The sequence below is a fragment of the Apium graveolens genome, chromosome 7 (assembly GCF_009905375.1).
Source record: "Apium graveolens cultivar Ventura chromosome 7, ASM990537v1, whole genome shotgun sequence".
NCBI classification, from domain to species: domain Eukaryota; kingdom Viridiplantae; phylum Streptophyta; class Magnoliopsida; order Apiales; family Apiaceae; genus Apium; species Apium graveolens.
Genome location: NC_133653.1, coordinates 121177950 through 121322128, shown reverse-complemented (window position 1 = coordinate 121322128; position 144179 = coordinate 121177950). Strand labels below are relative to the sequence as shown.

General features: G+C 35.2%; 14 protein-coding genes and 1 non-coding gene across 23 annotated transcripts; 7 read left to right on the top strand and 8 right to left on the bottom strand.

Annotated features, from left to right (window-relative positions):
• Positions 1-45661: 45661 nt before the first annotated feature.
• Positions 45662-47577, bottom strand: LOC141674021 (putative aspartic proteinase GIP2). The gene is made up of 3 exons (XM_074480748.1): positions 46868-47577; positions 46389-46746; positions 45662-46051 (listed from the first exon to the last, which is right to left on the bottom strand). Exons 1-3 carry the CDS (start codon positions 47575-47577, stop codon positions 45662-45664), a joined length of 1458 nt encoding a protein of 485 aa, XP_074336849.1.
• A 1486-nt stretch (positions 47578-49063) lies between these two features.
• Positions 49064-50359, bottom strand: LOC141674020 (putative aspartic proteinase GIP2). The gene has a single exon (XM_074480746.1). It carries the CDS (start codon positions 50357-50359, stop codon positions 49064-49066), a length of 1296 nt encoding a protein of 431 aa, XP_074336847.1.
• Positions 50360-55518: 5159 nt separating this feature from the next.
• LOC141670624 (uncharacterized) lies at positions 55519-58179 on the top strand. Of its 4 annotated transcripts, none has more exons than XR_012554663.1 (2): positions 55519-56177; positions 56689-56976. XR_012554663.1 is itself a non-coding variant. In XM_074476557.1 (2 exons), the coding sequence occupies exons 1-2, from the start codon at positions 55740-55742 to the stop codon at positions 56578-56580; spliced, it is 492 nt and encodes a 163-aa protein (XP_074332658.1). In that variant the 5' UTR covers positions 55598-55739; the 3' UTR covers positions 56581-56748. The 4 variants fall into 4 exon arrangements, 3 of the variants coding, with proteins under 3 accessions (XP_074332658.1, XP_074332660.1, XP_074332659.1); XM_074476557.1 differs by having other exon boundaries at positions 55598-56177; positions 56527-56748; XM_074476559.1 differs by lacking the exon at positions 56689-56976 and adding an exon at positions 57464-58179 and having other exon boundaries at positions 55599-56177.
• Positions 58180-59437: 1258 nt separating this feature from the next.
• LOC141674019 (putative aspartic proteinase GIP2) lies at positions 59438-60769 on the bottom strand. The gene has a single exon (XM_074480745.1). It carries the CDS (start codon positions 60767-60769, stop codon positions 59438-59440), a length of 1332 nt encoding a protein of 443 aa, XP_074336846.1.
• A 5126-nt stretch (positions 60770-65895) lies between these two features.
• On the top strand, positions 65896-68556 carry LOC141670631 (uncharacterized). 4 transcript variants are annotated; one of them, XR_012554665.1, is made up of 2 exons: positions 65896-66554; positions 67066-67353. XR_012554665.1 is itself a non-coding variant. In XM_074476571.1 (2 exons), the coding sequence occupies exons 1-2, from the start codon at positions 66117-66119 to the stop codon at positions 66955-66957; spliced, it is 492 nt and encodes a 163-aa protein (XP_074332672.1). In that variant the 5' UTR covers positions 65975-66116; the 3' UTR covers positions 66958-67125. The 4 variants fall into 4 exon arrangements, 3 of the variants coding, with proteins under 3 accessions (XP_074332672.1, XP_074332674.1, XP_074332673.1); XM_074476571.1 differs by having other exon boundaries at positions 65975-66554; positions 66904-67125; XM_074476573.1 differs by lacking the exon at positions 67066-67353 and adding an exon at positions 67841-68556 and having other exon boundaries at positions 65976-66554.
• Positions 68557-69739: 1183 nt separating this feature from the next.
• LOC141672805 (putative aspartic proteinase GIP2) lies at positions 69740-71163 on the bottom strand. The gene has a single exon (XM_074479482.1). It carries the CDS (start codon positions 71147-71149, stop codon positions 69815-69817), a length of 1335 nt encoding a protein of 444 aa, XP_074335583.1. The 5' UTR covers positions 71150-71163; the 3' UTR covers positions 69740-69814.
• A 2686-nt stretch (positions 71164-73849) lies between these two features.
• Positions 73850-76923, bottom strand: LOC141674018 (ammonium transporter 3 member 2-like). The gene is made up of 3 exons (XM_074480744.1): positions 76603-76923; positions 74013-74065; positions 73850-73931 (listed from the first exon to the last, which is right to left on the bottom strand). Exons 1-3 carry the CDS (start codon positions 76921-76923, stop codon positions 73850-73852), a joined length of 456 nt encoding a protein of 151 aa, XP_074336845.1.
• Positions 76924-77222: 299 nt separating this feature from the next.
• LOC141674016 (receptor-like protein kinase HERK 1) lies at positions 77223-77892 on the top strand. Its single transcript, XM_074480743.1, has 2 exons — positions 77223-77495; positions 77542-77892. The coding sequence occupies exons 1-2, from the start codon at positions 77223-77225 to the stop codon at positions 77890-77892; spliced, it is 624 nt and encodes a 207-aa protein (XP_074336844.1).
• Positions 77893-79777: 1885 nt separating this feature from the next.
• Positions 79778-84283, top strand: LOC141672388 (uncharacterized). Its single transcript, XM_074478977.1, has 6 exons — positions 79778-80329; positions 81593-81642; positions 82079-82166; positions 82540-82656; positions 83506-83599; positions 83934-84283. The coding sequence occupies exons 1-5, from the start codon at positions 79892-79894 to the stop codon at positions 83548-83550; spliced, it is 738 nt and encodes a 245-aa protein (XP_074335078.1). The 5' UTR covers positions 79778-79891; the 3' UTR covers positions 83551-83599; positions 83934-84283.
• A 379-nt stretch (positions 84284-84662) lies between these two features.
• Positions 84663-87977, bottom strand: LOC141672387 (kinase-interacting family protein-like). 3 transcript variants are annotated; one of them, XM_074478974.1, is made up of 3 exons: positions 87812-87977; positions 86934-87123; positions 84663-85744 (listed from the first exon to the last, which is right to left on the bottom strand). In XM_074478974.1, exons 2-3 carry the CDS (start codon positions 87058-87060, stop codon positions 84882-84884), a joined length of 990 nt encoding a protein of 329 aa, XP_074335075.1. In that variant the 5' UTR covers positions 87061-87123; positions 87812-87977; the 3' UTR covers positions 84663-84881. The 3 variants fall into 3 exon arrangements, with proteins under 3 accessions (XP_074335075.1, XP_074335077.1, XP_074335076.1); XM_074478976.1 differs by having other exon boundaries at positions 86934-87118; XM_074478975.1 differs by lacking the exon at positions 87812-87977 and adding an exon at positions 87398-87551.
• Positions 87978-90367: 2390 nt separating this feature from the next.
• LOC141670605 (dehydrogenase/reductase SDR family member FEY-like) lies at positions 90368-93005 on the bottom strand. The gene is made up of 8 exons (XM_074476538.1): positions 92818-93005; positions 92599-92719; positions 92076-92193; positions 91414-91550; positions 91197-91298; positions 90940-91032; positions 90766-90838; positions 90368-90630 (listed from the first exon to the last, which is right to left on the bottom strand). The coding sequence occupies exons 1-8, from the start codon at positions 93003-93005 to the stop codon at positions 90368-90370; spliced, it is 1095 nt and encodes a 364-aa protein (XP_074332639.1).
• A 1176-nt stretch (positions 93006-94181) lies between these two features.
• Positions 94182-102653, top strand: LOC141672293 (uncharacterized). Its single transcript, XM_074478863.1, has 14 exons — positions 94182-94334; positions 94882-94995; positions 95253-95366; positions 95455-95672; positions 96402-96587; positions 96892-96984; positions 97146-97184; positions 99100-99189; positions 99280-99382; positions 99595-99675; positions 100642-100718; positions 101222-101302; positions 101670-101761; positions 102109-102653. Exons 1-14 carry the CDS (start codon positions 94262-94264, stop codon positions 102230-102232), a joined length of 1485 nt encoding a protein of 494 aa, XP_074334964.1. The 5' UTR covers positions 94182-94261; the 3' UTR covers positions 102233-102653.
• Positions 102654-103803: 1150 nt separating this feature from the next.
• LOC141672695 (putative ADP-ribosylation factor GTPase-activating protein AGD15) lies at positions 103804-108699 on the top strand. The gene is made up of 9 exons (XM_074479343.1): positions 103804-104033; positions 104777-104835; positions 105240-105330; positions 105431-105485; positions 105879-105969; positions 106074-106269; positions 106564-106741; positions 106985-107089; positions 108429-108699. Coding segments are annotated over exons 1-8 (723 nt in total). The 5' UTR covers positions 103804-103982; the 3' UTR covers positions 106987-107089; positions 108429-108699.
• On the bottom strand, positions 107809-107880 carry TRNAG-UCC (transfer RNA glycine (anticodon UCC)). The gene has a single exon. It is a non-coding gene; the product is annotated as a tRNA-Gly (tRNA).
• Positions 108700-116769: 8070 nt separating the features above from the next.
• On the top strand, positions 116770-117678 carry LOC141674015 (uncharacterized). The gene has a single exon (XM_074480742.1). The coding sequence runs from the start codon at positions 116770-116772 to the stop codon at positions 117676-117678; it is 909 nt and encodes a 302-aa protein (XP_074336843.1).
• The last annotated feature ends 26501 nt before the right edge of the window (positions 117679-144179 follow it).

Here is a 144179-nt window from a genome sequence, read left to right as displayed (position 1 = left end):
TATCATGATATTTATAAGGGTTCCCATAAGGGTTTTAACTGTCAGTACTACGTTAGGTAGCCCGACTATGAACTTGGCAAGAGTTCTTATTATTTTAGTGAACTTATTATTTTAACGTCATATCATCTCTGAGGTTTATAACGCTTAGCTCTGATACCATTTCTGTAACACCCCCAAATCCGGGGTCGGGGATTCGGGTTGTCACGAGTTCCATTTCCCTTAATAACACCCAATCTTAATAAATAATCAACTATTCTGTACTGTGACCCCACCATAAACACACACACCACAAGTTATAGTTTCAGAGATGAATATCCAAAAAATAATCACAAGTCGTTTTATTCCACAATTATATGTCAATACACCTTAAAAGGGTTTCTGAATAAATTTATATTTCTTTGCCATTATTACAATTGATAAATATACATAAATCTGGTACATCAAAAGTTGAAAGCCTAGCCTATTGGTAGTTCCTACCTCAGCTACAGCGACATCAACGCCTATAGGAAACTGCGGAACGTTTCCTATCCGCTCGCGAATTTGGAAGCTTGGTCCTGTTCATCTTGTCTATCTGATGTTGTGTGATGAAAGAAGAAAGCAAGGGTGAGCAACAAGCCCACCAAAATAATATGTATAATGATTAACAATATATGAGCCTTCTCATAGTACTCATGAAAGTCTTGGTCAAAAGAAATGGGCCAAGTTTGATATCTTAATGCGATGAAGTCACAAAATATTCAGTATATATACATATATACTTTTCAAAATATTGGAAGTCCTCTTCCATGCATAATACACACAGAGTTCCAGTGTATAACTGTATCAAAATATCGTTGCAAGGTGATCTCATATATCTAACCTTGTCTCAACATTTTTCTGAAAATCTTTGTCATGCATAAGATAATCATTTACTAGATATAAGTTTAAAAGATGAAGTTACAAGATACTCCAATATACTTATATCTTTTCCGAATACCACTTGAACTACCACCGTTCAAGTTATAATTAGTTTCAAAAGTTCATCACATAGATGAGACTACAAGACAAGATTTGAATAGATTCAATCTTTGAAATATCATTATAAATAATGAAGTTACGAGATACTTCATTAAGTCCCGATATATATATACACCTATATATATACATTTCATACACTCCTTGAAAACCTCTGTTATGAAAATTATAAACAGAGTTGCAATATCCAATAAATTTGGAAAGGAGAAAACCTTTGGCATAAAACTGATATCTTGCTGATCAGGCAAAGATACCAATAAGTAACCTTTTCTACTAGTAGATGGACGAATTCCCCACTGGTCATCACCCTGGCCGCAATAGGACCTTATGCTGGACTGCCACTTACGCATTTAATGGACTCCCACTGAGCCACTTACACTTTCATGGACGCCCACTGAGCCCATGTTGCTTATGCCGACTCAAATAGATGAACTTACTTCCCGAACGATGGGCAAGTAATCAAGATGTTTCTCAAAACAGCAACCTCGTTGCGAATGTAAAATACACCACTGAGCTGGATCCCTCAGGTTTTGAGCGAGTATTTAAATCCCCTTCGAAAGGAAGATCTTAAATATATAAATGAGTTTTGGGATCCGCTCTAACTTTTAAAAATCATTTTGAAGACTCGAAAACATTTTTAAGAATGTTTGGAGTAATGCTGATTTAATGAAATAAATCAGTTCCAATATATTAGAAAATATCTGAATATTATTATTTAAATAATATTCCCATAAAAAATAATCTTTATACAGATAATTGAAGTAGAAGTTGTAAAACTTATACTTGAAATGAGTATTAAATAACCAAAGATATACTTATATGAAAGTACTATCTTTATTTGAATAATCAAAAATAAGTTTGATTATCGACACCTTATTCTTTAATAAAATCAAGAATATATTTCAGTAAATAATCGGAGTCATAGGTCCTCAAATGGATATTCAAATAATATTCATTAAATAATATAAACTGAGTCATAAGTCCCCGAATGAATATTCAAATAATATTCATTTAATAAAATAAACTGAGTCATAAGTCCCCGAATGAATATTCAAATAATATTCAGTAAATAAAATAAAAGGAGTCATAAGCCCCCGAATGAATATTCGAATTAATATTCAGTAAATAATATAAAGTTATCGAATAAACCTTATTCGATTAATTATTTTGAAAACTACATCAATATATATATATAAATATATATATAATATACTCGGGAACATCTACTCCCGGTTTTAGAAAAGGGTTCACCTTTGGGTCCCCTACACTCAGGGTATACACAACTACTGCTTATCTCTAGCATAGGTATTATGCAACTATAAGTATTTTAACCAACAGATATATAATTCAAGAATATAAAATAGGCATGCATATATACCATATCACATGCTACAATATATCGCAAGAATTTGCTAATAACAAATATGCATTTATCGCAAGATCATGCATATACACATATACATCACAACAACAGTTATACGGGTAGAAAACTTGCCTGAGCGACTGGGGGTTACAAATGGCTCGGGACGAGTCTGGTAACCTATAAACAACATGTGAGTTGGAATTAAACCAAAGTCACTTGTAAATCTATACTTTAACCAAATTAGGCTCTAACGCTCGCTTTACGCTTACTGATTCTCTTAAGTCACTCAGTACCCTCGGCTCCACCATTTTTAATAATTTAACCATTACGAGTTTTAAGGCGATTCTTTCGCGAGTGTCTTACCAACTGCCTAACACACTCTACATAAATGTTTCATACTCCAATTAGTCCTTTAAGGTCTTTAACCGAGGTTTCAAAGTAAGGCGAGGGGTAATGATTTGTTCGCGAAACGTCGTTACTTAAAACGGCCGTTTCTCCTAAACCGTACATCAGAATCAAACGAACCACATATCAAAACGAAGATCGTAACATGAACTATCTAAAAATGGCAATGGTCAAAACCTAGCAGGGAGTTCTCGGGTCCTAATGTTATGAACAAAAGCAGTCTAAAGTAAATCGGATATTACGACGACTATGTTTACGCGATTTCCCAATTTTATACCATTCCAATTCAATCACCAATCAATCCCAATTCATTCATACAACCAACATCCATCCTCACTACATCATAACAGCCCCAATCAACTCAATATTAACAATTTATACTTATTCTTAAACTTGAATTTAAACTATACTTAAGTCCTTTAACCAAATCATAAGATTTCAACAATCAATTCACTACCATTCCAACCCAAACTCTAACCAACAAGCATCAAGCTACTCTTTACCACAACTATCAAAATCATCCTAATATACAAAGTAAAGCTAGGGTTTGGAGATGTTATACCTTCCTTGAAGTGGTTGGAGTAGCTAGGAAGCCTTAAGAAGCCTTGAGATGTCTTAGAGATGCTTGGATCTTAAAGGAAAAACAAGAAAAATCAAGTTAAAAACCTTGAAATCACTATTCATTGTCTTCTTCATTGATTTCTTGGTGAAGATTGAGAATGAATTGGAGGCTTAAACTCATAGGATAGCCATATCTATGCATAAGGAGTACTAGATAATTAACTTACCAATTTAGGAAGCTTGGAACTTGAATTTTGAAAATTTTGCTTCTTGAAATGGAGAAAAGCCGAGAGCAAGGTTGAAGAATGAAATAATTTTGTGTTTTTTTTGATTTGTTTAGCTTAGCTTGGTTGGTTTTTGTTTTGTTTTTGGTTAATTACCTTTCTAGCCTTGAACTTTGTGTGGTTTTAAATCAACCACATCTCCTTCCCCTTATGTCATGCTTATGTCATGCTTATGATGTCATCATCCCTTACTTGCCCCCTTCTTATTGGTTGGATGACCTCATCATCCCTAACCTCCTTGATTAACTTCCTAATTGTTTGCCTAATGACCGCTGATCTGTTATACGGTTCGCTTAACTTTCGTTTTCGTTTATCGTTTGAGGGACCATACCCGGGATCTTATTACTTAGGTTTCTTTAACCTTTCTCAATACATTATATTCCTTTCATGATCCTCTCTTATAATCCTTTTATTTAAATCCTTTTTATCCTGTTACCTTATACTCAATTCTTTCTGTATCTAGTGGATTTCCGGGAGAAATCAAAGTGTTCGGAATTGGATTCTGACGATCTTTACATACACTTATATACCATATAGAGTACTAATAAAATCTCAGAATATCCATAACAGAACCCCTACATAGTGTGGCATGAAAAGTTTTCTTATTCAGCATAATCAGCAAAACACTATTCATAAGGGTTTCAAAAATTCCAAAAATTGGGGTTATTACATTTCAGAACCACTTTTGTTGTAAAACTATATTTCACTCACACTCAGCAGATTGTGTTTAAGTCCTGAGACAAGAGCTACTGTTTCAATGATGACATTCCTAAGATTAATATTGCCATATCCCAGAGTTTTTCCCATGTTGCCATCTCCATAAGAAACTCTTGGGCCAGCTTTCTCCACAAAGTCTGAGAGCAGGGCCTTATTTCCAGTCATATGTCCAGAACATCCACTATCCAATACTAGGACCACTAATGGTTAGTTTTAAGGATTCAGACCTGCTTGGATCCTTTGGCATTTTTAAGTTTGTTAGCATTTGCACCGGATTTAATATCAGAGTTTATGCTAACATGCTGTTTATCAGAACTTATATCAGACTTTTCATCAGACTTTACACTAGAAGGAATTAAAGCAACTTTCTTCAAAGAAGGTTTTATTTGATAATAATCATAGTACAAACTATGATATTCCTTACAAGTATAAATGAAATGCCATAAACTATCACAATGAAAACAAAGATTTTGTGGTTTAAACCTAACAGACTGACTCTTAACTCCTGACTTAGGAGGTAAAGAGTTTATATTCTTATTCTTCCTGCAAGAAGAAGCAAGATGGTTAGAGTTTCCACAGTTATACCATTTCTTTCTAGGAGCATTAGGAACAGGCATATAATTATTGCTTTTATTCACACCTTTCTTTTCATTCCTATTTTTCCTAGTTGCCTTTACCTTGTTGATATTTCTTATTTCTTTCAGCTTATGCTTAAGCTGCTTCTTTGTCATTAAGCCTATGTTAACTTCAGCTGGTTTATCCTGTTCTAATTTGTCAAAAGTTGACTTCTCCTTAACTTCTGTCACAGACTATTTCATCTTTTCAGAATCAGACTTTACAGTTTTAGCTACAAACTTAACAGGATTTACCTTTGGCTTAGCAGATTGTTTAACAACAATTGGCTCAATTTGTTCAGTTCCTTTTTCACTTTTATCATCTCCAAAACCTAAGCCCTCTTTCCAGTTTCCACTACTTAATAAATTCTGAGTTGTTCTTCCATAGTTAGTCCAAGTCCTGATAATCTCTTTTTCTTTTTCTAACTCAGTTTTTAAATATTTATTCAATTTTAGAACTTTATCTCTAACATAAAAAGCATCATCTCTTTCTTTCTGAGTTTGATGGAACTTAACTAACTCCTTTTCTAAATAATCATTCCTTTTCTTAAAAGCAAGGTTTTTAGAAGTTAATCTTTCACATGTTAAAGTTTGATCTCTGTAGCTAATAAACATGGTTTTAAGATATAATCTCAACTCAGTAATATCATTAGTATGAAAAGCATAAGTTGTTTGAGGTACCTTCAATTCAGTAGTTTCAGGGCTGCCCTCAGCATTTTCCATTAAAGCATAATCCACATCATCTTCAGAATCTGAAGAGTCTGTCCAGCTTTTCTTCTTTCTGACAAGTGCCTTGCCTTTGTCACTCTTTCCTTTCTTGAAGTCAGGAGATATGTGGCCTCTTTCACCATAATTGTAGCATTTCACAATTGAGTTGTCTCCTCTGTCAGACTTTGCACTTTTGCCTTCATACTTTTTGAACCTTTTCTTATCAGTACTTACACCTTTCCTGGAAAACTTCTTTCCCCTTCTGAATTTCCTGTAGGCTATCTTTGTGATACCCTTCACCATAAGAGCACATAATTTCATCATCTCTTCATCAGCATCTATTTCAGGTAAACTTTCAGTTTCTGAATTATCATCAGAACTTGATGATTCTGAATCAGACTTTGAGATGAGAGCCTTTCCTTTGCCTTTCTTTGAGACATCCACTTTGGGGGATTCCTCCTCAGCCTTAAGAGCAACTGTCCTTGACTTTCTCCCATATCTCTTGCTTCTTTGATCCATCTCAAGTTCATAAGTCTTGAGCATACCATAAATTTCATCAAGAGTAGTTTCACCAAGAGCATAGCTGTCTCTTATAGTAGTAGACTTTAAATCCCAACTTTCAGGAAGAGCTAAAAGGAATTTTAGATTTCAATCTTCAAGATCATATTCCTTGTCCACCAGTGACAGATCATTCAAGAGTTTGACAAACCTGTCATATAAGTCAGTTAATGACTCATCACCTTTTGAATCAAAGTGCTCATACTCTTGAGTGAGTATAGTCCTCCTGTTCTTCTTGATTGCATCAGTTCCCTGACATCTTATCACCAAGGCATCCCATATCTCCTTTACAGTCTTGCAATGAATTACCTTGTTTGACATGACATTATCAATGGCATTATGCAGCAAATGCCTTACCTTTGCATCCTTGGAAATGGATGAGATATCTTCAACTGTATACTCACTTTTATCCTTTGGTATGGTCTTTGCTGGCTGATCTGCAACTACAACAGAGAGCTTGGTTGGCTTATGTGGTCCTTCATTAATTCTGTCAAGGTATTCTGGATATGTAGCTTCCAGAAACATAACCATCTTCACTTTCCATATGGGATACTCAGAAGGTCTTCGTATGGGAACCCTAATAGTCTCATATCGACTGTGCATTTGAGTCTTTTGAGTTTCTTCAGTTTTGGCGGGCTTGGTTGGATTTTTAGCTTCTTCAGACATGATTTTTTTGGATCTTTACTGTATGTGTGTTAACAAATAAGCTCTGATACCAATATTAGGTCACACAACACTATAGAAGGGGGCTGAATACAGTGTTTAATACAATCAAATCGAATTCGAACACAAGTAACAGTAAACTGATATATTCGATATAATAAACTCTGTTACAATGGAACTGTTCCCTCTCAGTGATGAACAAATATCACGAGAGCTGTTAGGTTACAATGTATGATCTTCTCGATAATGATAACACATATAGTGTAAATCTATGTCTGTGTTTATATAGTACACAGTTACAAGATAACTTCTAATTGATATGGAATATAATTCTGTCTTCTAAAATATATCAATCAGATATCTTATACAAGTCTTCTTATCTTCTAACTCTTTCCATGCATATCTTCTTTTGTATTAGTCTTGATCTTCTTTCTTGTAAATCAGCTTCCTTCTTTAACTGTTAGTCCTCTCGTATTTAAGTTCTGATATCCATCTTCTGATATTTATTTTCTGATAATCTAAGTTCTGATATCCTTAAGTTCTGACTTTCAGTAAGTACTGATTCCAGTAAGTACTGATGTTTCTTGTTTGTTAAGATCTGAAAACTAAACATGAAACATATTAGACATGACATCTCAAATATATCTAACAGAAGATCTGAACATTATTCTTTAAATAATATTTAATAAAGAATAATTTTTATAACATAAATGAAGTAAAAAGTTTTGAAACTAATATTTGCAATAAATATTTAATTAATAAGAGATATACTTATAAGTTAAGTAAAATCTTTATTTGGATAATCGAAGGTAATGTTTGTTTATTATTCAACCTTATTGAATAATCCTTATTCGATTAGTAGTTATCGAAAACTATATATATATATATAATATACTCAGGAACATCGCCTCCCAGTTTAGGTACAATGTTCAACTTTGGGTGCCCTATACTAAGGGTATACGCAAAATACTTCTTATCACTAATATAGGTATTATGCAGCTCGTAAGCTCTACTTTAAAACACTTGAACTTTATTACAGAAAAATCATCATTATAAACATGCATGCATATATATCATAAGATTTTAACTTTAAAATCATACATGCATTATATCGCAAGATATCGTTTATAAAACAATCATGCATTTTATATCATGATATAGCATATCATTATCACAACAACATTAATAAGGTTTTAAAAACTTGCCTGAGTGTCCCGGGGTGGTAATGAACGTAGGATGGGTCCGATAACCTATTAACAATAACATAATCCATAATTAATCCTCGTTCTCTTAAGAAACTAGACTTTACTCATGCATACCCTAACGCTCGCTTTCACGCTTAAAGATTTACATTAGTCGCTCGCGTACCCTTGGCTCCACCATTTTTATAAAATTCACCGTTAAACATTTTAAGGTGAATCCTCCTTGAGGACTTTACTAACTTCCTAAGAAACTTTACATAATTTTTTCGTGTTTCGATAAGTCTTTTAGGGGCCTTAAACATGGTCTTAAAGTTACTCGAGGGGTAGGGGTTCGCTCGCGAAACGCCGTTACTTAAAACGATCGTTTCTCCTAAACCGTAAATCTGATTAAAGTGATCCATATATCAATACAAATCTTAAATAATAAACTATATAAACATGGAAATAATGAGTTCATAGCAGTAGGTTCTTAAGTCCAAAAGTTATTCATAAAAATAGTTTCAAGAAAATTGGGCATTACGATGACTATACATTAGCGATTCCCAAATTTTAACCACACTAATCTACACCAAATTAACCACAATTCAATCAGGAATTAAGATAAAATAAAAAACCAATATTTTACAATTACAATACATCAAAAGCCTCTCAAGAACACCAAATCCATCAAGTACCATTCATGGTTCAATAATTATCAAAACAATCTTAACAACCTTTTCTCTAAACATGCTTAAACATCCATTTTACTAATCCATCATCTAAACACCATCATCATCCAAACAAACCAAACTTAAAACTATGGGTTTGAAGCTTTATATCTTCCTTGTAAAGTGGAGAGTCACTAGAAAGCCTCAAAGAACCTCTAACTATCCTTACGAAGCTTGGATCTTAGAAGAAACATAAGAAAAAAACAAAGTTAGTTCTTGAAAATACTATCCATTATAAACTTTCATGAATTAATAAGCTATGAAAACCATGGAATCTTGAGCTCAAATTCATGGCATATCTAAGTTATGAATTATGGAATCCAAAGAAATAAACCTCTTGAATTATGATTGAGTGGAGCTTGAGTTTTGGAAATTTCTTCCTTGCTTTTTCTTGAAAAGCCGAAAGTAAAAGAGGAAGGGGGGGGGAGAGACTTGGCTTGGTTGATTTTGATCTTTGTGTAATAAAATTGTTTGGTGGAGGTTTAATCTTGGCTAAATATCTTAATTAATGCTTGCATCATCTTGATTACATCACCAACTAGCCACATGTCTAATTCCCATGGTGTGATTATGTCATCTTGCTCTAATCCTTTTGATTAGTGCTAATTGATTGGTTAATCTCCCTTGTTACTTGCATAAGCTTGATCCTTGGTCGCTTATTTGTTTTAAGGTTCACTTAACTCTTGTTCTCGTTGATCGCTTGAGGGATCATATCCAGGATCTTATCATTATGGTTTCCCTAAGCCCTTCTTAATATCTTTTATTCCTTTAATGATCCCCTGCTATAATTCTTGAATTTAATTCCTTATAATCTTAACACCTTATACTTAATTTCTTCGATGTCTGGTGGATTTTTGGGAAAAATCAAAGTGTTCGTATTCAAATTCTGACGACCTTTACATTCACTCATTTATATTACGGAACACTAATATGAACTCAGAATTTTCATAACAGAACTCCTACATATGGTGGTCTAATAATATTTCACAATCAGCATAATTTACCATTCATCATGATTTCAAATATGTACAAAAATTGGGGTCATTAAAAAAGTCAAGATGAAGTTGAAATATAATTATTTAGAAGATCAAAAAACCACAAATTCAAGCAGCTTTTGACAACACAAGTGCAAATCCTGACACAGGAAATCCTGACACTGTAAGTCCTGACAGTTCAGTTCCTGATCCTGATAGATGGTCAATTCCTGATGTTACTGAAGATGGAGAAGAAGCTATCTTGGATCATTTAAATCATCAAATCTTGTCTGCTTATGTTGACTCTTATAATGCTGAGATTGATAAAGAAGAAAGAAAAGAAGAAGGAAAAATCAGAATAGCAGTCAAGATGGCTAATCAAGAATTCAGAAATATGTTGTGGAGATATGGAAGAAGTAGATGGACAATCACATATTGAAAAGTACTTAGAGAAAATGAAGAGAAAAAGACTCATTGCTTTTCTAAAATTAAGCATAATTACAAATGGGAGAAGGTTCATGATTTGAAATGCAAGAAGGAAATAAATTTTGTTCCTGGAGGAATAAAGGTTGATGGTCAAGCTGAATCTTCTACAAAAAATAATGATAATACACCTTCATGGTTAAGGCAGGCTAAAGCTCTAAGGCTGTCATGACAACATATAAGAGCTGGTATAGGGCATCATGGAAATAAATTTATGAACTCAAGAATGGTGAATTTTACACTAGCTGACAGACCTGGTCAAGAAGTCATAGTTGATCATTTGGACAGGCTTGAAGTTATAAAAATTATTATTGATAAATATGATAGCTCAGAACCAAAACATAAGATATTTCTTATGCTGCAAGGAGATCAAGTTCAAATTCTTTCATATGAAGAGTTGATGATGATGTCAATCGAAGAACTCAAGTACATTCATTATCTATTGAGGGTTGAAAATCAAGCATCTAAAGAATAGTCAGACTTAATATTTTGTACCATCAGAAGAAGGATTCTTGACAAAGGCTCACAGTTTTTTGGAAACTATATTCCTACATATATAAACCTCAGAAATCAGGAAGTGAACATGATGAAGAGTGCAGCTGTATTTAAAACTATACTCACTTCGAGGCGTTTAACTATTAATCCTGATTATCTAAAGGTATGTTATGTAATGATGGATGAATTGATGATTAAAAGAACTCCAATTGGACATCTGAGAGTTGTCATATATCAGTTATCTCATGGAACTTAATATGAAAGGAACTTAAAGAATAGGTTGAAGCAGCTGCTCAGAAAGAAGATTGATAAAAGAGTTAAAGCTTTGGTACAGAGATACTCATGGGATTTTCAAGAACCATGAACATGATATCTACATTAGTAATTGGGTATGCTCTACATTCCATTTCACATATTATCTTCCAATTTTTGGCATTAGACATGACTACAAAATTTATGCTTATTCTACAAAGCATAAATTTGGGGAGATTGTTGGAAAATGTCTAAGTCAGAAATCAGGATTTGTCAAGTCAATCAGTATATGTCATGTCCGTCAGGATTTTTTTAACTGTTAGGATCTGCATACAGTCAGGATTTACATCAGGATGAAGGTTGTCAAGATATGGTTGGATTACAGGATAAATCAATATCTGCTAATTTATACAGTCCCGACATTTGAGGAGTATTATATTGTCGGATCCTGATTTATATGATCGAAGCTGTTGATTATATATGTATAGAAACTAGATAAATCATACTGTAACATATCTCGTAATTGATAGATATTGATTTACTAGCTGTGTGATATATAAACACCGAATAGGTTATCTTTCAAGGTGTGCATTACTCGAGTATTATCATAACCTAGCAGTTCTGAAGAACACTATTTTTCTTGAGAGAATTTTGTAACAGTTCATAAGAGATTTAATAAACTGTTATTTGATTCAACTATTTTTAGGATCCATTTGTTTACTTCTGAATACTTCTGACTGAATTATTTTCTAACCGAATCACATATTCAGATTGTTTGGCTTTAATTTTTAGATCATCTGAACGAATCATTTACTACTGAACTGCTCATGTGTAAAATTGTACATGACCGATTCAGGATAATTAGCTTACGTTTATAACCTTCATATTCCGTCCTGCATTATAATTCTATACCCCACCCCATTCCTAAATTTCCTCTTTTTTATCGGTACTTTAACGTTTTTAATTACTCTAATTCGAGTGGGTATATATTCTTTGTATATCTTATTATAGTATATTATTTTTAGGTTCTTATCAATTAATTATTTTTTTCATCAATATTAATATTATGTTGTGTATTTTAAAGACCAATATAATTTGTAAATATGCTAGTATAATTTATATAGTATAAATTTATTGTTTGTTGATAATTATAGATAAAACAATAGGATCTTTGTGTTTTTACTAGATTATTATTCTAATATTATATACATATAATTTATCAAATAATCTTATTTAATTATGGGTAAATTTCTAAAATAATACCATTCAGATATTATAAAAGTGTGTATAACAAATAATATTATTCATTCAGAATTCAGATATTTGATTTATTCAGATGATTCAGAATTATTAATCATTCAGATATAAACTACACAGATTTGTCAAATGGCCCCTTACTTTACTTTCTTGATATCGAATTATTTGATAATTGTATCCAACTCCCTTAAACAATTATCATTTACTGGGTAACACTCGTAATCAATTGTTTCGGGCTTTTTCATCATTTTCTTCAAAAATCAGGGAGTATGGGGTTATTTCATAATAAAAAAGGGTTTTGGAAGACCTTAAGCTTTTGGACAGGGACTGTAGTGGCTGCTGGTGGCTGCAAGTGGCTGCTGGAAATTTACTTTTTTTGTAAGGATAGTGTTTGATAAAAGGTTTAGGTGAGGGAACAATGACTCTTGATACCATTTTGATGCAGGACAAGGGTTAACGATAGGGTAAACAAGGGATAAGGCCTATCTCCACGGAGAATTAGCAAAAACAACACTAAAATTCGCATATTTTAATTTATAATTCAACTCTATCAATGAAATAGAGATTACATGTGTTTATATAATACTCCCAAAATTTGGTGAGCAAGTAACTTGGAGAGCAAGTAACTTGGAGAGTAATTAAATCAAGGATAAAAGGAAACAAATCCTTTTAATAATAACTCACAGATATTAATTATCTACTATATATATATATTCTAGAATATTCCTAACTAGATAATGTAATTAATAAATAAAAATATACTTAGACCTAAATAATACTATAAAGTAATTATCAACTAATTTAACTATATTATGTTCTACATCAGTTGATATGAGATTTGGGTTGATTTAGGGTTAGGGCAGAATTCTCCCGCTAGAGATATTCAAAAATAACTCAATATAATTCTCAATAATAATAATCTCTCCCAAATTACAATGATAAAAATACTATATATAATTATCTACTTTCCTAATTAAACTATATCTCTAAAATATATATTACCAATAATAATATACTTAAACCTATTCTATAATATTTTGATATATGGGCTTTTAAACTCCAAAGCCTATTATACTATTGCCAAATACTTTCTTTGGCCGTTTTGACCCGATGTCCTGCATTAATCCTCCTCTGCTGAAAAGAACTCGACTCCGTCGAGTTAATAAAATCAGAAGGAGCACGATAAAGCACCAAAGACCGTTGAATAAATGGCATGTGAAAACGAGCACAAGTAAGAGTATATCATTGACCATTCTTGATAACCATATTTGTGTTGGAACGTGCAACATGATGAATTAAGATTTATAGATGGGTTTTTTTACAGAGATATCAAAATAATATATGCAGAGTATATGGATTAATGATGTGTTTAGACCCTTCTTAAGACAACAACCGGGTATAAGTTTCGTAATTGTAATAACCCCAATTTTTGGAATTTTTTGAAACACAGATGAATAGTAACTTTTGCTGATGATGCTGATTAAGAAAAATTATCAGACCACGCTATATAGGAGTACTGTTATGGAAATTCTAAGATCGTATTAGTATTCCATAAAGTAAATAAGTGTATGTAAAGATCGTCAGAATCCAATTCCGAACACTTTGATTTTTCTCGAAAATCCACCAGATACCGAAATAATTGAGTATAAGGTAACATGATTAAAGGGATTTAAATTCAAGGATTATAAGAGAGGATTATAAAAAGGAATATAATGTATTGAGAAAGGTTAAGGGAACCCAAGTAATAAGATCCCGGGTATGATCCCTCAAACGATCAACGAGAAAGAGAGTTAAGCGAACCGTAAAACAAATAAACGTCCAAGGGGCAAGCACATGCAAGTAACATGAGAAGGAAGCTTCTAATATAAGCTAAAACATGTGGTTAGAAGCAAGGTGACATCATCACACCACAAGAATGAGACATGTGGCAAAGTAGTGATGCAAGCAATGACATAAGCAAGTGAAAACAAGATATTTAGCCAATAATTAACCACAACCATGCATTCTTTGCACAAATATCAAGGCAAGACAAGCAAGCAAAAGCTCTCCCCCATTTCTTTCTTCTTCCATTCGGCCTTTTCAAGAAATGAAGAAATAGATTTTCAAAACTCAAGTTCTAGGCCATGCAAAATTACAAGGTTTGTTTCCTTGGATCCTATATTTCATAACTTAGTTATACCATGAGTTTAAGATCAAGATTCCATGGTTTGCATAGCTAATCCACTCATCAAAGATGATGATGAATAGTAGTGAATAGTAACTTACTTTGATTTTCTTGATTTTCATTAAAGCTTAAGGTTGATTAAGCATAGATCAAGGTTCCTAGAGGCTTGTTAGTGACTACCCACTCTCCAAGGAAGGTATAAACTCTTGAACCCTTAGTTTTAAGTTTGGTTTGTTTGGATGATAATAGTGCTTAGATGAATGGGTTTAGTTTGATGTTGATGGATGTTGGATTGTTGTTAAATTGGTGATGATTTGGTGTAGTTTAAACTTTGGAAATCGTTAGGTTATAGCCGTCGTAATGCCCGATTTTCTATAAACTGTTTTGTGATTAACTGTTGGACCCGAACACCCACTTCTATAAACTAACCACTTCCATGCTTAGATAGGTTATGTTTCAAGCTTCGTTTTGATATGTGGTTTGCTTGAATCCGATGTACGGTTTAGGAGAAACGACCGTTTTAAGTAACGGTGTTTCGCGAACGAACCTTTACCCCTCGCCTTACTTTGAAACCTTGGTTAAGGCCCTTAAATGACTAATTGGAGCATGAAACATTTATGTAGAGTGTGTTAGGCAGTTGATAAGACACTCGCGAAAGAATCGCCTTAAAACTCGTAATGGGTAAATTATTAAAAATGGTGGAGCCGAGGGTACTCGAGCGACTTAAGTAAATCGTTAAGCGCAAAACGCGCGTTAGAGTCTGAGTTGGTTAGAGTATAGATTTACAAGTGACTTTGGTTTAATTCCAACTTACTTGTTGCTTATAGGTTACCAGACTCGTCCCGAGCCATTCGTAACCCCCAGTCGCTCAGGCAAGTTTTCTACCCGTTATAACTGTTGTTGTGATGTATATAGGTATTTGCATTATCTTGCGATAGATGAATGTTGGTTAATTAGCAAATGTTGCAATATATTGAAGCATGCTGCTATGGTATATATATATGCATGCCTGTTTCGTATTTTTTCCATATATATAATTGTTGATTCAGTTGATAATATCTATGCTAGAGGATAGCGGTAATTTGCATATACCCTTAGTATAGGGACCCAAAGGTGAAAATATTTTCTAAAATCGGGAGTCGATGATCCCGAGTAGATTTTGTATATATGGATATAAATATATATATATATATATATACTTATATATATATATGGTCATAGTTTTCAAAACTATTAATCGAATAAGGTTTATTCGATAACTTTATTTTATTAATGAATATTATCTGGAATATTCATTCGAGGGCTTATGACTCAGCTTATTTTATTTATTGAATATTATTTGAATATTAATTTGAGGATCTATGACTCCGATTATTTGATGAGATATATTCTTTATTTTATTAAAGAATAAGGTGTCGATAATCAAACTCACTTTTGATTATTCAAATAAAGATAGTACTTTCGTATAGGTATATCTTTGGATATTTAATATTCATTTCAAGTATAAGTTTCAAAACTTCTACTTCAATTATTTTTATAAAGATTATTCTTTATGGAAATATTATTTAAATAATAATATTCATATATTTTCTAATATATTGGGACTGATTTATTTTGTTAAATCAGCATCACTCCAAATATTCTTAAAAATGTTTTGCGAGTCTTCAAAATGATTTTTAAAAGTTAGAGCGGATTCCAAAACTCATTTTTATATTTAAGATCCTCCTTTCGAAGGGGATTTAAATACTCGCTCAAAACCTGAGGGATCCGGCTCTGTGGTGTGTTTTATATTCGCAACAAGGTTGCTGTTTTGTTAAATGAATCGATTACTTACCCAACACTCGGGAAGTAAAATTCTTGGAACAAGTTAATCCATTAACAGGCATCGCCTGGGAAATATCGGTGAGTTCTCCTTTCCAACTAGATACGACTTCTTGGTGGAGCCGTATCAACAAGTTTCTACTTGGGGAAAGGGGGAATGAGCTTTACGTTTCAGAGTCATGGATTTCATCTGAACTAGGAGTGGCGTAAGTGGTCGAGTGGCGCCGGCCCAGCCTTATTATATTGGCCCAAATGGCCTGGAAGTTACGCTAAGGCGGTCCATTCCTTAGGAGTTCAGTGTTCGGTTGACAAGTAAATCCGACAGGTTCTCCTCTACATGTAGAAAATGGTGGGGTTGCACTACTACGACTGATCATCGTAAGTGGTCTTCCTGGCGCGGCAAACTCCCGTAATGAGTTCATCATCCAATTGGATATTTCTGCAACACTACCCAGAGCACTTCGATAGAAAGGCTACGGTTGGGCGATTGTTGAGTGTTGGCAGGGTCAAGTTTTCAAAATGATGTTTGCATCAAATGAAGTATCTCGTAACTTCATTTTATTTTGATGATATTTTAAAGATTTAATCTATTCAAATCTGGTCTTGTAGTCTCATCTACGTGATAAACTTTTGAAACTAATTATAAGTTGAACGGTGGTAGTTCAAGTAGTATTTGGAAAAGATATAAGTATATTGGAGTATCTTGTAACTTCATCTTTTAAACTTATATCTAGTAAATGATTATCTTATGCATGACAAAGATTTTCAGAAAAACGTTGAGACAAGGTTAGATATATGAGATCACCTTGCAACGATATTTTTATACAGTTATACACTGGAACTCTGTATATTATGCATGAAGAGGACTTCCAAGATTTTGAAAAGTATATATGTATATATACTGAATATTTTGCGACTTCATCGCATTAAGATATCAAACTTGGTTCATTTATTTTGACCAAGACTTTCATGAGTACTATGAGAAGGCTCATATATCGTAAATTATTATACATATTATTTTGGTGGGCTTGCTGCTCACCCTTGCTTTCTTCTTTCATCACACAACAATAGATAGACAAGATGAACAGGACCAAGCTCCCAATTCGCGAGCGGATAGGAAACGTTCTGCAGCTTCCTATAGGCATTGAAGTCGTTGTAGCTAAGGTGGGAACTACCAATAGACTAGGCTTCAACTTTTGATGTACCAGATTTATGTATACTTATGAATTGTAATAATGGCAAAGAAAATGTAAATTTATTCAGAAAACCTTTTAAGGTGTATTGGCAGATAATTGTGGAATAAAATGACTTGTGATTATTTTTGGATGTTCATCTCTGAGACTATAACGTGTGGTGTGTGTGTTTATTGTGGGGTCACAGTACAGAGTAGTTGATTAATTATTAAGATTGGGTGTTATTAAGGGAAATGGAACTCGTGACAACCCGGATCCCCGACCCCGGATTTGGGGGTGTTACAGAAGTGGTATCAGAGCTAAGCCTTATAAACCTCAGAGATGATGTGACGTTAAGATAATAACTAAGATAATAAGAACTCTTGCCAAGTTCATAGTCGGGCTACCTAACGTAGTACTGACAGTTAAAACCCTTATGGGAACCCTTATAAATATCGTGATAGAAGAGTAGTTCGTTATCGTATATGGTAGCGGGACTCCGAACCCTGAGGTTGAGGAGCAACAACGCGATGATGTTTTATTACTAATTGGAGATCGGATTGTGGATCCGATAGAGCGTCCTAACGCAGGACCGGATGATGTTCATATTGAGGATGTAGCGGTTGAGGATGTTGTCCTAGAAGGGATTGTTGCTGAGGAGGATCCCGTGGAGGATCCTGACAAGAATGAATAAAGGACCACTGAGGAATTGATGACCATGGTTAGGGAAACTACCATAGGTAGGATTGGTCGGTCACTACCGGAGGTTCGTTCAAGTTTGTAAAGATAGTAGCCCCTTTAACGCGGCTTACTCGTAAGACTGAGAAGTTCGAATGGACAGAGAAATGCGAGAACAACTTTTAAGAACCGAAGCAAAGGTTGGTGACGTTCCCTATGTTGGCGTTGCCGGATGGAAAATGAGATTTTGTGATGTGTAGTGACGCTTCGCATAAGGAATTAGGGTGCTTCATATACAGCACAGCAAGGTAATCGCGTACGCGTCAAGACAATTAAGGGAATATAAAATTCGATATCCCCACCCATGAGCTTGGGCTCGTGGCAATAGTTTTTCCCTAAAGATTGGAGGCACTACTTGTATGGAGAGAAGTGCAAGATTTACACAAACCATAGGAGCTCTAGTACATTTTTACGTAGAAAGAGCTCAACATACGCCAGAGGAGGCGGTTAGAGCTAATCAAGAATTATGATTGGGAGATTCTTTATCATTCGGGGAAAGCCAATGTGGTGGCTGATGCCCTTAGTAAAAAGGAGAGACCAAGATGATAATGTCTTTGGGATAGTTTATAAGAGATTTTGAGAAAATGGAAATAGAAGTGAAGGTAACCGGAGCCGGTACCGAAAAGCTGTTTGAGATTGCAATACAGACCGAATTTTTGGAAAAGAACATATTGTGCCAGAAAAAGTGATGAATGAAGGCAGAGAGTCAATGACTGGAGAAGAGATCCACACCGAGAAAGATGATAAGGGGATAGTGAGGTGTTCCTACAGAAATTTGGTTCCAAAAGTTCAAGAGCTTAAGGATGAGAACTTAGATGAGAGCCATAGTTTGAGGAATAAGATTTAGGGCAAACCCTGAATGTGATAGTCAGGGAGGTTGCCATCAAGAAAGAAAGAACCCATAACATAATAGAGTGGAAAACAAGGTTTTTAATGTATAAGATAACACCGATTATGGGAGAAGGTTGAAACATTTCATACTAAGGAAACATAAAGTTGAGTAAGGAAAGGAGACCCGAGATGGTACTCCTATACGACAATTTATGGACCAGTCTAGACAAAACTTAGACTATTATCCCCAACCACCACCCTGAGGAAACAATGCGGTGAGAAATTCTTTCAGGACCTTTAAGTCGCTAAGCTCTCAGAGTTCCAAGGAACAAGCTGACCCAGTCGAGGCAAGAGCCTGGCTAAAGGAAATACAGGAATCATTTGAGATTCTAAATGATTGACGAATCACAAAAGACTATTTTTGTCACTTACCCTCCTAAGAGAGAGGCCACCCGCTGGTGAAAGACCAAGAAAGGCACGGAGCCAGAGGTTAGAATAAACTGATTTAAGTTCAGTCAATTGTTTTCGGGAAAGTAATTCCCAAAGATAAGGAGATAGTGTAAAAGCTTTAGAGCCAGAACAAGGGCAGACGAGTATGATGACTTATGAATCTAAGATGTAAAAGTTGTCAAGATTCGTTCTGAAGACACGAATCCAGAATGACGGGATGTTTGAAATCAATGCTTATGTTGTGTTGGTTCATGAAATAATGATAAGAGAAAGGAATATAACGGCAATAGAGTTTGAGGAATGATAAGGGAGTTGGGTATGAGGAAACCCTAAAGACTCGTAGAAATAGAAATAGAAGAGTATGTAATCGTCAGGATGAGGGTGATTCACCATGAGTTAAAATTGATGGTTGAGGGCATAAGAGATACATATATTTTATCCCCTGTAAGTTGGGAAGATTCGAGGAAACCTTGAGATAATTCGAAGGATAAATAATGAGACGCGGATAGACTGAGGAGACAAGAAAGTAAGAAATTAAGAAAATTGGATGAAGGAAGTGACCTTCAAGAAGGTGAAGTGTAAGATCGGTGGCATGATACCCAGAAAGGGAGACGCCAGATATGAAAGATATCCCAACATGAGGTGACTGTTGAGATAAACAACAAAAGTAAATAAGGAATTATTAAGAAGAAGTTCACGTTGAACATGACCAATATCTTCCAGGTCATCCTTGTTATCGTTACCAAATTAGGCAAGAAAAGCGGATGACCATTGTTATCTTTTGGAGGCCATATTGATTGACCTCATTTTGAATACAGATGTTATTGCGAAATTAGGCATATACTATCGAGGTGGGAATGATTGAATAAGACACCCTTATCAGGGGTATATGACTTGATTTGTAATAACCCCAATTTTTGGAATTTTTGAAACACGGATGAATAGTAACTTTTGCTGATGATGCTGATTAAGAAAAATTATCAGACCACGCTATATAGGAGTACTGTTATGGAAATTCTAAGATCGTATTAGTATTCCATAAAGTAAATAAGTGTATGTAAAGATCGTCAGAATCCAATTCCAAACACTTTGATTTTTCTCGAAAATCCACCAGATACCGAAAGAATTGAGTATAAGGTAACATGATTAAAGGGATTTAAATTCAAGGATTATAAGAGAGGATTATAAAAAGGAATATAATGTATTGAGAAAGGTTAAGGGAACCCAAGTAATAAGATCCCGGGTATGATCCCTCAAACGATCAACGAGAAGAGAGTTAAGCGAACCGTAAAACAAATAAACGTCCAAGGGGCAAGCAAATGCAAGTAACATGAGAAGGAAGCTTCTAATATAAGCTAAAACATGTGGTTAGAAGCAAGGTGACATCATCACACCACAAGAATTAGACATGTGGCAAAGTAGTGATGCAAGCAATGACATAAGCAAGTTTTCTACCCGTTATAACTGTTGTTGTGATGTATATAGGTATTTGCATTATCTTGCGATAGATGCATGTTGGTTAATTAGCAAATGTTGCAATATATGAAGCATGCTGCTATGGTATATATATGCATGCCTGTTTCGTATTCTTTCCATATATATAATTGTTGATTCAGTTGATAATACCTATGCTAGAGGATAGCGGTAATTTGCATATACCCTTAGTATAGGGACCCAAAGGTGAAAATATTTTCTAAAACCGGGAGTCGAGGATCCCGAGTAGATTTGTATATATGGATATAAATATATATATATATATATACTTATATATATATATGGTCATAGTTTTCAAAACTATTAATCGAATAAGGTTTATTCGATAACTTTATTTTATTAATGAATATTATCTTGAATATTCATTCGAGGGCTTATGACTCAGCTTTATTTATTGAATATTATTTGAATATTAATTTGAGGATCTATGACTCCGATTATTTGCTGAGTATATTCTTTATTTTATTAAAGAATAAGGTGTCGATAATCAAACTCACTTTTGATTATTCAAATAAAGATAGTACTTTCGTATAGGTATATCTTTGGATATTTAATATTCATTTCAAGTATAAGTTTCAAAACTTCTACTTCAATTATTTTTATAAAGATTATTTTTTATGGAAATATTATTTAAATAATAATATTCAGATATTTTCTAATATATGGGACTGATTTATTTTGTTAAATCAGCATCACTCCAAACATTCTTAAAATGTTTTGCGAGTCTTCAAAATGATTTTTAAAAGTTAGAGCGGATCCCAAAACTCATTTTTATATTTAAGATCCTCCTTTCGAAGGGGATTTAAATACTCGCTCAAAACCTGAGGGATCCGGCTCTGTGGTGTGTTTTATATTCGCAACAAGGTTGCTGTTTTGATAAATGAATTGATTACTTACCCAACACTCGGGAAGTAAAATTCTTGGAACAAGTTAATCCATTAACAGGCATCGCCTGGGAAATATCGGTGAGTTCTCCTTTCCAAATAGATACGACTTCTTGGTGGAGTCGTATCAACAAGTTTCTACTTGGGGAAAGTGGGGACAAGCTTTACGTTTCAGAGTCATGGATTTCATCTGAACTAGGAGTGGCGTAAGTGGCCGAGTAGCGCCGGCCCAGCCTTATTATATTGGCCCAAATGGCCTGGAAGTTCCGCTAAGGCGGTCCATTCCTTAGGAGTTCAGTGTTCGGTTGACAAGTAAATCCGACAGGTTCTCCTCTACATGTAGAAAATGGTGGGGTTGTACTACTACGACTGATCATCGTAAGTGGTCTTCCTGGCGCGGCAAACTCCCGTAATGAGTTCATCATCCAATTGGATATTTCTGCAACACTACCCAGAGCACTTCGATAGAAAGGCTACGGTTGGGCGATTGTTGAGTGTTGGCAGGGTCAAGTTTTCAAAATGATGTTTGCATCAAATGAAGTATCTCGTAACTTCATTTTATTTTGATGATATTTTAAAGATTTAATCTATTCAAATCTGGTCTTGTAGTCTCATCTACGTGATGAACTTTTGAAACTAATTATAACTTGAACGGTGGTAGTTCAAGTAGTATTTGGAAAAGATATAAGTATATTGGAGTATCTTGTAACTTCATCTTTTAAACTTATATCTAGTAAATGATTATCTTATGCATGACAAAGATTTTCAGAAAAATGTTGAGACAAGGTTAGATATATGAGATCACCTTGCAACGATATTTTTATACAGTTATACACTGGAACTCTATGTATATTATGCATGGAAGAGGACTTCCAAGATTTTGAAAAGTATATATGTATATATACTGAATATTTTGCGACTTCATCGCATTAAGATATCAAACTTGGTTCATTTCTTTTGACCAAGACTTTCATGAGTACTATGAGAATGCTCATATATTATAAATTATTATACATATTATTTCGGTGGGCTTGCTGCTCACCCTTGCTTTCTTCTTTCATCACACAACATCAGATAGACAAGATGAACAGGACCAAGCTCCTAATTTGCGAGCTGATAGGAAACGTTCCGCAGTTTTCTAGAAGCACTGATGCCGCCATAGCTGAGGTAGGAACTACCAATAGGCTAGGCTTTCAACTTTTGATGTATCAGATTATGTATATTTATGAATTGTAATAATGGCAAAGAAAATGTAAATTTTTTCAGAAAACCTTTTAAGGTGTATTGGCAGATAATTGTGGAATAAAATGACTTGTGATTATTTTTGGATGTTCATCTATGAGACTATAACGTGTGGTGTGTGTGTTTATTGTGGGGTCACAGTACAGAGTAGTTGATTAATTATTAAGATTGGGTGTTATTAAGGGAAATGGAACTCGTGACAACCCGGATCCCCGACCCCGGATTTGGGGGTGTTACAGAAATGGTATCAGAGCTAAGCGTTATAAACCTCAGAGATGATGTGACGTTAAGATAATAAGTTAACCAAGATAATAAGAACTCTTGCCAAGTTCATAGTCGGGCTACCTAACGTAGTACTGACAGTTAAAACCCTTATGGGAACCCTTATAAAAATCGTGATAGGAGCGTAGTTCGTTATCGTATATGGTAGCGGAACTCCGAACCCTGAGGTTGAGGAGCAACAACGCGATGATGTTTTATTAGTTATTGGAGATCTGATTGTGGATCCGATAGAGCGTCCTAACGCGGGACCGGATGATGTTCATATTGAGGATGTAGCGGTTGAGGATGTTGTCCTAGAAGGGATAGTTGCTGAGGAGGATCCCATGGAGGATCCTGACAAGAATGAATAAAGGACCAGTGATGAATTGATGACCATGGTTAGGTCAACTACCAGAGGTAGGATTGGTCGGTCACTATCAGAGGTTCGTTCAAGTTTGTAAAGATAGTAGCCCCTTTAACGCGGCTAACTCATAAGACTGAGAAGTTTCAATAGACAGAGAAATGCGAGAACAGCTTTTAAGAACTGAAGCAAAGGTTGGTGACGGCCCCTATGTTGGCGTTGCCGGATGGAAAAAGGAGATTTTATGATTTGTAAGTGACGCTTCGCATAAGGAATTAGGGTGCTTCTTATATAGCATAGCAAGATAGTCGCGTCTGCGTCAAGACAATTAAGGGAATTTAAAATTCGATATCCCCACCCATGAGCTTGGGCTCGTGGCAATAGTTTTTCCCTAAAGATTGGAGGCACTACTTGTATGGAGAGAAGTGCAAGATTTACACAAACCATAGGAGCTCTAGTACATTTTTACGTAGAAAGAGCTCAACATACGCCAGAGGAGGCGGTTAGAGCTAATCAAGAATTATGATTGGGAGATTCTTTATCATTCGGGGAAAGCCAATGTGGTGGCTGATGCCCTTAGTAAAAAGGAGAGACCCAAGATGATAATGTCTTTGGGATAGTTTATAAGAGATTTTGAGAAAATGGAAATAGAAGTGAAGGTAACCGGAGCCGGTACCGAAAAGCTGTTTGAGATTGCAATACAGACCAAATTTTTGGAAAAGAACATATTGTGCCAGAAAAAGTGATGAATGAAGGCAGAGAGTCAATGACTGGAGAAGAGATCCACATCGAGAAAGATGATAAGGGGATAGTGAGGTGTTCCTACAGAAATTGGGTTCCAAAAGTTCAAGAGCTTAAGGATGAGAACTTAGATGAGAGCCATAGTTTGAGGAATAAGATTTAGGGCAAACCCTGAATGTGATAGTCAGGGAGGTTGCCATCAAGAAAGAAAGAACCCATAACATAATAGAGTGGAAAACAAGGGTTTTAATGTATAAGATAACCCCGATTATGGGAGAAGGTTGAAACATTTCATACTAAGGAAACAGAAAGTCGAGTAAGGAAAGGAGACCCGAGATGGTACTCCTATACGACAATTTATGGACCAGTCTAGACAAAACTTAGACTATTATCCCCAACCACCACCCTGAGGAAACAATGCGGTGAGAAATTCTTTCAGGACCTTTAAGTCGCTAAGCTCTCAGAGTTCCAAGGAACAAGCTGACCCAGTCGAGGCAAGAGCCTGGCTAAAGGAAATACAGGAATCATTTGAGATTCTAAATGATTGACGAATCACAAAGACTATTTTTGTCACTTACCCTCCTAAGAGAGAGGCCACCCGCTGGTGAAAGACCAAGAAAGGCACGGAGCCAGAGGTTAGAATAAACTGATTTAAGTTCAGTCAATTGTTTTCGGGAAAGTAATTCCCAAAGATAAGGAGATAGTGTAAAAGCTTTAGAGCCAGAACAAGGGCAGACGAGTATGATGAATTATGAATCTAAGATGTAAAAGTTGTCAAGATTCGTTCTGAAGACACGAATCCAGAATGACGGGATGTTTGAAATCAATGCTTATGTTGTGTTGGTTCATGAAATAATGATAAGAGAAAGGAATATAACGGCAATAGAGTTTGAGGAATGATAAGGGAGTTGGGTATGAGGAAACCCTAAAGACTCGTAGAAATAGAAATAGAAGAGTATGTAATCGTCAGGATGAGGGTGATTCACCATGAGTTAAAATTGATGGTTGAGGGCATAAGAGATACATATATTTTATCCCCTGTAAGTTGGGAAGATTCGAGGAAACCTTGAGATAATTCGAAGGATAAATAATGAGACGCGGATAGACTGAGGAGACAAGAAAGTAAGAAATTAAGAAAATTGGATGAAGGAAGTGACCTTCAAGAAGGTGAAGTGTAAGATCGGTGGCATGATACCCAGAAAGGGAGACGCCAGATATGAAAGATATCCCAACATTGAGGTGACTGTTGAGATAAACAACAAAAGTAAATAAGGAATTATTAAGAAGAAGTTCACGTTGAACATGACCAATATCTTCCAGGTCATCCTTGTTATCGTTACCAAATTAGGCAAGAAAAGCGGATGACCATTGTTATCTTTTGGAGGCCATATTGATTGACCTCATTTTGAATACAGATGTTATTGCGAAATTAGGCATATACTATCGAGGTGGGAATGATTGAATAAGACACCCTTATCAGGGGTATATGACTTGATTTATCCATGGAAGAATGCATGTACCTTTTTAAAGATGGAATTAAGGATAGAACATCGGTAACTTAAAACGAATCCTAGGGGAATGCCTAAAGGTTGGCATTTCACCCTTAATAGGGGCAAGTATGAGTTTTGACAGTATGATTGGGAAAGGGTTAAGGTAACAACAACCTTTAAGACTCAGTGGAGAAATTTTTCAGAAGTATATAGACAATGGTTCTAGTAATAGTAAATGGTATTTCGATATGCCCTGTATCTAGGGAATACAGGAGGAACTATTGAAAGATAACCTTAGAGGTTTTGCATGGAAGAAAGGTAATATTCAAAATTCTCAAGAATAAAAATGTTGATAAAAGGAATATGACGTGATTATAATGATGCCAAGTGTGGCACGTGTTAAACCACGAGAAAGTATGGATCGAACCAGTAAAGGTCGGAATTGTTCAGGGCAATTAGGACCTAAGACAAAAGATGTTCTAAGTACGATCGAGAGTCAGTCGCGACAGTGATTAACCTCTAAAGACTGAGGCAATAACTTATGGAAAAATGGTGATTTTTTTTTTACTCATCAGATTTTAAGGAAAGCATTTTCACATAAGCTGTGATTGAAATAAGGTAGAAAATTTATTTGGAGATGGTTAAAGTGACATTGACTGTAAGGAAATTTTACTATCAGGAAAGGCCAAAGAGGTGGCCGACACTTTAAAGGTAAGAGGATAATTATAGGCGCTTGTGCCAAAAGAATACAGTGATGATGGTTAAAACTGTGAAGGTTGTATTATGGTTTGGAAGATTGACATTCCTTCTGATGACTGTGCAATACCCAACCGTAATAGTAGTTGGTAAAGGTTTAATTCGTGTAATCGCCATGAACGGGCTATCTATCTTAGAAGGTCCTATCTTGAGAATAATCCAGGACCATATTTCAAAAAGGACTAAACGAACCTTTGAGTTAAGTCTTCAATTGAAGGCATACGATTAAGAATGGTATTAACCTGCTATAGTTGCTTTGATTGAAACTCTTCTGCTAATCAGGAATGGTGATTATGTTACCTCCTTAGAAGTATTTGATACGACATGTATGGACTCCGTATGGTTAGATATTAAGATTTCATGGAAAATGAATGACGACAGTAAGTCAGTGGTGGACCATAGTAGTGCAACAATGAGTAATGAGTCGATTACAACCATGAGAGTTGTATTGGAATGGATGTTGAGATTAAGTACCACTAATCGGGTCATGGTGATGTATAAGTTATCATTGAATAGACTAATTAGGTAGATTATTTACTTATTGAATATTTATTCCTCCTTATTAATTGAGGGTCGTATGACTATACGAGGAAGTTTGCGATGCAAGCATAGAATTCTAGTAACGATGATGTCTAGAATGAGATCCCAGATTCGATTTTCAATGTCGAGGGAGTTTCAAAGGTGATTGTGTATAAGCTCGAGGAAGAGCATGGGTCCATAGAATGATGGACGGGATAGCGAAAATATTTAGGCATGTGAAATACGATGCTATAATACTTGATGTTGATATAAATACATATATGTTTTGTTCTCCTATGACAAACCTCTATAGTTCAGAGGTAGATTCCAAGCCAGATATTTTATGGCAATAATTTTTTTCATATATACAATTCTCTTCAGTTCGTTCTTTTCTCTTCTTTTCATTTCATGTAAGCTGAGAAGAACAACCCTTCCAGAAGGGGAGGTATTGCCGAATGACTATCTATCTTTGTGATAGAAGCCTAGTAGGATAACACATGTTGTTTAATTGCTTGTCAAGTACTAAAGGCTGGCCACCTTCTGTACTAACTATGCAATAGAACAAGTGTTCATGATCATAGTGATCTCTCAACAAATTCCTTTACTTCTATATGATTGATCAAACTTTGGGAAATAGAAACATCTGAAAAAGGAGTAGTAAAGTTATGGTGGTATTCAGAATGGAAGCACATTCGTGATACTAAGATTGACGTGGTTATTAAAAGGTTATAGAACGCTAACAAGCAAAAGTATAACCAGTATAATATTAGGAACGGAAGGTAGTAGCGATTACGAGCTGGAAAAGAATAGGTATTAAGAAGCAAAAGCTCTAATGCTAAAAGCTATAATAAGAGTCTGTGCAATAGACTTGAAAGAATTTGGAATGATCACTTAACACGGATTAAGTTTTCTTACGACAATAGATCATATGTCATTATCGAGATGTCGCCTTATGAGATCCTTGAGGGAAGACAATGTCGATCTCCCTTATGTTAGGATGAAGTTGTAGAGCGCAAGATGCTCGGACCCGCAGTAGCCCAAAGGGCTATGGATATAATAGATCTAATCAGAGGACGGCTGGTAGTAACCCAAGATGGACATAAGAGGTATGTTGATTTGACTCGAAAGGACAAAGAGTATGAAATAGGGGACCTAGAAATGTTATAGGTATCCCTTGGAAAGGATTGATGAGGTTCGGAAAGAAAGGAAAGCTAAGTCCACAAATTGTTGGACCCTTGGATATATTAAGACATTTTGGGAAGTTAGCATATGAGCTAGCCCTACCCCCGAACATGTAGTAAGTTCATAGCGTGTTCCACATATCAATGTTAAGGAAGTGTAATTCGGATGCCAGACAAATAGGGGCATATGAGTGCATAGACATGCAACCAGACGTAACCTATATGGAGCAACCAGGAAGGGTTATAGAGTGAAAAGGAACAAGTGCTTAGGAGAAGGATTATCAAACTCGGCAGAGTTTGGTGGTAGAACCACAACGTGGGAAAATTTACTTGAGAGTTAGAAAGTGCAATGCTAAGAAAGTATCCCTATTCATTTTTATCTGATTCCGGGACGGAATCCTTTTAAGGAGGGGAAACTGTAATAACCCCAATTTTTGGAATTTTTTGAAACACGGATGAATAGTAACTTTTGCTGATGATGCTGATTAAGAAAAATTATCAGACCACGCTATATAGGAGTACTGTTATGGAAATTCTAAGATCGTATTAGTATTCCATAAAGTAAATAAGTGTATGTAAAGATCGTCAGAATCCAATTCCAAACACTTTGATTTTTCTCGAAAATCCACCAGATACCGAAAGAATTGAGTATAAGGTAACATGATTAAAGGGATTTAAATTCAAGGATTATAAGAGAGGATTATAAAAAGGAATATAATGTATTGAGAAAGGTTAAGGGAACCCAAGTAATAAGATCCCGGGTATGATCCCTCAAACGATCAACGAGGAAAGAGAGTTAAGCGAACCGTAAAACAAATAAACGTCCAAGGGGCAAGCAAATGCAAGTAACATGAGAAGGAAGCTTCTAATATAAGCTAAAACATGTGGTTAGAAGCAAGGTGACATCATCACACCACAAGAATGAGACATGTGGCAAAGTAGTGATGCAAGCAATGACATAAGCAAGTTTTCTACCCGTTATAACTGTTGTTGTGATGTATATAGGTATTTGCATTATCTTGCGATAGATGCATGTTGGTTAATTAGCAAATGTTACAATATATTGAAGCATGCTGCTATGGTATATATATATGCATGCCTGTTTCGTATTCTTTCCATATATATAATTGTTGATTCAGTTGATAATACCTATGCTAGAGGATAGCGGTAATTTGCATATACCCTTAGTATAGGGACCCAAAGGTGAAAATATTTTCTAAAACCGGGAGTCGAGGATCCCGAGTAGATTTTGTATATATGGATATAAATATATATATATATACTTATATATATATGGTCATAGTTTTCAAAACTATTAATCGAATAAGGTTTATTCGATAACTTTATTTTATTAATGAATATTATCTTGAATATTCATTCGAGGGCTTATGACTCAGCTTATTTTATTTATTGAATATTATTTGAATATTAATTTGAGGATCTATGACTCCGATTATTTGCTGAGGTATATTCTTTATTTTATTAAAGAATAAGGTGTCGATAATCAAACTCACTTTTGATTATTCAAATAAAGATAGTACTTTCGTATAGGTATATCTTTGGATATTTAATATTCATTTCAAGTATAAGTTTCAAAACTTCTACTTCAATTATTTTTATAAAGATTATTCTTTATGGAAATATTATTTAAATAATAATATTCAGATATTTTCTAATATATTGGGACTGATTTATTTTGTTAAATCAGCATCACTCCAAACATTCTTAAAAATGTTTTGCGAGACTTCAAAATGATTTTTAAAAGTTAGAGCGGATCCCAAAACTCATTTTTATATTTAAGATCCTCCTTTCGAAGGGGATTTAAATACTCGCTCAAAACCTGAGGGATCCGGCTCTGTGGTGTGTTTTATATTCGCAACAAGGTTGCTGTTTTGATAAATGAATTGATTACTTACCCAACACTCGGGAAGTAAAATTCTTGGAACAAGTTAATCCATTAACAGGCATCGCCTGGGAAATATCGGTGAGTTCTCCTTTCCAAATAGATACGACTTCTTGGTGGAGCCGTATCAACAAGTTTCTACTTGGGGAAAGTGGGGACAAGCTTTACGTTTCAGAGTCATGGATTTCATCTGAACTAGGAGTGGCGTAAGTGGCCGAGTAGCGCCGGCCCAGCCTTATTATATTGGCCCAAATGGCCTGGAAGTTCCGCTAAGGCGGTCCATTCCTTAGGAGTTCAGTGTTCGGTTGACAAGTAAATCCGACAGGTTCTCCTCTACATGTAGAAAATGGTGGGGTTGTACTACTACGACTGATCATCGTAAGTGGTCTTCCTGGCGCGGCAAACTCCCGTAATGAGTTCATCATCCAATTGGATATTTCTGCAACACTACCCAGAGCACTTCGATAGAAAGGCTACGGTTGGGCGATTGTTGAGTGTTGGCAAGGTCAAGTTTTCAAAATGATGTTTGCATCAAATGAAGTATCTCGTAACTTCATTTTATTTTGATGATATTTTAAAGATTTAATCTATTCAAATCTGGTCTTGTAGTCTCATCTACGTGATGAACTTTTGAAACTAATTATAACTTGAACGGTGGTAGTTCAAGTAGTATTTGGAAAAGATATAAGTATATTGGAGTATCTTATAACTTCATCTTTTAAACTTATATCTAGTAAATGATTATCTTATGCATGACAAAGATTTTCAGAAAAACGTTGAGACAAGGTTAGATATATGAGATCACCTTGCAACGATATTTTTATACAGTTATACACTGGAACTCTGTGTATATTATGCATGGAAGAGGACTTCCAAGATTTTGAAAAGTATATATGTATATATACTGAATATTTTGTGACTTCATCGCATTAAGATATCAAACTTGGTTCATTTCTTTTGACCAAGACTTTCATGAGTACTATGAGAATGCTCATATATTATAAATTATTATACATATTATTTCGGTGGGCTTGCTGCTCACCCTTGCTTTCTTCTTTCATCACACAACATCAGATAGACAAGATGAACAGGACCAAGCTCCTAATTCGCGAGCTGATAGGAAACGTTCCGCAGTTTTCTAGAAGCACTGATGCCGCCATAGCTGAGGTAGGAACTACCAATAGGCTAGGCTTTCAACTTTTGATGTATCAGATTATGTATATTTATGAATTGTAATAATGGCAAAGAAAATGTAAATTTATTCAGAAAACCTTTTAAGGTGTATTGGCAGATAATTGTGGAATAAAATGACTTGTGATTATTTTTGGATGTTCATCTCTGAGACTATAACGTGTGGTGTGTGTGTTTATTGTGGGGTCACAGTACAGAGTAGTTGATTAATTATTAAGATTGGGTGTTATTAAGGGAAATGGAACTCGTGACAACCCGGATCCCCGACCCCGGATTTGGGGGTGTTACATGATTTATCCATGGAAGGATGCATGTACCTTTTTAAAGATAGAATTAAGGATAGAACATCGGTAACTTAAAACGAATCCTAGGGGAATGCCTAAAGGTTGGCATTTCACCCTTAATAGGGGCAGTATGAGTTTTGACAGTATGATTGGGAAAGGGTTAAGGTAACAACAACCTTTAAGACTCAGTGGAGAAATTTTTCAGAAGTATATAGACAATGGTTCTAGTAATAGTAAATGGTATTTCGATATGCCCTGTATCTAGGGAATACAGGAGGAACTATTGAAAGATAACCTTAGAGGTTTTGCATGGAGAAAGGTAATATTCAAAATTCTCAAGAATAAAAATGTTGATAAAAGGAATATGACGTGATTATAATGATGCCAAGTCTGGCACGTGTTAAACCACGAGAAAGTATGGATCGAACCAGTAAAGGTCGGAATTGTTCAGGGCAATTAGGACCTAAGACAAAAGATGTTCTAAGTACGATCGAGAGTCAGTCGCGACAGTGATTAACCTCTAAAGACTGAGGCAATAACTTATGGAAAAATGGTGATTTTTTTTTTACTCATCAGATTTTAAGGAAAGCATTTTCACATAAGTTGTGATTGAAATAAGGTAGAAAATTTATTTGGAGATGGTTAAAGTGACATTGACTGTAAGGAAATTTTACTATCAGGAAAGGCCAAAGAGGTGGCCGACACTTTAAAGGTAAGAGGATAATTATAGGCGCTTGTGCCAAAAGAATACAGTGATGATGGTTAAAACTGTGAAGGTTGTATTATGGTTTGGAAGATTGACATTCCTTCTGATGACTGTGCAATACCCAACCGTAATAGTAGTTGGTAAAGGTTTAATTCGTGTAATCGCCATGAACGGGCTATCTATCTTAGAAGGTCCTATCTTGAGAATAATCCAGGACCATATTTCAAAAAGGACTAAACGAACCTTTGAGTTAAGTCTTCAATTGAAGGCATACGATTAAGAATGGTATTAACCTGCTATAGTTGCTTTGATTGAAACTCTTCTGCAATTTTATCTGCTTCATGTCATGAATGTATGTCAGGATCAGGAGTGTTCTTCATGAATCAGGAATGGTGATTATGTTACCTCCTTAGAAGGATTTGATACGACATGTATGGACTCCGTATGGTTAGATATTAAGATTTCATGGAAAATGAATGACGACAGTAAGTCAGTGGTGGACCATAGTAGTGCAGCAATGAGTAATGAGTCGATTACAACCATGAGAGTTGTATTGGAATGGATGTTGAGATTAAGTACCACTAATCGGGTCATGGTGATGTATAAGTTATCATTGAATAGACTAATTAGGTAGATTATTTACCTATTGAATATTTATTCCTCCTTATTAATTGAGGGTCGTATGACTATACGAGGAAGTTTGCGATGCAAGCATAGAATTCTAGTAACGATGGTGTCTAGAATGAGATCCCAGATTCGATTTTCAATGTCGAGGGAGTTTCAAAGGTGATTGTGTATAAGCTCGAGGAAGAGCATGGGTCCATAGAATGATGGACGGGATAGCGAAAATATTTAGGCATGTGAAATACGATGCTATAATACTTGATGTTGATATAAATACATATATGTTTTGTTCTCCTATGACAAACCTCTATAGTTCAGAGGTAGATTCCAAGCCAGATATTTTATGGCAATAATTTTTTTCATATATACAATTCTCTTCAGTTCGTTCTTTTCTCTTCTTTTTATTTCATGTAAGCTGAGAAGAACAACCCTTCCAGAAGGGGAGGTATTGCCGAATGACTATCTATCTTTGTGATAGAAGCCTAGTAGGATACCACATGTTGTTTAATTGCTTGTCAAGTACTAAAGGCTGGCCACCTTCTGTACTAACTATGCAATAGAACAAGTGTTCATGATCATAGTGATCTCTTAACAAATTCCTTTACTTCTATATGATTGATCAAACTTTGGGAAATAGAAACATCTGAAAAAGGAGTAGTAAAGTTATGGTGGTATTCAGAATGGAAGCACATTCGTGATACTAAGATTGACGTGGTTATTAAAAGGTTATAGAACGCTAACAAGCAAAAGTATAACCAGTATAATATTAGGAACGGAAGGTAGTAGCGATTACGAGCTGGAAAAGAATAGGTATTAAGAAGCAAAAGCTCTAATGCTAAAAGCTATAATAAGAGTCTGTGCAATAGACTTGAAAGAATTTGGAATGATCACTTAACACGGATTAAGTTTTCTTACGACAATAGATCATATGTCATTATCGAGATGTCGCCTTATGAGATCCTTGAGGGAAGACAATGTCGATCTCCCTTATGTTAGGATGAAGTTGTAGAGCGCAAGATGCTCGGACCCGCAGTAGCCCAAAGGGCTATGGATATAATAGATCTAATCAGAGAACGGCTGGTAGTAACCCAAGATGGACATAAGAGGTATGCTGATTTGACTCGAAAGGACAAAGAGTATGAAATAGGGGACCTAGAAATGTTATAGGTATCCCTTGGAAAGGATTGATGAGGTTCGGAAAGAAAGGAAAGCTAAGTCCACAAATTGTTGGACCCTTGGATATATTAAGACGTTTTGGGAAGTTAGCATATGAGCTAGCCCTACCCCCGAACATGTAGTAAGTTCATAGCGTGTTCCACATATCAATGTTAAGGAAGTGTAATTCGGATGCCAGACAAATAGGGGCATATGAGTGCATAGACATGCAACCAGACGTAACCTATATGGAGCAACCAGGAAGGGTTATAGAGTGAAAAGGAACAAGTGCTTAGGAGAAGGATTATCAAACTCGGCAGAGTTTGGTGGTAGAACCACAACGTGGGAAAATTTACTTGAGAGTTAGAAAGTGCAATGCTAAGAAAGTATCCCTATTCATTTTTATCTGATTCCGGGACGGAATCCTTTTAAGGAGGGGAGACTGTAATAACCCCAATTTTTGGAATTTTTTGAAACACGGATGAATAGTAACTTTTGCTGATGATGCTGATTAAGAAAAATTATCAGACCACGCTATATAGGAGTACTGTTATGGAAATTCTAAGATCGTATTAGTATTCCATAAAGTAAATAAGTGTATGTAAAGATCGTCAGAATCCAATTCCGAACACTTTGATTTTTCTCGAAAATCCACCAGATACCGAAAGAATTGAGTATAAGGTAACATGATTAAAGGGATTTAAATTCAAGGATTATAAGAGAGGATTATAAAAAGGAATATAATGTATTGAGAAAGGTTAAGGGAACCCAAGTAATAAGATCCCGGGTATGATCCCTCAAACGATCAACGAGAAAGAGAGTTAAGCGAACCGTAAAACAAATAAACGTCCAAGGGGCAAGCAAATGCAAGTAACATGAGAAGGAAGCTTCTAATATAAGCTAAAACATGTGGTTAGAAGCAAGGTGACATCATCACACCACAAGAATGAGACATGTGGCAAAGTAGTGATGCAAGCAATGACATAAGCAAGTGAAAACAAGATATTTAGCCAATAATTAACCACAACCATGCATTCTTTGCACAAATATCAAGGCAAGACAAGCAAGCAAATGTTGCAATATATTGAAGCATGCTGCTATGGTATATATATATGCATGCCTGTTTCGTATTCTTTCCATATATATAATTGTTGATTCAGTTGATAATACCTATGCTAGAGGATAGCGGTAATTTGCATATACCCTTAGTATAGGGACCCAAAGGTGAAAATATTTTCTAAAACCGGGAGTCGAGGATCCCGAGTAGATTTTGTATATATGGATATAAATATATATATATATATACTTATATATATATATATGGTCATAGTTTTCAAAACTATTAATCGAATAAGGTTTATTTGATAACTTTATTTTATTAATGAATATTATCTTGAATATTCATTCGAGGGCTTATGACTCAGCTTATTTTATTTATTGAATATTATTTGAATATTAATTTGAGGATCTATGACTCTGATTATTTGCTGAGATATATTCTTTATTTTATTAAAGAATAAGGTGTCGATAATCAAACTCACTTTTGATTATTCAAATAAAGATAGTACTTTCGTATAGGTATATCTTTGGATATTTAATATTCATTTCAAGTATAAGTTTCAAAACTTCTACTTCAATTATTTTTATAAAGATTATTCTTTATGGAAATATTATTTAAATAATAATATTCAGATATTTTCTAATATATTGGGACTGATTTATTTTGTTAAATCAGCATCACTCCAAACATTCTTAAAAATGTTTTGCGAGTCTTCAAAATGATTTTTAAAAGTTAGAGCGGATCCCAAAACTCATTTTTATATTTAAGATCCTCCTTTCGAAGGAGATTTAAATACTCGCTCAAAACCTGAGGGATCCGGCTCTGTGGTGTGTTTTATATTCGCAACAAGGTTGCTGTTTTGATAAATGAATTGATTACTTACCCAACACTCGGGAAGTAAAATTCTTGGAACAAGTTAATCCATTAACAGGCATCGCCTGGGAAATATCGGTGAGTTCTCCTTTCCAAATAGATACGACTTCTTGGTGGAGCCGTATCAACAAGTTTCTACTTGGGGAAAGTGGGGACAAGCTTTACGTTTCAGAGTCATGGATTTCATCTGAACTAGGAGTGGCGTAAGTGGTCGAGTAGCGCCGGCCCAGCCTTATTATATTGGCCCAAATGGCCTGGAAGTTCCGCTAAGGCGGTCCATTCCTTAGGAGTTCAGTGTTCGGTTGACAAGTAAATCCGACAGGTTCTCCTCTACATGTAGAAAATGGTGGGGTTGCACTACTACGACTGATCATCGTAAGTGGTCTTCCTGGCGCGGCAAACTCCCGTAATGAGTTCATCATCCAATTGGATATTTCTGCAACACTACCCAGAGCACTTCGATAGAAAGGCTACGGTTGGGCGATTGTTGAGTGTTGGCAGGGTCAAGTTTTCAAAATGATGTTTGCATCAAATGAAGTATCTCATAACTTCATTTTATTTTGATGATATTTTAAAGATTTAATCTATTCAAATCTGGTCTTGTAGTCTCATCTACGTGATGAACTTTTGAAACTAATTATAACTTGAACGGTGGTAGTTCAAGTAGTATTTGGAAAAGATATAAGTATATTGGAGTATCTTGTAACTTCATCTTTTAAACTTATATCTAGTAAATGATTGTCTTATGAATGACAAAGATTTTCAGAAAAACGTTGAGACAAGGTTAGATATATGAGATCACCTTGCAACGATATTTTTTTTATACAGTTATACACTGGGACTTTGTGTATATTATGCATGGAAGAGGACTTCCAATATTTTGAAAAGTATATATGTATATATATATATACTGAATATTTTGCGACTTCATCGCATTAAGATATCAACTTGGTTCATTTCTTTTGACCAAGACTTTCATGAGTACTATGAGAATGCTCATATATTATAAATTATTATACATATTATTTCGGTGAGCTTGCTGCTCACCCTTGCTTTCTTCTTTCATCACACAACATCAGATAGACAAGATGAACAGGACCAAGCTCCTAATTCGCGAGCTGATAGGAAACGTTCCGCAGTTTTCTAGAAGCACTGATGCCGCCATAGCTGAGGTAGGAACTACCAATAGGCTAGGCTTTCAACTTTTGATGTATCAGATTATGTATATTTATGAATTGTAATAATGGCAAAGAAAATGTAAATTTATTCAGAAAACCTTTTAAGGTGTATTGGCAGATAATTGTGGAATAAAATGACTTGTGATTATTTTTGGATGTTCATCTCTGAGACTATAACGTGTGGTGTGTGTGTTTATTGTGGGGTCACAGTACAGAGTAGTTGATTAATTATTAAGATTGGGTGTTATTAAGGGAAATGGAACTCGTGACAACCCGGATCCCCGACCCCGGATTTGGGGGTGTTACATCTGCTGATAACAAGAAGGAAGTACTAAGACCTCTCCAAATACCCCAATCTATCAAACAGTTCTTAGTCAACACTATCCCAGACACTTACACAGCCATATTACCTGATGTAGCATCATCACAACCATCCACTACTCAACAACCACAATTTACCTCACAACCACCAACATCAACACCTATTATCAGCACTTCACAGTCCAGACTCAAATCCAAAACCAAACCAACCTCTGGTACTTCTCAAAAGGTGCCAGTTGTAAAATCTGACACATCCTCCAGACCCAAAACCTCAAGAGCTAAATATGTTCCTCAATATCCACTAAGGAGGAAGAGAAGGCTGATTCTGAGAGATGAATCAGATGAGGAAGAACAGGTCCAGGTTCCTGCATCAGAACCTATGACAGAAGAAGCTGAAGAGTCAACTCTTCAGAAGGAAAAAGCATCGGAAGATCTGGCATTCAGAAAAGAAAGAGGTCTTCACATTCTGATACAGATTATGTCACCCCTCCATCTAGAAAATCAAAATTGAGGAAGATGAGAGCAGGTGTGCATATTGCACAAACTCAATCTGAGGATGCTGAAAATGCTGAGGAAGGGGATCAGGAATCTCGATCAGAATCTATTGTGATTGAAGCCCTGCCAGCAGCTGAAGAAGTTCTGATTCAGGAATCTGAAATTCCTGAAGTCCACAAATCAGAACCTGTACAAGAATCTGTGATTTTTCCACCTCACTCTCCAATCAAAGCTACAGATGATGTTGAAGAACAAGAGACAAGTCCTGAAATAGATATTCATAATTTGAATATACCTACTGTTCTATATCTGAAAGCTCCAACTACAAAACAACCAACTCATGTTACTTCTCCAATCAAAGCTACAGATGATATTGATGAAGAATTGGCCAAGAGACTATTCCTTAAGGATAATCCAGGAGTGGATTTAGAGGAATTAAGAGAAGAAGAAGCTAAATTTGCTGCTGAGAAGAGCAAACCCAAGTCAAAAGCTTCTAATGCTAGAAAGCCACCAAGGCTAGAAGAAAAAGGGATTGTGATAAGAGAAAGATCTGCCACAGAGATTCCTAGATCAAGGACTAGATCTCAAACTACTACTGATCCCAAAGACAAGGGAAAAGGAAAAGTTGGGAAGACAGTCAAGAAACAGAAGATGAAGATTCCTCAAATTCTGATGGATCCTGTGTGCAAGATGGTTCAAGTCTTTGATAATGCTGCTGCTGAAGATGAAACAGTTGAAAATCTGAAGAGAAAGATGATGACAGAAGAATCTAAGACAACCCCTGACATAGCTCAAGTTGTTCAGAGTGAAGAAGTTCAGAACTTAATAAATCCTGAAGATATTTCTGAACAGCAAACTATAGATAAAACTGCAAATCCTGACCAATTCATCAAGACATCAACCTCTGACACTGTTCAAGTTGACATAGACAGCTTAACATTAGAAGACAAGAAGAAGCTGCTATGGAACAAGTCTATTCCAGTTCAGCCTAAGACAAATCAGATGTTGAATCAACTTGCAGTATTTGGGGTAAAAGCCAAGCAAGCTAGAGACACTTCTGGATTAGGTTCTGACAGAGAGAAATTTCAGACTGGGATAAAAGTTGATATTAGAGATCCATTCACATTGACTGACAAGCCATATGAAGAGATCACACAGAAGCACCTTGACAAAGTGCTTTCTGCTCAAGTAGTGAGGGATACTCATGATGGTTATGAAGAAAAAGAGAAATTGATCTTATTTCTGATTGATAGCAGAACTTCTAGATTATCTTATTCTGATGTACTGAAGAAATATGTCAAAGAGATCCAATATATTCATTATCTACTGGAGGTAAATTATGATACCAGGAAATGGTCAGAAAATAGTCTGAAGATAATAAGAGATTTACTCAAAATTTCTGGTGCAAGAATGACAGAGTATACTCCAATGATGACTGAGGATGATGGAAGAGAAATTCCTGTGAGGAAGAATTCTGCTAAGGTAGAAGTAATTCTGAAAGGAAGATGCTTATGTTATAATGAAGATTCTACACATCCAAGGGTAATCAGACTGGGAGATGGACTTGAAAGAAATCCAATTTCTGCACTCAGAGCTGCCATATATCAGATTGGTGATACTGAAGATAAAGAACTGCAGCAAGTCAAAGCTCAGTTACTTGAAGTTAAAAGAAATGCAGAGACCAAGCTGGTATCAGACTTTGTAAGGAATCATTATGGATTCAGGCTGATTCAGTGAATTTGGTAAAAGCTGCATGTACTGTAAGTTGTATTTAGTTGTACATATAAACTCTCATTGCATTTGTACTTAAATGTTTTTGACATCATCAAATCTATAAACTTGTATATTTTTATAATTTACAAGTTGGGGGAGATTGTAGATATATTTGTGATGTCATGTCTAATCTGATTTGTTTAGTTTCAGAACTTACTATCAGAACTTAACTGGAAATCAGAACTTACTGAAAACAGGAAGTTATCAGAAATTAAACCATCAGGACTTACATCAGAACTTAAGTACGGATACACTTCAGGGATGAAAAGTGGCTGATTTACAGGAGAGGATCTGGATTAAACAAAAGAAAATATGCTTGAAGAGTTGTATAGCTAAAGGACTACAGTAGATAATCTCTGATTGATATATTTTAGGAAACATAACATATCATATCAATTAGGAGATATCTTATAATTGTGTAGTATATAAACACATATTAGGGTTTACACTATATGTGTTATCATTCACGAGAATATTATTCATTGTAACCCTAACAGCTCTTAGTGAAAAATGTTCTAACTCGAATATATTGTAACTAAATGGACCGGTGACGAATATTCGAGCATTGGGGGATGACATGGCAGGGTCTTATATTGTGAAGAAATTCTTACGGGATATACCCACGACATTATTAGAAATTACCTCGGTCCTGGAATAATTTGGAAATCTTGAATCCATATGTCTATAGAAGAAGCTGTAGGTTCTCTAAAGGCTCATGAGGAGCGTATAAAGGGAAAAATAGAGACAATTGAGGGTCAATTGATGCTCACCAGTGAAGAATGGGCCAAGTGTGAAAATGAAGAAGGAAAATTGTTGTTGACCCATGAAGAGTGGCCCAACGCTCTAGCAAGGAAGGTTCATGATCGTCTAATTTCAGATATCGTGGACCGCGTGACACAAGCACGTTGAAGTGCTAAAATTGTGGAGGATACATGCACTTTATAGCCAAATGCAGACGGCCAAAAAAATTCAGGGAACGACGACAAGAAGCAAATATGACGGTAATTGAAGATAATGTGCCTGCTTTGTTAATGATGAAATGCAATGACAAAAATCAGAGTCTCATGATGCTTGGTGAAAGAGGAGTGTTACTTTCACTGGTAATAACAAGGGAAGCTAAAACAAATGACTCAAACTTGTGGTATCTTGACAACGACGCTAGCAACTATATGACTAGTTTCAAAGATAAATTTGTTGAGTTGGATGAGGCTGTGACAAGCCAAGTTCACTTTGGAGATGGGTCTACAGTCAAGATAGAAGACAAAAGAACTGTTGTTTTTATGTGCAAAAATGGTGAGGAGCGAGCTCTGCATGAAGTCTACTACATCCCTAGCCTGCGTAACAACATTATCAGTCTAGTACAAATGGCTGAAGATGGGCACAAAATGATCATTAGAGGTGAATTTTTAAAAATCTATGACAAGCAGGGGAAGCTCCTTATGAACGTTCAACATTCAATAAATCGTTTATACAAAATTATCATTGAAACCAGTCACCGTGAATGTATATTGAGCGAAGCAGATGAGACCTCAAAGTTGTGGCATGCCTGACTCGGACATGTGAATTATCATGCCTTAACACTGATGTCGAAGGAGAAGATGGTTAGAGGAATGCCAAGGATAAATCAACCTGGAGTCACTTATGAGGGCTGCTTAATGGCTAAACAAACGAGAAAAAAAATTCCAATGAAAGCAAACTATAGTGCCACCAAGCCTCTTGAGTTGGTTTATGGTGATTTGTGTGGCCCAATCAGTCCTGAAACTGCCTCTGGCAACAAGTATTTCTTTTTATTAGTTAATTATTTCAGCAGATTCATGTGGGTATACCTCATAAAAGGAAAAGACGAAACGTTCACTACCTTTAAAAATTACTGTGGTTAAAAATGAAGCTGAAACAAAGGTCAAGGTGTTTCGGTCGGACAGAGGAGGAGAATTTATGTCAAATGAATTCAAGAATTACTGTGCACAAGCTGGTATAGAAAGACATTACACAACACCTTTCACGTCTCAGCAAAATGGGGTTATAGAACAGCGTAACATGACTGTAACTGAAATGGTAAGAAGTTATTTGAAAGAAATGCACTTGCCTGCAAAACTATGTGGAGAAGCTGCAAGACACACAGTATATATCTTGATAGATTACCTGCCCATTCTTTGTAAAAGCAAACACCACATGAGGCCTGGAAAAGAGGAAATCGAATATAGGTCATATGAGAGTCTTTGGATGTTAGGCACACATGAGAACCTCAGGATAATTTATTTCTTCCTTGTATGTATCATGTTATCTATGAATAAAAGGTCAAGTCGTTTGACATACATATGTGCTTTTCTCTCTATGTCAAATAGGGTTGTCAATGGATCGGAAATCCGATCCGGTCTGATCCGAACGTTAATGGAACGGATATGGATCACTTGAAGAAAAATCTGATCCGGTAACGATCCGATCCGATAAGTACCGGATATGGATTTAGGCCGATCCGATTCGTTAATGATCCGATCCGGATAATTTATTATATACTTGGGTTCTGCTAAATTTGCTATAATTTGATTTATAATGTTATTCTTAGTGTGAGATTTATAACTGTTGTTAAAGCAAAGAAGCTCTCTATGAGCTCTCTCTCATGTCACGTTTTTAATCATAATCCAGCAATTTTTTTTGTTACTCTTGATCATGTGATCTTGGATTTACTTTGCTCGTGAATTTGTCATTGCCTGGGAGCTGTGAAAAGATATTAGTATGGTCTAGTTTTTAGTGAATTCAAGGTTGAAACTCTTGGCTCTACACTAGATATGCATACTTGTGTGTTTAATGCCTCTTCTGTTAGTTAAAATTGGTTTGTTTGTGTGTGTTTTTTAATTCATACGTTTGACCATTACTGACAAACAATGATGAGATCATTTTAAGTACTTCTACTTATTATAAGATCACTTATAAGATCAGGATATGGATCAAGGTTGATCCAAACCAGATCCGATACATTGACAGCCCTAATATCAAACACCTAGTATATATATTAACAACACACACTTTTGGAAAATTTACATGTCTAAAAAATGTTGCAAGTAGTATTTAGAATTAAAAGTGAAGAGCTAAAGCTAATCCCTACCTTGGAGGAAATGAGATCAAACTCGATAAGATAATTATCTAATTGATGCCCTCCAATGACAAATGAAGTTCTTGGAAATTTTCCTCCATCTATAAATGTCAGGCATAATACTTCTTCATTCACTGACATCATTGAGTTGCCACCGTAAAGTCTCCGTTCTTTCTTACCCCCTTGCAAGATCGATATCTATATGGGGCACTGGATGTCCTGTCTTGCTTTTGGGTATGTTTGTGGCATTGAAACACACGTTCAAGGGTCGTCTACTCATTTCGACTCTATTTGAAATTGTTGTTAAAGATAGTTGTGCCCTTAGAAAAAGTGATATTGTAAAAATCAGATGACCGTTTGGTAATTTTTTTGATATGTATATATTTTGATGTAAAAAAATAAAAATAATAATACTTTTTTTGGTAAGGTTTGATAATGAAATCAACATCTGCTTCCCGTAAAAGCTGAAAACAGTTTTTCCTAAAAATATGGGAACTTATTTTGTCTAACTGCACTCTAACGTAACTTTTAAGCCAAAAACATTTTTCTGAATTTTACAATGATTTCTTAATAAGCCTAAAAATGGAAGGAGTAATAACAGACAGGTTATACATGTAAACACCATTCTTCCTGAAGGCCAAATGATATGAAGCATTGAGAAAAACTTAGCAGACAAGTGAACCCTTGGCATGCACTAAGGGTAGTACATTGATTGTTAGAAACTTTGATATACACTAGCACTTAAATATGGCAAAGCCTCCCTCACTTCCCGCCATGCATATGTTCATAATACTAAACTGCTACTAGGTTCTTCAGCCATCAATCTTGACAGAATTGGAGACTAATCTTCTATATTCACAAAATATAGACCGTGTCACCCGGAGTTTGATTTATGGATCCGCCCCGCTAGTAAACCAACTCTATACGAAAATATATTCTTTCATTCATCACACTCTGAAAATATATTCTTTCATTCATCACTATAGCCTAATCATCTTATTCTTGGTTGTTGCGATATTTTCAGTTTCAAGTGCAGCCAAGTCCAAGTCCAAACCTGAAGCCTTTATTTTCCCATAAGGAAAGACATAAAAACACTCCAATACTTTACCTCATTACAAATCTCCAGACGAGAAAACAATGTACCATTAGTGCTGAATATTGCTGGCAAAAACACCTGATTCATATGCGACGCCTACAAATTACCAACCTATAAGCCCATCATGTGTGGCTCTACTAAATGTAAACAGTATAACATCAAGAATGCTGGCTGCATGATCTGCTTTGGTACTGTACCTTGCACGCCAGGCTGCAATATCGGCGCCTGTGCTCTCAGTTCAGTTAATGAATACGCTTCTTTAAGCAGTGGTCAATGTTAAATATATGATCCTATTGGGGTCTTCCTCTAACACCTTAAGGTTTACGAAAGGTGTGGCAGAACTTAATTACGTAAACAGTTGTCATTACGATTTAAGATACCTCACAAATTTGCTGTTTGTTTTCCCTCTACCTCTGAATATGCACCAGGCCACATGTTTATTGGCGGGGGGCCATATTATTTTCCACCATATGGTAAAGACATTACCAAAGAATTAATCACCACACCAATAGTTCAACACCCTCTTAAAGTGAGGGGTTTTGGAATAGCATTTGATCCTGAATTCTTCTATTATGTAAATGTTACATCGATTAGTGTCGATCATAAAGTTGTATCTTTCAACGATTCTTTGTTATCCATCGGGAAAGATGCTTGGGGTGGCACTGCTTTAAGTACTACTACTACTACTACTACTTTCACAATACTAAGAGATTCCATCTATGAGGTTCTAGTTAGTGCTTTTACCAAGGCAGCAGCATTCAGAAAGATGAAAAGAGTAGAATCTGTCGCGCCCTTTGGAGCATGTTATGAGTCTAAATCAGTAGCCAGAAGCCAGACAGGACCTGTAGTTCCTTATATAGATATTGGTCTGGCAGGCAACACACATTGGCGATTTTATGGTGCTAATTCTATGGTCTCGGTGAACAAAGATATCTTATGCTTGGCATTTGTGGGTGCACCAGTTAGAACTAGTTCAATTGTCATAGGAGCATATCAAATGGAGAATTACCTTATCAAGTTCGATCTTGAATCCTCAAAGCTGAGAATTAGCACTTCACTTCTATTTCGAAATACAACCTGCAGCCAGTTTCGGATCTAGACTTCAAGGAAATAGCCCCTAGCATCATAGCTTGTTCGAGTCCAGTGAGGACTTTGGATGAATAAGACTGTTGAGTTTCTTTTCAACTTTGTTTTTCTTCAGAATTAGTCATGTCATTTGTACTTGATTTTGTTGAAGTGCTGATCAGAAGGCATAACTATTTTCAAGAACAATGATAATGTATCTTTGTTTAATGTCACTTAAGGTTCATACTAACTTGAAAAGTTCTAGATATCTACTAAGATGTGTTCTAATATTTTCTTTTACTAGATTGATTTCCAAAATTATGTCCACTAATTATTTTACAAAAACGTTTTAGACCAGTCTTAAACTTTAAACTGCATCAAACTAATATTCATCAACAGGCACTTCAGGAAAGTTACAAACTGAGGAAAACATGTCAAAAGAATTGAACAGTCTTATCCAGTGAACAAACTTCTAGTAAATTTACAGGACTCTAGACTGGCTGCATGTTGTATTTCGAGTTAAAAGTGAAGAGCTAATCCCTACCTTTGAAGAAATGAGATCAAACTCGATAAGATAATTCTCCAGTTGAAGCCCTCCTATGACAACTGAAGTTCTTGGTAATGATCCTCCATCTACAAATGCCAGGCATAATAATTCTTCGTTCACTGACACCATTGAGTTGGCACCGTAAAGTCTCCATTCATTCTTGCCCCCTGCAAGACCAATATCTATATGTGGCACTGCAGGTCCTATCTTTCTTTTCTGTATGTTTGTGGCATTGAAACACACATCGAAGGGTCCGTCTACTCTTTTCATCTTCCTATGAGCTGCAGCCTCAGTAAAAGCGCTAACAAAAACTGTATAGAGGACCTTATTAAACAAAGATAACATTATCATTGTTCTTGAAAATAGTTATGCCTTCTGATCAGCACTTCAACAAAATCAAGTACAAATGACATGACTAATTCTGAAGAAAAACAAAGTTGAAAAGAAACTCAACAGTCTTATTCATCCAAAGTCCTCACTGGACTCGAACAAGCTATATTGCTAGGGGCTATTTCCTTGAAGTCTAGATCCGGGACTGGCTGCAGGTTGTATTTTGAAATGAAAGTGAAGTGCTAATTCTCAGCTTTGAGGATTCAAGATCGAACTCGATAAGGTAATTCTCCATTTGATATGCTCCTATGACAATTGAACTAGTTCTAACTGGTGCACCCACAAATGCCAAGCATAAGATATCTTTGTTCACCGAGACCATTGAATTAGCACCATAAAATCGCCAATGTGTGTTGCCTGCCAGACCAATATCTATATAAGGCACTACAGGTCCTGTCTGGCTTCTGGCTACTGATTTAGACTCATAACATGCTCTAAAGGGCGCGACAGATTCTACTCTTTTCATCTTTCTGAATGCTGCTGCCTTGGTAAAAGCACTAACTAGAGCCTCATAGATGGAATCTCTTAGTATTGTGAAAGTAGTAGTAGTACTTAAAGCAGTGCCACCCCAAGCATCTTTCCCGATGGATAACAAAGAATTGTTGAAAGAGACAAGTCTATGATCGACACTAATCGATGTAACATTTACATAATAGAAGAATTCAGGATCAAATGCTATTCCAAAACCCCTCACTTTAAGGGGGTGTTGAACTAGTGATGTGGTGAGTAATTCTTTGGCAATGTCTTTACCATATGGTGGAAAATAATATGGCCCCCCCGCCAATAAACATGTGGCCTGGTGCATATTCAGAGGTAGAGGGCAAACAAATAGCAAATTTGTGAGGTATCTTAAATTGTAGTGACAACTGTTTGTGTAATGAAGTAATTCCATTTCCAAGGCCTGCCATACCTTTCGTCTCGTTGGATAGACCACTCAACATATCTGCATCTGAACAGGTGAATGGAAATATTGGTTCGGGAGATTTGTAGGTTGATCCGACTGATCTGCCATCAGTTTTGACAACGTATATGAAATCCTCTCCTAGGCTTTGACCACTACTTAAAGAAGTGTAACCATTAACTGAAGAGATAGCACAGGCACCGATAGTGCAGCCTGGTGTGCGAGGTATAGTGCCAAAGCAGATCATGCAGCCAGCATTCTTGATGTTATACTGTTTACACTTAGTAGAGCCACACATGATGGGCTTATAGGTTGCCAATTTATAGGCGTCGCAATTGAACCAGGTGTTTTGGCCTGCAATATCCAGCACTAGTGGTACATTGTTTTCTCGTTTGGAGATTTTGAGTGAGGTGTAGTACTGGAGAGTTCTTATGTCTTTTCTAATGGGAAAAATGAAGGCCCTGGATTTGGACTTGGCTGCACTTGAAACTGAAAATATCGCAACAACCAAGAATAAGATGATTAGGCTATAGTGATGAATGAAAGAAGAAGAAGACATTGTTGTGTAGATGTGGTTTACTAGTGCAAAAACAAATTACAAGAAACACCAACATTTATAGAAGATTAGTCTCCAATTCTGTCAAGATAGATGGCTGCAGAACCTAGTTTCGCCTAGTAGCAGTTTAGTATTATGAACACATGCATGCATGGCGGGAAATGAGGGAGGCTTACCATATTCAAGTGCTAGTGTATATCAGAGTTTCTAACAGTACATAAATACTATGTGCTACTTATAGATGGAAGTCAATGTACTACCCTTAGCCCATGTTTGTTCCATGGGATTATAATCCCGGGATAATAATCAGGAGATAACTAATCGCATCAAAATTAGTCCTATGGATAAAATTATACACAAGGCCTACTAAAACATTTCAAAACTTTGACATTGATTCAGCACCTTCAGACTTCAGCATATGTGGAGAACAGAGTGTCAGCTTGGACTTGCATCGCTACTCGCTAGAATGATCTCATGTCCTTGCTGCAAAAATGGCAGGGCTTGTATTGCATTGCATCTATGGAACTCGCGTCTGATCACATTTAAGGCCTTGCCTCATTGGATTAATACATGTAAAGTTAATTCTCTAAATTTAAAAGAGAAATGTTAGAGTCTCAAAAACGGTTTCCAAAACTGTTCCCGAATGATGAGTTATCAACGTGCTATTGGATGTTCACTCATAAATGAAATAGTTTTCTCGTGTATCCCACGAATTAAAAGATGACACGTGTCATTTTGGAAACGGTTTTGGGAATTTTTTTGGGTATATAACATTGCTCAATTTAAAATTGTTTAAGATAGTTTGAATTCTGGAATCTAGCTCTAAATCTTGTATTTAGCTTGCCTTTCTTCTGGTGCCATTATGTAAAATGGTGATCTTAAACATTAAAATCACTAAAACATTAAATTTTTTATAAAAGAACTAAGACACCCAAAATGCTGGAGACAAGCCCTTTTTTTGATCTGTTACATTCATAAAATATCTACAATGCAGACACTTATAGAAGTACTACATTAGCATCTTTATCTTCAAGATTGATGCCTGGGAAAGCATAATTTAAATTACATAGGTACACACATGGAGAGAAGTGTGAAATCTTTACCATATATAGTTGTCTACTCTGCTAGCTATTTGTTGGTTATTTTATTGGCAAGATAAGATCAGATTTGGTTTTTTGTCGGTCACGTTATCTTGTAAATTTTGGGGCAAACGAATATTAGCAGCATTACGTATAAAGATGGACAGTTGCGATAATTTACCACGACATGGCATGTTGGATAGTTTATCGCTTGTTCCTGACCAGACCCGACCTTATTATCTATAACATGTTATATCAACAGATTCCTTATTAATGTTTATGCTGTAATAATACCAACACATAAAAAATATAAACACAAACAAATCTCAAGTTTATGTACTTTTTTGGACGAAATGCAACATTATTCTTATGATGCTGGGGATTTATAACCAGATATCGTTTCTTGAACTCTACATGAGTCGAGACTGAGAACAAGTTGCATTATAAAACAAAAGTGAAGTACTGATTCCCACTTTCGGGGTAACGAGATCAAACTCAATAAGATAATTCTCCATTTGATGGCCTCCTATGACGATTGAAGACTGAGATGGCCCTCCATCGACAAATGCCAGGCATAAAACGTCCTTCTTGACTGAGACCATCGAATTGGCACCGTAAAATCTCCAATGCTGCTTGCTCCCTCCCAGATTAATATCGATGTATGGCACTACAGGTCCTGACTGGCTTTGGACTATAGATTTAGCTTTGTAACATGCTCCAAAGGGTGCCACTGGTTTTACTTTTTTCATCTTCCTGAACGCTGCAGCCTTAGTAAAAGCGCTAACAAGAGCCTTATAAATCGATGTCTCTAATTGTGTGTAAGGAGTGACAGTACTTAATGTAGTGCCCCCAGTGCCTTCTTTGTCGATGGATAGCAAAGAAGAATTGAAAGAGACAAGTTTATGATCAACGCTGACAGATTTAACATCTATGTAATATTTGTCCAAAGGGTCACCTATTGTATAAAAAACTGCAGTGCTGACAGGGTAACTGACAAGTTTCGCGGTGATCAGTTCTCTGCCAATGTCTTTATGATACGGTAATGTGTAAGGCCTCCCACCAATAAACATGTGACCAAGTTTAGAATCAGATGTTGAAGGCAAACAAAGAGCAAATTTATGAGGTATCTTGAACTGTGTTGACAATTGTGCATGTAATGAAGTTGGTGTATTCATAAGGCCTGTCATACCTTTGGTAACACTGGACAGGCCTTCAAAAAGATATTTTTCTGGTTCTAAACACGAGAATGGGAATGGTTTAGGGAGTTGGTAGCTTAATCCAACTGATAAGCCATTGGTAGACTCAGCAAACATAGCATCTTCTCCGAGGCCTCGGTTAATTTCTCTATTTTCGAATGGATTTCTGTATGAGACACCACAGGCATCGTGTATGCAGCCTACATTTGCAACAGGGTCAGTACCACATCGCATGCATCCGCTGCCCTCATAGTTTTCACATTTTTTGGAGTGGCAATCGACGGCCTTAAAGGTCGATAATAGCTTAGCACCACAATCCAACCAGGTGTGTTGGCCACCAAGATCCAGTACTAGTTGTACATAGTTGTTTTGACTAGAAATCTCTAATGTAGTGTAGTATTGAAGTGTTTTTGTATCTTTTCTTATGGGAAAAAGAAAGGCAGTGGGGTTTGGTTGTTTAAACTTGGCTGCACTACTCGAAACAGAAAATATTGCAGTAGCAAAAAACATGAAGATTAGACCATAGTGGTGAATGGAAGAAGATATTACTGTAAAAAGATGGTTTACTAGTGCAGAATGAGAGTGCAAGAGAGACTAAAATTTATAGAAGAGAAGTCTTTGCAAATCTTGACTCAAGATTGATGGCTGAACAAACCTAGCAACATTTTAATATGGACACACATGGGACTGAGGAAGGCTTTACCATATTCAATTGCAACTTGGATATCTAAAAGTACCGTTGGGAGTAATAGGTTTTGCTGCGGTGTACCCATGGGCACACGATAAGAAGTTATGTGACAAATTTTGATCTTATTCTGTAAGTGGCCTATTATTTTTAACGTTCTCAAAAAACTTCCCAAATGTCGGGTGCCTTGCTATAATTGGTCATAAAAATAATAAATGAGATGGACTTTTAATTTGCAGCAAGTGTATAAATTTAGCAGATCTAAAGTTTAAATTTATCATGAGTAAGGCCGGATTCTAAATCTTGGACCTCCTCGAGCACCAAAAAGACAGGATCAAATGAGAGCGCGGATAGTCTTCTGTTCTGTCAAGATTGATGGCTGTTGGGAGGGCAAGCAGAGTTACCCAGTTGCTCAATGCAAACTTCAGTATCGTTCTGCGTTGAGTCCACACGGATTTGTATTTGGATAACTCCCAAAAGGCCTCGTACTAATAGAGAGTTATCTGGCAGCATATATTTTATCGATCTGCCCCTCCCACAAACGATGTGGGGCAATTCCTAACAGTATATTGTCTACGAAGATGCTGTGCTGTAAGATTACATAGTTTATTAGTACACAGACACATGGCTTAGCTGATAATAATACAGAGTTAATAGTTTAGTACTACCTGATTCTCAGAATATATATAGATATGAAAGAATCTAAATATGTTTGTTTTCTCTCTGTCACTGTCCTAAAATCAGAAGCTTGATTATATCTGACCATGGTTCGGTTTGTTTCGAGTTTAAACATGAGGCTTAACATATTTAACAGTCGAGTTTGAAGACGTTAAAGTCCGAGTTAAAAACCTGGAAACATCGTAAAGAGGATACGTGACAATTATAGAAGTACTACATTAGCATCTTTATCTTCAAGATTCACACATGGGGAGAAGTGTGAGATCCGGACATACGATTATTAGCAACATTACGTATGAAAATGGACACTTGCTGTAATTTACTGCGATATGGCATGTTCCGGGCCATTATCTATGATATGTTCTATTAACAATTTGCATATCAAGTTCAAAATATCAAAACAAAAAAACTCTCAAGTTATGTATCATGGCAAATCTTAATCTCAAAGATATAGCAACATTATTCTTATGATGCCGGGAAATTATTAGAGTTATTTGCAAAATGCATCCCCGTGGTTTAGCCAAAATGTATTTTTTTATCTATACTTTAGATAACTGCACTTTGCATCCCTTTACTATTTCGGCGCGACAAATTGCACATTTTTCGTTAAATTTGTTAAAATTCTCAGGGGCATTTCAGGAAATTAAAATATTTAATTATAATTAGATCATTATTTAAGTTTTTTGACCCTCTAAATGATACTTTTCGAAAAAATTTAAAGAACGAAAATTATAGAGAACGAAAAAATCTTTTCAAAACAATAACATTCAAAATTATCAAAAAATTTACGAAGCCAAAATTAAATAAAATATATACTTATTGAATTTATTAAAATTAATTATAAAATAAATATTTCAATTTTGAACCTTTTTATTTCGAGAAGATCTTTTTATTCTCTACAACTTCCGTTCTTTAAATTTTTTCAGAATTTATCGTTTAGAGGGTTATAAATCTTAAATAAAGATCTGAAAATAATTTAATATTTACATTTTCTAAAATACCCCTGAAAATTTTAACAAAATTAACGAAAAGGGTGCAATTTGTCGCGCCGAAATAGTGTGGGGATGCAAAGTGCAGTTATCTAAAATATAGGTAAAAAAATGCATTTTAGCCAAAACACGGGGTAACGAGATATCGTTTCTTGAACTCTACATGAGTCGAGACTGAGAACAAGTTGTATTATAAAATAAAAGTGAAGTGCTGATCCCTCTTCCGGGGTAACGAGATCGAACTCAACAAGATAATTCTCCATTTGATGCCTCCTGTGATGATTGAGACCCTTCGGGTATCATAGCTCAAGCTAGCAGAGGACTCGGGTTTGAGTTTTTACTCAACGGAATGGTCCTGAGACCTGTCAAGATTGATGGCTGGGGCAAGCAGAGTCTCGCATGGGGGAGTAAGGGAGTCTTTACCGGACTTAATTGTTAGTGTACTAGCTAATTCACTTGATATATGCACCCTCCGTTCCGAGTCTAAATTTCCTGTTTTACATTTTCTGATCAAATTACCTGAAATTTGACTAGTATTGTTGCTCAAGAAATGTTTTGGTAATGAAAAAGAGAGTGCAGAAAGACTACTATTTTTAGCAAATTAGTTTCCACTTTCCGGTCGGTGTTATATAATGTTGCGCCGGTGATTACACACTCCCTCCCTTGATTTCGATGCATTTACTATTTACACGTATTTTGAGACTTCTATAAATATAGTTTCATAATTTTTTTTTGAATAAAAGTTTAAACTTAAAACTTTTATACAGGAAAAAAAAATAAAAAAGTATATAATGGAGCTACTTTAAAGGAGCATTGAAAAGCGTGTCAAAAAGTGATGTAGAGAATTTAGTCCCCGTTTGAGAAATTTTAAAATAAGTAACTTATTATTTAAAATGAATAAGTGTTTATAAGTGATAAGTAGATAAAAACTTATAAGTTGTATGAGTGTTTGGATAAAAATCAGATTTTTTTTTACTTTATTGAACAAAAATAAATAAATTATAAATAAAGTTATCTCAATTCATGATTATTATATTAGAAAAATAGTTTAGAACACATTTTGTAAAACTAAAGTTAATAAAAAAATAAAAATTCAAAATAAGTTGAGAAAAAGTACGTTGTTACTAACATTCAACTTATCAGCTAAATCCAACTTATAAATTGGGTTGACAAACACTTCGAGATAAGTCGTTACGGGCTTATAAGCTACAAGTAATTTATAAGTTGGCGGACAAACGGAGCCTTAATGGGACAGAGGGAGTAGTTTATTACCCCTCAATCCCACCAAGTAGCGGGTATTGGGGGATAGAGCTTCGACCTGCATTTTAACGCTCCATTAAAATATAGTTTCATAAATAGTTTTTAATTTTTTTTTCTTATTAAAATTTTCTTGTTTAAAGTTTAATATAAAAAAAAAATTAAAAATATATTTAATATTCATCTTATAATGTGTCCAATATTGAAAAAAAAACCTTATACAGTTGAATCAGACCGAGAAAATAGTAAACTGTCACATGGCTCGGCAAAGCTAGCTGGTCAATACAAAGTTTACACACATGGGATATATAAGATACTATTTTTTTAATTGCTTTTGTACTGGCTGATTCGCTGGATAGATATGGTAACATCAGACAATCCAGAATGCTCTTAAAGCATCTATATTTGTATTATACTTTCAATATCCTAAACCAAATATGGATGTATTTAGGGCAGTAATTCGAGTCGGGCGGCTCGCGAACTCGCCCCGCTCGAACTCGTTTAAGTGAGCTCGACTTGGTAAGATCAGATAATCCAGAATGCTCTTAAAGCATCTATATTTGTATTATACTGTCAATATCCTAAACCAAATCTGGATCGTATTTAGGGCTGTAATTCGAGTCGGGCGGCTCGCGAGCTCGCCCAGCTCGAACTCGTTTAAGTGAGCTCGACTCAAACGAGCCGAGTTCGGGCAGAAATTTCATGTCGTTTAATTACTCGAGTCAGCTCGGCTCGGCTCGTGAAATTAAACGAGCCGAGTTCGGGTAGAGGTTTAGACTCGATTAAGTGTAAAATTAAACGAGTCGGCTCGTCCAAATCATTAAAACTGGCTCGTTTAGCTAAAGCTGACTCGACTCGTGAAATTAAACGAGTCGAGTTCGGGCAGAGATTTAGGCTCGTTTAACTAAACGAGCCGGCTCGGCTCGACTCGATTAATCTGGTCTCGAATTACGTCCGGCTCGAAACTCGGCCCGAATTACAGCTCTAATCTTATTGTTTTAGTGATATACTAATTATTCCATGATTTTTTTTTATAGTTGGCTTAAAGTCCGTTGGTCGGTGTGTGACTCCAACTTCAATTTGATTTAATCTGAGCATGTTTTGGTCTGTTTCGGATTTGAACGTGAGGCTTAACATATTTAATAGTCGAGTTTGAACACGTTAAAACCCAGTCACACATTATCTCATTATCACATTCAATTATGAAATGCGAGAAATTCATGCGACCCTGAATTAATGAACAATTATTGATTTTCTTGAAAAATATAAGTTATTGATTGTACGTATATTTAAATATCTATATAAAAATATATTTATAATAAAAAAATTAAATATAATAAAGATTCAATAAAACTCGCGAACTTTACAAATCGAGTAATTTGAAACTCTAACTCGGCTTGGTTGAAAATTAGAAAAGCTCGAGTTTGAGTTCGGCTCGATTATTTTCGAATTAAATTTGAATTTTTTACGAGCCGAGTTCGAGTAAATCACGAACAGTTTGGCTCGTCAACATCCCAATATGTAGAATATAGTCACCGGTTAATAGTACTACTGGGCTACTAGCAGACTTTACATGGGCCTTGGGCCTTCATTGGACCGGTTTATAGGACTGTGGTGGAGCCCAAAATCATGATTGCTCTAGAGAAATAAAAAATATTTTTTGACGCAACAGAAATAAATTATTTCGTACATGAGAACATAAAAATCATGACTTTGACAAATAAATCCCAAGTTGTAATATTTTAGTAGTGAAAAATAATGAAATACCGAATTGTAGCAAAAATATTTTTTTTATTCTCGAGCTCGTACTTCTAAATCTAAAAATAGGTCAACTCGAATAAGTATCGGGTGTGTACTCGAAAATCGAGAAAATCGATCGAATTTAAGTGAGTACTCGATCGAGTACTCGGATGCTGAAAATGAATATTCCCCTTCTTTTTCATTTTAACTGACGTTTTACTTTTATGCAGACATATCAAGATATAATGACTGCATAGTGAAAAATATCATTTTTAATATTTTTATTTGTAAATAAAAATTTTAAGTTACATATTTTTGTTCAGAAAAAAAATTGAAAATTATTATTTTAACTATAACTTCGAAGCACTTAAAAATGAACGCCAAAAAGTCAAATGATTATCGAAAGAGCAAAGAGCAGATTAATCGAATTTACGAGACGTAACCGAGTAGATCCAATTTCCGAGTTTGCCTCTAACATCGAGCTGAAGCTCATTCCCTTCCAATTCCTAACAGGATAATATATTCCTGGTCCAAAAAAACCATGCATTTTCTGGGAACAGCATCTCACACTTTCATTCCACTACAACACCTCAAACCTGTTCGATCAAATGCCTCAGAGACACCACCACCCTTAAAAAAACCTAAAGAAATAAGGGTATGTTTACACAGAATCTGCAGTCGAAAAGGGTCCATAGAAACCCTACAAGTGCTCACTGATCTTGCACCACCTGACTTGACTGTCAAGTCTTGTGGGTGTCTTGGTAAATGTGGGATTGGTCCTAATGTTGTGGTGCTTCCCGGGCCTGTTTTTGTCAGTCATTTAGGGACTGCTGCTAAGGCTGCTCAGCTTTTGTCGAGTTTTTGTGGAGGGGGAGTTGGGGATTGGAGTAGGAGTCTTGAAGGTCTTGCTTTGAAGAAGAGAGCTGAGAGTGAAATGGAGAAGTCGAGTTTCTCGGAAGCTGAAGGATTACTGTCACAGGTATAGTTTACCTGGTATGGATGCAATATGATCAAATTATGCTAGCGTTTCGTACTAGTTTAAGATTTTACGGTTAGATTTAATGTGCTATAGTCTTGTAGATGCAATATGATCTAATCATGCTAACTTTTTATACTACTTTAAGATTTTACGGTTAGATTTAATGTGCTATAGTCTTGTAGATGCAATATGATCAAATCATGCTAACCTTTCATACTACTTCAAGATTTTACGGTTAGATTTAATGTGCTATAGTCTTGTAGATGCAATATGATCAAATTATGCTAACCGTTCATTCTGTTTTAAGATTTGATGGTAGATTTAATGTGCTGTAGTCTTGTTGATGCAGTACGATCAAATTATGCTCAATTCCTCCTACCTCAAGATTTTATGCAAGATTTAATGTGCAATAGTCTTATAGATGCAATATGATCAAATTATGCTCACAATTCCTACGAATTTAATATTTTGTTAAGAGTGCTACCTTAATTGGATCGTATTTTATCTTTAGCATACAGGTGAAGTCGAGTTTCTCCGTCTATATATGTTGTACGTGATATGTCATTTCTTCTGGCCTTAAGTAATTGGAGGTTTTTTGATGCAGAGGAACTTCGTTAAAATTAATTTGTATTTACTTTGTCGTATTATTTTAAAAAAACTTTATTGTAATTTATTTCAGAGTTTAATCATATTGCAGAAGTAGAATATTTGTAATATTCAAGATTCCTGGTTATAGTTGCAAAGTGTAAAATCAGTTAAATTTTATTTGATGCATTTTTTTTACTTTTATGGTTATCCACCTATATGCTGAGATGTTATCTTTTATTTGAAGCTTGAATTGAATTAGTCAGTTGATTATTTGTCTTTGTTATGGGTTGTGATTCTTTATATTTTCTCCCCTCCGCGTTTAGGATTCTCTAGGGTAGTGATTGTTTTGCGATTAAATCACCTTAGCTTTATTGTTTTGTTGCTATATTCTATAAATCCTTATTCGTAATTGTGGCGCAGTCTTTTTCGTCTATTTCGTGATCCTCTTCTTAATTGTTACCTTGCATCTTTCCATTTAGCTTATGGGTGCTCTAACATATCTGTTATTGACGATACCGGTACTCGTATGCATTTTTTCCATGAATTTGTCTAGTAAATAGTAGTCTTTTTCAAGATAAGTGTGGTCTATCTTAAATTGTAGTGACAACTGTTTGTGTAATGAAGTAATTCCATTTCCAAGGCCTGCCATACCTTTCGTCTCGTTGGATAGACCACTCAACATATCTGCATCTGAACAGGTGAATGGAAATATTGGTTCGGGAGATTTGTAGGTTGATCCGACTGATCTGCCATCAGTTTTGACAACGTATATGAAATCCTCTCCTAGGCTTTGACCACTACTTAAAGAAGTGTAACCATTAACTGAAGAGATAGCACAGGCACCGATAGTGCAGCCTGGTGTGCGAGGTATAGTGCCAAAGCAGATCATGCAGCCAGCATTCTTGATGTTATACTGTTTACACTTAGTAGAGCCACACATGATGGGCTTATAGGTTGCCAATTTATAGGCGTCACAATTGAACCAGGTGTTTTGGCCTGCAATATCCAGCACTAGTGGTACATTGTTTTCTCGTTTGGAGATTTCGAGTGAGGTGTAGTACTGGAGAGTTTTTATGTCTTTCCTTATGGGAAAAATGAAGGCCCTGGATTTGGACTTGGCAGCACTTGCAACTGAAAATATCGCAACAACCAAGAATAAGATGATTAGGCTATAGTGATGAATGAAAGAAGAAGAAGACATTGTTGTGTAGATGTGGTTTACTAGTGCAAAAACAAATTACAAGAAACACCAACATTTATAGAAGATTAGTCTCCAATTCTGTCAAGATAGATGGTTGCAGAACCTAGTTTCGCCTAGTAGCAGTTTAGTATTATGAACACATGCATGCATGGTGGGGAGTGAGGGAGGCTTACCATATTTAAGTGCTAGTATATATCAGAGTTTCTAACAGTACATAAATACTAAGTGCTACTTATAGATGCAAGTCAATGTACTACCCTTAGCCCATGTTTGTTTCATGGGATTATAATCCCGGGATAATAATCAGGAGATAACTAATCGCATCAAAATTAGTCCTATGGATAAAATTATACACAAGGCCTACTAAAACATTTCAAAACTTTGACATTGATTCAGCACCTTCAGACTTCAGCATATGTGGAGAACAGAGTGTCAGCTTGGACTTGCATCGCTACTCGCTAGAATGGTCTCATGTCCTTGCTGCAAAAATGGCAGGGCTTGTATTGCATTGCATCTATGGAACTCGCGTCTGATCACATTTAAGGCCTTGCCTCATTGGATTAATACATGTAAAGTTAATCCTCTAAATTTAAAAGAGAAATGTTAGAGTCTCAAAAACGGTTTCCAAAACTGTTCCCGAATGATGAGTTATCAACGTGCTATTGGATGTTCACTCATAAATGAAATAGGTTCCTCGTGTATCCCACGAATTAAAAGATGACACGTGTCATTTTGGAATCGTTTTGGGAATTTTTTTGGGTATATAGCATTGCTCAATTTGAAATTGTTGAAGATAGCTCTAAATCTTGTATTTAGCTTGCCTTTCTTCTGGTGCCATTATGTAAAATGGTGATCTTAAACATTAAAATCACTAAAACATTAAATTTTTATAAAAGAATTAAGACACCCAAAATGCTGGAGACAAGCCCTTTTTTGATCTGTCACATTCATAAAAGATCTATAATGCATGACATTTATAGAAGTGCAACATTAGCAATAGCATCTTTATCTTCAAGATTGATGCCTGGGAAAGCATAATTTAAATTACGTATGTACACACATAGGGAGAAGTGTGAAATCTTTACCATATATAGTTGTCTACTCTGCTAGCTATTTGTTGGTTATTTTATTGGCAAGATAAGATCAGATTTGGTTTTTTGTCGGTCACGTTATCTTGTAAATTTTGGGGCAAACGAATATTAGCAGCATTACGTATAAAGATGGACAGTTGCGATAATTTACCACGACATGGCATGTTGGATAGTTTATCGCTTGTTCCTGACCAGACCCGACCTTATTATCTATAACATGTTATATCAACAGATTCCTTATTAATGTTTATGCTGTAATATTACCAACACATAAAAAATATAAACACAAACAAATCTCAAGTTTATGTACTTTTTTGGACGAAATGCAACATTATTCTTATGATGCTGGGGATTTATAACCAGATATCGTTTCTTGAACTCTACATGAGTCGAGATTGAGAACAAGTTGTGTTATAAAATAAAAGTGAAGTGCTGATTCCCACTTTCGGGGTAACGAGATCAAACTCAATAAGATAATTCTCCATTTGATGGCCTCCTATGACGATTGAAGACTGAGATGGCCCTCCATCGACAAATGCCAGGCATAAAACGTCCTTCTTGACTGAGACCATCGAATTGGCACCGTAAAATCTCCAATGCTGCTTGCTCCCTCCCAGATTAATATCGATGTATGGCACTACAGGTCCTGTCTGGCTTTTGGCTATAGATTTTGCTTTGTAACATGCTCCAAAGGGTGCTACTGGTTTTACTTTTTTCATCTTCCTGAACGCTGCAGCCTTAGTAAAAGCGCTAACAAGAGCCTTATAAATCGATGTCTCTAATTGTGTGTAAGGAGTGACAGTACTTAATGTAGTGCCCCCAGTGCCTTCTTTGTCGATGGATAGCAAAGAAGAATTGAAAGAGACAAGTTTATGATCAACACTAATAGATTTAACATCTATGTAATATTTATCCAAAGGGTCACCTACTGTATAAAAAACTGCAGTGCTGACAGGATAACTGACAAGTTTCGCAGTGATCAGTTCTCTGCCAATATCTTTATTATATGGCGGAAATGTGTAAGGCCTCCCACCAATAAACATGTGACCAAGTTTAGAATCAGATGTTGAAGGCAAACAAAGAGCAAATTTATGAGGTATCTTGAACTGTGTTGACAATTGTGCATGTAATGAAGTTGGTGTATTCATAAGGCCTGTCATACCTTTGGTAACACTGGACAGGCCTTCAAAAAGATATTTTTCTGGTTCTAAACACGAGAATGGGAATGGTTTAGGGAGTTGGTAGCTTAATCCAACTGATAAGCCGTTGGTAGAGTCAGAAAACATAGCATCTTCTCCGAGGCCTCGGTTAATTTCTCTATTTTCGAATGGATTTCTGTATGAGACACCACAGGCATCGTGTATGCAGCCTACATTTGCAACAGGGTCAGTACCACATCGCATGCATCCGCTGCCCTTATAGTTCTCACATTTTTTGGAGTGGCAATCGACGGCCTTAAAGGTCGATAATATCCCACCACAATCCAGCCAGGTGTGTTGGCCACCAAGATCCAGCACTAGTTGTACATAGTTGTTTTGACTAGAAATCTCTAATGTAGTGTAGTATTGAAGTGTTTTTGTATCTTTTCTTATGGGAAAAAGAAAGGCAGTGGGGTTTGGTTGTTTAAACTTGGCTGCACTACTCGAAACAGAAAATATTGCAGTAGCAAAAAACATGAAGATTAGACCATAGTGGTGAATGGAAGAAGACATTGCTGTAAAAAGATGGTTTACTAGTGCAGAATGAGAGTGCAAGAGAGACTAAAATTTATAGAAGAGAAGTCTTTGCAAATCTTGACTCAAGATTGATGGCTGAACAAACCTAGCAACATTTTAATATGGACACACATGGGACTGAGGAAGGCTTTACCATATTCAATTGCAACTTGGATATCTAAAAGTACCGTTGGGAGTAATAGGTTTTGCTGCGGTGTACCCATGGGCACACGATAAGAAGTTATGTGACAAATTTTGATCTTATTCTGTAAGTGGCCTATTATTTTTAACGTTCTCAAAAAACTTCCCAAATGTCGGGTGCCTTGCTATAATTGGTCATAAAAATAATAAATGAGATGGACTTTTAATTTGCAGCAAGTGTATAAATTTAGCAGATCTAAAGTTTAAATTTATCATGAGTAAGGCCGGATTCTAAATCTTGGACCTCCTCGAGCACCAAAAAGACAGGATCAAATGAGAGCGCGGATAGTCTTCTGTTCTGTCAAGATTGATGGCTGTTGGGAGGGCAAGCAGAGTTACCCAGTTGCTCAATGCAAACTTCAGTATCGTTCTGCGTTGAGTCCACACGGATTTGTATTTGGATAACTCCCAAAAGGCCTCGTACTAATAGAGAGTTATCTGGCAGCATATATTTTATCGATCTGCCCCTCCCACAAACGATGTGGGGCAATTCCTAACAGTATATTGTCTACGAAGATGCTGTGCTGTAAGATTACATAGTTTATTAGTACACAGACACATGGCTTAGCTGATAATAATACAGAGTTAATAGTTTAGTACTACCTGATTCTCAGAATATATATAGATATGAAAGAATCTAAATATGTTTGTTTTCTCTCTGTCACTGTCCTAAAATCAGAAGCTTGATTATATCTGACCATGGTTCGGTTTGTTTCGAGTTTAAACATGAGGCTTAACATATTTAACAGTCGAGTTTGAAGACGTTAAAGTCCGAGTTAAAAACCTGGAAACATCGTAAAGAGGATACGTGACAATTATAGAAGTACTACATTAGCATCTTTATCTTCAAGATTCACACATGGGGAGAAGTGTGAGATCCGGACATACGATTATTAGCAACATTACGTATGAAAATGGACACTTGCTGTAATTTACTGCGATATGGCATGTTCCGGGCCATTATCTATGATATGTTCTATTAACAATTTGCATATCAAGTTCAAAATATCAAAACAAAAAAACTCTCAAGTTATGTATCATGGCAAATCTTAATCTCAAAGATATAGCAACATTATTCTTATGATGCCGGGAAATTATTAGAGTTATTTGCAAAATGCATCCCCGTGGTTTAGCCAAAATGTATTTTTTTATCTATACTTTAGATAACTGCACTTTGCATCCCTTTACTATTTCGGCGCGACAAATTGCACATTTTTCGTTAAATTTGTTAAAATTCTCAGGGGCATTTCAGGAAATTAAAATATTTAATTATAATTAGATCATTATTTAAGTTTTTTGACCCTCTAAATGATACTTTTCGAAAAAATTTAAAGAACGAAAATTATAGAGAACGAAAAAATCTTTTCAAAACAATAACATTCAAAATTATCAAAAAATTTACGAAGCCAAAATTAAATAAAATATATACTTATTGAATTTATTAAAATTAATTATAAAATAAATATTTCAATTTTGAACCTTTTTATTTCGAGAAGATCTTTTTATTCTCTACAACTTCCGTTCTTTAAATTTTTTCAGAATTTATCGTTTAGAGGGTTATAAATCTTAAATAAAGATCTGAAAATAATTTAATATTTACATTTTCTAAAATACCCCTGAAAATTTTAACAAAATTAACGAAAAGTGTGCAATTTGTCGCGCCGAAATAGTGTGGGGATGCAAAGTGCAGTTATCTAAAATATAGGTAAAAAAAATGCATTTTGGCCAAAACACGGGGTAACGAGATATCGTTTCTTGAACTCTACATGAGTCGAGACTGAGAACAAGTTGTATTATAAAATAAAAGTGAAGTGCTGATCCCCTCTTCCGGGGTAACGAGATCGAACTCAACAAGATAATTCTCCATTTGATGCCTCCTATGATGATTGAGACCCTTCGGGTATCATAGCTCAAGCTAGCAGAGGACTCGGGTTTGAGTTTTTACTCAACGGAATGGTCCTGAGACCTGTCAAGATTGATGGCTGGGGCAAGCAGAGTCTCGCATGGGGGAGTAAGGGAGTCTTTACCGGACTTAATTGTTAGTGTACTAGCTAATTCACTTGATATATGCACCCTCCGTTCCGAGTCTAAATTTCCTGTTTTACATTTTCTGATCAAATTACCTGAAATTTGACTAGTATTGTTGCTCAAGAAATGTTTTGGTAATGAAAAAGAGAGTGCAGAAAGACTACTATTTTTAGCAAATTAGTTTCCACTTTCCAATCGGTGCTATATAATGTTGCGATGGGGATTACACACTCCCTCCCTTGATTTCGATGCATTTACTATTTACACGTATTTTGAGACTTCTATAAATATAGTTTCATAATTTTTTTTTGAATAAAAGTTTAAACTTAAAACTTTTATACAGGAAAAAAAAATAAAAAAGTATATAATGGAGCTACTTTAAAGGAGCATTGAAAAGCGTGTCAAAAAGTGATGTAGAGAATTTAGTCCCCGTTTGAGAAATTTTAAAATAAGTAACTTATTATTTAAAATGAATAAGTGTTTATAAGTGATAAGTAGATAAAAACTTATAAGTTGTATGAGTGTTTGGATAAAAATCAGATTTTTTTTTACTTTATTGAACAAAAATAAATAAATTATAAATAAAGTTATCTCAATTCATGATTATTATATTAGAAAAATAGTTTAGAACACATTTTGTAAAACTAAAGTTAATAAAAAAATAAAAATTCAAAATAAGTTGAGAAAAAGTACGTTGTTACTAACATTCAACTTATCAGCTAAATCCAACTTATAAATTGGGTTGACAAACACTTCGAGATAAGTCGTTACGGGCTTATAAGCTACAAGTAATTTATAAGTTGGCGGACAAACGGAGCCTTAATGGGACAGAGGGAGTAGTTTATTACCCCTCAATCCCACCAAGTAGCGGGTATTGGGGGATAGAGCTTCGACCTGCATTTTAACGCTCCATTAAAATATAGTTTCATAAATAGTTTTTAATTTTTTTTTCTTATTAAAATTTTCTTGTTTAAAGTTTAATATAAAAAAAAAAATTAAAAATATATTTAATATTCATCTTATAATGTGTCCAATATTGAAAAAAAAACCTTATACAGTTGAATCAGACCGAGAAAATAGTAAACTGTCACATGGCTCGGCAAAGCTAGCTGGTCAATACAAAGTTTACACACATGGGATATATAAGATACTATTTTTTTAATTGCTTTTGTACTGGCTGATTCGCTGGATAGATATGGTAACATCAGACAATCCAGAATGCTCTTAAAGCATCTATATTTGTATTATACTTTCAATATCCTAAACCAAATATGGATGTATTTAGGGCAGTAATTCGAGTCGGGCGGCTCGCGAACTCGCCCCGCTCGAACTCGTTTAAGTGAGCTCGACTTGGTAAGATCAGATAATCCAGAATGCTCTTAAAGCATCTATATTTGTATTATACTGTCAATATCCTAAACCAAATCTGGATCGTATTTAGGGCTGTAATTCGAGTCGGGCGGCTCGCGAGCTCGCCCAGCTCGAACTCGTTTAAGTGAGCTCGACTCAAACGAGCCGAGTTCGGGCAGAAATTTCATGTCGTTTAATTACTCGAGTCAGCTCGGCTCGGCTCGTGAAATTAAACGAGCCGAGTTCGGGTAGAGGTTTAGACTCGATTAAGTGTAAAATTAAACGAGTCGGCTCGTCCAAATCATTAAAACTGGCTCGTTTAGCTAAAGCTGACTCGACTCGTGAAATTAAACGAGTCGAGTTCGGGCAGAGATTTAGGCTCGTTTAACTAAACGAGCCGGCTCGGCTCGACTCGATTAATCTGGTCTCGAATTACGTCCGGCTCGAAACTCGGCCCGAATTACAGCTCTAATCTTATTGTTTTAGTGATATACTAATTATTCCATGATTTTTTTTTATAGTTGGCTTAAAGTCCGTTGGTCGGTGTGTGACTCCAACTTCAATTTGATTTAATCTGAGCATGTTTTGGTCTGTTTCGGATTTGAACGTGAGGCTTAACATATTTAATAGTCGAGTTTGAACACGTTAAAACCCAGTCACACATTATCTCATTATCACATTCAATTATGAAATGCGAGAAATTCATGCGACCCTGAATTAATGAACAATTATTGATTTTCTTGAAAAATATAAGTTATTGATTGTACGTATATTTAAATATCTATATAAAAATATATTTATAATAAAAAAATTAAATATAATAAAGATTCAATAAAACTCGCGAACTTTACAAATCGAGTAATTTGAAACTCTAACTCGGCTTGGTTGAAAATTAGAAAAGCTCGAGTTTGAGTTCGGCTCGATTATTTTCGAATTAAATTTGAATTTTTTACGAGCCGAGTTCGAGTAAATCACGAACAGTTTGGCTCGTCAACATCCCAATATGTAGAATATAGTCACCGGTTAATAGTACTACTGGGCTACTAGCAGACTTTACATGGGCCTTGGGCCTTCATTGGACCGGTTTATAGGACTGTGGTGGAGCCCAAAATCATGATTGCTCTAGAGAAATAAAAAATATTTTTTGACGCAACAGAAATAAATTATTTCGTACATGAGAACATAAAAATCATGACTTTGACAAATAAATCCCAAGTTGTAATATTTTAGTAGTGAAAAATAATGAAATACCGAATTGTAGCAAAAATATTTTTTTTATTCTCGAGCTCGTACTTCTAAATCTAAAAATAGGTCAACTCGAATAAGTACCGGGTGTGTACTCGAAAATCGAGAAAATCGATCGAATTTAAGTGAGTACTCGATCGAGTACTCGGATGCTGAAAATGAATATTCCCCTTCTTTTTCATTTTAACTGACGTTTTACTTTTATGCAGACATATCAAGATATAATGACTGCATAGTGAAAAATATCATTTTTAATATTTTTATTTGTAAATAAAAATTTTAAGTTACATATTTTTGTTCAGAAAAAAAATTGAAAATTATTATTTTAACTATAACTTCGAAGCACTTAAAAATGAACGCCAAAAAGTCAAATGATTATCGAAAGAGCAAAGAGCAGATTAATCGAATTTACGAGACGTAACCGAGTAGATCCAATTTCCGAGTTTGCCTCTAACATCGAGCTGAAGCTCATTCCCTTCCAATTCCTAACAGGATAATATATTCCTGGTCCAAAAAAACCATGCATTTTCTGGGAACAGCATCTCACACTTTCATTCCACTACAACACCTCAAACCTGTTCGATCAAATGCCTCAGAGACACCACCACCCTTAAAAAAACCTAAAGAAATAAGGGTATGTTTACACAGAATCTGCAGTCGAAAAGGGTCCATAGAAACCCTACAAGTGCTCACTGATCTTGCACCACCTGACTTGACTGTCAAGTCTTGTGGGTGTCTTGGTAAATGTGGGATTGGTCCTAATGTTGTGGTGCTTCCCGGGCCTGTTTTTGTCAGTCATTTAGGGACTGCTGCTAAGGCTGCTCAGCTTTTGTCGAGTTTTTGTGGAGGGGGAGTTGGGGATTGGAGTAGGAGTCTTGAAGGTCTTGCTTTGAAGAAGAGAGCTGAGAGTGAAATGGAGAAGTCGAGTTTCTCGGAAGCTGAAGGATTACTGTCACAGGTATAGTTTACCTGGTATGGATGCAATATGATCAAATTATGCTAGCGTTTCGTACTAGTTTAAGATTTTACGGTTAGATTTAATGTGCTATAGTCTTGTAGATGCAATATGATCTAATCATGCTAACTTTTTATACTACTTTAAGATTTTACGGTTAGATTTAATGTGCTATAGTCTTGTAGATGCAATATGATCAAATCATGCTAACCTTTCATACTACTTCAAGATTTTACGGTTAGATTTAATGTGCTATAGTCTTGTAGATGCAATATGATCAAATTATGCTAACCGTTCATTCTGTTTTAAGATTTGATGGTAGATTTAATGTGCTGTAGTCTTGTTGATGCAGTACGATCAAATTATGCTCAATTCCTCCTACCTCAAGATTTTATGCAAGATTTAATGTGCAATAGTCTTATAGATGCAATATGATCAAATTATGCTCACAATTCCTACGAATTTAATATTTTGTTAAGAGTGCTACCTTAATTGGATCGTATTTTATCTTTAGCATACAGGTGAAGTCGAGTTTCTCCGTCTATATATGTTGTACGTGATATGTCATTTCTTCTGGCCTTAAGTAATTGGAGGTTTTTTGATGCAGAGGAACTTCGTTAAAATTAATTTGTATTTACTTTGTCGTATTATTTTAAAAAAACTTTATTGTAATTTATTTCAGAGTTTAATCATATTGCAGAAGTAGAATATTTGTAATATTCAAGATTCCTGGTTATAGTTGCAAAGTGTAAAATCAGTTAAATTTTATTTGATGCATTTTTTTTACTTTTATGGTTATCCACCTATATGCTGAGATGTTATCTTTTATTTGAAGCTTGAATTGAATTAGTCAGTTGATTATTTGTCTTTGTTATGGGTTGTGATTCTTTATATTTTCTCCCCTCCGCGTTTAGGATTCTCTAGGGTAGTGATTGTTTTGCGATTAAATCACCTTAGCTTTATTGTTTTGTTGCTATATTCTATAAATCCTTATTCGTAATTGTGGCGCAGTCTTTTTCGTCTATTTCGTGATCCTCTTCTTAATTGTTACCTTGCATCTTTCCATTTAGCTTATGGGTGCTCTAACATATCTGTTATTGACGATACCGGTACTCGTATGCATTTTTTCCATGAATTTGTCTAGTAAATAGTAGTCTTTTTCAAGATAAGTGTGGTCTATCTTAAATTGTAGTGACAACTGTTTGTGTAATGAAGTAATTCCATTTCCAAGGCCTGCCATACCTTTCGTCTCGTTGGATAGACCACTCAACATATCTGCATCTGAACAGGTGAATGGAAATATTGGTTCGGGAGATTTGTAGGTTGATCCGACTGATCTGCCATCAGTTTTGACAACGTATATGAAATCCTCTCCTAGGCTTTGACCACTACTTAAAGAAGTGTAACCATTAACTGAAGAGATAGCACAGGCACCGATAGTGCAGCCTGGTGTGCGAGGTATAGTGCCAAAGCAGATCATGCAGCCAGCATTCTTGATGTTATACTGTTTACACTTAGTAGAGCCACACATGATGGGCTTATAGGTTGCCAATTTATAGGCGTCACAATTGAACCAGGTGTTTTGGCCTGCAATATCCAGCACTAGTGGTACATTGTTTTCTCGTTTGGAGATTTCGAGTGAGGTGTAGTACTGGAGAGTTTTTATGTCTTTCCTTATGGGAAAAATGAAGGCCCTGGATTTGGACTTGGCAGCACTTGCAACTGAAAATATCGCAACAACCAAGAATAAGATGATTAGGCTATAGTGATGAATGAAAGAAGAAGAAGACATTGTTGTGTAGATGTGGTTTACTAGTGCAAAAACAAATTACAAGAAACACCAACATTTATAGAAGATTAGTCTCCAATTCTGTCAAGATAGATGGTTGCAGAACCTAGTTTCGCCTAGTAGCAGTTTAGTATTATGAACACATGCATGCATGGTGGGGAGTGAGGGAGGCTTACCATATTTAAGTGCTAGTATATATCAGAGTTTCTAACAGTACATAAATACTAAGTGCTACTTATAGATGCAAGTCAATGTACTACCCTTAGCCCATGTTTGTTTCATGGGATTATAATCCCGGGATAATAATCAGGAGATAACTAATCGCATCAAAATTAGTCCTATGGATAAAATTATACACAAGGCCTACTAAAACATTTCAAAACTTTGACATTGATTCAGCACCTTCAGACTTCAGCATATGTGGAGAACAGAGTGTCAGCTTGGACTTGCATCGCTACTCGCTAGAATGGTCTCATGTCCTTGCTGCAAAAATGGCAGGGCTTGTATTGCATTGCATCTATGGAACTCGCGTCTGATCACATTTAAGGCCTTGCCTCATTGGATTAATACATGTAAAGTTAATCCTCTAAATTTAAAAGAGAAATGTTAGAGTCTCAAAAACGGTTTCCAAAACTGTTCCCGAATGATGAGTTATCAACGTGCTATTGGATGTTCACTCATAAATGAAATAGGTTCCTCGTGTATCCCACGAATTAAAAGATGACACGTGTCATTTTGGAATCGTTTTGGGAATTTTTTTGGGTATATAGCATTGCTCAATTTGAAATTGTTGAAGATAGCTCTAAATCTTGTATTTAGCTTGCCTTTCTTCTGGTGCCATTATGTAAAATGGTGATCTTAAACATTAAAATCACTAAAACATTAAATTTTTATAAAAGAATTAAGACACCCAAAATGCTGGAGACAAGCCCTTTTTTGATCTGTCACATTCATAAAAGATCTATAATGCATGACATTTATAGAAGTGCAACATTAGCAATAGCATCTTTATCTTCAAGATTGATGCCTGGGAAAGCATAATTTAAATTACGTATGTACACACATAGGGAGAAGTGTGAAATCTTTACCATATATAGTTGTCTACTCTGCTAGCTATTTGTTGGTTATTTTATTGGCAAGATAAGATCAGATTTGGTTTTTTGTCGGTCACGTTATCTTGTAAATTTTGGGGCAAACGAATATTAGCAGCATTACGTATAAAGATGGACAGTTGCGATAATTTACCACGACATGGCATGTTGGATAGTTTATCGCTTGTTCCTGACCAGACCCGACCTTATTATCTATAACATGTTATATCAACAGATTCCTTATTAATGTTTATGCTGTAATATTACCAACACATAAAAAATATAAACACAAACAAATCTCAAGTTTATGTACTTTTTTGGACGAAATGCAACATTATTCTTATGATGCTGGGGATTTATAACCAGATATCGTTTCTTGAACTCTACATGAGTCGAGATTGAGAACAAGTTGTGTTATAAAATAAAAGTGAAGTGCTGATTCCCACTTTCGGGGTAACGAGATCAAACTCAATAAGATAATTCTCCATTTGATGGCCTCCTATGACGATTGAAGACTGAGATGGCCCTCCATCGACAAATGCCAGGCATAAAACGTCCTTCTTGACTGAGACCATCGAATTGGCACCGTAAAATCTCCAATGCTGCTTGCTCCCTCCCAGATTAATATCGATGTATGGCACTACAGGTCCTGTCTGGCTTTTGGCTATAGATTTTGCTTTGTAACATGCTCCAAAGGGTGCTACTGGTTTTACTTTTTTCATCTTCCTGAACGCTGCAGCCTTAGTAAAAGCGCTAACAAGAGCCTTATAAATCGATGTCTCTAATTGTGTGTAAGGAGTGACAGTACTTAATGTAGTGCCCCCAGTGCCTTCTTTGTCGATGGATAGCAAAGAAGAATTGAAAGAGACAAGTTTATGATCAACACTAATAGATTTAACATCTATGTAATATTTATCCAAAGGGTCACCTACTGTATAAAAAACTGCAGTGCTGACAGGATAACTGACAAGTTTCGCAGTGATCAGTTCTCTGCCAATATCTTTATTATATGGCGGAAATGTGTAAGGCCTCCCACCAATAAACATGTGACCAAGTTTAGAATCAGATGTTGAAGGCAAACAAAGAGCAAATTTATGAGGTACCTTGAACTGTGTTGACAGTTGTGCATGTAATGAAGTTGGTGTATTCATAAGGCCTGTCATACCTTTGGTTAAATTGGACAGGCCTCCGAAATTATATTGGTCTGGTTCCAAACACGAGAATGGGAATGGTTTAGGAAGTTGGTAGCTTAATCCAACTGATAAGCCATTGGTAGACTCAGCAAACATAGCATCTTCTCCTAGGCCTCGGTTAATTTCTCTATCTTCGAATGGATTTCTGTATGAGACACCACAGGCATCGTGTATGCAGCCTACATTTGCAACAGGGTCAGTACCACATCGCATGCATCCGCTGCCCTCATAGTTTTCACATTTTTTGGAGTGGCAATCGACGGCCTTAAAGGTCGATAATAGCTTAGCACCACAATCCAACCAGGTGTGTTGGCCACCGAGATCCAGCACTAGTTGTACATAGTTGTTTTGACTAGAAATCTCTAATGTAGTGTAGTATTGAAGTGTTTTTGTATCTTTTCTTATGGGAAAAAGAAAGGCAGTGGGGTTTGGTTGTTTAAACTTGGCTGCACTACTCGAAACAGAAAATATTGCAGTAGCAAAAAACATGAAGATTAGACCATAGTGGTGAATGGAAGAAGACATTGTTGTAAAAAGATGGTTTTGCTAGTGCAAAATGAGAGTGCAAGAGAGACAAACATTTATAGAAGAGAAGTCTTTGCAAATCTTGACTCAAGATTGATGGCTGAACAAACCTAGCAACAATTTAATATGGACACACATGGGACTGAGGGAGGCTTTACCATATTCAATTGCAACTTGGATATCTAAAAGTACCGTTGGGAGTAATGGGTTTTGCTGCGGTGTACCCATGGGCACACAATAAGAAATTATGTGACAAATTTTGATCTTATTCCGTAAGTGGCCTATAATTCTTAACGTTCTCAAAAAACTTCCCAAATGTCGGGTGCCTTGCTATAATTGGTCATAAAAATAATAAATGAGATGGACTTTTAATTTGCAGCAAGTGTATAAATTTAGCAGATCTAAAGTTTAAATTTATCATGAGTAAGGCCGGATTCTAAATCTTGGACCTCCTCGAGCACCAAAAAGACAGGATCAAATGAGAGCGCGGATAGTCTTCTGATCTGTCAAGATTGATGGCTGTTGGGAGGGCAAGCAGAGTTACCCAGTTGCTCTATGCAAACTTCAGTATCGTTCTGGGCTGAGTCCACACGGATTTGTATTTGAATAACTCCCAAAAAGCCTCGTACTAATGGAGAATTATCTGGCAGCTTATATTTTATCAATCTGCCCCTCCTGGGGCAATTCCTAACAGTATATTGTCTACAATTCTTCCAAGATGCTGTGCTGTAAGATTACATAGTTTATTAGTACACAGACACATGGCTTAGCTGATAATAATACAGAGTTAATAGTTTAGTACTACCTGATTCTCAGAATATATATAGATATGAAAGAATCTAAATATGTTTGTTTTCTCTCTGTCACTGTCCTAAAATCAGAAGCTTGATTATATCTGACCATGGTTCGGTTTGTTTCGAGTTTAAACATGAGGCTTAACATATTTAACAGTCGAGTTTGAAGACGTTAAAGTCCGAGTTAAAAACCTGGAAACATCGTAAAGAGGATACCTGACAATTATAGAAGTACTACATTAGCATCTTTATCTTCAAGATTCAAACATGGGGAGAACTGTGAGATCTTTACTATATATAGTTGTCTATTCTGTTACTGTTAGCTATTTTGTAGATCTATCTATGAAAATGGTCGAGGACATACGATTATTAGCAACATTACGTATGAAAATGGACACTTGCTGTAATTTACTGCGATATGGCATGTTCCGGGCCATTATCTATGATATGTTCTATTAACAATTTGCATATCAAGTTCAAAATATCAAAACAAAAAAACTCTCAAGTTATGTATCATGGCAAATCTTAATCTCAAAGATATAGCAACATTATTCTTATGATGCCGGGGAAATTATTAGAGTTATTTGTAAAATGCATCCCCGTGGTTTGGCCAAAATATATTTTTTTATCTATACTTTAGATAACTGTACTTTGCATCCCTTTACTATTTCGGCGCGACAAATTGCACTTTTTTTGTTAAATTTGTTAAAATTCTCAGGGGCATTTTAGGAAATTAAAATATTTAATTATAATTAGATCATTATTTAAGTTTTTTGACCCTCTAAATGATACTTTTCGAAAAAATTTAAAGAACGAAAATTATAGAGAACGAAAAAATCTTTTCAAAACAATAACATTCAAAATTATCAAAAAAATTACGAAGCCAAAATTAAATAAAATATATACTTATTGAATTTATTAAAATTAATTATAAAAAAATATTTCAATTTTGAACATTTTTATTTCGAGAAGATCTTTTTATTCTCTACAACTTCCGTTCTTTAAATTTTTTCAGAATGTATCGTTTAGAGGGTTATAAATCTTAAATAAAGATCTGAAAATAATTTAATATTTACATTTCCTAAAATACCTGAAAATTTTAACAAAATTAATGAAAATGGTGCAATTTGTCGCGCCGAAATAGTAAGGGGATGCAAAGTGCAGTTATCTAAAGTATATAGGTAAAAAAATGCATTTTGGCCAAATCACGGGGTAACGAGATATCGTTTCTTGAACTCTACATGAGTCGAGACTGAGAACAAGTTGTATTATAAAATAAAAGTGAAGTGCTGATCCCCACTTCCGGGGTAACGAGATCGAACTCAACAAGATAATTCTCCATTTGATGCCTCCTACGATGATTGAGACCGTGCGGGTATCATAGCTCAAGCTAGTAGAGGACTCGGGTTTGAGTTTTTACGCAACGGAATGGTCCCGAGACCTGTCAAGATTGATGGCTGGGGCAAGCAGAGTCTCGCATGGGGGAGTAAGGGAGTCTTTACCGGACTAAATTAGTAGTGTACTAGCTGATTCACTTGATATATGCACCCTCCGTTCCAAATCTAAATTTCCTGTTAAACATTTTCTGATCAAATTACCTGAAATTTGACTAGCATTGTTGCTCAATAAATGTTTTGGTAATGAAAAAGAGAGTGCAGAAAGACTACTATTTTTAGCAAATTAGTTTCCACTTTCCAATCGGTGCTATATAATGTTGCGATGGGGATTACATAGTTTATTACTCCCTCACCTCCTGTGTAGTCTGTTTGGCGCGTATTTTAAAACTCCGTTAAAATATTATTTCGTAAATAGTTTTTTTTTTTAAAAAAAACTGAATAAAATTTTGTTGTTTAAAGTTTAGTACAGAAAATGATTTTTTTTATAAATTATGAAAGTATATTTTATATCACCTTAGAGCATCACCAATAACGTTATCTATAATTGGTTGGTTAAATTGGACCGACATGACCAGGGGCGAAACCAAGAATCTAATATGGGAGACCAAAATAAATAAAAGTAAAAAACATACCGATTTATTTGAGATGTACACAATCTTTTCCATTGTTTACTTTCCTCCAACTGTTAAACCCCTTGACAGTAAAAGTATTCGAGCCACACCTTCCTAATGGATTTTTAGCAAAAAATAAACAATAAAAACAATATGCTGCATCTTTTTCTGGGGAGTACTCTAACCAAGAAAATTTATCAAACCAATTCTTTTGAAATCGACGGGGATGATTTTCTGAACCAGAGAAGGGATAAACTTGCACAGGTTGATATGGGCCAAGATCAATGTATGTTCTCCTAATTAAATGTTTTTTATTTAGATGATAAGTCTCAATTTGTTTCCGCAAACCAGGATCACGTATTAACGAATTGAAATCAATAATTTCATCAGTGTTCTCAGAATCAATACCTTCATTAACAATCTATGAATTTTGAGGATTTTGCTCGGAGTTTCTGTTTATCCCACCAAAAATCAGAGGCTCAACTCCATCTCCAGGGACTTCAATTGAGGCGGCAGAAGGTTTCTTTATCTTCACAAGTAGTTGTTTGCTTCTTCTTGGGTTGAAAATAGGATGTAATCTCTTTTCTCTTACTCATATTTACGGATTAGATGCAAAGGTAGAGTACATGAACAGAGATGATATTAGGGATTGTAATTTTGTAACTTGTATGTATGTATAGTGTGTATTGACGGTTTTGGGACCGGAGCTAAACAACTGAACAAGTATATTCTGTTTTTAAACTTTAGTTTTAAGTATCTTTTTTTGTTTCAAATTGTACTAACTTTATCTTATATGTTTATTTATTAATTATTAAGATTAATGAACAAATTCCATGATTTCCATCTAATCAATATTATTTTGAATGAAATAATTAAAAAAATCAATAAAATTTTGTATAATCAATTCTCAATTTCAATTTTTTTTAAATCTAGGGGGACCAAAAAAAATTTTGATAGTAAATTTTAAAATTTTATATTAAAATTTTGGGGTTATTCCGCAGTTGGCGGGGACCGGGACTCCCTTCGGTCCCCCCTAGTTCCTCCCCTGGACAGGACAATACTGTACTTCGATGGTATTGGTTATATTAGTTAACTATATTTTAAAAATAGTATGTTATTAAAATTTCATGTTATTATAAATAGAATATATTACTGAAATATGGTCATATATGATTAATTATTTTTTACAAATTTCTTACAGTTCTATGATGGTTCAACAAATATATTTAACATCAAGTGGTTGATTATATTTATAAATAAGGTGAATATATCATTGGAGATAAATATTTTTTTTACATAATCTCTATAATTTTTATTTATAGCATGTATTAATGATTTTTAACTAATAATTCTATATAGTATATGTCAAACATTGAAAATAACTGTATATAATTGAACGTGACCGAGAAAATAGTAAACTGTCACATGGCTCGGCAAAGCTAGCTTGTCAATAAAAAGTTTACACACATGGGATATATAAGATACTATTTTTAATTGCTTTTGTACTGGCTGATTCGCTGGATAGATATGGTAAGATCACACAATCCAGTATGCTCTTAAAGCATCTACATCCTCAACCAAATCTGGATCGTATTGTTTTAGTGATATACTCCCTCAGTCTACTAGACTGTTTACGTTATTGGATTGTTTACATTACTTTTCGGTATACTTTTCAATACTAGTTTAAAATATATTTTTATAATATTTTTTTTTAAAAAAAAGAATTCTGAAAAAAAGTTTCATGTTTAAACTTTTATTCAAAAAAAAATTAAAAAAAAAACATTATAAAACTATACTTTATTGAAGTCTCGAAATACATGTAAACAGTGTACGTAAACTATACAGCGAGCGGGACATAGGGAATACTAATTATTCCATGATTTTTTTTTTATAGTTGGCTTTAAGTCCGTTGGTCGGTGTGTGACTCCAACTTCAGTTTGATTTAATCTGAGCATGTTCCGGTTTGTTTCGGGTTTTAGTATGAGGCTTAACATATTTAATAGTCGAGTATTAATACTCCCTCTGTCCCGTGAATTCTATACGTTACTTTTCGGTACGCTTTTCAATGCTAATTTAAAACATTATTTCACAATATTTTAAAAAAAAAAATATTCTGAATAAAAGTTTAATGTTTAAATTTTTATTCAAAAAAATGTTTTTGAAAAAAACCTTACAGAACTATATTTAATAGAGGTCTCGAAATGCGTGTAAATAGTAAACGTATAGAAATCAACGGGACAGAGGGAGTAGTCGAGTATGAACACGTTAAAACTCGAGTCACATTCAATTGTAAAATACGAGGAATTTGCATCGTTAAGAGGATTCCGAGTCTCACACTATGTCCTTGTCACTATGAATGACTGATTATTGTTTTGCTTGAAAAATATAGGTCGTTGATTGTATGTACATTTATCTTAGGACTTAATTGCATGAAAATGACCCCAGTTATAATTTTTTTGCACAAAATTGACTGAGTTTTAATAATAGGCACCCGCATGACTCTTCTTTAATTTTTTTAACACGCGATTGCATTCCGTCAACTGCATTTAACGGACGTTATATATTCTAATTTTTTAAATTGAGCAGAGGGCTAAATTGGTAAAATCATATTGTTTACACACAACCCCTGTATATATATACAGATACCAAACCATAGATGCCATAGGAAAAAACGACATAATCAGGGCTGTCTGCACGGTCCCATTTTGGAAATAATGTGTTGTAGCAGGCAATTGTGTTTGTTTCATAAGGAATTGTTGGCCTAAAGCAGGAGTAGCTTTTCCCCAGAAAGGAACGAGTTTTTCGCCAAATGACATGTTATAAGCCCATGTTACCCAACATAAAATCACCGCTGCAAATGCATAGAGGGCCATGAAAGCAGAGTTTACTGCCCATTTTTTCTTGACAATGCTTCCATACAGGATAACAAGACCCGGGACACTTTGGAGGCCAACTACTGTGGCGGCTATCATTTGTCATGCATTGTCTCCTTTGTTTAGCCAGTCCGGGGCCGAGGTGGTCAGGTTTTGGTAGGCTATAAGAACTGTTGCAGCAGCGCCGCAGCCATGTCTAAGTCTTAAGTTTTGGTAGCTAAGTGCTTACCTTATTGTGTACATAACACACATTCAAATTTATACTCCACCGCCCATTTTTTTGTTACTATTAAGATTCATTGCATTATTCTTATTCATGGATCTTTCCAAACCCCTGTGAAGCGTTTGGGATCCAGGTCCAAGCAAGGTATCAAGAAATTTTTCATACGGAGATTGAGATGCTTTCCAAGTTTCAACACATCCATTTAGTCTCCCTTGTTGGTTACTGTGACGATTGTGAGGAGATGATCCTAGTTTATGATTATATGTCTCGTGGAACACTTGCTGATCATCTGCATAAAAGGGTCAGAAATGGTAATAATTCTTTGCCTTCTCTGACATGGGTGCAGCGATTCAAGTTTTGTGTTGGGGCAACTCATGGATTAGACTATCTTCACACTGGTACAAGTGTTGAGAGTGGAGTCATACACAGAGATGTGAAGAGCACAAACATTGTATTTGACGAGAACGGTGCACAGAGATGTGAAGAGCACAAACATTGTACTTGACGAGAACGGTGCAACTAAAATTTCAGACTTTGGATTGTCCAAAACAGGCCCAGCAAATCAGATACGTACATACGTAAGCACCCATGTCAAATGCACAGTCGGTTATCCAGATGCATTTTATGTCTCAACTCACCAATTGATCAGGAAATCTGATGTCTATGCCTGTGGCGTGGTGTTGTTTGAGGTCTTGTGCGGAAGACCAGCAGTTGATAAGAGTCTGGATGAAGAGCAAATGAATTTAGCTGAATGGGACCAGATAACTAATCCCAATATCAAGCGAGAAACTTTCCCTGATTCCTTAAGTGCTTATATAAAGGTTGCAATCAAGTGTTTATATTAAAAACCCAATGTAACAACCCGACGTAAGCAACTTAAGAATAGTGCTACCATCGGGCGAAATCCATAGTAAAGCATCATCTGATACAACCCAACGGCCTTAATCAATTGCCCGCCATAAGCCCACCCCGCAATCAAAGAATTCCACGGCACAATACTCAAACAACCAAACCCAATCCCATAAAAACACCTTCTCCGTAAACCCCAAATCCCCACACTTAGCATACAACGCAATTAAAGTATTCCCAACCGAAACATCACCCTCAACCCCAACCAAGAAAGAAGACCAACGACTCAAATTATTTGGTTATAGAGATACACTGTATATGAGGATAATAGCAGTTAGAAATAGGCATTTCCTAATTTACCCTTCTGATTTAACGTCTATTAGATGAAACTGACGGAATGCAATCGCGTGTTAAAAAAATTAAAGAAGAGTCACGCGGGTGCCTATTATTAAAACTCAGCCAGTTTTGTGCAAAAAAATTATAACTGAGGTCATCTTCGTGCAATTAAGTCTTATCTTAGAGTAATTAGATGTAATCCAAATTTGTTTCCTAAAATCTTTCTCAAATGAGTTGTCATGACATTTTCATATTTTTATTCATGGATGCATGTGTATGCATACATGGATGCATGTGTATGTATACGGGTCCCTTTTCATTATCAGAAAAATTTACAAGTATGCATTTTACATATCAGAATTTGGGAAATGTTTGTTTAAGTTTTTTTAAGGTTGATGTGTGTACAGTTAAACTTCAATGAATATAATAATTACATTAAAATAATATTTTTATCCGATCTCAAAATTATGGACACAATGTATTTTTCACTCCAAGTAAAATAATAAACTCGCTAAAATAATATTTTTTTTGGTCCCGATCCTATATTTTAAAGAGGCTTAACTGTACATAGTTTTAGGAGAAAATAAATGTCTAGTGGCTACTCCCTCCGTCCCATTTTGTTCTTTTTATATTAACTTTCGGTACTGTTCACGGTAATCGATTGACTATTAATTTACGTCTAATTTATAATATTAAACATAGTTATGAGTGATCTCGTTGGATTCGTATTTATCAATACTTTAATACAGTGAAATTTTTATATTTAATACTAATACGAATTTAAAGATATTAACAATCAAAAGTGTGCATTGACAAACGTGTTCAACGTAAATATGAAACGTTTTTAGGGACGGAGGGAGTACTGAATTGTATCGAATGAATGATCGAAATTTTAATCTCACAAGCGGGAAAATCTGTTAATCTAGCCGGAGCATAACATCACCGGCTAATAGTACTACTGGGCTACTAGCTGACTTTACATGGGCCTTCATTGGACCAGTTTATTGGACTGAACTCCATATATGGTAGAGCCCAAAATCATGATTGCTCTAGGGATTTTTTTTAACGCAAGAGAAATAATCGTACGTGAGAACATAAAATCATGACTTTGACAAATAAATCCCAAGTTGTAATATTTTAGGAGTGAAAAATAATGGAAATACCGAATTGTAGCCAAAAACAATTTTTTATTCTCGAACTTGTACTTGTAAATTTAAAAATCAGTCAGAATAATACTCGAAAATCGAGAAAATCGATTCGAATTTAAGCTGTACTCGATGAGTACTCGGATGCTGAAAATGAGTATTCCCCTTCTTTTTCATTTTAACTGACGCTTTATTTTTCTGCAGACATATCAAGATATAATGACTGCATAGTGAAAAATATCATTTTTAATATTTTTATTTGTAAATAAAAATTTTAAGTTACATATTTTTGTTCAGAAAAAAAATTGAAAATTATTATTTTAACTATAACTTCGAAGCACTTAAAAATGAACGCGAAAAAGTCAAATGATTATCGAAAGAACAAAGGGCAGATTAATCGAATTTGCGAGACGTAACCGAGTAGATCCAATTTCGGAGTTTGCCTCTACCATCGTGCTGAAGCTCATTCCTTCCAATTCCTAACAGGATAATATATTCCTGGTCCAAAAAAACCATGCATTTTCTGGGAACATCATCTCACACTTTCATTCCACTACAACACCTCAAACCTGTTCGATCAAATGCCTCAGAGACACCACCACCCTTAAAAAAACCTAAAGAAATAAGGGTATGTTTACACAGAATCTGCAGTCGAAAAGGGTCCATAGAAACCCTACAAGTGCTCACTGATCTTGCACCACCTGACTTGACTGTCAAGTCTTGTGGGTGTCTTGGTAAATGTGGGATTGGTCCTAATGTTGTGGTGCTTCCCGGGCCTGTTTTTGTCAGTCATTTAGGGACTGCTGCTAAGGCTGCTCAGCTTTTGTCGAGTTTTTGTGGAGGGGGAGTTGGGGATTGGAGTAGGAGTCTTGAAGGTCTTGCTTTGAAGAAGAGAGCTGAGAGTGAAATGGAGAAGTCGAGTTTCTCGGAAGCTGAAGGATTACTGTCACAGGTATAGTTTGCCTGGTATGGATGCAATATGATTAAATTATGCTAGCGTTTCGTACTAGTTTAAGATTTTACGGTTAGATTTAATGTGCTATAGTCTTGTAGATGCAATATGATCTAATCATGCTAACTTTTTATACTACTTTAAGATTTTACGGTTAGATTTAATGTGCTATAGTCTTGTAGATGCAATATGATCAAATCATGCTAACCTTTCATACTACTTCAAGATTTTACGGTTAGATTTAATGTGCTATAGTCTTGTAGATGCAATATGATCAAATTATGCTAACCATTCATTCTGTTTTAAGATTTGATGGTAGATTTAATGTGCTGTAGTCTTGTTGATGCAGTACGATCAAATTATGCTCAATTCCTCCTACCTCAAGATTTTATGCAAGATTTAATGTGCTATAGTCTTATAGATGCAATATGATCAAATTATGCTCACAATTCCTACGACTTTAATATTTTGTTAAGAGTGCTACCTTAATTGGATCGTATTTTATCTTTAGCATACAGGTGAAGTCGAGTTTCTCTGTCTATATATGTTGTACGTGATATGTCATTTCTTCTGTCCTTAAGTAATTGGAGGTTTTTTGATGCAGAGGAACGGATTTAAAATTAATTTGTATTTACTTTGTCGTATTATTTTAAAAAAACTATATTGTAATTTATTTCAGAGTTTAATCATATTGCAGAAGTAGAATATTTGTAATATTCAAGATTCCTGGTTATAGTTGCAAAGTGTAAAATCAGTTAAATTTTATTTGATGCATTTTTTTTACTTTTATGGTTATCCACCTATATGCTGAGATGTTATCTTTTATTTGAAGCTTGAATTGAATTAGTCAGTTGATTATTTGTCTTTGTTATGAGTTGTGATTCTTTATATTTTCTCCCCTCCGCGTTTAGGATTCTCTAGGGTAGTGATTGTTTTGCGATTAAATCACCTTAGCTTTATTGTTTTGTTGCTATATTCTATAAATCCTTATTCGTAATTGTGGCGCAGTCTTTTTCGTCTATTTCGTGATCCTCTTCTTAATTGTTACCTTGCATCTTTCCATTTAGCTTATGGGTGCTCTAACATATCTGTTATTGACGATACCGGTACTCGTATGCATTTTTTCCATGAATTTGTCTAGTAAATAGTAGTCTTTTTCAAGATAAGTGTTTTAGAATACCTTTTGAACATCTCTTTGGGAAGTTCATCTTTATTTAATTTTTGTAAAAGGAGCTGAAGATGCATATTTCTGTGTTGTTTCAGGCAATAGAACTTAAACCACCTGGAGGATTACACGTTCTGTATAAGGACAGGTTAGGGAAGAATTGATTAAAGTTCATGCAACTACATTTAGCAAGAAAAAAATAGGAGTTCGTACAGCTTCTTATAAACAAGTCAGACAGCCTAAATGCAGGTTCATGGAAGTTGTATATTATTATGTTTGCGAATGTCTTCATTTAAGTTTTACTATGTCTGTCCATTTTGCACGTGTTTAGAGGCTCTGCAAGTATTTCTTTTTCTATTTAACGTTTATTGCTCCTTTTTATGGGAATTATGAAAACGTGTGTGCAGACTATCCATCTTTGAATGTGTAGTTTAAAACAATGTGCATTATATTCCTGGATTGTGCCATCAAGGGCCTTGTGCTCTGTGAATCTAACATCAATATTATTATGTGATATGGTATACTTATTTATCCTAGCAATGTTTTGACACAAAAAAGTTATTGAGACTAAAACTTACATTCAGGGCTGCTGCAAGGATTGCCATAGGTAATGTAAGTGATGCTCTTGAAGATGTTAAAGAGGCTTTGACTCTGGCTCCCAACTATACTGAGGTGAGCTAAAGGCAACTATTTTGAAGCCACCATTTCTGGTTAATATAATCTTACCTTCTCATTTACAAATCTCGCTTGAGGTGGAGAAAACTTTCTCAGTTATTAGGCAGACTGCAGTTATGCTGAATTTTACATAATGCTACTTGCTATGTTTTCGCATTATACATCTCTACAATTTGATTAGCAACATATTGATTACATGTGTTAGATTATATTACCCTCGTATGCCAAGATCATAACTTGCTAACCTCCGTGAAAGCATTTTAATTTGTCTTTCTGAGAAATTCAACTGATCATCCAAATTTTGAATGCATATATCAAATTCTGAATGTATATATCAAGGAAGATACTTACATTATCAGAAAATAAACAGGCTTATATTGTCCAAGGTGATGCTTTCATGGCCATTGAGCAGTTTGATGGTGCTGAGGGGTCCTATTCTAAGGCTTTAGAGCTAGATCCTTCCATTCGACGATCCAAATCATTCAAGGTATTTTATTCATTCTCTTTATAAGGTTCTCAGCATATATGCCGTGACATATGTGTTTTAATTATCTAATAAAATTAACACCTGTCATCTAAATCTGCATGTTATGCGGGACTGTGGTATTACAATTGTTTTCTTTCCGTTTTTCTAATTTGAGTTTTTTTTAGTCAACATATTGTTAAAGTGAAGACCATGGTAAATCAGTACTAGTTGGACTCAGACAATGGCATTACAATATATTTCTTTCCATTAGTGTAATTTGAGTTTTTTCTGGTCTACTTATTGTTTGCGTAAGAAGACAATAGGAAATCAATACTAATTAAAGTCACACTCCAATTTGCAAGTAGCAAAAAAAATCAAGTGTGAACATATAGTGCTGAGTAACTTTTTTTTGGTGACTGATTGAACTCACCCTCCTATTTGCATCTACAGAGGCTTAAACTCTCAACAAACCTAGTAGCACTAGAACAAAGTCAAGGGTTTCCGTAACTTTTTGTCTAGTGAAAGATGTTAAGATGCCACTAAGAATAATTACCGTAGATCCCTTTAATTTTAATGATGATGGGTTCGGCATTCAAATGTTGTAGAGAAAGCATCATGTCTTGTATATAGAAGTTAAAAGTTATACAGTGAACTTGGTATTTATACGGATGGGTGGACTTTTTTGAATATGTTGCTGGATTACAGTTTTTTATAGGAGACTGATCCGATTTCATAGAGGTTGAAGACATCCCTGTGATACCTTCAACTTCCTCTGCTCTTACACTTCACATTGTTTTGATAAAAAAGTACCTTATTAAAAATAATAAAGAAGTACTTTGCATGAGCGTTCAAAATTTTAAATTGATGCAGGTTCGCATTGTAAAGCTTCAAGAGAAAGTCATTATTACTCAATGAGTAATTCCTCCGATTGAATAGACATGTGCACCAATTAGTTGTAAACAAGGTGATTCTCCATCCCTATTTTCTTTTTACTGCTAATGCTCTTGAAACCAGTAGATACAGTAAAACAATTTGTGCTATATATATATATCAGCTACATTGTTTCAGATACATGTCTAATTGTCCACTTCAAATTAAATTATCATATTTATCTATGCATTTATATTCGAAAGGAGGGTTCACATCCTTGAAAGATACTGGTTATTTGTTCATGAACAGATCATATACGATTTGAATTTTTTTTATCTGTGTATTGATCCCATTCATAGGAATTATGTACATATTGATTCTCATATTTTTGCTACGTGTACCTGAAATTCTACATCTTCTTTCATCAGATTACTTGAGATGCGTATCCAGGATGATTGTGTTTCCTTAAACCCAATTTGATGATTTTGCCATGAGAATCTACAATTTTCATCAAGAAACTGTACACACTGGCTAAGATAACCTGGTGACGCGGTAATCTCTACAAAACAATTTTAACTTGTTCTCCCCTATTGATAATGAGTTTCAGATGCATTCAGTTTTATGAAATTATTTCAGCCAGTACATAACTGTTGTGTATAAATTTGTAAATTTGTGTCATGTATAGTGCAATAAAAATTCTCTGTTTTTGTAAAGATAACAAGTTCAAGATTTGAGTATGACATAAATCTAATGGATATGAAAGTTCATTGTAAATTTATCTTATGTAATGGTGTTTAGCAACTCTTTTGGTCGTGTTGAATTCCCCAGAATACATAGAGACCCTAATGAAATGAGCTTTATGTGAAGACTATGCGTCTATCTTCCCAATTATAACTCATATCCAGTTTATCTAATTTCATTTGCCATCTTAATTCTGGTGCACTGTGTGATAATATTAATTGTATCTCTTCTAAAGATTTTAAGCATTAGGGAGATCAAATGTCGATCACTTGTCAATCTTCCTGCATAATACATACATACTTGTCCATCACCTGTTTAATCTTCCTGCAGACATGTTTTACATTTTACTACTAGGAAACTTAGGACGCTATCTTTCTTTGGGCACATAATAGAATCATGGCATTAGCAAGTAGAAATTGCAAAACATTATAGTCCATTAATATATTTTAGCAGCATATCTATATCTACCAATATACCATCATTCGAGCCTAGAAACTAGTTAGGGCTATGCCACCGCAATATAACATATTAGAACATTCTGATCAAAATATATAAGCCTGGCCTAATGACTTTGATATGTTAGAAGAACTGCCCATCTTTTGTAGTGTGGTAGGGGTCTTTTTGCTTTGCTGCAACTAGGGGTTGTAATTTGAACAACACTTGAGCATATCAAAGTTCGTCACCTTCTTCCACAGCTTACAGACCTTCTTTGGACTCTGCGAACACCGCTTCATTAGCACAATGGTGTTGCGCTTTGCCTTCATAATCGTGTTTCTATCCCCATTCTGCTTGACCAGCTGATCATGATACTCTTTGTTCCGCTTCTCCAATGCATATATTTGTGCCTGAAGGTCCTCAATCTTGCTACTAGACATGTTCACCTTGTAATCCTCCCTCAACTTCAAGACGCAACGTGCCAGCTCACTTGCCTTTGTCTTCATGAAAAAGGACTCTTCCCCCAGTGCTTTGTTCTCATCCACCAATGTTTCTACTTTATACTCCAACCTTGCATTCTCATTCAACAAAACCAACCTCTCCGTCTCCAAAACCTCCAACAAGCTCTTCTGCAACTCCATTTTTCTCGAAGACTCACTCCATTTCTTCTCCTCTTCATTCATCTCATCTACCACAATCTCATACTCCACGTTCTTGACCACGAGCTCAGCAACAACGCCATCAGCATCATTCATTACCACAAGTGGCTTAACAGGAGCTTGGAATGAGATCGAGCTCTCAGCATCCGACACCTCATTGCTGCATACTTCATCATCTGAATTCTGATGAATAGAGACCGGAGTCATGATAGGAGAGCTATGTTGCTTAGCCAATGCTCTGCAATAACGGTCAGCCAGTGTAAGATACCCATTGTAGAGGTCTTGGAGAAGGGACAGTAGCTGAGGGCGCTTCTGATAATATGCTTCTGCTTGTTCTGCGAAACTGTCAGCCTTGTGTTCTTTGATGCTGCTTGAACATACCATTTTCATTCTCTTGTCCAAATCTGCAATCCCAAATTTGTATTAAACCAAAACACATATTAAACTTCTAATTAGTCTGCCTGTATTGAATCACAGCAGATAGTGTTTATAATCAAGGAAATGCTCTTCCTATACTGCATTGCATCATTGCAACTATTAAAGCACTAGGGTATAATGAAACAAGGGGGGAAGTAATGTCAATTTTAGTTTATCCTTACCACACATGAAAAATAATCTCGAAGAAATAATGTTTTAATAAACAAGTTTATTCAGGTTAATCATTTTATATTCATGTCTTTCGGATTTTGTCCCAATAAATTGAATTAATTGAATTTGGTTCGAGTCTTATTCCGATTATGTATGACCTCGGTGCCTAATTTCTAGCAATTCATTATTTCTTCATATACTGTCTTGAATTTAGTATTCAGAAATAAAACCCACTACGACTCCTACCATGGTTGTGAAAATCGGTAATCGGTACTAATCGGTTTAGATACGGGAGGAATTAATAGAACACTGCTCCTAGCCTCCTACCATACCATGTAAGAAGCTTTCACCTAAAAATCTTATGCAGTTGTAAAATTTGTACTATATGATACTACTACTAGACTACTAGTCACAAGATCAGAAAAGTCAAGGCCTAAAGAATCTAATGTAGGTTGCAGAGAAATCAAGAAAAGGGAATATATTATATCCTCTGCAACACGTTTTGGGATTTTGAATCTACTTGCATAAATTCAAATTTAAACAATGGAACTTCATGTTCTTTTCTGACAGTAAACACTAAAAAGAGACCAATGTAAAGTATTGTCAAACAGGCTTTTTTGTTGAATTGGTTTTTTCTCCTGCAAACATATCTTGTTTACAAAAAAAGGTGTATCTTCTAGTTCTATACATATGATCATGCAAAATCATTTGATGTATTCATTAACCTAAAAGATCATGTACCCATTTGCAGATATATATATATGTGAACATCATGGTTATAAATTGCTTAAAAATCAGTAAAAATATTTATTCGAATGGATCGATTTGACCGATTTTCGATAAATTGTCGATAAATTACTCTTTTTTTTTTAAATCCCCGGATAAATCATAAATCAGTCAAAAATATTTATCTGATTTAATCGATATTTATTTTTTGAAAATAAAAAATTTTAAAAAGGTACAGAGGAGGTAGTAACAAAAATAGGTAGGGGTGGGGTCCAGTACCTGCAATAGAGACAAGAAGCCAAGAAGGTCTTGTGCTTGGGAAGAGGTTTCGACTTGATTGATTTGATAACTCATATAAAGAAGATGAAGAAAATGTAGCTCCTGCATTGCCTTTCTTGAGTACCATCTTTGTGTTTTCTTGAATTCTTCAATGTCTTCAGCAACTACACACCTTTGCTCTGGTTCTGAACTGGAAAGAAAGCAAGTAAGATAAAACTACAGTCAGTAGATTATGGAGATATGCACATTTTATATGTGTGAAAGTGTTGATTGCCGGCTAGAGATGTGGAGAAATGGATTTGTTTATTTGCATGTAGAGATAAATGTTTGAAGAGATTGAGAAGAAAGAAACAGAGGATAAAACAGAGTGCAAGTTACAAAAGAGAAACACTAAAAACATTGATGATTGATTATGTAAATGGTTGGGATTTTGCTGATTGCTTTTCTAAACGGCTTGCAATAACCTCTTTCAAATTAGCTTTGAAAATCTCTCTCTCTCTCAATCTCTCTCTCCCCCTCTGAGCAATCTCTCTCTCCTCTATCCCTCTTCCCCCTCTCCCTCTGTGCAATCTCCCTGTTCCTCTCTGCAATTTCTGTCCCTCTCAGCAATCTCTCTCCCCCTTTCCCTCTCTGCAATCTCTCTCCCCCTCTCCCTTTGTGCAATCTCTCTCTCTCCCCCCCTCTCCCTCTCTGCAATCTATCTCTCCCTCTCCCTCTCTGCAATCTCTCTCCCCCTCCCCCTCTCTGCAATCTCTCTCCCCCTCTCCCTCTCTGCAATCTCTCTGTTCCTCTCCCTCTCAGCAATCTCTCTCCCTCTCCCTCTCCCTCTTTGGATTTTGGTATTTTTACATGCATATTAGCATAAAGACATTGCATACCTTTGTTTGAACAGGGAAATATAGGCTAGAAAGTTGAAACCATGCAACTAGTTGGGAGTTGGGACTTGAGAGTAAAAGTGTGACAAACTAGAAACTGAGAACTGAGAAGAGAGGAGAGGGTAATAAATTTAATGCATCTGTGTATGCATTCTCTATGTACAGTCTAGTAGTATCTACTTGTCTACTGATCATAATTTGGCTTTATGGTAAAGAAAAGGACTTGAAGTGACTGCCAAATATAATATTAATTTCTATTTCCATATCTCTGTCTCTCTCTACAGTTCTACATCATTATACATATATGCTTCATTGTTCATTTTTCTTTTCATATTTCGGTACTTCCATCCTCCCTAAAAACGTTTCCTATTTGTGTTGTACATGTTTATCAATACAAATTTTTAATTGTTAATATCTTTAATTTCGTATTAATATTAAATATAAAAACTTTATTGTATTAAAGTACTCATAAATATGAATCCAACAAAAGCACTCATAACTATATTTGATCTTATAGATTAGACATAAATTAGTAGTCAATGGCTTACCATGAACAATACGAAAAGTGACATAAATTAGTAGTCAATCGCTTACCATGAACAATACGAAAAGTCAAAACGGTAAGAATATTATAGGACGGAGGGAGTACCATAATAATAATGAGTTTGGATTTTCTAGGGATATATCCCAGTTATATCTTATCATATTTATTATCTACAATAAAAACGTGAAAAAGATTAATACTACTTATTACGTATTTATTTGAATATAAAGAACTTATTATATTTATAATTATCATCATTCTTTGGACTTTTATTTTAAAAATAATACTCCATCTATCACATTGAATTATATACTTTATTTTTTGACACGTTTTTAATGCTCATTTGAAACATAATTTCATAGTATTTTTAATTTTTTTCTGAATAAAAATTTTATATTTAAACTTTTATGTTGGAACAATTCACTGTAAAATAAATCATGTATAGGGCTCAAATCAATTTCTACACCAAACTTACAACCTTTAAATAAGATTTCTGATATAAACTTATTATCGAAAATGTTACAAAAATCGTTTATCCCGATATTACACACGCCGGAGACGTTGGTGTAAAATTACAAATGTATTGAAGGAGATTGCAGAGTGCAGAGCAGAAACATAAAATCATTAAAAATGGGACAAACCAGTCAAATTTATATAATTGACATGTCTGCTGTTGGGAAAAAAATATTTAATATTTTGCTGAAGAAGCAGGGTACTAAAATCTGTAAAAAAAAAATTAAATGACCAGGTCCCCAGCCTATTTACTGTTTGTCACGTTAAGCATGTGTTAGTTCTGAGAAAATTGCAAAATTTTCACAATAAATTAAAATTAATGTTATTTCGGGAGCTATTTTTTTATTTTCAGAGTAAAAAAGTGTAAAAATATTAAATTATTCTTATATTCATATTTTCAGGGTTTTTATTGTGAATACGGGAGGGGCAATTTTGTCATTTCAGTCTTCTTTTGCTCTGAAAATAAAAATATAGTTCTGGAAATAATATTTATTTAAATTAAATCTCGAATGAATTTTGCAGCTCTTTCAACTTTCTTCCTTTTATGATTTCTTTTTCTGAGCTTCTCTTTTTTTAAAATATTAAAAAGACCATTTTGAATCAACTATATTTGAAATTTGAATTAAAAAAACAGTAGCAATAAAAAGCTTGGTGAGTAAAGAAGCTCTAAACTTGACAAGATTCAAGCTTTTTGGAAAGGCAAAAAACACAAATTGTATGCCAGATTTTAAACTAACTTGCAACTACTTTTGCTATGGTTCTTTAGTATGTGTGCTTTTATTTTGATTTCAAATGTATCACTCTAGTTTAAATTGGCTATTTGGCTTGTACATTCTTTATGACATGCTAAGTAATCGGTCCGTTGCTACGATTGATAACAACAAATACAACTAATTTCGATATCTATATCAAACTAAACTCTGATACAGTAACAATCCGTCTAAAATCTTAAGATAGGTGAGGAAAAACCGAAAAAGATCTTATACCCTTTATGAGTAACAAGTGAAACGTGCAAGTATGTCTCATTCGGAAGCAGGGAATGAGGCGAAGGGAGTAAATAACAAAAGTTACAAATAATTCTAGCAGTGAAGTAAAATTGAACATAGAAACTCATGATCAGAATGTGGTCTGTGGACCTTAAGGCAGCTAATGTGTTCTATATCTGTTGTTATTCTGTTCAAGAATGTTTTCTAGGATTGTTCCGGGAGGTAGAAAAAGTTGAATTATAAGTTCCTGGCTATGAAACACCGGAAAAATTGTTCGTTGTATCCTGGATAACGTAGCAGAATTCATGATCTAACATGATTAGATCACGAAACTACTGATTTCGTCAAAATCCCAAAAAATGTGAAATTATTTGGAAAGAAACACACTAATCTTGATAAGACCTGTATCTGCATTCAACTAGTCTGGCATGATGTTAAATGGCCTTCAAATTAGATCATGAAACCACTTATTTCATCAAAAGGCCAAAAAATGTTAAACTTTTTAAGAGGAAAACATTATTCTTGATGAGACCCATATCTGCATTCAAATTGTTGCCCTTCTATGAGTTTTTCCACTGTATTTGATGGAAGCCCGATCATTTCCATCGTCTTCTCCCACACGTCGTAAGAAGATTCAAGATTGTGCGCTTCTTCAGAAGGATTTGTAGGACGACATTCGTGTGAAATGAAAGCACAAACTGGCCATTCATCTGATTTCAGCTTCTTGCAGTATTCTGGAATCTGAGGATCTGTGGCCGCGAACAAGGCACTTCTAGAACCTGCAGCAGAATAATAACAAAATTAAAATTCAGTAGTTGCTTTGAACATGTCTTAATAATTAACGCCCCAAAAGTGCTACAAATGTAGATAGTAGTGAGCATGTACGATAAGAAATAGCATTTGAGAAGCCTTGCCTTCTTCAGGACTGAACTTGTAATATGGAAATAGACGAATGCCTACTTGAACAATCTTGGAAAGATCCCTCGCCTGCAACAACGAGAAATTTATGGTTAGGAAGACATCAATCTTGGAAAGATCCCTTGCCTGCAACGAGATGAAAAGGAAGAATAGATCATCAAGAAACTTACAAAATTGGTCTGAACTACTCCAGGAGATACGCAGACTACACTAATGCCAGCTTCAGCAGGCAAGCTCTTGTGGAGGACGCTACTGAACATGACCTGCAATTTCATACGCCAGACTAAGGTCCTTACTATAAAATCTTTAAATTAAAAAAAATAGATTCCAGTGTATGAACAATTTAGTTACTAAAGAAGCTAAACAGTGCAGCAAAAAGTAAGAATTTACAGCAAAATCTTGTTGCACTGAAGTTTTATCTAATTACCTGTGCTAGTTTGCTGCCTGAGTAACCAACTAAATTTGTGTACTTCCTCTTTCCCGTCATGACGTTCATGTCATCAGGATCAACAAAGCCAATATGATGAATCTTCAGCAAGGGAAAAAGAACATTTAGAAATGTCACATGAAAGGATGTATGATCAGAGAAAGAAAGACTATTTGTAACGAGAATAGGGACACATAAATCATATGATTGAACTTACAGTTGAACTAATGTTAACAATCCGACTTGGAGAGCCTCTCTTAAGAGATGGCAAAAGCAATATTGAAAGCAAGGCTGGGGCTAGATGGTTCACTTGCATATGCTCTTCAAAACCGTCCACTGAAATCTTTTGTGGTTCTAAACACAATTGTTAGAAAAAAATGTTAATGTAAAAGAAGAAAGATTGAAACTTTATTCAGTTTGCTAATAATTGCGATGAACTACAGAGAAACAAATAATAGCAAGTCAGAAGGACAGCAGATAAGCATGACAGCGAACGCCAAATGATAGAAATGACTTGGTAATAAGTTGTGTACACATGTTCATAAAGTATATGTCGCGGTATCTCCTATTTATAATTTTATGGAGTCTGTTTCTGTTGATAACTTGATATACTGTGATCAGGCCTCCTTGAGTGTGTAATAGGACAGTCCTGATTCTTGTAAAGGCCGATAAGATCCTTAATTTGTTGTGTTTATCGTCTCCTTAAGCACCCACACTTCTTTACACTTTCCACGACTTCAATTTTGATCATTTACTGACTTCCTTGAACAAACTTGGAAACAAGCTGACACAGTGTCTACTACTTGGTGATTTTTGACATGCTGCAGAAACAATTACGACAAATTTAAGTTCCTTCTATATCATTAGTTTTACACTAACCTCCAATAGAAAATATCCCTGCATTGTTGATGAGCACGCGCAAAGGAACTGAACGTGCATTCCATGCCTCAGCAAATCTTGCAACAGATTTCAGCGACAGAAGATTAAGCTCCATCACCTTGAAAATCAAAAATTGGATGAGTTTAAAAGAATTAACAGTATAGAAATATCTACAACTAATTCACAGGACTAATAAAGATATTTGCAACTAGTTAACAAGATAGGTACCATCTTAAATCGCGAAAGGTATCATAATCAGGAAGGAATATCAGCAAGATGCAAGGCAGGCAAATAACAACTATGATTAGAGGAAGCATGTTACAAGTAGCAAGGCAATGCCATGTAATTTACAGCTATGATGATTAGGAATCTGCACTAGAGTTTACTACAATGTAGCTTAGATTGTTGAGGATCGATGCTCATAATCTGCTGACAGCTTAATTTTATACGACGTTGATGAATGAATTATTTATCCAGAATCATTCATAGATGCCCAAAACTTACAGGGGTGCTAAACATGTACCTCGATGTTAAGAGGAAGGCTCTTTCCAGACAAATCATGCTGCCATTTCTTGATCAATCCATTAGCACTTGCTGTATCCCGAGCTGCCATCACAACGTGTGCCCCTGCTTCGGCTAATTGCCTGTCAGATACAGAAAAGTCACGCGTAAGCCAACTAGACCTGCAAAAAATTGCGAGTTCAAGAAATATAGCAACAATATTACAGTATGGACAAAAAACCTGGCAATCTCGCGACCAATGCCATTAGTACAACCAGTGACAATGCAAGTGAAATCTCGATCAAGACGAGGAAGAGGCAATGGATTTTCCAAATGCCTAGTCATGATTCTCTGAAGCAACATTTCATGTATCAAATAAAAGCATCCTCTTAACCATTCAGTCCATCCTAACCCTTTCTTTTTATTCATTAAGTTGCTGGAAGCTTCTGCAATTTGGCTCATTCTTTCTCAATCAGCAAAAAAATATATTTTGCTGTAACATTCCATGTATATGAATCTTATTGTGATTTTAAAGGTGTTTTTGACTAGTAAGGATTTTGAGAATCTGTTACTGCATTAATCTGTGAAACATCTTAGCGGTTACATAAAGATTTTAATATTAATATGTAGTGCTATAGAAATCTTTATATTTCAATATTTTAAAATATCTAAATTTGGCTGTTTTAGAATATTAACTTCTATAATTCTATAATTAAAAATACTCGGATACAAAATTAATTTCCAAAATAGTTACAAAATGACATGTGGACTGCTATTTTCTAAATGAAAATGGAGACCAACAGTACCAATTAAAATATTTCATATTGCCAAGTCAGCCATACCACGTTATTTAACAATTTTTTGTAGCTTTTTTTTTGCCTATAACATTACTCTTCTACAATACTTTTTTTTGATGCATTTTGGTGATTAAAAGGTAATAAAATTACCAAAAATACTACCTTTTTAAAGTTTATTTACGATTTTAGTACATTTTTTAAAAAAATTGCAAAAATACATCAAACCAAAAATAACCACATATACAACTTACTTTACGTTTTCCGAAAAGTAATTGAATTTTTTCTTAATTGCATTCAAAGTTACACTGAGTTGCAAAGAAAGAATGCCCAAAATACACAAGTTTTCACCTTCAACTGCCCAAAATGCCCAGATGTGTGCGGACCGCCCAAAATACCCACGAAATACGCATTTTGGGATGCGTACCCACCATTTCAAATTTTTACAAACAATACGCATGTTCAACATGCGTATTCACTTTTTGATTTATAAAGAATACGCATGTTCAACATGCGTATTCACTAAAATACAAAAAGTGAATACGCATGTTGAACATGCGTATTGTTTGTAAAAATTTGAAAATGGTGGGTACGCATCTCTCACATGCGTATTCAACGGGTATTTTGGGCGCACAGTACCGCCAATTGGCATTTTGAGCATTTTTTCCTAAATGGTGGGTATTTTGTTTTTTCACTCAGTTGCAAAACCGTATTTTAAAAAAAAAATCGAAAAATAACATATGTTTAATGTAAAAATATGGTAACAAACTTGGGCCAAATCCATTACATATTCTCAAAAACCAAACACAAATCCAAAATCACAAAAGCCCAAATTCTTACAAAACAAAAACACATTACACAAACACTTCAACAAGAAGAAACAGAGCTTTGATGGCAGCACAAGAAGAACAAAACACAAACGAAACACAATCAATGTCCAATAGTCAACCGCTACAAAATCATGGTAAAGCTAACATATACATACATATGTTTGTGTCTATTTTTATCTCATGTTTTGTTTTATTACATTAATTTTATGTTGTTATTACACAAGTACAAAACCCTAATTAACCTCGTATTGTATGTAATGTTCATATGTGTTACTTTTATGTTATTTATTTGTGTGTGTGTGGTGTGTGAGAATTGAAATCCTAATTGTGCTTGAGCTGTATGAATTAGATTTTGTTATGTTTTTTTATCGTTTTCGTGTTTTTCGGTTTCGTATTGTGTATGTGAAGGGATCGTGTTTTGGAGTGTGTAGGTGTAGTAAGTAGGGGGAATTTTGGTTTTGCGAAATGAGTGGTTTTAGGATTTGTTACTGTTTTGTTTTGTTAAAATGTTGTGTTCACGGTTTGATGTTGGGTGTATGTGAGGGGAATGAGGGCTCGTATTTTGGATTATGTAGGTGTAGTAGACTAGTAGTTAGTGGAAATTTGAGTTTTGGAAATGAGTGATAATAGGATTTGTTACTGTTTTGTTTTGTTGAAATGCTCATATTTTGAGAAATGTAGGTACGGAAAGCGGTGGTGGGAATGAGAATTCGGTGGATGTAAGTGAAGTGGGATGGTTTATTCTTAGTGAAGATCAACAACATATTGGACCTTATGCTGTTTCCGAGCTGCGTGGTTAGTATTATATGATTTATGTCTATCTTTTGATTGGCAAATGTTGTGGTATATTTGATGTTGATATGAAAGATTGACGATTTAGATGGTTGTTTGGATGCCCTTTTTTGTTTTTTATACTGTTACTTTTTTGTTATTTCAGTTCGACAAGTAACAACTAGGGAATCGTTTAGGGACAATTGTGTTCCATAATCTTGCTGAAATGCTATTACGGCCTATTGAACAATGTACTTAAGCTTGTTTATTGGCCTCGACAGAGCATTTTCTGAGTGGGTATCTCAATGAAAGTACACTTGTCTGGTCTGAAGGAAGGACTGAGTGGCAGCCATTGTCGGCAATATCGGGGGTGATCACCGAGATTTCTCAACAAGGTAATGAGTAGTATGATTATTCTATATCTGCTTTGTGGTCATTTGCTGGGGGGTTATATGGCTGACTGTATAATTTTTTGTTTTTCAGTTCCTTTGCCTTCGAACAATGATGAGTATGAACAATGGCAGAAAGAGGTGATGGAAGCAGAAGCACAGGCACAAGCAGAGATGTTGAAAGCTGAATCCAAGGAACAAGCTGATGATGCTGAAAGACCTTCGACGCCCCCAGATGGCGAGGAAGAATTCACTGATGATGATGGGACTACCTACAAGTGGGACAGGGGGCTTAGAGCTTGGGTTCCTCAGGTAGGCATCAAAAAACTTTTTACTTCTACTCTTTGAACAATGGATTACCTTTCTCATGTGAGATGTTTAAGCTTCTTATAATAGAAATATTAGCCAGCATCGACAATAGTTGACAGTATTAATATAAATTTTTTAGTGCCATCCAATATTACGCATGTGCATGGTCAGTTCTTTAATTCTTTTATTACAATGATGATAATAATTATATGGAAGCAATGGAAGAGACAATACCATGTGGTGAATTCCCTAAATTAATATGTAAAAACTAATTGCTAGCTTTTCCCATCACTCTTCTTTTTATCATACACATACTTTAGATGTGCGAGTAGGTACGAATTAAGATTTGAAGTAGGGATTTGTAAAATTTGATTTATGATTAACATTTTTAAAATAAGTAGATGACTATAGATGATAGAAGAAAGGCAAACCCTTAAAAAAAAACTCTTTTACAACTTTATGATAGCTATTCATTTCGATTTGAGCTCTTTTAAGTGGTTAGTAGGTGCCCATTTAGAAATGTAGTAATCAATCATGTTGTGATTTATGAATCATATTCACAATTAGCAAAAATATCGAGTATTAATAAGTTATCTTCTGTAAAATTGATATTATGATATTATCCACTTTATTTTTACTGTACATGTGTATTATTTTGTCATCTTACTAAGTATTAGCGAGAAGGAAACGTCTGTAATCAGAGTTAGCATTGGCTTATTTGATATATGGCAGGAGAGTGCAAGCCCCATAAAAAATAGCGAGTATGATGTAGAAAAAATGACTTTTGAGAAAGAAGAGGAACTCTTTCCAACAGTCGATGACGCTATAGGAAAGGAAAATGTTACAGTTAGCAGCGAAGTTGCAGAGCCAGTGCCTGATGCTAAGAGTAAGTCACCTGAAAAGCCAGCTGAGAAGAAGGTAGGTTTTGTTGTGTATTCTTGTCCTTGGTTTTTACTTCAGTTATCCATGTTTACTGATCTGTTATATTTATAATTGTAGATACAAACATACTACAAATACGTTTATGCACATACCTTTTTACCTTTTTACTTGTAGTCTTGTACATTTAATCATGACTGAAAGTAGCATCTATATTCATTTCCTCTGTATAATCATATACTTCATTTCAATCATAGTTATTGTATTATATTGAGCTGCCTTCTTATCATTTTTATGATTTTTTTTCCTTTTAAACTAACCCTTTTTTCTTAATTCATTTCAGGAACCTAATAAACCTCCTGACAGTTGGTTTGAATTAAAAGTTAATACACATGTTTATGTGACTGGATTGCCAGAAGATGTTACTTTTGATGAGGTAATCTTGGCGTTCTTTTATTTTCTTGTATCTTTAAAAGTTCATGCTTAGTACTTTGGATGTATAACAAAGTATAATCTTCATGTGTGGATGCCCTATTTATTCTTTTTAAATCCCCTTGTTTTTAATTTTTCTGATGCTAATAATGGATTACCATTCAGGTGGTCGAAGTATTTTCCAAGTGCGGAATAATAAAAGAGGTGGGTTCTTTTGTCATTGACTACTTTCGTATTATTTTATTTAGCGAATGTCTCTTAGTTTTAAAGTAAATGTTCCAGACTGTAGTAGCTCAGTAAAACTAAGAGTCAAATGATAGATAAGTAAGAAAGCTGGAGTTTGTAGGAGACATTTATACAGAAGATATGTATGTACAGATGGAAGGAAGATTTAAAAAGAAAAATACATATAGACAGGTCTTAAGAGGACAAAAAGAGATACAAATGAGCATGCCAATCAAAATTGTATATGTTTCCAGTTTCCTTCTTTCTTAAATTGCTTGTTGGGGAAGCAACATATATCTGCCAGCCAATCCTAGTGCGTCCCAATTATTTTGATGTCTGTCACTTTTTTCTATAAAAAATTAAGTTCTTTTAAATAGCATTTGATCATGTATAGTGCTTGGAAAATAGTGGAGTGGTCATAAACATATCTTTAATGCTGGTTCATGGTTCGAGTCTTCGTAACAAATGTTGTTGATGTAGTATATTCTTTTTGCGGAATTCTTGTGCCTGGCGTATCATGTACGACATGTGGAAATTGTACAGCATTATTTTAGATAATTTAGTATGAAGATTACCATTCTAGCTACAAAGGTGTAGTCTAAATGTTGTCAGGCGACACTGTTAGGACCTGTCCAGTCCTTATATTTGTATATATATATATATAAAGAAACGAATTCTTTTATTGATAAACACACACACAACTAGGTGGTATTCGAGAGACCACCCACTCTCCACAAACACACATAAGTCAATCTTATTTCTTCCTGCCTCAAACATATAAATGGCTTCCCTATTTATAACCCCAATCTCAACTCACAATCCCTAGATTAAAGCTAAAATATTATTATTCCCACCAAATCCTCCCTTTGAAATCCATAACTGATGCACACACTAATTGAAACAGTCATGTTCGAAGGCGTAAAACTTGAAGGTCGGTCGTGCGTAAAACTTGAAGGTCGGTCGTTGGAGGCTGAACGTTATGTTAAAATTACTAACCTCTCATCACCAACTAAGAAGGTCTGGTCAGTTGTAGTATACTTGAGACACTATCCTTTGTTCTTGTACAATTGTGGGGAATGTCAAGCACCTTCTTGTACTTGGGAGGAATTTAGAAAATTATTGGCGGAGAGCCAGGGGTTCTCGACTAGAAAGAAAAGGAAAAAGAAAGAATGAAACTATTTTCTCATTTGAACCTTGAGGACAAGGTTCAAGTTTGGGCGGCCGGTAATGTTAGGAAACATAATAAATAGAATAATTATTAAATCAGTACAAATCTGAATAATTAGTGTGTGCATCAGTTATGGATTTCAAAGGGAGGATTTGGTGGGAATAATAATATTTTAGCTTTAATTTAGGGATTGTGAGTTGAGATTGGGGTTATAAATAGGGAAGCCATTTATATGTTAGGGAAGGAAGAAATAAGATTGACTTATGTGTGTTTATGGAGAGTGGGTGGTCTCTCGAATACCACCTAGTTGTGTGTGCGTGTGTTTATCGATAAAAAAATTCGTTTCTTTTTATATATATATCCAAAGAGCGGGCCTGGACAGGTCCTAACAGACACCTAGGGTCACTATCACCTTATGGCAACCTAGGGTGGACCACTTATTGCTTAATTTGGAGGTTGCCTGGGGTAGCGCTAATAGGGTAAGTGGGAGCCTAGGGGTCCATGAACTATAAAAGCACATTTCCTGACCTAGATAACATCACAATATGTGTAACACTTTTTATTTTATTTTGCAAACTCGTTGCACCATGGTGCTATGATTTTGATTGCTGTGAAAACTTAACTTCATTGTACCATACTGATTATTCCTATGTTGTATCTAATTCTGGACTGACCTTCAACTGATACATCTATTTAATCAATTGAACTTTTTGTATTATTGATTAGGACCCTGAAACAAAAAAGCCTCGTGTGAAAATCTATGTTGACAAGGAGACTGGAAGAAAGAAGGGGGATGCTCTAGTTTCATACATGAAGGTAATGTTTATACTGTTTGTTCAAATTATGTCATTTATGATATTTAATTGTGTTTCTCATGTCAATTCTTATGCTCTTCGAATTTTCTAGGAGCCTTCAGTTAATCTTGCCTTGCAACTTTTGGACGGATCACCTCTAAGGCTTGGTGACAAGACTCCTATGTCAGTAACTGTAGCCAAGTTTCAGCAGAAAGGTATAAAGCCTGGGCCACAGGAATTTTGTCCGTTTTAGTTTGCTGTATTAAATGTTTCATAAATAATAGCTACCATATTTAGCCAAAAAAGTTATCTACCACAGGATGTGGAACATTGAAACATTTTCATTGGTTTAAATTATGTATAAGATTTACAGGCTTATAGAAGCGTACATGGCGTTTTACATAGAAGTTTATTGTACTATTTGCAGGGGAGAAATTTATTTCGAAACAAGTGGACAAGAGGAAGAAAAGAAAACTTGAGAAGGTAGAACACAAGATGCTTGGCTGGGGTAGGTTTTTACATCACATGTGATAAAATTTTCGTTTTAGTTTACTTTTTTTTTTTGCTCAAACTTCTTTGGGTAAGAGCGATGATATTCGAAAATGCAATTGTAATTCTGCCTTTTTTTTGACTTAATGTCCTTAACTAGATAATTATTTAGGCCTAAATAAGAATTATATAGTGGGTAATTCTGCGTTTTCCTCGTAATGACTTGATGTCTACTTGAATCAGGTGTTCATCCAGACCTGTCTTCTATTAGTGTGTTTTATCCAGAAGCTAGAAAATATAGTGGATAATAAAGGATGTTCTTCTATTCTATATGAATATTTTTTGACATGCTCTTCGAATTTTTTGTTCATTTCATAAGAGGGAGAGATTGCAAATTTAGTGGTGATGAAGTAGTAGGACTTGGTATAGATCTTGGTGTTAGGCTTTACTTCAACTGTTGCTTATTTTTGTAGTGTCCTTATTTTTAGCTTTTTAGTGTGAACTATGGAAACATTTATAATTAGTTATTACTAATTTTGATGTTGGAGGGTGAAATATTCTTGCCTGCAAACCACCAGTTATATGCTTTGATTCCCGTAACTTGTCCGAAGTGACTTTAAACTGTAGAATAATTGAGTCCTGTGTGTGTGAGATAGAGAGAGACTCTTGCTGGACACCTCTTATGTTGTACGTAGAAAAATGATAGTCTTTTAACATGTTTAGATGTATTTGTGAAAATTATCAAGCTACCTGAGATAATGGCTTTACTGTACCACAGAAACTTTAGAAGCATTTCAAAGAATGCTTCATAACAAAAGTAAATATTTGTAAGGCAGAGTTGTATAGGTGTTATAAGGATATCTAATTCGATTTTTCGCTAGATTGATTTGTATCTCCCAAGGCAATTCGCTGATTAAAATGTCACAATTCTTATACCTTTTGCATGATTCATAGGCCTTCAACAGCATTTTTTTTATTTGTTCAGGTGGCCGTGACGACTCAAAGTTGATGATTCCAACAACTGTTGTTCTCCGTTATATGTTCTCTCCTGCAGAAATGAGGGTAAACTGTTATGCTCCTTATAACTGTGCACACTCCACAAACCAATATGCATACTTGAGCGCACTTAAACACACGGAACACCAAAAACCTGGATGACAGAAAATTTGAAAATTTTGTATATCATGGCAAGCCTGACATTGTTAACTTGGACATTTAGCATTGTAGTAGTGCTATTACGATCACAATTTGAATGCTCCCTGCAACTGTTCAAGATATTAAATTTTTAAAACTTTTAGAAGTACCTACTGGGCCATACTACATTGAAGATATTCTTATATGTATAGACTTGTGCTCCAATCAGAAATATGAGAACTGTTGATTTATATAGCTTGATAACTATTAATTTTGGATCCGAATCGGTAATGATTTGCATCCAAATCACCAGTTCAGCTATATAAATCATCAGTTTTCATTTTTAGTGATTCTCATTGGAGTGGGACTCTCTCTATATACTTATATGTATCGTTAAAATTAAGATTCTGACAAAATTGTTATGCTCTAAGGCGGATGAGGATCTTCGTTCCGAGTTAGCGGCAGATGTTGAAGATGAGTGTGCAAAGCAAGGTCCTGTGGAATCAGTGAAGGTATTATAACTAATCTGTGAGTCAGTTTGGCTGTCACAATCGTCAGTTGTGCATCTTGGTACACTGACATCGTGATTACCTTTTCTGCTTAGTGCACACCAATTAATTTGTTTTCTTGACCATCACCATTACCACAGATGTATAGTCTGCAATATAATACTTGGATGCTGGTGGTATCTCGATGCCAACGTATATATCTACAATTACAACTTTTGAAATTAAAATTTTATATCATTTGAGTTTTTACTTTTTATCGCAAAAACCTGGTCAAATGGTTGTGATATTGTATCAGACATTAATGGTGAAGCTGTTCTCTTACCCTGGTCAATGGGCATACATGTTAAGTGGCTGTTTGTCATGTTTGCAGGTCTGTGAGAATCATCCACAGGGCGTTGTGCTGGTGAGATTCAAGGATAGGAAAGATGCCCGAAAATGCATAGAAGTGATGAATGGAAGATGGTAACTTATACCTCTATTACACTTTCCATTTTATTATTTTTGTTCTCTGGAGAGAACAGTGTGATGTTCTACATAATTAGCAAGGGCTTCATTTCATCTCAAATTTATGGACTTTCTGTCAGCATACTTATGTTTAGGTTTTGCCATTAACTTTTTACTGATTTCACATACATTACCATTTATCAGTTATGCAAATGGTTAATCAGTATTAAGCTATCATTCGTGTTACTTTGTGCTCTTTGACTATCCGCTGATTGTAGCCTTCACCGACTTGAATACTTGATATCGTCATCCTTCGCTTAAATTAATTGTAAATAATGCCCTAATATTTGTCTTTGCGATTCTAGGTTTGGTGGTAGGCAAATACAGGCTAGTGAAGATGATGGATCAGTCAACCATGCTGCTATAAGGGATCTGGAATACGATGCCAAAAGATTGGAGGAGTTTGGAGCTGAACTTGAAGCTGATTAATGAACTTGCTGATTTCATAGTAACTATTCACTTCCCTTGTACAATCAGAAACATGAGAGCCTGTATATGACATACGGTGACGGAGATGGAAGTTCGGAGTTTGGATTAATTATCAATTGTTTGGTCTTAGTAGATGTCGGGAATTATGGTATGTCTATTTTGGGTCTATAGATGAGAATTACCACTTGACTGCTCTTAAAGTTATGGTTTTTAGAAGAGTTTGCTTTCTCGTCATCCTGGTTGTCAACTTATAACTTCGAAGTTGAAGCGAAAGCTACCGGTAGGCGAAGTTTAATAATTGACACAGGTTGCTCAGCTATAAATATAAGCTGTAGGTGAATGTATAATTTACTTGAAACTAGATAATGAGATGTTCTCTTTAGAGTTACATACAATTTCATGTTATTTTTATTTTGGATCATTAACTGTCGAAACCCAGATCGAGTCCTAGCTAGTTGTCAAATTTATTCGAATATTATTCTCCATTTGATAAAGCATGGTTTTAGCTTAGAGTAAGATCTCTGCACCAAATTTCAGCTTCATAGCACATCTGTTGTTCTGTTTTATATAAATGATTACCTTCTCAGATAAATATACTAGATAATTAAATAATCTCGTGAACATATTCGAATTATTTTTAGATTATAAAACCGTATAAACAAGTAACAGGAGGAACTTATAAGCCGGGTTGAGTTGAATATATTTCGTATAGATTTTTTTTTATCAATTCATGATGTTTAGTATTCCCTCCGTCCTGTATATATCGGGGGTTTGGTAGGTTAAGAGAAAATCTAATTTAATGGGAAAAAGTAAGAAAAATGGTTGTAGTTGTGGGATCAATTTAATATATAAAGTGAATGCAGCGGAAGCGGAAGAAAGTAGTGGATGAAAATAATTGTAATTATTTTTTATATTATAAAACTTTACTCCCTTCATTTTTTATAAAGTAGTGGATGAAAATAATTGTAATTAATTTTTATATGTCTTTGACTTTTTTGTACACAATTCTAAGTCCTTTGAACGCATAAATAAAATAATAGTTTTTAAAATTTTCTTTTTGTAAATTAAAGTTTTAGTTATATATTTTTATTCATAAAAAGAAAAAATTAAAAATTATTATTCTAACTATGCGGTCAAAACACTTAGAATTGTGTGCTAAAAAGTCAAATGTCATATAATAAAAAATAGAGGGAGTATTATTTTTGGAATGTATACAATTGAGCAGACGTAAAAACAAAATTGTATTAAAATGAACGAGAGTTTAATTTAGTGAAATTGTTTCATGAATTCCATGTTAACACTAAAATATAGATAGATATTTTATTTTAGTTCGGGCTGTTTTAAAATACTGATTCCGCCTATACGGAAATGCATGTTGAAGTGTAATATTTTGGACAAATTTTATTCAGAACTTAGTAAACAGAATTTTTTGTACCGGGTAACAAGGAAAGCTTTCAAATATTTTTATTTAGTCATGTATATTATTTGCATGCTATGCACCACTAAATTTTTAGATTGTTGTGATCATCAACATCAATTTTTAACCTTCCTTCTTCAACCTCAATCTGCCATTCTTGAATAAGATTTGAAAAATATTACTCAAACTTACAAAAAAACAAGGAAAATGGAGAGGTGAAAGAGCTTGGGAATTAAGGATAAATTTGAAAACCCTCCCCATCTCCTTCCCTTTCTGTTTCTTTGCTTTTTAGTGTTTTTTTCTTGAAGCAAATAATTATTAAATTTTGCAAAGATGAATGATAAGGCTTCAGTCTCTAAGGAACTTCATAATAAACACACCAAGGTACAATTTTCTTTTTGATATTTATATATTTTAAAATTTTTAATTATCTTCTTTGATGTTATTTTCTAATGATCATGCAAAATTCTACATTTTCTTGAACTTAGCTCAAATTTAAATTTATGGTTTCCTAATCATTTGATAATCTGTAGGTAGCATGAATATGTGATCACACTTTGCTAATTTATGTATTTTAAAATTACTCTTTGTGTGGTAATGCTGATGTTTATGTTAGAATAATATAAGATCCTGGAAATGGTCATTGTTTAACACATTGAGGTTTTGAATAACTGATTTCTTAACATGGTATCAGAGCTTATGCTGGCTGAGGAGGTTCGATCCCTCCTCTGCCACCCCCGACTGCAATTGTATAAGATGTTGGACATTTTGGTGAAATTATAGATTCTTAGTCCACAGATTGTGTTTTGATATGAATTCCCTGCAGTCCCACGAAAAGCCAGTATTCGGTACTAGGTCCATCTTTCAATTTTGATCGAAAACCTGAACTTAAATGATTAGATGAAAGCTTTGGATGTCAAGAAATCGCGATATTAATACCTGCAACTGAAAATAATGTGGAGATAGTGGTAGGACATCAATAGCTTGGTTATCTAGTTTCTATGCTATTGAAGATGAAATTGGCAGTGAAATGGTCTTTACATTTATCGATTTGCTGGTGAAAATATCATTGTAAAGTGTAAACTGTACCTTTCTTACAGTTCTGCAAAATTCTTTTTATTTTGTAGATATTGGAGGGTCTTCTCAAGCTGCCAGAAAATAGGGGGTGTGCAGATTGTCACAGCAAGTATGATATTCTGTACTTATAAACTCATTTGCGTAGAATGTATACCAATATATTACCTGAGTAATGAGAAAATGGTGAATAATGTTATAGTTATTCTCTTAAGAATGAATTAAGCATTACAGAATGTTTGAATTAGTATTTGTGGTAAGCATGAAAACTCTTTGGAGCTGTATTAGGAACCATGTTCAGCAGGCGTATAATCTCCAATTTCTTGCAAGAAAACATTTAAGGTTAAAGAGTTGGTGCTATCTTTGCCTACCAAATTTTACAAATCCAAATAATTCCAGTCTCATTTTGTGATTCATGTAATCGTTGATTCGTGATTAGGCATTACAGTGAGATCATTTGACATCATTTTTAACCTCAGTATAATAACTTGTATCTGCAATGTACTTCTTATTCAGGGCTCCAAGATGGGCAAGTATAAACCTCGGAATATTTATATGCCTTCAGTGTTCAGGAATACATCGAAGTCTTGGAGTGCACATATCAAAGGTCCCATTTCACACTCTCTGTTCTTTTTTCTTTTTTTCAGATTAGAATTCTCAAAGCAGTTATTTTATCATTCATGAAATTCTTCACTTTCATAAAATAGGTAAGATCTACAGCGCTCGATACTTGGCTACCGGATCAGGTTTCCTTCATGCAAGGTAAATCCGTTCTCATCCTCTCTCTCACATGTACACACCGAAACACTTAAACAAGTGTCATCACGTTGAGCGCCTGAGACCACAATATGAGGTTTCCGTCACATTAGCAAGGTTTTTAAACTATGCATTAGTCTCACTAGGAAAAGTATTTTGGTCCCAGTTTTATTTTGTGGAACAGATTAGTGTTTCCTGGGAAAAGCTTATACGATGCTTTGATAAAATTCTAGCCAAAAGTCACAAATTTTTTTTGGCTATATCAGATGTCACGCATTTTCAAATAGAGAGTTAGTTTAAGCTACAATAAAGGCTGCATCTCTCTATATAAGGGAAAAATCTCTTAAATCTCAGGTTACCACCTAAATAACAATCCTTTCTTTTTCTCTTGTGGTGCAGCTATGGGCAATGAGAAGGCAAACAATTACTGGGAAGCTGAATTGCCACAAGACGATGACAGGCGTAATATTGAAAATTTCATACGCGCCAAGTAAAATCTCTCAGCAAATGTTTACTGTGTGTTCACATTTAGAATAATGATTCATAAGTGCACTTGTCGCGTTCTTATCTAATAACGTGATTGGGAGTTTTCAGGTATGAGAGCGGAAAGTGGGCTTCTAAAACTGCAAAACAACCAAATCCTTCAGATTTTCGAAGTAGCAATAATCATCATAATTTACCTCAAGGTCCATTCAAGATTCCAATTCCAAGGAAAGAAAGAAAAAATTCTATGGAGGAAGATACTATGGTTCAGCACATGTCACAATCTGCACCTACATGGCAACATGGGGTATGTTGGTTCTTAATGTTATGTGTTAACTGATTAATGCATGGTAATAGATATTGGCATAGAATGCAGCTAGTTGCATCATGTAGTTAGCAGTCACATGCTTGTCTAGGCACAAGGGATCTTTTCGTGATTTTGCTTGTCATCCGTTTACAACGAGCTTTAGCTTACAAACTCTAGTGTTTTGGCTGTATTTGTCTTATCAAACTTCTGTTCTTTTTGTTTCAAGTTCATCTACACTACATATCAGAGGATGTGTATCACTTATTCAGAGTTCTATTTATTTACTATAAACAGGCTTCATTTGCAATTGACCAGAAAGAGAATTTCTTTGCACCTCCAGTTGCTCTAAGTGTCACTGAAAATGACACATCCGCAAAGAAGATTGATGCTGGTACAGATCTCTTCAGTTTGATCTATGTCTCAGAACATGATAGTGCTGTTGTAACTCCTACCCGCTGGGCAACGTTTGATTGTAAGACCACTTTTTGGGTGCACTGCTTACCTCAAATATCTTGCAGATAACAGAATTACTTTTTTTAATCAACGGAACATACAAATAAGGGATTCGTAAAGACTGACAAAGGATCATAAATCTGGATAAAATATGTTTGCTTAATAAAATACATGATGGGGTCAACCACTTTTTAGCAGCATCAGCAATCTTTGAAGCTAAAAATATAGAAAATCAGTTTATGATATGAATTTGTAAATGCAGGAGCTACTCTAATAGAGCTATGAGCAGAGTATGGCACCTGTCTGTTGCCCGAAGCATTAGTTAACAGATGGAACTGGGAAACGGGAAGGGGCTATGGTCATAAAGGTATGCCCCTTCATATGCATTGCACATTTCAGCAACTCCTACATGATGTTTAGTGAAAATCTGTTTTTAGCGTTTTATCTTTCTTTTCCGTCCTTAGTTATAAGAGTGCAGGATAATTAATTTTTTTAAACAAACTGATAACCCTCTATTGCCTAATCAAAAATGTCCTAATATGGGTCCAAGGTCAAATTCACAACATCATAAACTACTTTCTTGCCAGAGGATAAGCAACTGTACAGATGTTACAGACCATAATGCCGCGGAACTAAAGAAGCAGAAAAAGAGATAAAATGTGAGCAGATTAATTCTTCAAGGTAGTCGTTATTGTCACAGTAATCATATTGTAATGTAATATTTATCTAGCAAAGGAGGACCTAGTAGTTGTTGGAAGTGATTTTCCCCCATAATATGCCTTTAGGATGCACAATGAGCAAGTACAACTTGTGATCAACAGAATGACAGGGGCACTTTAGCAGCCACAAGTAGTTTTATATTTAAGCCAAAAACATGTGTATTTTTTAAAATGTTGCCGAGTCCGATACCTGGACACGTGTCCATGTCGGACACTTCTGGCCGAGTCCGAGTAACATAGTGTTTGTAAAAAGATAGGTGAGCTAAAATTCAGTAGGGGAGAGAAGCATCTTATTACAGAATGACAGTTGAATTCCAGGAGACAGTTAAAAAACAAAAAAAGAAAAAATAATTATATATGATTATCATGCGTTTGCCGGGAGTCGAACCCGGGTCTATTGCTTGGAAGGCAATTATCCTAACCGTTGGACTACAAACGCTAGCATGGCATTTTCAAAGAAATGAAGAAATAATAGTTTTGTCACTAAGGATGTGTATAAGAAATGAAGCACTCAGAAGCAGACAAGTTCAAAGAGTTTACAAGTACTTTGACGTGTCTCCCATGATTAAGTATATTGATCCAAAGTTACTAAAGTTAGTTTCTTGTACCGGCCCTCAGGTTGGTGGTTAAGTTGCATCCGCTTGGATGGAGTGTCCAATCTAAAGTTAATTTCTCGTAATGGCCCTCGAGTTGGTTGTTAAGTTGCATCCGTTTGGATGGAGTGTCCATAACCGTTATTTGAATATGAGACGTGAATACTTCAGAAATGTAGTGAGCCGTAGGACATAGGTTGGTGGATAGATGTTACTACAATGTAAAAATTCTAACTTCCTATAAGTAAATTTCCCTTTTTAAATCCATGTTCTTCTGTAAGTGTCTTATTTATGTGAAGTGGTTGTTTGAATACATGTCTGCGTAATCTAACACCAAAGATTTACTTTCTAATTACTACTTAACTACATTTATTCTCTAAAAATTGCACTGCAGGAATTCAAGCTACCAGAAGATTTTGTACTCTACTTCGTCATGGTTTGCATGAGATCCTTCCTTTAAACTCTCTGTTGAGTCACAGTTACGAAGAAACGTTTTTTCTTATCCGTTTCAAAAATTTTGGTTTTTAGTACGCCTGGCAACAGGTACATATTTCAGGTGTACCTTTCTCAAGTTAATGATTTGCTGTATGTTTAACAAAAACTCTGCTATAGTCAATTAATTTGTCAGGCTTAATCTATTAATTCCAGTTTTTCTGTGACCATTCTGTCAATTATCTTCTTTAATATCGCATTCTCTTTCTGTCAATCTGCTGATATATCTAAATAGTTGATTAACATGTTTGAATGGAACTGAAAGTGCAAAAGGTTGGTATAAACGATAACTTACATGGTTGTACTGACTGTCTCAACCAAACCACTTGTTCCATTGACAGTAAGTCTGTATCTCCCATTTCTTGCATATTTTCGGGCAAATGTTTTAAGTGGATGACACCGAGCAGTGAGCTATGGATTTTTGCTGTCATGTTACTTGTCGAAAGTTATTGTCATTTGGTTGGGAAGCACTTAACTGCTTAATTCCAGTAAGTCATAGTGCTGTTTAGATTGAATGCTTTTGCATAAAATGATAGTATCACTTTTTCATTTGAACATAGATGGTTGATAATGTATACAGAGAGAATGCCATCAAGACCGATGTCTATTGACATAATTCTAGTAGTGCTCCCATATCATTGTGAGAATATATTTAGCTAAAAATAATTATGAGAACACTAAGCAACCATAGGAACTCGGTAAGGTCCCTACACAAATTACTCATCCGTAAGCTCGAGCCTGCAATGAACAATTTATTGCTCTTGTTGATATTTCATACCTCTGATTTCTTACAAGCTTTCGCAACTTTGTTGCAGAGGGGATTGTTAACTAACACTTGCAGTATGATGCATTCTTAAACAACTCAATTTTTTTTTGTATCTGTATTAAATAGTTAACTGTAGAGTGTAGAAACTATAGCAAAGAGATGCATGAATGCAGAAGAGTAGATTCAAATGAATGGTTACATGAATTCAATGATAAGCTACAGAAGTATTAAACTGCAGCTATTTTGTTTACTAGTTGTAAGTTATATGTATCATATAATATTAGATGCAAAGAGAAATTGCTTTTGTATAAGATGACTTGACCCATTTGCCTCTAAAACTGGGGGCATAATTTGTTGTCATTATTATTATCTTGTGATATGAGTATGACAGCCCAACAGTCATCTTCTCAGGCCCTAATAAACCCCACAATTCTGTTTAAATATTTTTGTTACTATAATGTCATGATTATTGAGCAATGAAATAGTCTAGAGAGGGCTTGATGGGATAGTATGGTGGTATAATATAGGTTTTCTCCGTCGTTCTAGGTTTTGTTGTCGAGATTCAGTTATTCATTTTCCTGCGAGCAAAGAAGACTTTTGGTTATCGAGATTCGGTTATTCATTTTCGTACGAGCAGAAAAGAGTTTTAAAGTTAGTAAAAAGTATAAATAGATTTTCTCAATCGTTCTAGGTTCTGTGCGATATTGGTAATTCGTTTCAGTCGTTCTAGGTTCTGTGTGCGATATTGATAATTCGTTTTCCTGATAACAAAGAAGAGTTTTAAAGTTGGTAAAAAAGAATGAATCTTTGTGATGCAACTTTCATGTGCATGTAGGCTATATTCAAAATTCAAAGCATATAGTAGAGAACATAATGTCCAAATTAGCTAACTTTGTTTATAGGATGCTTTAACTTTGTTTAACTTAGTGATAATGACAAATTAGCTAAAGTTGCATGCACCCACTTTTCTCACTTCTCTATTTGTTTCCTTTTTATATATATATAAAATGTATCTAGGTTGTAAGTACATTACTTAAATTATTCTGGCTCTGGGCTCACTGCTCCTACTTATTTCTTTAATTTTGTGAGAGTGCCCACTTAGCAAAAGTAATCTATTTACTATTACAACGACAAAATACAAGACAATAATAATTACTATTATCAATTGTAAGCTTTTCTTATATATTGAGTGGAAATTACACCACTTTATGGAAATTGGAAAATTAATTTTTTTTATTATTTTAGATAAACTTATTATATATCAGAATTTGATTAATTGAACCTCGATTAAGTAATAATAATAATCTCGTTAAAATAATTTTTTCCGGTCCCAATATAATAGACACAGTGTATTTTTACTCGCGATAAAATAATAAACTCGCTAAAATAATATTTTTTTCTTGATTTCAATCTTATTACTTTAAAAAGATTTAACTGTTGTAAAGTACTCGGATTCACCATGTATTATATTACAAGACTTAGGTGGGAATCTTGTTTAATTTTTGGAACTAATTTGAAGTCTCATTACTAGAAAAAGGGCTTAGATATCGATTCTGGACTGATATCTATTTTATCAGAAACAGATATTTTCGTGGATATAGAGAAATGTGTGTTTTTTCACATCTGTTCGAAACCTATGTGAAATGTACCTTTTACGTCGGTTTCTTTCTTTTTTACATGTTGTTCATCAACTGAACTAATGGTGAGGTTTGATTTAAAGTTTAAAACACTTTTAACAAAACATAAAAAGGTATAGTGGTGATCAAAATTTTATTAAATCACCTGACATAAAATATATTTATATATAGAAATCCTATGTCTTAAAGGAGACAATAGACCAAAGATTAGGCTGAGTTAAGTTTGTCTTTTCATATTTTTAAACACAACCTTAACATTTTTAAACCGAGGAATCTAGCAAGTGTCAGAACAACTTCAATTATATGTCAATCATCTAAAGGAATCAAGGTGGTAGTAACCAAGGTAGTTAATCTTGAAGTCAACACATGTTTTATAATTAGACTTGATTATTAAAATATAAACCGAGTTCGGGTTGTGTTTTAAATATAATTATATTATTTCCAGAGCTCTTTTTTTTTCAGAGCAAAAATGTCTAAAAATATTAAATTGTCCTTATATTCATATTTTTGAGAGCTTTTATTGTGAATGCGGGAGGGGTAGTTTTGTCATTTCAGTCTTGCTTTGCTCTGGAAAATATAAAAGTTAAACTCTAAAAATAATATTTTCTTTTTTTGGAGTTCGATAAAAAAGACCGAACACCAGATTAACATATATGATAATCATTTTATGTAGATAAAAAATCATACAACAAATACATTGTAACACTATAAGAAAAATGTGTATCTTCTATCACATAATAACCGATTTGATGGTCGATAAATACCATGTTTCTTGTACACACATTTTCTGGTTGTTATTTCCAAAGATATTTAAGTCAAAAGACATGACACTAGTAGGTTAGAGCATCTCCAAGGGGATAGGTATAATAGTTAGCTAAAATATTATAAAATAATGGTTAGCTAAAATTTACTGAACCTGTAAGATGTTATACTCCAATGGTGTTAGCTATAATGGTTAGCTATATTTCAAAAACAGTATTTTAATATTATTTTCAAATTCAAATGGTTATATTTCAACGATTATATTTTCAACGGTCATATTACAACGGCCATATTACAACGGTCATATTTCAACAGCTACATTACAACGGTCATATTTTTATGGTTATAAATATCATAATTCAGAACTAAAAAAAATACAAACCAACGACAAACTCAAATTCATTCATACCTCTAAAATATTCATTTGTAATGGAAAACATCACAAATGATTCTTAATATTATGCAAGCAGAAGAAGAACATGAAGTAAGAATGAGAATTGAATGAAGGTCGTGGACCTAAAGTGAGGTATACCATCAACGGTCATGAATATAACATGGGATATTATCTTGTTGATGGTATATATCCTTCTTGGCCAACTTTTATCAAAACAATTTCAAAACCTCTATGTAATAAAAGGAAATATTTTGCAAATGCACAAGAATCTGTTAGAAAATATGCCCATGAATTTCTGCTGAATTTAATCTACTACTACATTGAATTCAATCTACTGAATAAGTAGGACTGTGTAACTTATACACAAAATCAAACTTGTAACTTATGAAATAATGAGATATAATAATGAATAAGTAGGATTATGAAATAATTGTACACCATCGATTACACAACGAATTTGAGCTTCGATCACTCTCAAGACCCTCTTTATTTTCATTGTAATAATTCTGAATCATATCCTAATAACACACGTATATGTTTGGTTGTTGCCTTGTATCTGATCCATACTATTATTTAACCAAGCGGAAATGAGCAATATATCTTATTCAATTAAAAAATTCTTCGATCTCTTTCCCTTTTTTCGATTTTCCAGCTTCTTTTTGCGGTTGGGGTTGGGGTTGAGACTGAGAGGGTGGTTCAGAAAATACCTTGGCAGCAAAGAACGAGAAGAAGCGGGAGAGACAAATAGCGGGAGAAAAGCAGCGGGAGATGAGCTGTATAATTATAAAGGAGGAGAGGAGGATCAATAGATTTAGCGTCCCAATCTTGGATTTGTATAATTATAACTAACAGGACAACAATATTGGAGGGGATTTAATTTGAAAAATATGTATAAATGGAACCGTTTAACTCTGAACTAGAGGATATAACTAAGTGGGCAAGAGCGTAGGAGTCTCTCTTAGTATTAGATTTCTCTGACACAGCAAATGCTTTTGAAATTCAGTCACTGTTCATACAAGTTGTGGTGTAGGCAACATTGACAATTGACAGCCCTAAAATGCTCTTAGCTTGGCATATAAGTGTGTTCCCCATTGTACTTTAAAAACCCTAATCTTAAAAGCAAAGCAACATATATTATAGCATGCTAGTTATCATTATTTGCTCTACTATTGGTATCATCTTTACCCATTTAGGAGGACCCCTCACTAAAATTTTCCATTCCCTGGCCATTTGAAGTTTCAAACATGACATCAACCACGTGGTTTCAAACATGACAATGGGTTATAATCCCGAGCTATATTGTTACAAACATCTATCCGCTATATTTTTTAGAAAAAGACGTTATCTATAAGGTTTTTTCAGCTCTCTATGCGCGAAATGTTATAACGCATAGTTAATTGCCAATAATCGATTATTCGTTTTTTTGTCGTATCGACTTCCCGCAAGCATAAGAGTTTTGGAACATACGTATACTACAAGAAAACATGGTTAAATATAACTGATTTAAAGCGGTCGAATCCTTGAGACATGGCTAAATTCAACCGGACTCGGTCGAATTCAAACGGTCGTATTTAAACAGTTTCGACTAAATTTTTTTAGTCGAATTTAGCCTCCAAAAATGTGGAGGGAATTTTCCCGCAAAATAATTTATTTGGCATTTCTAAATTCAACCGATTTCGGTGAAATTTCATATTTAAAAATAGCGGAAAATTTACTCATACTTTTAAAATTTTTGAAATAAAAGTGAGGGAAATTTCCCGCTCTTTTTGAAATTATATTTCTTGTAGTGGTAGAAAGTTAAAAGACTGGTTTTTTACGTAACTATATAAATAATTTATCTTCAACGCGTTTATGATTAATTTCCGAAAAATTGACGTTGACATTTTTCAAATACTGTAACAATCATCTGTTACGAAATCGAAGCCCGTAGAATAGGAAAAAGATTGAAGTACAGCAGCGTAGAGCCCACCACCACTAGCTCCACAAAGACCACCCCCACCACTGCACCAGTACTGTGGCCGTTTTGTGTATTCTTGTGGATTAGATATTTTAGTTATTTCTCCATTGACGGCCATTATACAGTGTAACCCTAAAATGTATCTATCTGTAACTTTAATTTAGTCTCTACTACTCTATTCTTTGTAATTCCTCCTCTATTGCCAGGTCAACTTTTTCCGAATAATAATTGAGTTGTAGTATATATATTACTCCTCCGCCTCTCCCAAATATTTATATTTAACTGGGGCGCGGAGTTTCGGAGTTTAAGAAAAATGATAAAATAAGGGAATAAAGTTAAAAAAATGAGTAAAGTAGTGGGACCAATTAATATTATATGTATAAAGTGAGTATAGTGGAGAGAAATAGTGGATGTAGTTATTTTAAAAATTATAAAAACCTTACCAATTTTAGAAAGTTTCCAAATGTAAACAATTGAAAGACACATATAAAAAAGTAAAGTGTAAACAAATGGAAGGGATAGAGGGAGTACATTACAGTATTTGTTAATTTAGTGACAACCAATGATTGAATGTATGGATCCATACAAAATGACTAAAATATTATTTTTACCTTAGTCCATACAAAATGTGAAATATGTATTGTCTCACACAATGTGTTATTTTATTAGAAAACATTTATGAAGGTGATTTGTCATGTCATGTATCTCTTGCTCACACAATGCGTTATTTCATGAGAAAATATTTATAAATTATGTGATTTGCTATGTATCTAGTACATGTAGTCAGTCATACGTATTTGAAACATGCGTATCAATAAAAAATGCTTGAATATGTGTGAAATGAGCACCGATCGTAGCAAATGCTTAAACACATGTGAAATGAGCACTGATCGTAGCAAATACGTTATTTGAAGTTCTTCCGTTAACACGTACATCTAAATTTACGTATTAATTTTTGCTCGCACAATGTGTTATTTCATAAAATAAAATATATATCGTTCATAAAAAGAGAACAAATGTGCATTACGTGGATACATGCGTCATGCGCAAGACGACAGAGTTTTCGACTGCGATAGCTAGTCTTGTACTTGCAAATTCTTAAATCATGACCACTGTTTTTCCGGTGGACGGTTGTCATCAGTAAGCTTTTATTGGATATTTTCTGACACTAGTTGTGCACTTGTGCTAGTGGAACAGCCACCTACAGTGAAACTGATGAAAACGAAAGTATACCAGACTATCCAGAGTTCTGGAAAGTGCCTCTGCATTGCTGTAACATGGAAGCTTTTATATAGACCATAGTTGTTTCCCTGTTTCAAACAAGTGACCTTTTGTAAGTTACAAGAACACGACAATGGACTTAATGAGGTAGATAGGGGCAGAACATTTCTGAATTCTAATGCACTCCTTTCGTTTTAAGTTTTACTCACCGGGCTCTTCGAGCAGGATAAACGAGTACGTTACCTTTACCTTACCAACACTAAGATTTTTTATTTTACTTTTTTTTGTTGCTATGCTCGAAGCAGTACGTGAGTACGTTACATTTACCTTACCAATAGTATGGATTTTATTTTTTACATGTTCTTGTTGTTATGCTCTTCGAGCAGGATAAGTGAGTACGTTACCTTTGTCTTACCATTAGTAAGAATAATATTTTTCCTTGTTCTTGTTGCAACTTGCGAGTAAATGTCACTTTTTCGGTTGCAAATCTTGCGGTGCATGAATTATATCATAGTTAATAATAATTATTGATCTAACGGTTTGGGCACAAATAGTGCAAATCAACGGCTAGGAACGGATTGTAAAGTGCAGACATGGTAATGGTTGTTGAGGCCTAAACGCATTATTTCTGTTTTCTCTACATAAAGAAAATGAGTGGGTGCTTCTTCTGCATTATATACTACAAGTATCAGCTCTCTCTTCTCCCTCTCTGTCTGCAGCAGCACAGGTATGTAGTACTAACTAGTAACCACTGCATCAAATCCTATATTCTTTTTGGCATACAGATTCTATTTCCAGTTTCCACAGAAACCCCTCCCTCTCTCTCTCTCTCTCTCTCTCTCTCTCTCTCTCCCTCCCTCCCTCCCTCTCTCTCTCTCCCCTCCCTCTCTCTCTCTCTCTCTCTCTCTCTCTCTCTCCCCCCTCTCTCTCTCTCTCTCTCCCCTCCCTCTCTCTCTCCCCCTTCCCTCCCTCCCTCTCTCTCTCTCTCTCTCTCTCTCTCTCTCTCCCCCCTCCCTCCCTCTATCCCTCTCTCCCTCTCTCTCTTTCTCTCTCTCTCCCTCTCCCTCTCCTCTCTCTTTCTCACAATCTCTCTCTCACGTGTCTGCATGTTGAGCAGATGAAACTAGCCTCTTTTTAGTTTGGCTCCTATCCTATCTTTTAAATTCCCTTCTTTGATTTCTCTGCCACTTTCAACTCTGTTTTTTCTTTCTATCTCCTGTTTTCTTGAAAGGGTTTGCTTGGATATTTGGATCTAATTTTATATATCTAAATAGCCATCCTCTCTTCATCTGTAATTTTATTGTTCCTCATCTTTTTAATCTCTCTGTCTGCAATTTGGTCATTCCATTTGAACAATTTTATCAAAGTTCTTGGACCAAAACTTCAATATAACATAAAGCTGCAGAAAAAAAAGTCTCCTGCACTAGCCTAAAACCATTCAGAAGTAATTTTCAAATTTTTCGGAATTTTTCGTTGTTATCTACTGTTTTTTAGGGCCAAATGTTAATGGAAAATTTCTCCATGGCAAAAGATTTGTTAGGAAACAGAGGGAAGAGCAGATTGGAAACCACAGTTTGGGCCATTCAACTACTACTTTTATTAGTAGGGTTCATCTCAATAGTACTTGTATTCAAAACAGCTGTCATACCATACTCTTTTTCTAAAGTTTCTACCTTACCACAACTTTGGCTCTCAGTCAAGTTGTGGTTATCTCCACCTTACATCTATGTTATCATCAATATCATTATTGTTTTCGTAGTTGTTACCTCTACTTTCTACCATCCTAAGGTAAACGAGGACCAACATAGTCATGAGTATGTTAGTCCTCGTTTACAAGATGAAGATTATGGTGGCACTTTCCGACAGGCAGTGCCACCAAAATCTTCATCGGCTGAAGAAATTGATAAGAACGAGGACGTTGATTTCATTTTCTCCCATGAAACTCCAACAACATTACCAGTCCCCATTCTAGAAACAAAAAATATGGTTTCTTCGGAGATGACAAGAGATGAGGAGGCAGAGCACATTCCATCATCTCCAGAACACATCAAAACCATTTTAGTTACTGAACAACCAGTTACTGAAAATTCTGACGAAGATTTTGAATCAATGGAGGCAACATGGGAGGCAATTATCGAAGCCGACAAATTGCCAAACAAGAAGCAGCTGAAAAAGATGGAAACATGGAATGCACCTCCAGTAATTATGGCCACGGCAGGGAAGGAGATGAGAAAGTTGGAGACATTTGATGAGTCAGTGTTGGCGAGGCAACGAGGTGGGCTTACGAGGGACGTGTCAGTAGGTCATGCTGAGTTGAACAACCGAATTGAAGCGTTTATTAGTAAGTTCAACAAGGATATGAGATTACAACGACAAGAATCTGACCAAAGATTTTTAGAAATGATTAATCGTTGAGTGAAATTTGATTGTATTGAAGCTAATTGTCCCTCAAGCCGAGAGTTTTCAAACTCCACTTTCAGTGCCATCCTGAATCGTATTCTTATCTAATGATCCGTCCTGAACTTAGCAGAAGTCTGAATCCAAAGTATTGTATTTTTACTTTCTTATGTGTGTGGTACATTGGTTTATGTTTAAATTGTAACTCGGGTCATTCGGATGATCAGATTCAAAGTAGATTTTACATTCATGTCGAATGTAGACTTGGGATTCCTCCTTATTCTGATGCGCGCATTTAGACTGTGCATCTGAATTCTGGTTTCATTAGTATTGTCAATTTCTGCATTATGTGTTCACTAGAATATGATTCTGAAATTTCAGCTTGTTTAGTTTGTCAATTTTAGATTTTCACTGATATATTGTATGTTGATCATCTTTAACCAGAACTAAAATTTAAAATTTAGTTCATATATTTTCATCAGTACCAGTAATATTATACAAAAAAGGTATCTTCAAGAATTATCAAACAACTTCTCGGTTCTTATATACAACTACTAACTGACAGTAGTATATATATTCCTGGGTGATTCTTTGTCTGTTTTGAAAATTTTCTTAGATGCTACCTAATGCCTCTGTACATATTTACGATATAAAATCATACAAATTGCCAGAGATTTAAACCGTTGTGTAGACAAGCCTTAATATTTTGGATTGATAGCTGGTTTAGTCCTAGGAAGATCGTGAAAGCTCCGTGGAATGGCAGAGATATCTTGCAAATCTCTACAGCAGGGGAGAAACGTCTCTACAGTGTAGTCTTTCTCCTTTCTCATTAAATTATATATTGTAAGTCGGGGAATTTCAGACATATCCTAAATTATCCATATGAGGTATCCACATTTAAAAGTTAACAATGACCAGCGCCATATTCATCTAAGAAAAACTTAAAAGCAAAATATATAAATTGCATAAAAGAACCCTAATTTAACTCATATTTTTAAGGGGTTTGGAACCTAACCAAGTGCAATGCTAGGAGGCTCATACTCACGCCTTAAGTTTAAGTATATTACATCAAATGTTCTTACAAATAGGGGATATGATGAAACCCCTCACAAACAAACAAAAAAACTAACGAGATATGACCAAAGCATGCCCCAGCGGGCTTCTGACTGAAATCACTGCTTTGATCTTCAGATTGATCTACTGGCACGAAACTCATCTATATGTTAATGATAATTAGATGCATAACCTTTTACCCGAAGGTTCAGCTTCAGTTGATTTCCTTTTTCCCAACACCTGGCTGCTGTAATTTTGAAAGGGATAAGCTAAAGTTCTTCAACTGATAAATCTGTGAACATATCCAAATTCTCCAACTCTTCAAAGGGGAAATCTGTTAAAAGTTGATCCAAGTCCCGGAAAAAATCTATCACTAAAAACATTATTGGAACAGTTTGTTGATGCCGGAAGAGTGCAATGATTTGTATGATCCATCCAATTCACACTTTCTTCTTGAACAACGTTCAAATTATCTTGAACCAACCCTAAATAGGGAACCCCTCTATTCTTTTCTGATGATAATATTGGATGAACGTTCCCAGCTTTTGCACTATCATCATTACTGGAAATATGAGTATCAGTCCGAGTTTTAGTACTTCTTGAACTGACAACCTCAGCTTTCTTGGAACTCACAACCTTGGCCTTCCCAGGTAATCGCACAAAGCACATAATCCTTGAACCCATCCGAACAATACTCGTGCATCTTCCACTAACCAACATCATCCGAATTCTTGATCCCATCACCTAAACCACTAATATCATTAATTTGATAGACCAACAACTTCTTATTTCCCCTAATGACTTTAGGGTCGTGCTTGAGGGTGTGCAAGTGGTTCAACTGAACAGAGCTCTCAAATTTTGAGGGGCACATTTGTATATACATGTTTATATGACATTATGTGTAAAAAAAAATAAAAATAAATATTAATTTATTTTTTTCAAAAAAACTTTAATTTATTTTTAAAAAAAAACCAATGTATAAATAAAACAAAAGTCAAAAATAGTAAAGGTAAAAAAATTTAGATTATTATATTGAGCAAAATTGTAAGACATTATTATGAAATAATAATTTTTTTGATAAATAATTTATACTATTGAATTTAATAATAAAATGAAACGGTAAACAATAATTTTTATTTAAAAAATTTGTACACTATATCATTTTTCAGTAATTCTATTTAGGTGATTAATTTAATTAAATTATATATATATATATATATGTATGTATTTAATGTTTATATGTATATTGAAAAACTTTAATTCAAAAATTAATTTAATTAATTGATGTTCATATATAAATTTATATAAGTTTACCATTTATGTACGTATAATATTCTTTTTCAATGTTTAGTTTAATAAAATTATGTTAAAAAATACAATTTTTAAATATTTTTATTATTTTATCATTACTTCAAAATTTTCTGTTTTGACTTTGGCGGCACATTTTTTTATTTTGCATAGGGCACATAAAATCTCAGGCACGGCTCTGAATGACGTTCTTATTATTACAAACAACGATCTGTTTCCGACCTGTCTCAACGTGCCATGTTCCACATCCCGTTTTTCTAACGTAATGTTCTGTCTTCTTATCTGCAGATGATGCGGTCTTCTTATCTGAAGATGATGCTACCTTCTTCGTTAAACGAGTGAATACATAAACAGTATTTTCACTCTTACCAAAATATGTCCATGACGTCGAAGAAGGTTCGAAGAGATGTCATGGGTTGGCGTGAGGACCATAAATCTCCTTTTCCTGAACCTTGTTGCACGGAAGCTTTTGACAACTAAGTTTTGGCAATAAATAACACATTAACAAAATTTCATCAGACGGATCAAATGTAAATCAAGTGTATTCAATCATCGTAGCTTTCATACCAATCGTAGCTGCACTTACGAAGAAAGAACACGTACAATACCAAAAAAGAAATAAAGTTGCGCCCTAAACCTAGGTGATTGATTATTTTTTGTAGCAAATACAATGGTTAAGGTTATTGTTACTTTATATACCCGCCTTTCAAATATAGGTAACCTCTATTTAATGTAGGTAAACCTAATAAATTTTGTCGGTCAACTTGAGTCAACGTTGTGAAGTAATATTTTCGCTAAAAGTATAACATAATAAAAAAAATTAAAAAGTCGTCCAAATAATATGTAAAATAATAATTTTAGAATTATATATATATCATATATATCATATATATGAGTTACAAAATTCAATTCTTTTAAAAGTATGAATTTATAATAACTTATTTTTCTTCTCACCAAATCCAAAATTAGCCATCCCCGACTTTATGAAAGCATAAATAACTGGTGTAAGTGTTATAACAAGTAATTATTCAAAGTGTTTAAAATGTTGATTGGTTAAAATATTTCTTTTGATGACATGTTTCGGATGACTTTGTTACCGTTTGGTTCAAGATCAGTCTTTTCATCGGTATTTATTAACTTTTTAATGATTTATTTTTCTTGTAGATGATTTTATAACTGCATCATTCTCGCTTGGTTAATTTAAGACATATTCAACATTTTTTACATTCCTATATTGTAAATTTTTGAGATAATTTCATTTAATCCTTAGATAATTTCATTTTTACACCAAGTCCTTGTTCGTCATTTTTTCTTAACGAATCTTGAAATGGCAAAACCAATTTGCAATTGTGATTGTTTTCACATCTATATTCTAAGCCATGTCAACAATACTACTAGCATTTAAGATATTAATTTGGTAAAGTAATATAATATTACTTTATCGATAAAGTAATAAAATATTATTATATCGATAGATTAATAAATTCGGTAAAATAACACATTTTTTTCTGATCCCAATAATATTACTTGAAAGAGGTTTAACTGTACGAGTGTTTTAGTTATATATTCAAATTTTTCCATCCTTCTGAATACTACAAATTGTATATTTTTATCACCTTTTTGTAAGCCTGTATTTAAACAACTTTAGATACATTACATATTAAAACATGTACGATGCACGAATTATTTTTAATAATATACAATTTTGTGAATTTAATTTGAAATAAATTATTTAAGATCTAAAATTTATTCATTTAAAATTTTAAATATATATGACATAATAATAATCATAAATATACAGTTAGTGATATTTTTGAAATAAGTGGGTTTTAAAAAAATATAAATGATTGAAATATATAATTTTATTGATATTTATAGGGGTGTTCCCAAAAAATATATATGTTTTAATTAATAGGTAAATTTTAGCTCAAATCAAGGGTGCAAGTTACTTAAGTTCAATTCTAGTCTTGTTTTAGCCTCAATCATTATATTTAGTTAATTTAGTTTAATTTGTTCAAACCCAGGTCAGTGATAATAATTTTATGTTAACGTGGATAAAAGTACATATTATTATTAAGTGTTAGCTAATATAGTTATTTCTGATTTTGATTTTGCTTTATTCTGGATCAGTTGTATAAATAATATATATATATATATTAATTTATTTTAGTCTAATGTTATTATGCAGACTAACGAATTATCTCTAGTTTCATTTAAATAAATTAGTGTGGATCCTTTGTAGATTGAAAAAACCCGTAATTATATTAACATAAACATTGTACATACATATCACCAACAATAATCAAAAATTTAATATTTGGACTATTTGGCGTGTATCGTTTGCCACTCATTTTTAATCCTACAATATATCTAACAACCAATTAGTTAGACTTTAATTTTATTTCAACTCAATCAATGTTATAAGAATTATCTTTCATTTGATTTCTAATTTTGATTTTAGAGCAGATTAATACTATATATTAATTTAGTTTAGTCTCATGCTCGTTATATTAACTAGATCCAGCTAATTATATTTAGTTTATTTTAATTTTATTTTAACCTACGTAATTATTATTTTTTTAGACCAAATAAACAATTTTTATTATTTTGTTATAGCCGGTGACACTATATCGACCAAAATAAAAATTTCAAAATTTTATTTTGTTTTAACCAGGTTCAATAGTATATTTTTCCGGCCATATTAGTAGTATTTATTATTTTATTTTATTTCAAAGCAACAAATGAAAATAATTATATTTAGTTTGCTTTTAATTTATATATAAGGTTGGATCAATAATATAAAAGAATAAAAATTTATATTATTAGCCCGGGTGAATAGTATATATTGTTCTATTTAAATTTGTGACCATTAGAAAGTTTATAATTATATTTGTATTTACATAATTATATTGCGAATATTAATCTGTTTGTGAGAGTACTTTATTTTAAATATTACTATAATTACAGGTGACTAGACCGACTTTCATTGTTTCGTCTATTTTATGATAGTACAGATTTCAAAATTTTATAATATAGGTTTTCTGGATTTCATTGTTTCGTCTATTTTATGATAGTACAGATTTCAAAACTTTATAATATAGGTTTTCTGGATTTAGGGGTGTAATTCAAATCGAGCCGGCTCGAATTCGACTCGAGCTCGACTCGATAAAATGGACTTGACTCGACTCGACTTGAACTCATTTTCGAGCTCGAACTCGAACACAATATTTCGGGCTTGATAAAAAACTCGACTCGAGTCGAGTTTTTTTTAGCTCACCTCGAGCTGGACTCGAAAAACTCGAAATCGAACTCAAACTCAATTATTTTTTTAAAAACAAATATTCTTGTGTTTGGTAATATATTTGTCATCCAATTATTTATTAATAGTACAAACTAATTTGCTAGGTTTTCATGCATTTACAAGGATTGTTAGGAAAATTATAACTTCTCAAATGGTTGTTTTGTCCTTAACGATCAAATGATATTGGCTTCCTTACGCAAATTATGTGTAATATATATAATGCTCACATAACTATATTTATATATAGTGATTAATAATATGATGAAAATACTTTTACATATTTAAATTCTAATATTCAACTAACATTAATGATATTATTACCATTAATGAAAAGGCTTTTATTTTTCGGTTTCGGTTCCGGATCGGTTTTTTCGGTTCGGTTTTCTCCGGTTTTTTCCTTTTTCGGTTCGGTTTCGGTTTTAAATCGGTTTTTTGCTCAGCCCTACTTTGGAGTATCCTGCACTTTGCACCCCAAAAGCTTGGGATCACTTGTCCTGCAATATGATAGGGGCTCCTTATCCGGGGGACAAGCATGCGTCCAACATTTGGGGTGAACCACGGCTATACCTGCGTCCACGGATTAGAGAAACAGCTATTAGTGGAGGGTTATCCTTGACCAGGGAGATGCCTTATCCGTGAAGTCTCGAAGTCACGGACGAGCCTTGGGCCTTATCGGCGAACATTCCCGAAGCTAGTAGAAGACGGTTTCCAATAGGTTTCCTACTAGGCCTCGGGACAAGAGATTTAAGCCTGTTAAGTTTCTTGTTCCCCAAGAACTACGTTAGTTTGATTCCCTATAAATAGGGATATATGTAGGCTCATTGCAAGGGGTCGGAAGCGAGAGCCTTAAGGAGTCACCACCAAACCTAAGAAATCTCAGCCCCCAATTCATCACAACCACCACACGCCGCTCACTTTTCAGACGAAGAACCACCATCATAGATCTTGATTCTGACGACGAACCTCAAATTTTGTTGTTACCAAATTCCTCCGTCAACAAATTGACGCTAAAAGGAGGGGTTGATCAAGATCATAATCTCAGGAGGAAAAGATGTCTCATCACGATGAATGTTCTTTAATGCAAGAATTGAAGGGTAGCCACGGAGGAGGTTGCAAACAACGGCCACGAAGGAGATCCGTGAATAATTATTTTCGGCCAGGGGGTCGAAGGAGATTTGAATGTAGTATCCGCGGCCACGAGGGAGATCCATGGATGATGATTTCCAGACATGGGGGTTGAAGTTTACAGCCATGGCCACGAAGAAGCGAAGTTGGATGCAAAATTTGGATCTTATGGGTTAAGCGATTTGCCTATACTGTTTGGGCCCTATCTCGAGTTCCGTAAGTCAGATTTAGACGATCTTACAGTCTACGCAAAGCTTATTGAATTCTATTTAATTCAGAGATGATATGGTTGTGAGAATCCAAGTTGAACAACCCAGAAATATAGGAAACCAGCAGCTGCGAATTTTTACCAAAAAATCCTATTTGGTTTGGAAAATTGAAGAAACCTATTTGGTTTAGAAGATTGGAAGAAACCTATTTGGTTTAGAAGATTGCAAGAAACCTATTTGGTTTAGAATATTGGGAAAACCTATTTGGTTTAGAAAATTGGGAAAATCCTATTCGATTTAGAAGATTGGAGGATCCTATTCCAATAAAAAGACTGAAGAATCCTATTTGATTTAGAAGATTGGAGAATCCTATTCCAATAAGAAGACTGAAGAATCCTATTTGATTTAGAAGATTTGAGAATAATATTCAGTTCAGAAGACTTAACTAGGAGCAAATCTGAGGACGATCCGGAGGAGAACACTCCAAGAAGAAGGCATTACTACCATGAGCTAGTCATCGCCTTTAAGACGATCCCTCGAGGTAACACTCAACCAGTTTTGTTGTGTTTTCCGTTAATTGTTTCTGGGACTTGTGCAAGAAGAAGATTGTGAAAGAGATTTGGCACGGAGGAGATCCCCGTAAACTCTTAGGACGCACCTTGATTAAAATATTCGAGGCCCAGAAGACTTCCAACAAATTTCAGGAGAATTCGCTGATTGGACACGTCCATCCCTCTAGGATGTGTCCTCCTGGTAACATTTAAAGTTCCATATTAATTATATTTCTTGCAGGTAGGAAATCTTATCTGGAAAAAATCTCATGAGTTACCAAGCGCTGCGTCACAATCTATTAAGGCGCACCATCTGCATGTGAGACATTCAATGGACATTCTATGGAAGTTTTCAATGAAGATTTCTTGATGATCAGATGAGTTATAGTCAGTACTTGTAGAATGGCTCGACTGGAACCAATTCCTCGTCTTTCAAGATGCGCCATTTCCTCAAGGCGCGCCCTTAAAAAAATATTGATGGCGAGGTGAACTTTACTGACTACAAGGAGAATCTTAATACTGGGACTTCAACAGAAAAGAAGCTATCAGAGTAGAGTTACCATGAATCCTAGGATACGCCCCTTGACTGTCAAGGTGAGGCCCCAGAACATGAATGAGCTCCTCCATTTATGAATGTGATGTTATATCCTCAACAGTTATAAGTAAACTCTCCAAGGCTATCTCTCTTAAGACGTGCCTTCATTGAATACCCATGTCATCTTCCTCGACATTACAGACATGATTTAGAAAGAAGCAAATGAAGTAAAATGATCTTCCTAGTATGTCAAGAGTTTAATTCCAGCGAACGCGCCCTCACATCCTCAATTATCTGAGTGAGTTTTCAGGACGCGCCCTGAGCATATCTGGATCATATGTTAAGGCTTCTTCTTTCTATATGATTACCAAGGTCATCTGGTTGTCTTTAGCAAAAAGAAAATATGGGAGTTGCATTAGAAACAGATGAGGAAGATAAAGCTCTAAAGTACTTTTGACAGGGTGCACGCTCGGGGGTAGGTCACATCTCATTAGTTCTGTGGTGTTACATATTGCCACATGAGTAAGATACATGGCTTTTCCTAAAAATAAGGGAGATGCTCAAGGTCAGGAAAACACCCATGTTTAAGAAAACGCTCAACTTCAAAAAAATATCTCTGGGAGTGAGATGCCCTTTATCGGATGCCACTTCGTGAGATGCCTAGCTAAAGAGATGTTTCCACATGAGATAGTTTCTCCATACCTTGAGCTTCGTTGAAGATAAAAGCCTTCTAAAAATATTGATCTCTGATTTGGTTTTGTTACATGAAAATTTTGTAGAAGATCCTTGTCGAGGTAGATGCTCCTCTATAAGGAAGCTCCCTCCAAAGATGAATACCCTTGTTGAGGTAGATGCTCCTCTTACAGAGGACGCGCCCTCCAAGGATGATTCCCCTTGTCGAGGTAGATGCTCCTCTTATAGAAGAAGCGCCCTCCAAGGATGAATACCCTTCTCGAGGTAGATGCTCCTCTGTAAGAAAGCTCCCTCCAAGGATGATTCCCCTTTGTCGAGGTAGATGATCCATTTATAAAGGACGCGCCCTCCAAGGATGAATATCCTTGTCGAGGTAGATGTGCCTCTTACAGAGGACGCACCCTCCAAGGATGAATACCCTTGTCGAGGTAGATGCGCCTCTTACAGAGGACGCGCCATCCAAGGATTATTCCCCTTGTCGAGGTAGATGCACTTCTCTTACAGAGGACGCGCCCTCCAAAGATTATTCCCCTTATCGAGGTAGATGCTCCTCATACAGAAGACGCGCCCTCTAAGGATAATTCCCCTTGTCGAGGTAGATGCTCCTCTTACAGAGGACGCGCCCTCCAAGGATGAATTCCCTTGTCGAGGTAGATGCTCCTCTTACAGAGGACGTGCCTGTTGGATTTTAAACGCAGCGGGGCATGGCAAAACACTTTTACACATACAAAATCCAAATAAAAGCATATAAATCGTGAATAAAAATTCGAGGGATCGAATCCAACCTTTTAAAATAATTCGGAGACAACGATCAGAGATCCTTAGCAATTGCTCCTCAAGTGTGAAGCACTCCACCGGTATCCACCAAGAAAACGATGTTAAGGAGGAGGAAGGGGTGGAGATAATTGGGTTTTCCAAACTTTTTGGGTTTTCGGGTTCGATGTGGGTTCGAATAAAATAGGATCTATAATAGTGTATTTATAGGCAAAATTTTCAGCTGAAATTTTCCCATAAATATTATTATTATTATTATTATCCCATTTATTATTCTCATTAATAATTAAAACACCTTTTAATCATTAATCTTTTTTCTAAACACTTTAGAAATAATTCTCTCTCTTGATTTAATTTCCAAAAATTAAATCCTTTAATTAATAATATTAAGAACTTTTCTTAATTAATTTATAATTAATTAAATCTCATTCAATCAATTATTAAATTTGCCAATTAATTATTTATTTCATAAATAAATAATTATTAGCCATTATTAATTAATTCCTCCACCATTAAATCATTCTCTTTTTATGGTGTGACCCTGTAGGTTCAATATTAATCCGGTAGTAGAAATAAATAATAATAAAACTATTTTATTATTATTTATATAAATTCTCTAATTTATTAAATATGATTAATTAATTAATCACATTTATTCTACATCGTGAGGGATACTTCTCAGCATATCGCGACTATCCGGATAATATGAATTCACTGCTTAGAATACCAAGAACCTATTCAGTGAATAGTTACCGTACAATAAACTCCTTCTACCCTACAATGTCCCGATTAAATACAAGACATGGATCTCGTGTCAAGCCTATCTAATTCAATCACTTGTTTACCATTTACTATGCGTAGTTCTATGCAAATTAGAAACTCCTTTCTAATTTCATTCACTCTGGCCAGAGATTCCTGAACTAGCATAAGTGGATCAGCCTTGAACATTCGCTTCCTTCACTGGAAGGGGTAGATCCTTTATTGATCATACACTATCTTCGTGTACAAATTCCTATACCCAGAAGAGCCCTAATAATTGTCCCTGGAGACTAAGAACTAAACCAAAGCATAGTTCAGTGTACACAAGATGACTATGATGACCTCAAGTCTAAGGATACTTGTACAACTATCACTATGTGAACAACTGCTGACACGTAAGTGAACTCCATCAGTTGTTCAACTGTGCGAGTCATGTTCAGTGAACTTATTCTATAATAAGCACCTACATACTAGCTATAGTGTCACCACACAAATGTCTATGAGAACAGACATCCTTCATATCTTTGCGGATTATTAATTACCAGTTAGTAATCCTATGACCAGGAACTATTTAAGTTTAGAGTTATCATCTTTTTAGGTCTCACTATTATGATCTCATCATAATCCATAAAAAGTTTTACTCTAAACTATGGTACATCTTATTTAAACACTTAAATAGATAAAGCCCGTAATAAAAACAAAACAAATCTTTTATTAATATCAATGAAATCAAAACAGATTACATAAAAGTTATTCCTAAATCCTTATACATGATTGGACTTAGGACATATTCCTTTCAATCTCCCACTTGTACTAAAGCCAATCACTCTGGTATCTAATACCCATCTTGTCTTTATGACGATCAAAGTGACTTTCATAAAGTAGCTTTGTGAGTGGGTCTGCTATGTTGTTATGTGTGTCAACTCTAATTCAATACAATACAAGAAATGTTACCGCGCTCCCACTAACCCTTTTGTAGACGCATGGTTCATCTACGTTTTTTGATAAAATCAAACTCTTTGATTGTCTCATCAAAACGAATGTTCCATCTTTCGAGAAGCTTGCTTTAAACCACATATGGTTCGCAGCAGCTTACACACTAGGTTTTCATTTCCCTTGGAAAGAAAACCACCTGGCTATTTGCCAGATCACATAGTCGTAGTAAGCAGCATTCGCAAGCAAAATCCAAACTGATTTTAACAGGGCTACAGGTAAAAGGTTTCATCAAAGTCAATCCATTGCCTTTGTTTGAATCCTTTTCCCAAAAGCCTGGCCTTAAAGGTCTCCACCTGGCCATCTGCTATAATCTATCTTTTGTATACCGTATACATAGATTCCATTCTGGATTTCATGGCACTATGCCATTTCTCTGAGTCAACACTACTCATAGCCTCATTATAGGTCACAGGGTCGTCATCATTAATGATCGACAACTCATTGTCATTCTCAATGACAAGGCCATATTACCTCTCAGGTTGGCGAGACACTCTCCCTGACCTATGAATGGGCTGTTCCACAAAAGGTTGTTCAGTCAGAACAGGTGTTTCCACTCGATCTGTAGTAGTTTGTGCTTCTTGAACTTCATCAAGTTCAATTTTGCTCCCACTGTTTCCTTCAAGGATAAACTCCTTTTCCAAGAAGGTAGCATGTCTGGAGACAAACACCCGATGATCGGTGCAAAAGTAATACCCTAAAGTCTCTTTAGGATATCCCACAAAACTACATTTTACGGATCGATATTCCAGCTTATCTGGGTCAACTTTCTTGATATAAGCTGGACATCCCCAAATCTTAACGTATTTGAGACTCGGTTTCCTTTCTTTCCATATCTCATACGAAGTTTGAGGAACAGATTTTGGAAGGCACCTTATTCAGTAAATATGCTGAGGTTTCCAATGCATAACCTCATAGGAATACTGGAAGATTTGCATAGCTCATCATGGACCGAACTATGTCTAACAAAGTTCGATTTCTCCTTTCAGATACTAATCCGGAGGAGTCCACTGGGAGACTATACCATTTACTTTGAGATAATCCAGAAACTCTCCGTTCAAGTATTCACCACCTCGATCTAATCGAAGAGTTATAATACTATGTTTGGTTATTTCTCCACTTCATACTTATATTCTTTGAACTTTTCAAAGGCCTCAGACTTGTGTTTCATCAAACACATATCCGAATCCAGATCTATCATCTATGAAAGTAATGAAGTATGAAAATCCACCCATGGCTTGCGTAGACATTGGTCCACATACATCTGTGTGTACCATTCCTAGCAAATTTGCAGCCCTCTCTCCATGTCTACTAAATGGAGACTGCAATGCCACTATAAAGTGAGATTTTCATCATCTCTTTTCTTTTATTAGTTTGTTCAATCTGAAATAAATTATGTCACATACATACAGACCATTATTTAAAGCACCACGTCCATAAAGAATATTATCTCTAAGAATAGAACATTCGTTATTCTCAATAATAAATGAAAATCTAGCCAAGTCTAACATGGGAATAATATTCCTCACAATCGAGGGAACAAAATAACAATTATTTCAAATAATAGTCTTGCCCGTAGGCCTATGTAAATGAAATGATTCTACATCTTCAGCAGCAACTCTTGCTCCATTTCCATCAGTAGAATCACCACCTCTTCCTCAAGAGTCCTACTTCTCCTTGGTCCCTGCAACATATTGCAGATTTGAGAACCACAGGCGGTATCTAATACCCAAGTAGAAATTTGATTTAATGACATATTCATTTCTATCATGAACATACCTGAATCAGAAGCGGTAGTCTCACTACCCTTCTTCTTCTTCAATTCTGCAAGGTAAACCTTGCAGTTCCTCTTCCAGTGCCCCACCTTGTTACAGTGAAAGCAAACAACTTTGCTTTTGGGGTCTTCAGCTTTTGGTGGAACCGGCATTTTCTCACCTACTTTCTTCTTCTTGGAAAGGTTCCTCTTCCTTTTCTTAGGATTGGAACCTTCACCAATTAGAAGAACAAAACTCTTCTTAGGGGGAAAATTCGATTCCGCAGTCTTCAACATGTTGTGGAGTTCAGGCAGGCTGACATCCAACTTATTCATGTGAAAGTTCACAACAAACTGCGAGAACGAACTCGGAAGCAATTGCAAGACCAGGTCTTGGCTCAGCTCCCCATCCATGACAAAACCAAGTTGTCCAAGACGTTCAATCAAATTGATCATCTTAAGTACATGGTCATTCACAGATGATCCCTCAGACATCCTACAACCGAATAGCTCCTTCGATATCTCATATCGAGCTGTCCTCCCCGCCATATCATACAACTCTTGTAGATGCATGAGGATAGTGTGAGCATCCATATGCTCATGTTGCTTCTGTAGCTCAATGTTCATGGAAGCTAGCATGATGCATTGAGCAACATTTGCATCATCTATCCACTTACGATACACAACATGTTCATCATTATGTGCATCACTAGCAGGTTCAGTAGGCTTAGGTGAGTCAATCACGTATTCCAGCTTCTCAATCCTGAGAACAATTCTCAAGTTTCGAAGCCAGTCAGCATAATTAGGACCAGTCAATTTGTGAGCATCTAGTATGCTCCTGAGTGATAGTGCAGAAGACATAACGTATAAAGTAAATCTGTAAATGATAAACACATAACAACACTTAGCAAATATTCGATTTCATTTCATAACACTATATGAATCGGGTCTTTATTCATAAGTGGCTCCCACTAGTTTTCCTAATTTATTCAACCCCCTACGTGAAAAATTAAGCGTTCATAATGCTAGTGGAAATAGGGATCGTACATTCCATTACACAACCCCGGTTATGGCACGAAACGCCATGTAATATTCAATAGGCAGACAACTCTTGTCAATTACATCTAATGTTATTCCCTAATCAAACTTTAGCCTCTTGAATAATTGAGTCACGGCTGTGGCACGGCAAACTCAATATTCTAAGTCAAGTCTAACCCAACATTCCATACTATTGAATCAGTCCCCAAAGGCCCACGGCTGTGGCACGTAACGACCTTTAGATTCTTATTCAATGTACACATCTCTATGTAATAGACAAGTATTTCTTATTTCGAAATCAAAGCCCTCGGCTGTGGCACGAAACGACAATGATTCAAAAATAAGAACTACTTTCTATCATGTTGGAAGGCTATGACCGACACAAGCCCGTTGTGTCATTGGCCAATTACTACTTGATATTATTTAATTTTAGAGGGATTATATTACGTTACAATCATAATCATATTATAAAGAGATTCTTCCTTTTAAATTAAATATTTCAAATCAATAATCAATAATCAGATGATTCCAGATCGGGTGGAGCATTGTCAAGAGACGTCACTTAATAACCCTTTCTTACAGATAGAAATCTGTTGTTGACAGAATCATCATTTCTCTCATATCGAAAATTCATATTCAATTACGTGTTTCATAAACACAAGAATCTCATGATTGTATTCATAATATTATCATTAAGGTTATGAAACAATTTCACTATACTAGGTTGTCTAACAAACGCCTTATGTTTATTTAAGTTCACCTAAATCTATCATCGCATGATAAACTAAGCATATATCACATATATCAACATGAATAAACATCAAGGTAGGCATGTTACATCGTCTAGCATATTAGTCTAAGCATTATACATCTCTATGTATCACATGAAGCATTTAAAAGCAATTAAAATAGTCAAAAACAACTTTAAAACACTTCATGAAAATATAAACAGTTCAAAACTTTTATATAAACTAAAATTGATCACTCCATTAGATCCGTCTCAGAAAAACGAATCCAACGGTATATTGCACGCCTAAAACGGAGTTACGAAACTCCCAGAAAATCAATTTTAATGTAAACAGTCGGGCTGTAACGCATTACAGGAACGCGTTACAAGCCCTGTAACGCATTCCGGTGATGCGTTACAAGCCTTTTAAGCCCTTTAAGAGGTGTAACGCATTCTGTGAATGCGCCACAGGGTGTAACGCATTCCCGGAATGCGCGACACCCTTAATTTTTTTTCTTTTTCCTGCAGCAGCCGCCTTATCTCGATACCCGTGCCGCCGCCTGACATACCTGTTCCTTGTCTGTCTTCTCGTGCAGCATCATAAACCACAGACAAAGACAGCAGTACAGCAGATGCAATATATATATATACTTATAAATTATATATATATGATTATTTAATTACGAATTTAATTATAAGATCTTCAAAAATTCATAATAAAAAATCTATACATCCTAAAATTATGAAAAAAATACCCAGACGATCTACAACACTTGTAGAACCCAGATCAACATTCAAAATTATTCTGAGAAACGATTTCTCATCAGACAAAATTAATCCGTAATATAACTTGTAAAAATCATAATTAATTCATACAAGCACATAAAATTCTGAAATTTTTACCACAGATCTATATGCATACAACCTATGATCTGATACCATTGTTGGATTTTAAACGCAGCGGGGCATGGCAAAACACTTTTACACATACAAAATCCAAATAAAAACATATAAATCGTGAATAAAAATTCGAGGAATCGAATCTAACCTTTTAAAATAATTCGGAGACAACGATCAGAGATCCTTAACAGTTGCTCCTCAAGTGTGAAGCACTCCACCGGTATCCACCAAGAAAACGATGTTAAGGAGGAGGAAGGAGGTGGAGAGAATTGGGTTTTCCAAACTTTTTGGGTTTTCGGGTTCGATGTGGGTTCGAATAAAATAGGGTCTATAATAGTGTATTTATAGGCAAAATTTTCAGCTGAAATTTTCCCATAAATATTATTATTATTATCCCATTTATTATTCTCATTAATAATTAAAACACCTTTTAATCATTAATCTTTTTTCTAAACACTTTAGAAATAATTCTCTCTCTTGATTTAATTTCCAAAAATTAAATCCTTTAATTAATAATATTAAGAACTTTTCTTAATTAATTTATAATTAATTAAATCTCATTTAATCAATTATTAAATTTGCCAATTAATTATTTATTTCATAAATAAATAATTATTAGCCATTATTAATTAATTCCTCCACCATTAAATCATTCTCTTTTTATGGTGTGACCTTGTAGGTTCAATATTAAGCCGGTAGTAGAAATAAATAATAATAAAACTATTTTATCATTATTTATATAAATTCTATAATTTATTAAATATGATTAATTAATTAATCACATTTATTCTACATCATGAGAGATACTTCTCAGCATATCGCGACTATCCGGATAATATGAATTCACTGCTTAGAATACCAAGAACCTATTCAGTGAATAGTTACCGTACAATAAACTCCTTCTACCCTACAATGTCCCGATTAAATACAAGGCATGGATCTCGTGTCAAGCCTATCTAATTCAATCACTTGCTTACCATTTACTATGCGTAGTTCTATGCAAATTAGAAACTCCTTTCTAATTTCATTCACTCTGATCAGAGATTCCTGATCTAGCATAAGTGGATCAGCCTTGAACATTCGCTTCCTTCACTGGAAGGGGTAGATCCTTTATTGATCATACACTATCTTCGTGTACAAATTTCTATACCCAGAAGAGTCCTAATAATTGTCCCTGAAGACTAAGAACTAAATCAAAGCATAGTTCAGTGTACACAAGATGACTATGATGACCTCAAGTCTAAGGATACTTGTACAACTATCACTATGTGAACAACTGCTGACACGTGAGTGAACTCCATCAGTTGTTCAGCTGTGCGAGTCATGTTCAGTGAACTTATTCTATAATAAGCACCTACATACTAGTTGTAGTGTCACCACACAAATGTCTATGAGAACAGACATCCTTCATAATGAAGCAAGCATAGTATGTACCGATCTTTGCGGATTATTAATTACCAGTTAGTAATCCTATGACCAGGAACTATTTAAGTTTAGAGTTATCATCTTTTTAGGTCTCACTATTATGATCTCATCATAATCCATAAAAAGCTTTACTCTAAACTATGGTATATCTTATTTAAACACTTAAATAGATAAAGCCCGTAATAAAAACAAAATAAGTCTTTTATTAATATCAATGAAATCAAAATAGATTACATAAAAGTTATTCCTAAATCCTTATACATGATTGGACTTAGGACATATTCCTTTCAGTGCCCTCCAAGAATGATTCCCCTTGTCGAGGTAGATGCTCCTTGTATAGAGGACGCGCCCTCCAAGGATGAATACCCTTGTCGAGGTAGATGTTCCTCGTACAGAGGACACGCCCTCCAACGATGAATACCCTTATCGAGGTAGATGCTCCTCTATAAGGAAGCTCCCTCCAAGGATGATTACCTTTATCGAGGTAGAAGCTCCTCTTATAGAGAACGCGCCCTCCAAGGATGAATACCCTTGTCGAGGTAGATGCTCCTTTGTAAGAAAGCTCCCTCCAAGGATGATTCCCCTTATCGAGGTAGATGCTCCTTTTACAGAGGACGCGCCCTCCAAGGATGAATACCCTTGTCAAGGTAGATGCGCCTCTTATAGAGGACGCGCCCTCCAAGGATTATTTTCTTTGTCGAGGTAGATGCTCCTCGTACAGAGGACGCACCCACCAAGGATGAAAACTCTTCCCGAGGTAGATGCTCCTCTTATAGAGGAACCTCTCTCCAAGGATGAATCCCTTTGTGGAGGTAGACGCACCTCTTATAGAGGAAGCTCCCTCCAAGAATAATTTCCCTTGTCGAGATAGACACGCCTCATACAAAGGATGCGCCCTCCGAGGATGTTACCTTGTTAAGGTAGATGCTCCTCTTACAGAGGACGCGCCCTCTAAGGTTGAAAACCTTGTTGAGGTAGACACTCCTCTTATAGAGGACGCGCCCTTCAAGAAAATTACCGTTGTCGAGTAATACGCTCTTCGTAAAGAGGACGCTCCCTTTAATGATTTTAATTATTTGAGGAAGACGCCGCCACTATAAAGGGCGTGCCCTTTAAAAATAGATGATTGTAGAAGATCATAAAAGTTTTGACTTTGATTTGAGTAAATGAATCACACTATTGGTGGAAAAGACGAGATCAGCGGGTTGGAATCATGATTTGGCAAGAAGCAAGAAATCAAATATGGGATGGTATTGTGTCGTCGGTGGAAGGATAACTCTCACCAATAAGGCACGTCCTCCTTGCATCAAATATTATTTATTACTTGAAGATCAGAGAGCTAGTCTTTTATTCTGGTCCCGCCTTCCCTTAGAGCCCGCCCTCCTATGATGACCCTTTCAATTTAAGGCTCGCCCATAGGAGACTAATATTGGGATGAAAAAGTTAGAGAAAATCCTCAAACCTTTTTTAATGGATTGTGATTTTCCAAGGTATGTGAGCTGCACACTTGTGTATGATTTCTCTTGTTTCTTACGCCAAGTTAGCTCATGTAAGCTTAGAGATGTGGTGCATAAATGGTAAACCTCTTTAGACAAACCAAGGTTAAAACCATCAAGAAGAGAAGCGGTAGAGAGTGACAAATGTTATGATGGGGGGTGAAGTTGTTATATAGATTTATGAGATGCACATTCATCTAGGGCGCACCCTATGGTGTTTAAAGAAGAAATGGATGAGGATGAAAAAAGGGTAATGAATAAGTTTATAAGGGCATACCCTCAAATTAGTAGACGCTCATACAAATTTTTTAAATTTGACAGGGGGTTTAAAAATTCCAATCCCATTTCCAATGGCATATGAAATTTGGGGGGTAGTTGTTATACCCAAAATTTGGTATAAGCAATATTCGGGTCAAACTCGGGTCAATTGGACAAAACTGGGGCAAAATTATGAAGATCACCTCAAATTAGGGCATGCCCCCTTTCTGATAAAGAAAGGTCGCGCCCTCCAGGGGAGGAGATCAGGCGCGCCCTAATTCATATGGATATGAGGGCGCACCCTGTTATTTTGCTGGTAGCAGATGGATTTTTAGGCAGATTCTTTGGATGCTTCGTGAGGATAGGAAGACGATGGATGATTATTACTAACATATTTTCTGCAGGTACTTTATCGAAGAACTCTTTCCTGTAATGCAACCACAGGAAGGCGGTGTCCGTGGTCAGAGACCTTCAGGGGTATGCCTGGACGGAAAACCTCCTCCTGTAGTCAATGGGTGTCCTCATTGGGGATGTGGGGTAAACTCTGGTGTGTGCTTTGGGAGCTCTGACTCTGTACTCAACGGTTGTCCTCGTTGAGAGACTTTGGAGTATCCTGCACTTTGCACCCAAAAGCTTGGGATCACTTGTCCTGCAATATGGTAGGGGCTCCTTATCCGGGGGACAAGGATGCGTCCAACATTTGGGGTGAACCACGGCTATATCTACGTCCACGGATTAGAGAAACAGCTGGTAGCGGAGGGTTATCCTTGGCCAGGGAGATGCCTTATCTGTGAAGTCTCGAAGCCGCGGACGAGCCTTGGGACTTTCTGGTTGGGCCTCATCGGCGGACATTCCTAAAGCTAGTAGACGGTTTCCAGTATGTTTCCTACTAGGCCTCGGGACAAGAGATCTAAGCCCGTTAGGTTCTTTTTCCCTAAGAACTACGTTGGCTTGATTCCCTATAAATAGGGATACGTATGCAAATTACAAGGGGTCGGAAGCGAGAGTATAACGACCCGTATATTTTAGCATTATTAAATGTGTAATTATTAAACAAAAAAAATATATGTGTAGGTTCTGTCAGCTGGATATTATTCTGTTATTAGTTATAAGTGATTAATGGCGTTCGAGGATCATTTGTGTAATTAGTTGTAAAGCTGTGTTGTTTTATTTTTGTATTTAAATGTGATTCTATTCAAGACTTATTTTCATAAATACGTGGATTATCTCTAAAATTATATTTATGGCTTCATAATTTTATTAATTATTTTTAGGAGTTTATAAAATTTAGAAATCAATATTTCATCAATTTTTTAGCCCTGTATGATTTTCTGATTGCATTTATTCGTAAAATCCGTTTTTAATTCTAGAATTCTTCAAAAATTATGAAACTCATATTTATTCAAGTTTGGAATATTCCGAAAATTTTAAAATTATTTTGGGAATTTTTGGGATTAATTTCACCCGCACGTTGATTCTTTTAATTGTTAAAAGCGGGTATAAATTGCGTTTTAGAAATTATTTTAAAATTTCAAAATTTATGTTTTTATTAACTTCGGGTTATTTCTAATATTTTAAGTCTATTCTCGTAATTTTCTGAAATTGTTTTATGTGCACCTCGGTCCGTTAAATTCGAAAAGCGGAGCAGACCAGGCTGGCAGGGGTACGTGTCATTTAGTCTGATACATGATACATGTTAAAATTTTATGTTTATGCTAGACGCGTGTATTGCTGTGTTTTGTCAGGAAAAAAATAAAAATAAATTATTAGATGATTTATAATAATAAAACAGATCTAGAAAATGGGAACACACTCCCCTGTCCATCATCCCCCTCGCCTGAAACCTCTCAACGACATCTCTCCACCGCTCAATCTCTTCTGAATTCTCTCCATCTCTGTTTCTCCTCTCTTCTTCCTCTATTCTTTTCTTTTTCTTTCTTTTCTCCCTGATTTTCTTTTCTTCCTCTTGCTTCTCTGCCGTAGCCACCGGACTGCTTTTCCACCGGCGAACTCGACGTCGCCACCGCTCTTCTTCTTCCCGGCAAATTAGTTTTTCCCTCTCACCTGCTGTTATAATCAGTGGTATAAAGTCTTTCTTCTTTGCAAGATCAGTTTATATATGTATACATATATGCGTGTATATATGCTGGAGTTTCTGTTCAGTTATTGTTCCGTTTTTTTTTTCTGATCGCGTACTCCGGTTATTGATGCGAGTAATGATTGGTTTTAATTTTCTGCAGGGAAAAATTTCTGATTAATTTTCGTGATGTAAATAAAATAATTGCGTGTTGGAATTTTAGTTATCAGTGGAATTTGTCTGGACACCTGAATTATTCGGGCACCGACAAATTTTGCTGCCGTCGGCGATGAGCCTCGGCGAGCCGACGGTGGACTGTGATGACGCGATTCTGAGTCCTACGAATAAAATTATAAAAAATATGGATTAATATAGATAAAAACATGATTAATAATTAATAACTGTATATAAATGGCGTTTGGGAATTTGTGAATCGTTGTTGTGGTTGGGAATTGTAATTGGTTGTGACTGATTTGACGTCGAGTTATTCGACGGGGTAGTCCGATAAATAAAGGAGGTGCTGCCCGATTTTCCAGAAAATCAAATTACGGAAATATGGGGGCATATCCAGTGACTATCAGAACGTCGAGCAATTATATATAAATACTTTATACGAAACCTGATTATGTGTTGTGATGAAATATTTGTCAAAACCGATAACCCTAATTTCATAAAATGACGAGTATACGTATTTTCTGGAAACGAACACCGAACCGACTTTCAAGAACATGAACCCTAATGGATACTTGTATTTATTATATGAAGTATGTTACGAGTCGGGTTTTGTTAAAGTTCGGGTAGATTGTTAGCGAGAATATGTCAAGTATAATCGAATGTCTAAGTTAGGGTGTTTCGACTTTGTAGGTGCTAGTCGAAAGGCCCAAGAGTTGGAGTTGGTCTAAAGATAGCCTAGTGGACAGTCGACGAGCTCAATAAGGTTCCAATCGAAGGACCTGAGTGTTGAAGTCGAATCCAGGGTGGTCTAGTGGTTAGGCGATAAAGCCTGAGCGTCCGAGTCGGCTCAAGGTCAATCGTTAAAATTTGTAAAGCTCTGCAAGGCAAGTACCCCTGACCATTCTTTTATGGTTCAGTATATATGAATAGATAATGTTTTATTCTCGTGGTGGAACAGAACATTTTAAGTTACGTATCCCCCGCGTTCAAATTTTTTTATTAACTTGTGTTTTGGAGTAAAAGTAACTTCGAAAAATACCTATCTCTAAATTTTGAATAAAATGAAAATGTTTTGGAAAGTGTGTTGTGATATAATTGTTTTGACAAGAGATAGGTAAGTGATTTGAAAAACTCGATAAGAATGATCAGATAATTGGATGAGTGTGCGCAGGAAGCCCGTAATGGCCTGGAAGTTAGCGTAAGAGGCAGAGTGGTTGCGCACCTTATTATAACCACCAGCCCAGCGTGACAGGGACCTAGCTAGTCTCTGAGTTCCGAACAAGTTTTCATAGGATAACCAAGTTAGAGTTATCCTATGGAGATAGCCTGATCAACTGTCTCACCAGGGATCATCCAATACTTTTAAATCTGAGCAAGTGATTTTGAGGTTCCCGAAGAGGAACAAGTTTTATAGGTCCTGTGATGGGACAAGTTTTATGGTTCCCGTAACGGGACAAATGGTTTTATGGGTCCTGCGATGGGACAAAAGATTTGAAAATGAAAGAAGCATGCTAAAATTGAAATTTGGTATTTATGCACAGCACACAACTAATGATTTGGTTTTACAGAGCATGCTAGTTTTGATATCCAGTTCATACATGTTTTACTTGTTTTCTAGCAAGTTATGAATTATGTTCCTCTAATTGTTTATCATAAACTGTTTTTAATTATTATTCATATAGTGGTACTGCTGAGCAATTGATTGCTCACCCTTGCAAAATATTTTACATATGTATTGCAGATACCTAGGAGATTCTTCCGTGGTAGTCGGACAGAGTTCCAGTTCCTTCCGTGTCAGGCTCTTCTGAGGTAGTTGTGTCAGACCAGAATTGGTCTATTGAGTTGCTGTATTAATGTAGTATTGTCAAGGTGGTTGTAATGAATTAGTTTTGTGGTAAATTATAACCTAAGTCATACTTAAACCTGAAAAACATCTTGGTAAAAGGGGTCGTGATTATGTTTTATTAGTGAAATGAATTATTTTATGTTGGTTGTTATGCTGTGGATGACGTCAACTCCTGACCCCGGGGTTGAGGCCGTCACAGAGAGCCTTAAGGAGCCACCACCAACCCTAAGCAATCTCAGCTCCCAATTCATCACAACCACCACACCCCGCTCACTTTTCAGGCAAAGAACCACCATCATAAATCTTGATTCCGGCGACGAACCTCAAATTTTGTTGTTACCAAATTTTTCCATCAACAGCAACGATCCAAGCTCCATTTTCATAAGCTCCATTTTCGTAAGGAAGACTACATGGTTGGTTATCAATGATTCAAAATCATCTATTTTCGCAAGGAGAATTACATAGGGTTGAGCATCAAGGATTTAAACTCATCCATATTCGCAAGGAGAACTATATGTGGTTGGTGATCAAGGATTCAAGCTCATCCATTTTTTGTACTTTAACTTGTTTACCTCCTTCCATTCCTCTAGCAACACAAATATTACCCTACTTTGAATATCGAACTCTTTAGTCACATCCTGATTCGTGCAATTATTCCAAAATCATATTTTACGAAGCATTTTGAGTTATATATTATAATTCATATATGTAAGATCTTGATTGACTAATAAGAATTCACAAGTGCAAGCGAAAATATGGATGTATGCGTATTTAAATTTTTGTCTTTACCAAAAAATTGAGTAAAATAGACTATAAAAAAGACTATAAATGTAATTACATATAACTTGTCAACATCGATCCAGATAATATCAACTTTAGGATTATTACCAGCCATGGTTCGAAATTTTGGCGCCACGAATCGGCAAGGTCGATTTCACGTTGCTGAGAAGTCAACTACGGTATGTATGGTATTGATGCAGTGTATTTCTGCTCTGTTTTCTATCAATTTTTGATGATTTCAGTTTGTTTTTATTTAAATTTTTTGTTCTGCCATTTTGTTTTGAGTTGTTCTGCATTAAGAATGATTTAAATGGTGTACTATGTATCTAGAATGCTTATATCAAATTGGTGTGGCATGTAAAGATGTTGAAAATCGCAAAAAAATCACCTTTAACAACATAAATTTGTTTATACTATAGAGGCGTCTATACCTCCGATTGCAGTAATATAATTGAAATATTACAACACCGAACTACACCTAAATTTAATTGTGTGAATAAAATCTGCGATTAATACAAATAATCAAACAAGTGTGTGCGTGAGTAAACGAGATCAAACGGAGGAAGAAAAGATATAAACAGAAGAGAGATCCTCGAGTCCAGTTGAAACTGTCTCCTTAAAGCTATTTCGCCTCTCACCGTATGTGCGATTCGATAGCCTCCCAGGATAAAACGAGGTAGCGGCGGCGTTACGGATAACGAGCACCTTCAGCGAGCTTGAACGGGCACGAAACTATCACCGAGAGAGAGAGAGTTTTGTGTTTAAAGGCGAATATGTTTTTGGTGTGTCTAACCCTAACGCCTTAGAGGTGTTTATATAGGTGTAGATAGACTTGTGCACTACTCTTTTCCATAATTAAATATCGTTAATTATGGAATCAGTGTAATACTTGCAAGCTACTCTATTCCATAAATAATCTGAAACAGAATCAGATTAAATATATCAAGACATACACCATATCAATTAATCTGAAACAAAATCAAATTAATTTATGCCATAATATTTGAGCCAAATTCTAATGGAAAATAATAATTTCCATTATTAAGAGAATATCATCATATCTCACACATCTTTTAGTCATAATGCTCAAAATATGACTTACCAATATGGGACTTATACCCATATTTTCCAACAATCCCCCACATGGGTGAGATTGGTGATCTTAGTAGCACACACCAGACAGACAGACAGACAGACACGGAGTTTGACTTGGTGATAGTTTCTTCGATCAGATATAGCATACGATATGTAGAGAATGCTCCTTGAACCTTCGCTCGAGTAAGCATACCGACTTTACTGGTAGACAGTAGACGTGCTTGTCCTTGAACTGTTCGACCGTTTGTGTAAACAATGATATACTTATCACTATATCGCTTCTGACTCGTTCAGCTCTCATGAGTATGTCCATTTTGGCCATGGAACATCGTCCTGGTTCTGCAGAAGTTTTTAAAGAATTGTGCCTCGCAATTCTCCTTTGAAGCGGCCCCACTTCTCTCCCACATAGGTGATCTTTATCTTATAGAGTAACCCGCGTTTACTCAACTGAATTCCATGCGTTCACTCCTGAGCTCCATGTATTCATCAAAGATCATTAAAAGCTCAAAGCTTAACCTCGTACCTTACGGGTCTCACTGTTTCCTCATCATAGGAACAAGCCAGGGGTTATCCCCACAGTGATTTGGTCATCATGATTTAGTTGTCTCATTGAACCAAGTTCTTGGGATCTCCAGTCAGCAATGGTTGGGTGTCCACCATGATGCCGTTAAGCAATAGGCTTAAGGCCCATCCCTCTCGATGATTTCTCAACCACTTCTCTTGATAACCCTTTGGTTAGTGGATCCGCGATATTATCTTTTGACGGTATATAGTCAATAGTGATAATTCCGGTTGAGATCAATTGTCTAATGGAACTGTGTCGTCGTCGTATATGACGAGACTTTCCATTATACATCGTGCTCTGCGCTCTGCCAATAGCGGATTGACTATCACAATGAATCCCTATTGCAGTTACAGGCTTTGGCCATCTTAGAATATCCTCCAGAAACTGACGTAGATATTCAGCCTCTTCGGCGCATTTATCTAGTGCTATCACAGCTGTACAGGGAACTATAGAGTGTCCTTCTTTCGTCTAACTGGTTTTCTTCAAGAGCTCGATAAATCAAGGTAATTTGTTGCTTCTGCTTCTGCCTATCACCGTTTGTTTTGAGGATTTCCATGATATTGCCGCTCCAGCTAATGTAAACACATAGCCACTCGTAAACTTAAGTGCTTTCTTGCTAGATATCCAATTTGCGTCAGTATATCCTTCTAATACTGTTGGGTATCTGCCATAGTGCAGTCCATAGTCTCGAGTTCCCCTCAAGTACCTTAGTACCCTTACAATCGCTTTCCAGTGATCAGCTCCCGGATTACTCGTAAACCTACTCAACTTGCTAATTGAGTATGCAATGTCTAGTCTTATACAACTCATGAGGTACATCAGACTACCAATTATCCTCGAGTATTCCAATTGGGAAACAGCTACACCTTTGTTCTTGGATAAGTGTAAAGTCATATCCACATGTGTCCTAGCTTTCTCAAAGTCATCCTTAAGAAACTTCTCAAGGATCTTGTCAACATAATGTGGTTGACTTAATGCGAGACCCTCTGATGTTCTAGAAATTTGAATTTCCAGAATTACATCAAAAGTTGGTGAAGGTGAATGCTGATACTAGTGTGGAAAGGATCCACAGGTGAAGGTGAAT

Excerpts from the sequence above, each read along its gene's own strand:
- LOC141670631 (XM_074476571.1), top strand. The coding sequence starts at position 66,117 with ATGCATTTTCTGGGAACAGCATCTCACACTTTCATTCCACTACAACAC. Across the intron at positions 66,555-66,903 it reads CTGAAGGATTACTGTCACAG|TACGATCAAATTATGCTCAA; the intron begins GTATAGTTTACC and ends TTGTTGATGCAG.
- LOC141672388 (XM_074478977.1), top strand. The coding sequence starts at position 79,892 with ATGCATTTTCTGGGAACATCATCTCACACTTTCATTCCACTACAACAC. Across the intron at positions 81,643-82,078 it reads CACGTTCTGTATAAGGACAG|GGCTGCTGCAAGGATTGCCA; the intron begins GTTAGGGAAGAA and ends ACTTACATTCAG. Across the intron at positions 82,657-83,505 it reads GACGATCCAAATCATTCAAG|GTTCGCATTGTAAAGCTTCA; the intron begins GTATTTTATTCA and ends AAATTGATGCAG.
- LOC141674020 (XM_074480746.1), bottom strand. The coding sequence starts at position 50,359 with ATGTTTTTTGCTACTGCAATATTTTCTGTTTCGAGTAGTGCAGCCAAG.
- LOC141670605 (XM_074476538.1), bottom strand. The coding sequence starts at position 93,005 with ATGAATAAAAAGAAAGGGTTAGGATGGACTGAATGGTTAAGAGGATGC. Across the intron at positions 91,299-91,413 it reads TTGTTAACATTAGTTCAACT|ATTCATCATATTGGCTTTGT; the intron begins GTAAGTTCAATC and ends CCCTTGCTGAAG. Across the intron at positions 90,839-90,939 it reads GAGTAGTTCAGACCAATTTT|GCGAGGGATCTTTCCAAGAT; the intron begins GTAAGTTTCTTG and ends TCGTTGTTGCAG.
- LOC141674021 (XM_074480748.1), bottom strand. The coding sequence starts at position 47,577 with ATGTCTTCTTCTTCTTTCATTCATCACTATAGCCTAATCATCTTATTC. Across the intron at positions 46,747-46,867 it reads ATATTATTTTCCACCATATG|TGTCGATCATAGACTTGTCT; the intron begins GTAAAGACATTG and ends TACATCGATTAG. Across the intron at positions 46,052-46,388 it reads TGGCATTTGTGGGTGCACCA|GTCCTCTATACAGTTTTTGT; the intron begins GTTAGAACTAGT and ends TTGTTTAATAAG.
- LOC141672695 (XM_074479343.1), top strand. The coding sequence starts at position 103,983 with ATGAATGATAAGGCTTCAGTCTCTAAGGAACTTCATAATAAACACACC. Across the intron at positions 105,331-105,430 it reads TTGGAGTGCACATATCAAAG|GTAAGATCTACAGCGCTCGA; the intron begins GTCCCATTTCAC and ends TTCATAAAATAG. Across the intron at positions 105,486-105,878 it reads TCAGGTTTCCTTCATGCAAG|CTATGGGCAATGAGAAGGCA; the intron begins GTAAATCCGTTC and ends CTTGTGGTGCAG.
- LOC141672387 (XM_074478974.1), bottom strand. The coding sequence starts at position 87,060 with ATGGTACTCAAGAAAGGCAATGCAGGAGCTACATTTTCTTCATCTTCT. Across the intron at positions 85,745-86,933 it reads GCTTCTTGTCTCTATTGCAG|ATTTGGACAAGAGAATGAAA; the intron begins GTACTGGACCCC and ends TTGGGATTGCAG.
- LOC141674018 (XM_074480744.1), bottom strand. The coding sequence starts at position 76,923 with ATGATAGCCGCCACAGTAGTTGGCCTCCAAAGTGTCCCGGGTCTTGTT. Across the intron at positions 74,066-76,602 it reads TTTTTCCTATGGCATCTATG|GAAGGTGTGGCTCGAATACT; the intron begins GTTTGGTATCTG and ends AAAATCCATTAG. Across the intron at positions 73,932-74,012 it reads GGTTTAACAGTTGGAGGAAA|ATTCTTGGTTTCGCCCCTGG; the intron begins GTAAACAATGGA and ends CTCCCATATTAG.
- LOC141672293 (XM_074478863.1), top strand. The coding sequence starts at position 94,262 with ATGGCAGCACAAGAAGAACAAAACACAAACGAAACACAATCAATGTCC. Across the intron at positions 97,185-99,099 it reads AGTGCGGAATAATAAAAGAG|GACCCTGAAACAAAAAAGCC; the intron begins GTGGGTTCTTTT and ends ATTATTGATTAG. Across the intron at positions 99,676-100,641 it reads ACACAAGATGCTTGGCTGGG|GTGGCCGTGACGACTCAAAG; the intron begins GTAGGTTTTTAC and ends TTATTTGTTCAG.
- LOC141674015 (XM_074480742.1), top strand. The coding sequence starts at position 116,770 with ATGGAAAATTTCTCCATGGCAAAAGATTTGTTAGGAAACAGAGGGAAG.
- LOC141670624 (XM_074476557.1), top strand. The coding sequence starts at position 55,740 with ATGCATTTTCTGGGAACAGCATCTCACACTTTCATTCCACTACAACAC. Across the intron at positions 56,178-56,526 it reads CTGAAGGATTACTGTCACAG|TACGATCAAATTATGCTCAA; the intron begins GTATAGTTTACC and ends TTGTTGATGCAG.
- LOC141674019 (XM_074480745.1), bottom strand. The coding sequence starts at position 60,769 with ATGTCTTCTTCCATTCACCACTATGGTCTAATCTTCATGTTTTTTGCT.
- LOC141674016 (XM_074480743.1), top strand. The coding sequence starts at position 77,223 with ATGCTTTCCAAGTTTCAACACATCCATTTAGTCTCCCTTGTTGGTTAC. Across the intron at positions 77,496-77,541 it reads GAGATGTGAAGAGCACAAAC|ATTGTACTTGACGAGAACGG; the intron begins ATTGTATTTGAC and ends AAGAGCACAAAC.
- LOC141672805 (XM_074479482.1), bottom strand. The coding sequence starts at position 71,149 with ATGTCTTCTTCCATTCACCACTATGGTCTAATCTTCATGTTTTTTGCT.